The sequence below is a fragment of the Tachyglossus aculeatus genome, chromosome 19 (genome assembly GCF_015852505.1).
Source record: "Tachyglossus aculeatus isolate mTacAcu1 chromosome 19, mTacAcu1.pri, whole genome shotgun sequence".
NCBI classification, from domain to species: Eukaryota; Metazoa; Chordata; class Mammalia; order Monotremata; family Tachyglossidae; genus Tachyglossus; species Tachyglossus aculeatus.
Genome location: NC_052084.1, coordinates 14,934,403 through 15,072,616, shown reverse-complemented (window position 1 = coordinate 15,072,616; position 138,214 = coordinate 14,934,403). Strand labels below are relative to the sequence as shown.

The 138,214-nt window shown below is 54.1% G+C and overlaps 6 protein-coding genes across 9 annotated transcripts; 3 read left to right on the top strand and 3 right to left on the bottom strand.

The window, feature by feature from the left end:
* Positions 1 to 48,672: 48,672 nt before the first annotated feature.
* KLC4 (kinesin light chain 4) lies at positions 48,673 to 66,372 on the bottom strand. 2 transcript variants are annotated; one of them, XM_038761028.1, is made up of 16 exons: positions 65,898 to 66,372; positions 62,693 to 62,967; positions 60,734 to 60,964; positions 60,048 to 60,132; positions 59,459 to 59,678; positions 58,514 to 58,601; positions 57,931 to 58,032; positions 57,653 to 57,826; positions 56,388 to 56,487; positions 56,162 to 56,214; positions 55,814 to 55,881; positions 55,393 to 55,501; positions 54,930 to 55,073; positions 51,440 to 51,555; positions 50,199 to 50,259; positions 48,673 to 49,616 (listed from the first exon to the last, which is right to left on the bottom strand). In XM_038761028.1, the coding sequence occupies exons 2-16, from the start codon at positions 62,948 to 62,950 to the stop codon at positions 49,566 to 49,568; spliced, it is 1,860 nt and encodes a 619-aa protein (XP_038616956.1). In that variant the 5' UTR covers positions 62,951 to 62,967; positions 65,898 to 66,372; the 3' UTR covers positions 48,673 to 49,565. The 2 variants fall into 2 exon arrangements, with proteins under 2 accessions (XP_038616956.1, XP_038616955.1); XM_038761027.1 differs by having other exon boundaries at positions 50,199 to 50,262; positions 65,898 to 66,369.
* A 170-nt stretch (positions 66,373 to 66,542) lies between these two features.
* Positions 66,543 to 72,551, top strand: MRPL2 (mitochondrial ribosomal protein L2). The gene is made up of 7 exons (XM_038761029.1): positions 66,543 to 66,638; positions 67,964 to 68,132; positions 68,319 to 68,460; positions 68,694 to 68,809; positions 68,920 to 69,030; positions 70,361 to 70,434; positions 72,310 to 72,551. The coding sequence occupies exons 1-7, from the start codon at positions 66,558 to 66,560 to the stop codon at positions 72,532 to 72,534; spliced, it is 918 nt and encodes a 305-aa protein (XP_038616957.1). The 5' UTR covers positions 66,543 to 66,557; the 3' UTR covers positions 72,535 to 72,551.
* A 77-nt stretch (positions 72,552 to 72,628) lies between these two features.
* Positions 72,629 to 89,218, top strand: CUL7 (cullin 7). Of its 2 annotated transcripts, none has more exons than XM_038761025.1 (26): positions 72,629 to 72,869; positions 76,008 to 76,606; positions 76,982 to 77,136; positions 77,382 to 77,882; positions 79,179 to 79,323; positions 79,523 to 79,719; positions 79,968 to 80,238; positions 80,446 to 80,692; positions 80,879 to 80,984; positions 81,342 to 81,569; positions 82,066 to 82,156; positions 82,350 to 82,521; positions 82,864 to 82,969; positions 83,139 to 83,234; positions 83,734 to 83,909; positions 84,204 to 84,337; positions 84,827 to 85,006; positions 86,002 to 86,105; positions 86,252 to 86,437; positions 86,921 to 87,081; positions 87,371 to 87,638; positions 87,752 to 87,920; positions 88,028 to 88,176; positions 88,261 to 88,390; positions 88,506 to 88,714; positions 88,846 to 89,218. In XM_038761025.1, the coding sequence occupies exons 2-26, from the start codon at positions 76,009 to 76,011 to the stop codon at positions 89,149 to 89,151; spliced, it is 5,085 nt and encodes a 1,694-aa protein (XP_038616953.1). In that variant the 5' UTR covers positions 72,629 to 72,869; position 76,008; the 3' UTR covers positions 89,152 to 89,218. The 2 variants fall into 2 exon arrangements, with proteins under 2 accessions (XP_038616953.1, XP_038616954.1); XM_038761026.1 differs by having other exon boundaries at positions 72,694 to 72,721.
* A 13,176-nt stretch (positions 89,219 to 102,394) lies between these two features.
* On the bottom strand, positions 102,395 to 109,854 carry KLHDC3 (kelch domain containing 3). 2 transcript variants are annotated; one of them, XM_038761356.1, is made up of 12 exons: positions 109,769 to 109,854; positions 106,365 to 106,585; positions 105,870 to 106,046; positions 105,488 to 105,603; positions 105,313 to 105,384; positions 104,662 to 104,875; positions 104,386 to 104,472; positions 104,176 to 104,284; positions 103,884 to 103,957; positions 103,704 to 103,782; positions 102,849 to 102,911; positions 102,395 to 102,590 (listed from the first exon to the last, which is right to left on the bottom strand). In XM_038761356.1, exons 2-12 carry the CDS (start codon positions 106,516 to 106,518, stop codon positions 102,434 to 102,436), a joined length of 1,302 nt encoding a protein of 433 aa, XP_038617284.1. In that variant the 5' UTR covers positions 106,519 to 106,585; positions 109,769 to 109,854; the 3' UTR covers positions 102,395 to 102,433. The 2 variants fall into 2 exon arrangements, with proteins under 2 accessions (XP_038617284.1, XP_038617285.1); XM_038761357.1 differs by having other exon boundaries at positions 102,419 to 102,911.
* A 706-nt stretch (positions 109,855 to 110,560) lies between these two features.
* MEA1 (male-enhanced antigen 1) lies at positions 110,561 to 113,141 on the top strand. The gene is made up of 3 exons (XM_038760960.1): positions 110,561 to 110,932; positions 111,983 to 112,088; positions 112,784 to 113,141. The coding sequence occupies exons 1-3, from the start codon at positions 110,693 to 110,695 to the stop codon at positions 112,933 to 112,935; spliced, it is 498 nt and encodes a 165-aa protein (XP_038616888.1). The 5' UTR covers positions 110,561 to 110,692; the 3' UTR covers positions 112,936 to 113,141.
* Positions 113,142 to 114,118: 977 nt separating this feature from the next.
* PPP2R5D (protein phosphatase 2 regulatory subunit B'delta) lies at positions 114,119 to 131,707 on the bottom strand. Its single transcript, XM_038760959.1, has 16 exons — positions 131,630 to 131,707; positions 126,346 to 126,423; positions 118,634 to 118,826; positions 118,308 to 118,507; positions 117,940 to 118,050; positions 116,872 to 116,964; positions 116,587 to 116,717; positions 116,246 to 116,305; positions 116,023 to 116,131; positions 115,659 to 115,712; positions 115,247 to 115,417; positions 115,015 to 115,142; positions 114,807 to 114,908; positions 114,647 to 114,719; positions 114,449 to 114,565; positions 114,119 to 114,347 (listed from the first exon to the last, which is right to left on the bottom strand). Exons 1-16 carry the CDS (start codon positions 131,654 to 131,656, stop codon positions 114,210 to 114,212), a joined length of 1,785 nt encoding a protein of 594 aa, XP_038616887.1. The 5' UTR covers positions 131,657 to 131,707; the 3' UTR covers positions 114,119 to 114,209.
* Positions 131,708 to 138,214: the final 6,507 nt, after the last annotated feature.

Genomic DNA, 138,214 nt, shown 5'->3' with positions numbered 1-138,214 from the left:
GGGCATGTATCCTCACCATGGATCCCTTAAGGACCTTTCCTCCCTCCTTTCCCATCTCCTTCCCTCCTCCTTTCCCATCTCCTTCCCTCCTCCTTTCCCATCTCCTTCCCTCCTCCTTTCCTTTCTCCTTCCTTCCTCCTTTCCCTTCTCCTTCCCTCCTTTCCCATCTCCTTCCCTCCTCCTTTCCCATCTCCTTCCCTCCTCCTTTCCCATCTCCTTCCCTCCTCCTTTCCCATCTCCTTCCCTCCTCCTTTCCCATCTAATTCCCTCCTCCTTTCCCTTCTCCTTCCCTTCTCCTTTCCTCCTTTCCCATCTCCTTTCCTCCTCCTTCCCCTCCTCCTTCCCTTCTCCTTTCCTTCCTCCTTTCCTTCTCCTTTCCTCCTTTCCCATCTCCTTTCCTCCTCCTTCCCCTCCTCCTTCCCTCCTCCTTTCCTCCTCCCCTCCTCCTTTCCTCCTCCTTTCCCATCTCCTTTCCTCCTCCTTTCCCATCTCTTTTAGACTGTGAGCCCACTGTTGGGTAGGGACTGTCTCTATATGTTGCCAACTTGTACTTCCCAAGCGCTCAGTACAGTGCTCTGCACACAGTAAGCGCTCAATAAATACGATTGATGATGATGATGATGATGACCTGAAGTTTCTGGAGCTAGAATGGGTGTGCCGTGGGGACTACTTAGGCTCCAAACCCCAAACCGGTAGATCCATATTCGGTGTCCGCCGAAACTCTAGACACCTCCAGACTCCAGACTTCCATCGGTCCGGGACAGCCGGGCCCTGCTCCCCCTTCCCAAGGATGTCCCCCTTCCCCTCCCCTTCAAGCCCACTGTTGGGTAGGGACCGTCTCTATATGTTGCCAACTTGTACTTCCCAAGCGCTTAGTACAGTGCTCTGCACACAGTAAGCACTCAATAAATACGATTGATTGATTGACTGATTCATAGGCCCCGGCTGCCTCTATAAGGGTTCTTTCTGCCCCTGGCAGGATTGCCACCTCTTCTCATTTTGGGCCACATTCCTAGCTGGAATAATGAACTTCCAGGGAGATGAGCATGGACTTTCCAGGGGAACTCTGCTCGGGAGAACTTATTTGCTCGTGCTGAGAGTAGACCACAACGACTGCCAGGGACGCTCCCCACTCCCTGACATTCATCCCACCTCATCCCCCTACTCTCAGTTCAGCCATCCCTGGAAAAAAAAAAAAAAACTCAGGTGCCCAATCTATAGCCCTGGACAGATAGGTAAGTCAGAGGCCAGAGGAGATAATAATAATAATAATAATAATGATGATGGTATTTGTTAAGCGCTTACTACGTGCAAAGCACTGTTCTAAGCACTGGGGAGATACAAGGCGATCAGGTTGTCCCATGTGGGGCTCAGTCTTAATCCCCATTTTACAGATGAGGGAACTGAGGCACAGAGAAGTGAAGTGACTTGCCCAAAGTCACACAGCTGACAATTGGCGGAGCCGGGATTTGAACCCATGACCTCTGACTCCAAAACCCATGCTCTTTTCCACTGAGCCCTGCTGCTTCTCCTAAGGAGATGTCCTTAGGAGCCAATAATTAGCTAGAGTAGCAGCATGGCCTAGTGGAAAAAGCACAGGCCCTGGGTGTCCGAGGACCTAGGTTCTAATCCTGGTTCCGCCACTTGTCTGCTATGTGATGTGGGGCAAGTGCCTCAGTTACCTCATAAGGAAAATCAATCAATCAATTGTATTTATTGAGTGTTTACTGTGTGCAGAGCACTGTATTAAGCGCTTGGGAAGTACAAGTTGGCAACATATAGAGCCCAACAGTGGGCTCACAGTCTAAAAGGGGGAGACAGAGAACGAAACCAAACATACTAACAAAATAAAATAAATAGAATAGATATGTACAAGTTAAATGAATGAATGAATGAATGAATGAATGAATGGTCAGCTGTGTGACTTTGTTAGTATGTTTGGTTTTGTTGTCTGTCTCCCCCATTTAGACTGTGAACCCACTGTTGGGTAGGGACTGTCTCTATATGTTGCCAACTTGGACTTCCCAAGCGCTTAGTACAGTGCTCTGCACACAGAAAGCGCTCAATAAATACGACTGATTGATTGACTGATTGACTGGGACTGTGGGCCCTATGTGGGACAGGGAGTATGTCCAACCTAATTATCTTCTATCCACCCCAGCGCTTAAGTACAGTGCCTGGTACATAGTAAGGGCTTAACAAATGCCATTAAAAATAAATAAATAAATAGATAAATAAATAAATAAATAAATAAATAATACATGAATAAATGAATGAATGAATGAATGAATAAATGAATGAATAAATAGATAAATAAATAAATAAAAAATAAATAAATATAAGGGTCCCTGAGTTCAAGAACTCATTGCAAGCTTCCAAAGTCTCAATGAGGTAGCCCCCCCACCCCCCGCTCGCCAAGTCTGCCCAGACTGTTGGAGCCAAATTTTCAGGCAGAGACCTCCCTGTTTGCAAGCTGCTCCCGGGGCGGGAGAGGAGAGGCAGAGACAGCAACCAGCTGCCTCCCAGAGACCAGACTGCTAAGGCCAGAACCGAGAGGGGCCCCAGCGAAGACTTTCCACCGAGATAGGAGAAATCCCAGCTGCCGGGAGGAGGGGAAGGGAGAAAGAGAACAAAGCCAAGAACCACCAGGCCCCCAAAGAGAAAGAACATGGAGTGAGTTGGTCCAGAATGGGCCCCTCATGAGGCCCGGGCCTTTGAGATGTTCCCTCATTACTGGAGCGGCCCTCTCCTCCCCTGTCTCTGCGGCCCCCTCCCCTCAGCATCTGTTTGAATCCCGTCACATACATCAGGCTTCCCATTCCAATCACTCCCCCTTGGCCAGCAGGAAGTGGACAGGAAAATATTCCCCAGAGGCTCCCAGCCCCTTGTCCGGAGAGCGGCAGGGACACGACTGGTTTGAGGTGGCTACCTCCTCCTTCTCACCTCTCCCAATCAACGAAAATAATAATAATAATAATGATGGTATTTGTTAAGCGCTTACTGTGTGCAAAGCACTGTTCTAAGCACTGGGGGGGGGGGGGGGATACAAGGTGATCAGGTTGCCCCACGTTGGGAAGGGACTGTCTCTCTATGTTGCCAACTTGGACTTCCCAAGCGCTTAGTACAGTGCTCTGCACACAGTAAGCGCTCATTAAATACGACTGATTGATTAATCCCCATTTTACAGATGAGGGAACTGAGGCACAGAGAAGTCAAGTGACTTGCCCAAAGTCACACAGCTGACAATCGGGATTTGAACCCATGACCTCTGACTCCAAAGCCCGGGTTCTTTCCGCTGAGCCACGCTGCTTCTCTGAGCTCAGAAAAGCATTTAATGGGCACTTCTGACCTGATTATAATAATAATAATGGCATTTGTTAAGCACTTATTATGTGCAAAGCACTATTCTAAGCGCTGAGGGGGATACAAAGTGATCAGGTTGTCCCCCGTGGGGCTCACAGTCTTCATCCCCATTTTACAGACGAGGTAACTGAGGCTCAGAGAAATTAAGTGACTTGCCCAAGGTCACACAGCAGACACGTGGCGGAGCCGGGATTTGAACGCAAGAGCTCTGACCAAGAGCCCATGCTCTTTCCACTGAGCCGCGCTGCTTCTCCCAGTTGAATGCCATTATCGTTATCAAGCGCTTAGTACAGTGCTCTGCACACAGTAAGCGCTCAATAAATACGATTGATGACTAGGCACAGAGCACAGTGATCCTTGGGGAAGGGCAGCTGAGTTACCAGGCACAATTCCTGTCCTTAAGGGGTTTACAGTCTAGCAGAGGTGGTCTCCCTTCGGCAGGAGGCCAAGGGAGATGGAATTACCGCGAGGGATGGGAACCAGATTCCCCTGAAGTTCTGTTTATTAAAGCAACACACTCTGAGGATCGGTTAAAAGGCGGTTTTACCACTGTTCAGAGAGATGGAGGTGGGTTTTTTTCCTTTCCTAAGATCAGCCTGGAAAAAGGCTCTCGGGTTCATCCAAAAAATGCCACCGCAGGCCCAATCCGCTAAGGGTGGCACTGGTAGTCCGCTCCCTTAAGCCAACAGGGATGGGGACCCTGGGCTAAAACATCTTCCCCAGAAGGCGGAAAGGGAAAATTCCAGGCACTAATCAGGATTCGCCCTCCAGACCTACAGCTTAGTACAGGGCTCTGCGCACGGCGAGCGCTCAATAAATGCCGCTGATTGACTTGGCGCGGATAAAGCACGGACAGTATCGCTCGAGACACGACGGTGAGGATCAGGCGGGGGGCTACTGGAGGCCCAGGCCCAGAATGGGAGTGGGCAACCAGGCCACAAACGGGAGGGTGGGGGGAAAGGGAAGTCAGCTCTCCCGCTCCTGACAGGACAGTGATCTCCATCTGTCTTAGGAACAGCTGCTTTAGAAACTTAACCCTTTCCTCAGAAAGGAACGATCCCACTTCACTGCAAAAACAAGCCACGGGCCCCCACATCATAATCAGCAACACCTTCTACTGGGTGCCAAGTACTGTGCTATGGGTCAGAGAATCAACAATACAAGCAAGAGGCAGTGCCTGCCCTTCGGGAGTTTACAATCTCCTAGGGGAGCCGGGCAGACAGACAGCAGACAGAGCTGAGGGAGGTTTGGTTTGAGGTTCACCGCTGACTCAGTTTCCCCTCACCCCGAGAACGGATGATTGTCCCAGGCTTTCCTTATTTGATCCCAGCCCCAGCCGGAACCTGGAAAAGGAATGTTTCTTTTTCACTTCGGAGGAAAGATCAATGGGATTCCTTTATCAGTCCCATCCCCGGCCCCACGCCCCATCAACTGCAAACCCCTGATGCACCTTTAGCACTTCATTAAACACTACTCATTCATTCCTTCATTCAATCGCATTTATTGAGCGCTTACTGTGTGCAGAGCACTGGACTAAGCGCTTGGGAAGTCCAAGTCGGCAACATCTAGAGACGGTCCCTACCCAACAGCAGGCTCACAGTCTAGAAGCGGGAGACAGACAACACCACAAAACCTACTCATAATACCCTACTGTTTAAGTATTTATCAGAAAATGTGCTTATAGAAGTACTTACTCATCTCCACATCCATTTTCCTTTCATCCACCTCCTTCTGTAAGTTATGTTGCATCCATCCACCCCACTAACCTGCAGGCCCCTTGCGGGCAGGGTGTCTTTTACTGTGCTCTCCCAAACACTCAGTACGGCGCTCTGCATCTATCAGGAGTTCAATCGATACAACTGATTGAAAAACCAGCTGAGACCACGTGCTAAGCGCTCAGTACAGTGCTCTGCACACAGTAAGCGCTCAATAAATACGATTGAATGAATCAAGGGCTCGATGTAGTCAGCGGAAGGAAGGAGGGAAGGAAGGAAGAGCAGCCTGGACAGGAAGAAAGAGCAGCCACGGCCCAAAGCCGAGGCACGGGGGGGTGGTCTAGATTTCCCACTACGCAATGACCTTGTAGGCTCGCCAGCCCCCACTCAAGGGGCTTGGGAGTCAGAGGTTGTGGGTTCTAATCACCACTCTCCCCCACTTGTCTGCTGTGTGACTTTGGGCAAGTCACAACTTCTCCCTGCCTCAGTTATCTCATCTGTAAAATGGGGATGAAGACTGTGAGCCTCACGTGGGACAACCTGATTCCCTTGTATCCCCCCCACCAGCGCTTAGAGTGGTGTTTGGCACATAGTAAGTGTTTAACAAATGCCCCCACTATTATTATTAAGAAGTAGCGTGGCTCAATGGAGAGAGCACGGGCTTGGGAGTCAGAGGTCAAGGGTTCAAGTCCCGGTTGTGCCAATTGCCAGCTGGGTGACCTCAGGGTAGTCACAACTTCTCCGGGCCTCAGTTGGTTCATCTGTAAAATGGGGATGAAGACTGTGAGCCCCACATGGGACAACCTGATCACCTTGTAGCCTCCCCAGCGCTTAATACAGTGCTTTGCACACAGTAAGTGCTTAACAAATGCCATCATCATCATCATTGAGAGGGAACCCCTTTAGATCTCTCAGATCCCAGTATCTGTGAATGTAGAACACCTGTGCCCGACTGCTGGAGAATCCCCGGTGGGGGAGGAGAGCAGGTACTGTCCACGGGGAAGATCTGCATTATTCATTTATTCAATCATATTTATTGAGCACTCCCTGTGTGCAGAGCACTGGACTAAGCGCTTGGGAAGTCCGAGCCGGCAACATATAGAGACGGTCCCTACCCAACAACGGGCTCACGGTCTAGAAGGGGGAGACAGACGACAACACAAAACACGTGAACAGGTGTCAAGTTATCAGAACAAACAGAAATAAAGCTAGATGCACATCATTAACCAAATAAATAGACTAGTAAATATGTACAGGTAAGATAAATAGAGTAATAAATCTGTACAAACATATATACAGGTGCTGTGGGCTCCAGCACGCCTTCCCCCTTTCTCACCCCGGTAATGGCGGGGAGGGGAGCCATTTTGGAAGCAGTGGGGCCTAGGAGTCTAAATTATAATTATGGTATTTGTTAAGTGCTTATTACGGGCCAGGCGAAGGGTACGTAAGAGGGGCTGCTCGGTTATTTTCGTGTCAAAATTGAAGACAAGGCCTTTCCGTTCCAGGGGTCGCTCCGCACATCACCTAGCCTGTCCAAGTGGTTCCTTCCACCTCCGAAGCAGCTTTACCTACCAGTCCCACCGTCCACATGAATCACCCCAGGCTAGGAAAGCGGTGAGCACACCTGCCAGATGTCACCACCGTGGGAGAGTCATCCTTCAACAGCTTCCACAGACTCGCGCTCACTCGGCTCCAGCCTCGGGGCCTCTCAGCTGCAGAGCTGGAAGGCGGCGGAAAACCATCCGGGGCCCGGGAGTAAGGCGCAGGGGCGAGGCGAGAGACAAAATGGGGAAGGACATGTACCAAGAGGGGGCTGTCTGTTCCAGAAAGGCCTTAAATTAGAGACTTGTGAATAATTCACCGGGAGATCAGAATCTCTTGCCTGGACTCATCCATTATTTATCAAAATAATTGAACCGTACTACTGTGCTTCCTGCCATCTAAAAATGGATCGGACCATTAAGGCCAAGAACAAGTTGGGAGGGCACTTTCCACACAGCTTCTCCGGAAGGGTCGGTGGGGGTAAGCAATATGATTCACCGGCAAAGTAGAAGTAAGAGAAAAGTCCCACACACCGCTCACGGTTGACTGGAATGGTGCTTGTTCCTGGTACCACCGTTCGAAATCTGGAAGCCCTGATGTCCTTTCTCCAGCGGAGATTTTACGCCGTGAGACAGGAACTGCGGTGTCTTCACACACCTCCTCGTATCTCATACAGTCCCACTCCCATCCAGGGCCGTCTCTGAGCGTTTCAGGATGGAAACTTCACACCCCAGTGCCCGGGTGGAAGAACTGGCTGAGGACTTTGTCAGTACCAAAGTAGGAGAGGTCATTTCCCGCCAACAATCGACCCTCACTGGTCACCTACTGTATGCAGAGTATTGTACCGGGCACTTAGGAGAGTACAAACAGAGTAAGAAAAATGGTCCTCATCCTCAAGGAGCCTACAATCTAATGGGAGCGGCTGGCGAGCGCAAGCCATTCACAACTGAAAGAAGCAACGCTATAGCTCTCCTTAGCAGAGATATGGAAGGGTAAATAGGGAAAGAAGCTTAAATTAATCTAACTGGAGAATGGGCACATATGTTAAGGTTAGGGGTGAAAACCTAAGTGACAAAGGTAGCAAGATGGATTCTGTATTCAAGAAGTTCTGCTAAAAGGCTTATTTTTACTAAGGGTTTCAGATATAACGTGACAGCAGAACATAGGAATATTCTTTGGATGGTGACATTGCAAACTTCTGCCCGGATAGAACGCAGTGAGTCATCGGAAGAAACCGTTCTGCAGATGCACACGACACTGGACACCAGATGAGTGCAGTGCGAGTTTTCCTTAATGCGGGATTTTGCAAGAATACAACCCCGACATTATAGGAGAATTTGGCAACTGGAAGGGGAAGAGTCAAATTCCAGGGCTAAACTGGGATCCAGGAAATTTACTTTATAGTCAAGTCAACTGTCCCCTGCTTAGGAAGGAAATGAAGGACCCAAGTAACCAGGTTAACATGCCACATTCCACTCACAGTCCCTCCACCAGGTTGAGGTGGGGCAAAGTCAGTTCTGGGGCCTCACCTGTTCTCCATCTACACCCACTCCCTCAGAGAACTCACAGGCTCCCACGGCTTCAACAACTATCTCTATGCAGACGATTTCCAAACCAACAGCTCCAGACCCGACCTCTCACCTCCTCCGCAGTCCCACATTTCCTCCGCCTTCCGATCGTCGCTTCTTGATTGTCCTGAGGACACCTCGCACTTAACGTGACCAAAACGGAACTCCTCATCTTCCTGCCCAAATCCTGTCCTCCCACCCACTTTCCCATTACTGTAGACAACACCTCCATCCTCCCTGCCTCACAAACCCTTAACCTTGGCATTAACCTTGACTCATCTCTCTTTCAACCCGCATATTCAGTCTGTCACCAAATCCTTTTGCTTCTTCCTCCCTAATGTCCCTAGAAACAGCCCCCTCCTCTCCATCCAAACTGCTACCACGCTGGTCCCAAGGACTTATTAGAAGTCTGCCTCAACTATTGGATCAGCCTCCTGGCTGACCTCTCAGCCTCCAGCCTGTTGCCCAGATCATTTTTTATAAAGACATTGAGTCCACGTCTCCCTATCCTCGAAAACTTCCGATGGTTGCATTAAACAGGAACTCCTTACCATCTGCTTTAAGGCACTCAATCATCTCTCCCCTTTCAATCTAACCTCACTAATAGCCACTAAAACCCCGCCCGCACGCTTCACTCCTCTAAATGCCAACCTTCTCGATTCTCACCGACATCTCTCTAGCCTGAAACCCCCTCCCCAGTCATATCCGACAGACCACTCACTTCCATCTTCAAAGCCTTACTTCAAAAAAAACCCAACACACCTCCTCCAAGAGGCCTTCCCTAACTAACCCGTCCATCCGTCCCCATCCCACTTCACCTGTGCACTTGGGTCTATACACCAAAAGCACTTTCTTTCCCCAACCCAACCCCACATCACCATTAAGCACTTAAGACACTCACCCGATGCCAGCCCCCAGCACTCACATACCACATCTGTGGTTTTCCCTTCTCTGTCTCCCCGGCTAGACTGTAAGCTCCTTGAAGTCAGGAATCACATCTAATCTAGTGTATTGCCCTCTCCAAAATACTTGGTACACAGATCTGCGCCCAGTAAGTCCTCGAGAAATACCATTGATTGACGGATTTGAGTCCTCAGCAGTTGGAAGTCAGGATTGGCAAGTAGACTTTAAAAAACAAGCGACACCATCCTGGTTTTGTTCTACTGTTGGGTTCAAAAAGAGGCACGTTGATGCGAAACGCTAAGTAAAAGCTGTAGCGGTTCTAAAACCCTGCTTATCTAAAACCCAGCGCTTAGAACAGTGCTTTGCACATAGTAAGCGCTTAATAAATGCCATTAGTATTATCCGTGGTGTCACCTCTACTCACAAAAGTTAAACTTGAATCGTAAAAACAAAAGCTAAAATGCTACCCCAAATCTCAAAGTTTTCACCCAAATTTTTTAAAAATAGTTACCGACTGAGTTTTTTAACTAAAAAAAAAATCCTAAGCGTAAGTTATCCAGTCATTTATAATTAAGGGGTCAGTTCTCTACGTCTGAGATTTTTAAGTATTTTAAAAAGGATTTTGTAAGATAACACTGGATAATGATACGGTCTGTATGCCTCTGAAATGCCCCCTTTTCTGTCTTTTGAATCTTTATTTCTGTGCGTGGGAATGCCTTCCTCCGGGAGCGCCCACGGATGTGGATGCACAGCTCCCTAGGTGATTGTGGGTGGTTTACCTTCCTGCTCTCTCTACTTTATCTCTTTATTTGACTGTCTCTTTAAATCTCAGCAGAGTAGGGGGAGGGATGGGGAGGAGAAAGGAAATGCTGTCATTCCCGCTATCCCACTATCTGGCTTTTCCCCCAGCCACTTGGAACAGCAGGAACAATTCACAGTTAACTGGGGCTTTTGTAACGACAGGGTAGAGTAAAAGCTTTCCTGTTTGAGATCAAACGTGCTTTCCTTTGGGGGGTTAAGAGCAAACAGTAACCTTATCTTGTTCAGTGAGTCCTTGTGTCCTCAAGAGAAAGGGGAAGAATCACCTATGTTTTGTTGAAATTGTGCTACAGAAAGTCACTTTACAGAACTGTTTGAGGACAGTGTTGGTTGATTTTCACAATAATAAAAGCAGATATGGTTCCTGTCACATTCTCCTCCACTAACCAAAGCTATGGGGCTTATCACCATCATAATAATTACGGTATTTGCTTCATTCAATCAATCGTATTTATGGAGCACTTACCATGTGCAAAGCACTTTGCTAAGCGCTTGGGAGAGTACACTATAACACCATATAGACACATTCCTGCCCCGTGAGGGAAGCAGCGTGGACTAGTGGAAAGACCACAGGCCTGAAAATCAGAAGGACCTGGGTTCTAATCCCGGCTCTGCCACTTGTCTGCTGCGTAACCTTGGGCAAGTCACTTCACTTCTCTGTGCCTCAGTTCCCTCATCTGTAAAACGGTGATTAAGACTGTGAGCGCCATGTGGGACAGCGACCGTGACCATCCGTGTTAGCGTGTATCTAGCCCGGAGGCTGCCTGACACATAGTAAGCGCTTAACAAATACCATTATTACTATGTGCTAGACACTGGGGTAGATAAGATCGGATTAGACCTAGCCCTGTCCTACATGGGGCTCACAGTCTAAGTGGGAGGGAGAACAGGAACCGAATCCCCAATCTTACAGATCAGTCGTATTTATTGAGCACTTACTGTGTGCAGAGCACTGTACTAAGTGCTTGGGAACATATAGAGACAGTCTCTACCCAACAATGGGCTCATAGTCTAGAAGACTGAGGAAAGATGAGGAAACTTAGATGAAACTTAGATGAGGAAACCTAGATGAGGAAACTTATGCCCAGAGGAGTTAAGTGACTTTCCTAAGGTCACAAGAAGCGGCAAAGCCAGAAGAACCCAGGTCTCCCGATTCCCAGGACTTTGCTCTTTCCACTAGGCCACGCTGAATTAATGTACCACCTAAAGCTACCATGAGATTTCATTATCCCAGTAGCCTTGAATTGCCGAGGGCTCTGACCGGGATCCTGCCAGCCCTGGAGAGGAGTGAAATTCCACAACTTGCCATAGCCAAACCTCTCCTCTTTCTAAGAATCTGGCTGAGGATAGGGTTGGCACTCAGATTTTGAAAAAAATCTGACTCCTGAGCAATCCATCCTCTCCCTGGAGCGCTCAGCAGGAATGCCAGCAAGTCCATGGCTTGAACTGCATTTTTCGCTCCATAGGAAACCTCCTTGGAAGCTGGGATGAGATACAGATCAATGCACCTTGTCAGGTTCCTCCACTTCAACGCGGGCTCATCTATGATCCACATGATGCAGAAGAAGATCAGTGAATTGCTGCTACCATTTCTTTAGGATTCCCTTTCACTGATAAAGATGCAAATGCCCTTAATGCCCTACAGAATTATCAATGGCAGACTGGGTAGCCCTTCCATTCCATCACCAATCAATAGTGTTTACTGAGCACAGAACACTGTACTAAACGCTTGGTGGAGCCCAATACAAGAGACTTGGAATACGTGTTCCCGGCCCACAGTGAGCTTACAGTCTAGAGGGAAGCGTGCATCAGCCCCGCATGCTTCTTTGGTTGGCTTGTCCTTGACACCAGGCTTCTGGAGAGGTCTTTTTCATTGGGATCCAGACACATATATTACTCGCTTTGCTGTAAGCAGTCCTTGATCTCCGGATGTTACTCGTCAAACCAGTCTTGGTGGCATTAGCTTACGGTGCCCGTGGCGCTTACTGGCAGCCAGTCATTATCACTTTCCTTTTACAAACTCATGTTAGCACATGCAGCTCGAATACTGGAATCTCAGCAGTCTGCCAAGGAGTTGTCTTAACACACCTTGCCGATGATTTCAATTTCCAGCTTTCTGGTCAGCCGGAGAGGTGCTTTGGATGCCACTGGTCCCCACTAGACCGTACGCTCATTGTGGGGAGGAAATGCGTCTCTTTATTGCTATGCTGTACTCTCCCAAGCGCTTAGTACAGTGCTTTGCACACAGTAAGCGCTCAATAAACACGAGTGAATGAATGAATAAGCCTTGCAGAGGATTTGCACCCTCCCTTCACCTCTCCCTCAACCCCAGAGCGCTTATGTACATATTCTTTATCTATTTATTTATATTAATATCTGTCTCCCCCTCCAGACTGTAAGCTTCTCGTGGGCAGGGAACATTTCTACCAACTCTGTTATACTGTACTCTCCCAAGCCCTTAGTGCAGTGCTCTGAACACAGTAAGCGCTCCATAAATACGATTGAGAGAAGGTTTTTATTGGGCCTTGTGCTTGGCAGGTGCTCAATAAATCTTATTGATGATGATCTGGCACTGACCGGTCACGTTTCCTACAAAGTTGCGATAATCAGAAACTCCTTCACATTGCACGGGGCCATTCTTGTTCTAGGACAGAAAGAGAATTTTTATCCAGGAATACAGTTACGGTCATGAAGAACAGCGCCTGTCCTTCAAACTTTTCCGTTCCGGGCACCTATATACTCTGTCCCTTGCTAAGATGGGTCATTTGTAATTTGTAGCATGCGACTCTTCTTTTCCATTTAGCCCTTCGAATTGCGATCAACCCTGACGGATGCACGGTGAGCTGCTCTGTCTGACATCACTGCTTCCCCACAGTCCGCTCTTCTGTTACAGCTTGAGATTGGGTTCCCCAGTCTTTATCCCTGCTTTTAGTCACTTCATTTTGCCTCACTATCCAGCAGCTGTTTGGCTGGCCTTCTCTCCGCAACCCAGACCAACAAAATCGTCCAGCCACTTTATGCTGATGGGACAGTTAAAAAGCCAAACGTGGAATTTGGAGTCCAGGCTGGGGGCGGTGGGGGGAGGCTGTCTTGCGATTTTAGAAAAGACAGGACCCTCCTACGGCTCTGAAAACTTCAGTGTGATCCGAGGTTTTATGCCACGCTACTATCACACTTTATCAGTCCTCTCCCAGTCCTCTCCCAGCCCTCGCGCTGGGCTTGGTTTTCTGCTTCAGTGGCTAACAGTATGTCATTGGCCTGCGTGCTTCCTAGAGAGAGGAGAATTCAGAGGAACTGCAAACAATGTGAAATGACAACGGAATCAATTAGCTATTACCACTTGGATCTGGAGTACAGGCATGATGCTTCCTGTTGTTAAGTATCCAGAGAGTGGAGGTGATAGTTCTACCCTGAATTTTGGCATACTTGCTAAGTGGGAGACTTACTGTCGATTTTTCTAGCCGGTGACCTGGGGATACAACAGGGTTCCTGGAAGCTGGCATCAGCCTACAATTCTCAGATCCTGGACAATACCTAGGGATACAACAGGGTTCCTGGAAGCTGGCCTCAGCCTACAATTCCCAGATCCTGGGCCTCACAAAGGTCTGACCTGCTCCTGACCATTAAATGGAGCATCTGATAAATGTCACCACCCTACTCCTGTTAAGTGGAAAAGACGCGCAATCAATCAGTGGTATTTATCTAACATTTACTGTGTGCAGAACACTGTTCTAAGCACTTGGGAGAATACAACAGAGTTAGCAGACACCTTTTTAATGGTATTTGTTAATCGCTTAGTGTGTGCCAAGCACTGTATGAAGCACAGGGGTAAATTCAAGCTAATGAGGTTGGACACAGTCCATGCCCCACGTGGGAACTCATAGTCTTAATCCCCATTTTACAGGTGAGGTAACTAATGATGTCTAAGATCATAAATCTCAGTTTCATCAAAGTTACCTACAAACCACAACAACCAACAACGGAACGATGCTCAATAAACCATAGCTATTGAGAGGATGGGCTACAGGGGGCTAAGCAACAACTGAAGGGGGTTAAATTACAATAGAGCAAGCAGAAGGAAAACTCTGAGGACGTGGTTAAGCCAACCATGTGGCATTGCTGTGGAACAGCTGCAGAGGTTTGCAGTGGAGAGGGAACGGCCCGCTTTGAGAAAAGGCACTGGGCTTGTCGGTGAATTTACCGTTAGTGCAGCACACTGCAACAATCCCTAAAAATAGCTGTCAACTGCAGAGCAAAAGCATTTTCATGGAGCATTTTCAACTTCTGGTCGCCCACAGGCCTTTTCATTGCACACAACACGGACAGAAATTATGTCTTTAGCATCAGTTTGAACAAAGACGTTATAATAATATTCAAAATACCTGTTGTGCATTCTTTGGACAGAGCACGGGCTTGGGAGTCGGAAGGACCTGGGTTCTAATCCCTGCTCCACCACTTGTCTGCTGTGTGACCTTGGGTGAGTCACTTCACTTCCCTGTGCCTCAATTCCCTCATCTATAAAATGGGGATTAAGACTCAGCCCCATGTGGGACAGGGACTGCGTCCGACGTGATTAGCTTGTATCTACCCCGGCGCTTAGAACATATGTAAGCACTTAACAAATACCATAATTATTAAGTCAGAGGTGGTTGGAGAAGAGAATTTGGTGGCTTCAGGTCATGATACCGGGATGGAGGGGGACAGAAACGTGAGAGAACAAGGAGGACAAAAAAAAAAAAATTAGGCAAAAAGGAAACAAGGTTCAAAGGAGGCTGACAGCAAAGCAGCTCCTATGTGGATTTCAAATAAGGTTTATTAAGATTTGGTTTGGGGGAGAAATACCTTACTCACTTGGAGATGAGACAGATTTCAAGTACAAAAATATTTCCATTTTTATGCAATAATACACTAGGGGGCTGATCATTTGCATCACCAGATTTGCAGGGGAAAAAAAAAATAAAAGAAGAAATCAGGTCCATCCCTCCACCGTGTAGATATGAAATTATAGAAGCTCGGCTGGCCAGGGACGAGTCTACAGAACACTCTGCCGATTGATCTCTCCCCTACCAGGGTGATGGAGTGCCCTGCTTGGGGTGGTTACCCTTGTGCTATTCACGTGCTCGCATCTAAACCCTGGATGTGCGAGCAATTAATCGATTGGTACTTACTGTGTGCAGAACACTGTACTAAGCACTCAGGAGACAACATTCCCCACCCACAAGGAGCTTACAATCTGGAGGGGGAGAGGGACATTAAAAGAAATTACAGACATATACGTAAGTGCTGTGGGTGGGGTGAACACCAAGTGCTTATAGGGTAATAATAATAATAATGATGGCATTTGTTAAGCGCTTACTATGTGCAAAGCACTGTTCTAAGCGCTGGGGAGGATACAAGGTGATCAGGCTGCCCCACGTGGGGCCCACAGTCTTCATCCCCATTTTACAGATGAGGGAACTGAGGCCCAGAGAAGTGACTTGCCCAAAGTCACACAGCTGACAATTGGCGGAGCCGGGATTTGAACCCACGACCTCTGACTCCAAAGCCCGGGCTCTTTCCACTGAGCCAGAGCTAGCTGCATAGGTGATGCAGGAGGCAGAGGGAGTTGGATTGTGATCCCCATGTGGGACAGAGACTGTGTCTGACCTCATTAACTTGTATCTACCCCAGCCCTTAGAACAGTGCTTGACACACAGTAGGCGCTCAACAAATATAACAATAATAATAATGGAAAGGGAGGGCTCGGTTAGGGAAGGGCTTTTGGAGATGGGATTTTAGTGGGGCTTTGAAGTTGGGGAAGGGTGGTAGGTGGGTGAAGTTGGGAAGGGGGAGGGAGTTTCATGCCACAGGAAAATGTCTCCAGGCGCAGTCATCAATTGTAAGAGCCACATACCCTTGACTCACTTCACGGGGGTGATGCCCCATCTGTTGTTTCAACCGCTGCTGACTCAAGAGTCTGGAATCAGGGCCCGGGGTGTCTGTCAGCAGCTGGTGCCCCACTCCACATTCATTCACTCATTCAATCGTATTTATTGAGCGCTTACTGTGGGCAGAGCACTATACTAAGCGCTTGGGAAGTACAAGTTGGAAACAGCCCCTGTACTTTGGGCTCCAGGGCTGCTCATCAAACACATTTGTTGAGAGCTCACTGTGTACAGAGCACTGTACTAAGCACTTGGGAGAGTACAAGACGACAGACATATTAAATGCCCACAATGAGCTTACGGTCGTTAAGCTTACCTGATCACCTTGTGACCTCCCCAGCGCTTAGAACAGTGCTTTGCACATTGTAAGCGCTTAATAAATGCCATTATAAATAAATAAAGACGGTGATAATAATTGAGCCCCTTCCTTCCTCTCCCCCTTGTCCCCCTCTCCATCCCCCCCCATCTTACCTCCTTCCCTTCCCCACAGCACCTGTATATATGGATATATGTTTGTACATATTTATTACTCTATTTATTTATCTTACTTGTCCGTATCTATTCTATTTATTTTATTTTGTTAGTATATTTGGTTTTGTTCTCCGTCTCCCCCTTCTAGACTGTGAGCCCGCTGTTGGGTAGGGACCGTCTCTATATGTTGCCTACTTGTACTTCCCAAGCACTTAGTACAGTGCTCTGCACACAGTAAGCACTCAATAAATACGATTGATTGATTGATTGATTGATTGATTACAGTCTAGAGGAGGAGACAAGTCCAGAAGTCCAGAAGACGAGGCTGCCTGTGCAATGGTGGGCGCCCAGGGCAGGGCCGGATTTGGAATCTGCTCCGGCGGGAGGCTCCGGATTCCCAAGCAGGGGTTCCCCTGCTCTGTCTCCCCCTTTTCTCAGTAAGGCTGGAAGTCTGTTCCAATGCTAGCTAACAAATAGGCACCTTCAGCTTAGCCGGGGGAAGCAGGCTGCGAGGGGCTCAGCCACACCCCTGGTGCTATTTATTGAGCACTTACTGTGCGCAGAGCACTGTACTAACCGCTTGGGAAAGAACATTACGATAGAATTGGCAGACGCATTCCCTGCCTATAATGAGTTTATGTTTTTGGACACTGCTACCACATGATGATGACTATGGTATTCGTTAAGCGCTTACCATGTGCAAAGCACCGTTCTAAGCGCTGGGGGACACAAGGTGATCAGGTTGTCCCACGTGGGGTTCACAGTCTTAATTCCATTTTACAGATGAGGTAACTGAGGCACAGAGAAGTTAAGTGGCTTGCCAAAGGTCCCACAGCTGACGGAGCCGGGATTCAAACCCATTACCTCTGGCTCTTTCCACTGAGCCACTCCGCTTCTCCACATCACTTTCCTCCTGCGTTCTGACAAAAAGCTGGTGGGGGGGGGGGGTGGCGGCCACCAAAATAAGTTCTGGGTCGCTTCAAAAAGCAGAGGGGCAATGGCGGGTGGCAGACTGGAGGCTTATATCAATCAATCAATCAATCGCATTTATTGAGCGCTTACTGTGTGCAGAGCACTGGACTAAGCGCTTGGGAAGTACAAGCTGGCAACATATAAAGACAGTCCCTACCCAACAGTGGGCTCACAGTCTAAAAGGGGGAGACGGAGAACCAAACCAAACATACTAACAAAATAAAATAAATAGAATAGATATGTACAAGTAAAATAGAGTAATAAATATGTACAAACATATATACATATATACAGGTGCTGTGGGGAAGGGAAGGAGGTACGATGGGGGGGATGGAGAGGGGGACTGGGAGGCCTCAGGATTTCTCCTTGGGGCCTCAAACGGGACCTGAATCCCTGCTCAGTCAGGCCAGGGGAAATGAGGAAAGGGCTCAGGGGCGAATAAAGGTGAATAAGGGTGTGTTTTCCCTGGCAGAGGCGGCCCATCCCAGGCTCTAGCACGACTGGGCCAACTTTTCAGATTTCGATGATGGCCTCTGCCCGACAGCATTTAAGTCGGTGGCGAATGGGGGTCCTCCTCAGGGCTGAAAGGCCGCTTTCCCGTCTGGAGGAATCTTTAATGGACTCTAACTCAAGGCAGGCTGAGTTGGCACATAGTAGTGTTTCCTTAAATATCTATCTGCTCCCCCTCCACCGCTTTTAATGAATGCACATGAATCAGCGACAAAACCACTTTAGCCTGGAGTGAAACCGGGCAGTTACCTGGGCCTGGGCGCCCGACATTCCCCTTCCCGTTCCTCTTCCCATTCCCACTCCCGCCACGGGCAAGCAGGAAGTTCAAATCGGAGAGGGGGGGAGGGTCTGCCTTCTCATCTGCCCCCAGAAGAAGACCATTCCGCCTCCGGGCTCTCCCACTTTACAGCTCCTGGGTGGGAGGGAGATCCGGGAAGGAGGGGGAAAAAAAACCCACACAAAAAGCACCAAAACAAAAGGTATTTCTTTGATCTAATGAAAGGGGCAGGCCGGGAGGGGCGGTCACAGGCATCTCAATGGTTGTAGGATCCGGGAAAACAGCCGTCCCCCAGGTCTGGATTCCACAGCAAACAGCCCCGACCTCTCCCCACTGAGGCGGCAAAGGTTACGGTCAACCTGGGCAAGGAGCCTTCCATCAACTGTCCTTAACTAACAGGAAGAAATGCAAGTCCCTGGGCATGCAAGCTCTCTCCTGGCAAGGCCAAATCAAAGCAATCTGCCGAGCACACTACATCTACATGACATCTACTAGACTGTGAGCCCACTGCTGGGTAGGGACTGTCTCTATATGTTGCCTACTTGTACTTCCCAAGCGCTTAGTACAGTGCTCTGCACACAGTAAGCGCTCAATAAATACGATTGATGATGATGATGATGATCTAGTAGACTACCAAGAGTAAATCTCCAGCCCTAATCTCTCCCGCTCTGCAGTCTGGCATCTCCTCCTGCCTTCAACCCATCTCTACCCGGATGTCCTCCGGCCACCTCCAATTTAAAGCGTCCAAAAGAGAGCGCCTTATCTTCCCACCCAAACCTTGTTCTCCCCCACTGACTTTCCCATAATAATAATAATGGCATTTATTAAGCGCTTACTATGTGCAAAGCACTGTCCTAAGTGCTGGGGAGGTTACAAGGAGATCAGGTTGTCCCATGGGGGACTCACAGTCTTAATCCTCATTTTACAGATGAGGTAACTGAGGCATAGAGAAGTTAAGTGACTTGCCCAAAGTCACACAGCTGACAATTGGCGGAGCCGGGATTTGAACCCATGACCTCTGACTCCAAAGCCCATGCTCTTCCCACTGAGCCACGCTGCTTCGGCCATCCTTCCTGTCTCACAAGCTGGTGACCTTGTTGTCATTCTTCACTCTTCTCTGACATTCAATCCACACATTCAATCCGTCAGCAAATCCTGTCGGTCCCATCTTCACGACATCGCTAAAAACCGCCCTCTTCCTCTCCATCCAAACTGCTACCACGTTAAAATAATCACTCATCCTATCTCGCCCGGACGACTGCATCAGCCTCCTTGTTGACCTCCCAGCCTCCTGTCTCTCCCCACTTCAGTCCATACTTCACTCTGCTGCCCAGATCATCTTCCTTCAGAAACGTTCAGGACATTTCACCCTGCTCCTCAAAAAACTCCAGTGGTTGCCCATCTACCTCCGTATCAAACAAAAACTCCTCACCACTGGCTTTAAAGTAGTCCATCACGTTGTCCTCTCCTACCTCACCTCGCTTCTCTCCGTCTACAACCCAGCCCGCACACTTCGCTGCTCTAGTGCTAACCTTCTCACTGTGCCTCCATCTCACCTATCTGCAGCCATCCCGCTGTTTATTGTTGTATTGTACTTTCCCAAGCGCTTAGTACAATGCTCTGCCCACAGTAAACGCTTAATAGGATTGAATCCTCAAATCCGATTGAAAGTGGAACTATCTCCGCACTTCAAAGCCTTATGGAAGGCACATCTCCTCCGAGAGGCCTTCCCACACTAAGCCCCACTTTTCCTCATCTCCCACTCCCTTCTTCATCACCCTGACTTGCTCCATTTGCTCTTCCCCGCTCCCAGCCCCACGGCACTTAAGGACATCGGTAATTTCATTTATTTGTATTAATGTCTGTCTCCCCCCTTTAGACTGTAAGGTCATTGCGGGCAGGGAATGTCACTGTTTACTGTTGTTCTGTACTTTCCCAAGCGCTTAGTGCAGTGCTCTACATATAATAAGCACTCAATAAATACGACAATGAATCGGGCCCAGCGGCTGCTAGCTCTGGTTGAGCAGGGAAGCGACCCTCCCAGCCCGGGCCCCCAGCCGGCCCCCCTAGCCTGTGTTCAACTTGATTAATCTGTATCTATCCCAGTGCTTAGAACAGTGCTTAGCACATAGTAGGCACTTAAGTACCATAATTATTATTAGTAGGCTGATATGTTCTTGACCATCCGGGAAACCTGGATCTTCTTCCTTCCATGGCTTTGCCCTCTCCACTAGGCAGAAGACGGATGCCTGCAAATCCGGCAGCCAACCAATGGTATTTATTGAGCGCTTAGGGTGAAAGGGCACTGTACTAAGCACTTGGGAAAGTGCAATGCAACAGGGTTGGGAGAAGCGAGCCCTGCCCATAGGTTCCCCTCCCCCTCTGCCCAGAATTTCAATAAAGCCTTTCTTCTCAGGAGTTCAAAGCAGGTGGTGCTGCTCCCATTGTATAGATGGGAAAGCTGAGGCAAGAGACTAGCCGGGACCAGAACTTCAGGCTCCAGATTATTGGCCTGGTGCTCATGTGGCCTTTCCCACTGCTACCTCAAGTCTGCACAAAATGTGACTGTAAGCTCGTTGTGGGCAGGGAATCATCATCATCATCATCATCATCATCATCAATTGTATTTATTGAGCGCTTATTATGTGCAGAGCACTGTACTAAGCGCTTGGGAAGTACAAATTGGCAACATATAGAGACAGTCCCTACCCAACAGTGGGCTCACAGTCTAAAATCAATTGTATTTATTGAGCGCTTACTATGTGCAGAGCACTGTACTAAGCGCTTGGGAAGTACAAATTGGCAACATATAGAGACAGTCGCTACCCAACAGTGGGCTCACAGTCTTTGGAATGTGTCTGTTACATTGCTTAGTTCAGTGTTTTTCAGGGTTTTGTACGCAGTAAGTGCTCAATAAACACAACTGACTGAATCCACCAAATGGGGCCTGAACAGCCCATGAGAACGGGAAAGAAGGTCTGAAAGCAGATCCACAGCTGTGTCAAGGTCGGGCTAGGAAATATAGTCTCAGAAGGACCCATTTCCCTTCCTTCACTGCCCTCCTCTTTCTCTCGCCAGACCAACAAAGAGTCTCAGACCAAGCACAAGCAAAGAGAGCAAAGATATGAACCCTTGGCTAATGGGGTTCTTTGTCCACCTGGAACACAATGCTTGTACCCTAGGGTCAGGACAGGAAATAAGTAAAGAGAAGGGGACACATCAACCCTGCCCTCTCCCTGACTTTCCCATCACTGTTGACGGCACTACCATCCTTCCCGTCTCACAAGCCCGCAACCTTGGCGTCATCCTCGACTCCGCTCTCTGGGTCACCCCTCACATCCAATCCGTCACCAAAACCTGCCGGTCTCACCTCTGCATCATCGCCAAGATCCGCCCTTTACTCTCCATCCAAACTGCTACCCTACTCGTTCAATCCCTCATCCTATCCAGACTGGATTACTGCATCAGCCTCCTCTCTGATCTCCCATCCTCCTGTCTCTCCCCACTTCAATCTATACTTCACACTGCTGCTCGGATCATCTTTGTGCAGAAACATTCTGGGCACGTTACTCTCCTCTTCAAAAACCTCCAGTGGCTACCAATCAACCTACATATCAGGCAGAAACTCCTAACTCTCGGCTTCAAGGCTCTCCATCACCTCACCTCCCTTCTCTCCTTCTCCAGCCCAGCCTGCACCCTCCACTCCTCAGCCGCTAACCTCCTCACTGTGCCTCGTTCTCGCCTGTCCCACCGTCGACCCCCGGCCCACGTCCTCCCCCTGGCCTGGAATGCCCCCAATCCCTCTGCCCATCCGCCAAACTAGCTCTCTTCCTCCCTTCAAAGCCCTACTGAGAGCTCACCTCCTCCAGGAGGCCTTCCCACACTGAGCCCCCGTCCTTCCCCTCCCCATCCCCCCGCCTCACCTCCTTCCCCTCCCCACAGCACCTATATATATCTATATATGTTTATACATATTTATTACTCTATTTATTTACTTCACTTATTCATATTTACTCTATTTTATTTTGTTAATATGTTTTGTTTTGTTGTCTGTCTCCCCCTTCTAGACTGTGAACCCGCTGTTGGGTAGGGACCATCTCTATATGTTGCCAACTTATACTTTCCAAGCGCTTAGTACAGTGCTCTGCACACAGTAAGCACTCAATAAATATGATTGAATGAATGAATGAAAGGAAAGAAATGAATGGTTTTGATGTCTCTTCACAGTCCTGAAGGCACAACCCCAACCTCAGTCTCCAGTTCCATCATGTATCTGCTGTCTCAGGTGGAAGGGCAAAATGGATTTCCCTTTTAGCCCCTCCTCCCTTCCCCCAGGGATGCTTCACCTCAAACAAAAGAATGATACGTTTTAATCAACGGTAAATAAACTTTGGGGACATGTAGTAAAGTCTTGAAATTTTGCAGCTCATGTTGGGAGGGAAAAATTATTTCATGGGAAGTTCTGATTCAGTGTCACCAAAACAGGTCTCTAATTATGAAAAATGGGATTACACAATGTTTATCATGATGTACACAAGGCTTATCATGACTTTTCACAGCACTTGGATCATTCGCATCTTCTTTGAACGGACTTAAAGCCAGGTACACCTCCCCAACCATCAGAGAGCCAAATAGGCAGGTCCCAAACACAAGGTCGGGGACCAGACTTGGAGCTTTGTGCGGCTGTGACTGTATAGTTGTAAGCATTTACTGTGTGCAGAGCACTATCCTGAGCGTTGGGAACAAAATATACCGGTAGGAATTAGGCACCATCCTTGTCCTTAGGGCTCTCACAACCTCTTTTTTACTGTCTCCACTAAAGCTACCAAAGCAACTGACTCCCCTAGCCGGCCACCTCTTCCTCTCCAATCCCTCGGCCCCAGAAAAGGGAAACGGGGCCTCAATCAATCAATCGTATTTATTGAGCGCTTACTGTGTGCAGAGCACTGTACTAAGCGCTTGGGAAGTACAAGGTGGCAACATATAGAGACAGTCCCTACCCAACAGTGGGCTCACAGTCTAAATTGTACAATTACCTGAAAACCTCTGGGTGGGTCAGAAAGCCCATTTAAATGTTACAGGGAACCGGGAGGGGAGGAATGCTCCTTAAAAACTGGATCCCTTCAACTGCCAGCCGGCCAGTCAGCCAACCCACCTTCCCATCCTGTTCTCCCTTCCTCCCCTTTCAAGAGTCCCTGCGAAATACCATCCCAATTCCCTTTGTCCTGCTGAAGAGGCTACTTCCTGGGGGTCGGGAGGCGGCGATGATTTTTATGGTCCGGCCCACCTAACAACCACCCTCGACTAGCCGGGCTTTGGAGCCAGCCCACCGCCCCATAAACTCTCCCTCCCAGCAAATACCTGCGACCGCCATAAACGCCCATAAACAGTCCGTTTATGGCCCGGCCTGCCTGCTGCTAAATGAGGGCATTTGTTTCAAATTTGCAAATACCAAATGCAGTGGAAACCCAAGTCCGCCGCTAAAATGAAATGTTCTGCATTCCACAAGGCCTGGGGCTCCGCTGCTTCAAACGCTGCAAGAGGCCCCACTGTTTACTCACTGGTTGCACTATCGGGAGAGGTATTTCCCAGTTCCTGGAGGAGGCCGTTTTGATCTGGGAGACTAGGGTTAGGAGAGGGGTGAGGAAATGGGAGGCTGTCTCCTCTGGCCCACCACTTCCCTCCCCAACTTGGGCAGGAATTTCCCCCACCGGGCCCCGACGGGAGACAGGCTTGGCTGCCCTGGGCACTGCACAGCGGGATGAGGATGGTGTTTGTTAAGCGCTTACTATGTGCAAAGCACTGTTCTAAGCGCTGGGGGAGGTTACAGGGTGATCAGGTTGTCCCACGGGAGGCTCACAGTCTTAATCCCCATTTTACAGATGAGGGAACTGAGGCACAGAGAAGTTAAGTGACTTGCCCAAACTGGGCCGCCTCCTCTGGGCCTCTGGATCTGTTTGCTTAGTACAGTGGTCTGCACACAGTAAGCGCTCAATAAATACGATTGATTGATTGATTTTCCCAAGGAAGGCTCCCATGGAAAGCCGAAGCTGGAAGGGGGTACGGAGGTGGGCAGGCCCCAGATCGGATGGGACACAGCAGGCAGGGAGGAGGAGGAGGTGAGCAGGGTTTGGGCACCTCCCTGGGCACCGGCACTGCCAGGCTTCTGGGAGAGGGGCAGAGCTGGGCCGGTGTTTCCTAAAGAGCCTTTTGTTTTAAGAATAAAATGTTCAAAAACCCTCCTCGGGGGCCCTGCGGCTGTTCGGGGCCCTCCTCCGCCCCTTCCCTCCCCCCCAATTCCACCCTGCGGGGCGGCCCGGCCCCCCTGGGGTCGGGGAGGAGCTGGGATCAGAGACTTGCGAAGCTCTTCAAAGTTCGGCTTTTTTTTTTTTAAATTGGTCACTTTAACAATTGGTTTCATCTATTAAAGTAACCGAACATACAGAGCTCTTTGTAGTTGGCGACGCAGATAGGTCCGGTGGGTTTTTAAAGTTCTTCTGGATTTTCCAGAGGCCGAGGAACCCTCTTGAATTTAAATTCTGCCAAGAGGGTACAGCCACCTTATCCTTTACCTTCTGAGGTCCCCCAGTCTGCCTCCCTCCCCCAGCCGCTCACGGGGGACAGAAGGGTACAGCTCGGCCCTGAAATGATGCACTACCAAGGCCTTTCACCCATCAACCCCTCTGGATAATAATAATAATAATGGCATTTATTAAGCACTTACTATGTGCAAAGCACTGCTCTAATTGCTGGTGAGATTACAAGGTGACCAGGTTGTCCCCGGGGGGGGCTCACAGTCTGGAAAGACCCCGGGCTTGGGAGTCAGGGGTCATGGGTTCAAGTCCCGGCTCCGCCAATTGTCAGCTGTGTGACTTTGGGCACGTCCCTTCATCATCAATCGTATTTATTGAGCGCTTACTATGTGCAGAGCACCGTACTAAGCGCTTGGGAAGTACAAATTGGCAACATATAGAGACAGTCCCTACCCAACAGTGGGCTCACAGTCTAAAAGAAAGTCTAAAAGTCTTCACTTCTCTGTGCCTCAGTTACCTCATCTGGAAAATGGGGATTAAGACTGTGAGCCCCACTTGGGACAACCTGATCATCCTGTATCCTCCCCAGTGCTTAGAACAGTGCTTTGCACGTAGTTAGCACTTAACAAATGCCATCATTAATCCCCATTTTCCAGATGAGGTAACTGAGGCCCAGAGAAGTGAAGCGACTTGCCCAAAGTCACACAGCTGACAAGCGGCGGAGCCGGGGTTTGAACCCATGACCTCTGACTCCAAAGCCCAGGCTCTTTCCACTGAACCTCCCGGCCACAGCCTGCCTGGTGTTACACAGAACGATGTGAAACCGTCTCTACACAAAACTTCTGGAGTTCAGGTTCCCAAACCTTCCTCAACCCGAAAACCAGAAATGCCCATTTTGTGTTTTCACTGCAAGGCTCGGCTCCTCTCTCCCACAGGCCGGGGGAGATGCCTGGGGGGGATATGCTTCTGCAGTGATACAGTCTACACATTTATTCATTCATTGATTCAATCGTACTTACTGAGCGCTTACTGTGTGGGGGTAGTGCACTGTACTAAGTGCTCGGTCTCCCCCTTCTAGACTGTGAGCCCGTTGTTGGGTAGGGACCGTCTCTATACGTTGCCAACTTGTACTTCCCAAGCGTTTAGTACAGTGCCCTGCACACAGTAAAGGCTCAATAAATACAACTGAATGAAAAGTGCTTGGGAAAGTACAATACGACAAACAGTGACATTCCCTGCCCTCAAAGACTTCATACTCTTTCCCTGGGAAAGTACAATACAACAATAAACAGTGACATTCCCTGCCCTCACCGAGCTCACAGTCTTTCCCTGGCAAAAAGCAGAAGCAAAAACTCCACCGGGCCAACTCTGAATCCTGCAGACACCTCAGCCAGACTGTCCCTGCTGGGGAATTTTATCCAACTGTTTTGGAAAATAGGAATGGGGCAGACGCTCATTAGTGAGCTCCTTCCCACAACCAATGGGGAAGATCAGCCTTGCCTGAGATCTGGGGAAATCCTTTGAAGACCAATCAGTGGTATTTATTGAGCGCTTACTGTGTGCAGAGCACTGTACTGAATGCTTGGGCTTGGAAGACTACAATGCAACAGTTGGTAGAAACATTCCCTGCTCCCGACAAGCTTACAGACTGGTAAACCTGTCTCCCTTCCACTCCAAACCTGATAAGTTATGTGGGAGCCCATTCATTCATTCATTCAATCGTATTTATTGAGCGCTTACTGTGTGCGGAGCACCGTACGAAGCATTTGGGAAGTCCAAGTTGGCAACATACAGAGACGGTCCCTATCCAACAGCGGGCTCACAGTGTAGAAGGGGGAGACAGACAGCAAAACAAAACATATTAACAAAATAAAATAAATAGAATAAATATGTACAAATAAAATAGAGTAATAAATACGTACAAACATATATACAGGTGCTGTGGGGAGGGGAAGGAGGTAAGGCAGGGGGATGGGGAGGGGGAATGTGGGGCGCCCACATTCAAGACAGGGGAGGGAAGAGAGGCCAGTACTACCATCCCTCCCGGACTCAGTCCAGCTCATGTCTCTCAAAATAACTAACACAAGGACTTATAGAAACATCCTGGTCTAGTGGATAGAGCACGGACTTGGGAGTCGGCAGGACCTGGGTTCTAATCCCAGCACCGCCACTCATCTGCTGTGTGACCTTGGGCAAGTTATTTCACTTCTCTGTGCCTCAGTTACTGTGAGCCCCAGGAGGTATATGGTCTGTGTCTGATCTGATTAGCTTATAATGACGGTTGTGGTATTTGTTAAGCACTTACTTTGTGCCAAGCACTCTTTTAGACTGTGAGCCTACTGTTGGGTAGGGACTGTCTCTATATGCTGCCAACTTGTACTTCCCAAGCGCTTAGTACAGAGCTCTGCACACAGTAAGCGCTCAATAAATACGATTGATTGATTGGGGTTATGCAGGTTGTCCCACGTGGGGCTCACAGTCTTAATCCCCATTTTACAGACGAGGTAGCTAAGGCCCAGAGAAGTTGAGTGGCATGCCCGAGGTCACAGAGCAGACAGGTGGCAGAGCTGGGATTAGCACCTACCACCTCCGACCCCCAAGCCTGTGCTCTTTCCACTAAGCCACCCTGCGTCTCTGTATCTTCCACAGAGCTTAGAAAAGTGCATGGCAAATAAGTGCTTAACAAATACGATTTAAAAAAAGGGACCTGAAGAAAGGAGAGCCTTCCAAGTTTCTTATTTTCAGGTCACAAGCCAGTGGGCACCAGAAAAGTGGCGTGCACCCAAGAATGAATGCCTTACACGTGGCCGCTCTTAGGAGTCACAAACGAAGCATCACACTCCGCTCATCGTCATCGTCCTGTTCAACCCACTTCTGATCCCTCCACCAATCTAATGTTCAAAAATGCCGCCAAAAAAATTCTAGCGCCACCGGGGCGGTCCTCTAACTTTATCCCAGCCAATTCCTGGCCGGAAAGCCGGCCTACAACTCCCAGCGTGCAGCAAGGGCTTGGAATGTGACTAAGCGCTACAAGCTGGGACTTGCAATCTCCCAGACGGTAGCAGGACTGCTTACTCCTTACGGAAGTCAGGGCGCTCCATTTTATGAACCCGTCCTCATCCTCCAGATCCTGCTTCAGTGCCTAGGTCCGGCCGAATCTGAATTCCCGAGCCCTTTAGTTCCTATGGATCTCAGTCTGTGGTTCCCAAAGAAATACCTCAGCCCCAAAGACATCACCTATGGAGCAAGTTCTCGATTCTTCATGCTGGACGAGGCCTTAAGATCAGACAGTGGTATTTACCGCGCATTTACTGAGTAAAAAGCACTGTTCTAAGCACTTGGGGGAATAGAAGAGTTGCTAGACATGTTCCCAGCCCACAAGGCTGCTTAGAGGGGCAGCAGACATTAAAATAATAAGTTATAGATATGTACGTAAGTGCTTAGGGACTGAGAGGTGAAAATCAAGTACGTAAAGGTTACAGAGCCAAGTACAAGTGTGAGGCGGAGGAGAAAGGGAATAAGGGACGTGAGGTTTTACTGGGGGAAGGCCTTTTGGAGATGTGATTTTTAATAAGGCTTTAAAGCTGGGGAGAGTGGTGGTCTTTTGGATATAAAGGGGGAGAGAGTTCCAGGCCAGAGAGAGTTGGAACAAGCGGTCAGCAGCAAGATTCAAGATTAGAGAAGCAGTGTGGCTCAGTAGAAAGAGCCCGGGCTTTGGAGTCAGAGGTCATGGGTTCAAATCCCAGCTCCGCCAATTGTCAGCTGGGTGACTTTGGGCAAGTCACTTCACTTCTCTGGGCCTCAGTTCCCTCATCTGTAACATGGGGATCAAGACTGTGAGCCCCCCCATGGGACAACCTGATCACCTTGTAACCTCCCCAGTGCTTAGAACAGTGCTTTGCACATAGTAAGCGCTTAACAAATGCCATTATTATTATTATTATTATTAAGATTCACTCATTCAATTATATTTATTGAGCACTTACTGTGTGCAGAGCACTGTACTAAGCACCCGGAAGAGTATAAAACAACAGCAACAGAGAAGCAGTGAGTGTAGGTTGGTGTTAGAGGAGTGAAGTGAGTGTGCTGGGTTGGAGTAGGGAACCAGTGAGGTAAGAGAGAAGGGGGGGTGAGCTGATCGAGTGCTTTAAAGAGTGCTTTAGAGAAGCAGCGTGGCTCAGTGGAAAGAGCACGGGCTTTGGATCAAGGTCATGGGTTCAAATCCCGGCTCCGCCAAATGTCAGCTGTGTGACTTTAGGCAAGTCACTTAACTTCTCTGTGCCTCAGTTACCTCATCTGCAAAATGGGGATGAAGACTGTGAGCCCCCCCCTTTGGACAACCTGATCACCTTGTAACCTCCCCAGAGCTCAGAACAGTGCTTTGCACACAGTAAGTGCTTAATAAATGCCATCATTATTAATATTATTATTATTTAAAGCCAATGGTAAGGAGTTTCTGTCTGACTCAAAAGTGCAACCACTGGACGTTCTTGAGGAGTGAGGAACCATGGCCTGAACGGGTTTTTTTTTTTGTTTTAGAAAAATGATCTGAGCGTTAGCGTGAAGTATGGACTGTATTGGGGTGAGACAGGAGGCGGAGTGGTCAGTGAAGAGGCCGACGCTAGGGTAGGTGCTTGGATTACCTCGGTGGCCGTTTGGATGGCGCAAAAGGGTGGATTTTAGCAATGTTGCAATGTTGGGGCAGGATTTAGTGACAGATTTAATATGCGGGGTTTAATGAGAGAGAGGAGTCGAGGATAAGGTGAAGGTTATGGGCTTGTGAGACAGGGGAGGGTAGTGCTGCTGTCTATAGTGATGGGAAAGTCACAGGGAGAAAAGGTTAACACTAACCCTTTCTACTCCATTCATTCATTCATTCAATCACATTTATTGAGCACTTACTATGTGCACAACACTGTAATAAGCGCTTGGAAAGTACAATACAGCAATAAAGAGAGACAATCCCGGCCCACAACGGGCTCACAGTCTGGGCGGGGAGACAGACATCAAAACAAGTAAACAGGCATCTTAAAAGATAATAATAGCTGTTAAGCACATACTACAAGCCAAGGAGTTCACAGTCTAAGTCTGGGGGAGAACAGGTATTTTATCCCCATTTGACCAATGGGGAAACTGAGGCTCAGAAATGACTTGCCCATGGCCGTACAGCAGGAAAGCGGCAAAACTGGGGTTAGAACAGAGTTGGGAGCCGCATTCCCTTCCCTCAAAGAGCTGACAGACCAGAGTAAGCGAGAGAGTAGCATCATTCATCATCATCATCAGTCGTATTTATTGAGCGCTTACCATGTGCAGAGCACTGTACTAAGCGCTTGGGAAGTACAAATTGGCAACACATAGAGACAGTCCCTACCCAACAGTGGGCTCACAGTCTAAAAGAGGGAGACAGAGAACAAAACCAAACAGACCAACAAAATAAAATAAATAGGATAGATATGTACAAGTAAAATAAATAAATAGAGTAATAAATAGAGTAATAAATATCATTCCTACAGTATTCCATCAGGGACTCAAAAGACGTGCTTCCCTTCCTCCTCCTCTTCTCTGGAACGAATAACTGCTGATTTCTATCTTTCCCTTATAGGACCTATTTCTCAACCTCTCCTCATCATGCTTAAGCCCGTTTTATTTCCCCTGGTAGCCCACTAAGCTATGGCCTATCCAAACACTAACATTACCACCCTGGTAGAGTCCAGAAATACCCGTGCACACATACATACGCTAGCCTCCAAAGCAGAAAGCAGCTTTTCAGCAGCTCTGCAGAAGCCCCACAAGACTGGCCTCCCCTGTTGACAATCTACCAGTGAGGTAGGAAGCAAGTCCTGGGGCTGCCTGGGGATATTTATGGAATATCCACAGTGAGCTGGGGGCTGAAAAGGATGAGAAGATGTAGTTGTTGTATATAGATGTTGTATATAGAATAGATGTAGATTCTGACAGACGGACATTCTGAAGGTCAAAGATGCCTCAGGGTTTCCTCTCCCATCCACTCCCATGCAGATCCAGATCTGAAACATCTATAGCTTTCCATCCCTAGTCAGTCGGCGAATCTTTGTTTGCCCAGAGTTCACATTATCTTTCCTTGTCCGGAGTTCACAGTATATCAAGCACTTGAAGTGCACAGAAAAGAATCTTCACCATGCCTATCCTCAAGGTTATCTAGATCGTCCCAATTATCTTGTATCTACCCTAGCGCTTAGTACAGTCCTTGGCCCATAGTAAGGGCTTAACAAGTACTCCGATTATTATCACCTACAATCTACATGTCTTGGTTAGTTCTCATGAAGGGCTTTTCTTAGACACATGACCGAGGCCCAAACTGCTTATTTTAGCCTTAATGGACAATGGGTTGCAGTCATAAGAATAACTTTTAAGGCAGAAAATCCTTAGCCAAAGTCCTGGTCTTCGCTGATGGCCTCATCCACCACAATCAGAAGATCCTCTATTCAAGCAGACCGCTCGTAGGTAGAACCACAAATCTGAAACCCCGCTGAACAGCTAAAGCCCGGCTTTAGCTGCACCCCTCAGGACGAGGAATCGCCACGTGGGAAAACTCAGCCAGCCGGCCCCGGCCCGCGGGGTACGTCCCGGGCGAGGCAGCATCGGCGTGCTTCGTTAGCCTCTCTTCCCTGGCAGAGAGAGGGAGAGCTCTGGGCAGGAAACGCGGAGGGGCTAGGCTCGAAAAAGTCCCCAAATTTATGAGCTGCCGATGAAATCCCAAGACCCCATCTACAAAGAGACTTTGCAAAGTGTGTACATTCGATTCGGGAATACCGTATGAGGAGCTGCCAGTCAAAGGGAGCTTTGTGGAATCCGCAGGCTAAGATGAAAGAGTGAGGAAAGCCGGGCAAAAGGAGAGACCACTACATTTCACCACCAGAACACCCGGAGGGTCGGCCACAGCTGCGACGCCCCAAAGGGGAGAGGTAGCAGGCCCAGGAATGCTAAGCTGGAGCCGGCGGAATCATCTGATCGGAGCGGAGCAGGGCACGGTGGAGCAGAGATCGGGTCGTGACTGGTCCAAAGAGGGGTGACACTTTGGGCAATGGCATCGAGACGGTCACCTAAACTGGCAGGAGAACCTTGTTCCTTTGTGATTACCTGCCACTCGGGAATCACTGACCTGGGGTCGGGAGCATCGGGGCAGCTGCCCCGGACCCTGAACCCGGCGGGGGGCGAGTTCTCCAAGAACACATCAGGCCTCGATCCAAAATCTCCAGGGCCTGTGGGGGCCAAAGAGGGGGAAAGGGCTGGAGAAAGGGGGTGAGCAGAGGGGAGGGAGAGGGGGCAGAGTGTTGTGGGGGGACCATTAGGGGGAAACTCCTGCACAAAGCATTTCAACTTAAACTTCCAGCAGGCCAGACCAACAGCTCCTCACCAGCCACTCGGGCGGGAGATAGCTGCCACATCCCAATACTCACTGCCCCATCTGCCCACTTTCCTACTGCCAAGGCGCTTCCACCTCTCATCACAAGCTCCCCTCCTACTGCGATTTTCTTCAGGACAAACCTATCAGGAGGGAGCAAAGGTGAACTCGCAATAACACTCCCCAAAACGGAGCACTCCCCATTACTTGGATTTATTGAGCGCTTAAACTGCGCAGAGCGCTGTATTAAGCACTGAGAAGACTACCGTGTAGCTAGCAGACCAGATCCCTGCTCTCAAAGAGCTTACAATCTAGTGAGGGAGAGAGGTGCTAAGCTAAAATACAGGAATGAGGAAGGAATCAGAGTTTAAAGCTATAAACATAGGTGTTGGGGGAGGAGAGAATGGGGGTGGTCCCTAAGTTTCTGAGAGAGGGGGAAGGAGGGGGAAGATTGAAGTGCACAGGTGATGCAGTAGAGAGGGGAAAAGGATTTAGAGTTGAGATTAGTCAGGGAAGACTTCCCGAAGGGGGTGTGATTTTAGTCAGATTCTGAAGATGAAGAAGTAGAGGTCTGCCAGAGGTGAAGAGGGAGGGAGTTCCTGGAGGGAGGGTGTGAACAGGAGCTCAAAGGAGAGAGAGAGAGAGAGACAGCGAGAGAAAGAGAGAACAGAGAGAGAGGTTGTTCACTGTGTACAACCCCTGAACAGTAAGAGTCCGATAAATACAAAATCAATCAAGATGGGAGGAAAACAAGCTCAGCAATTCTTGGGCAGGACCGAGTCCTCCACATTAAACTTGCAGGGCAGAGTAGCCTCCCGACTTTACATTGCTTATAGCCTCAATAGAAGTTGGATTTACTGCCAAGAAGTAGAGAGGATGGAAAATGTGACTTGGGCTGCAGAGCCAGAGGGCTTCCTCCAACCACGGATTAGCTGGGGCAGCCAGCTGCCAGCTCCAGACCATTCAAGGGCTGTGAGGGGCTCAAAAGAAGTTGGGGTGTCCAGGGCCTCTGGGGACGCAGCTCGGGCCTGGCTGCGCTGCCATGGTTTTTCGGACGAGCCGGGCTGGGGGCGACAGGGCAGGACCCCACCGAATCACCAGCCCAGAAGGGGTCAGAGGATAGAGGGGGGCAGAGGAAAGATGCCTATCGCTAGAGTCTGCCAAGGAGCCCAGTTAATAATCCTTTTGTACAAAGGGCCACCCATGGGGTGAGTTTGGTCCAGCCTCCTGCACGGAGATCTAGAGCAGTCATCGCCTCACTCGAGCAATTTAGGAGCCAGGCATCCCCCCCCGCCCCGTCACCCCTTGAAACCAAAAGTCTTCCGAGGGCCAAGTAGCCACCGAAACCGACCGCCTGCCAGTGAGAAGCAGCGTGGCCTACTGGAGAGGGCACGGGCCTAGGAGATAGAAGGGCCTGACTTCTACTCCCAGCTCTGCCAATTGCTCGCTGTGTGACCCCGGGTAAGTCAGTCAACTTCTCTGTGCCTTCTTCAGCTGTAGAACGGGGATATCTGTTCTCCCTCTTACTCAGACCGTGAGCCCCATGCGGGACAGGAACTGCGCCCGACTTAATTAACTGATACCTACCCCAGAACTTACAACAGCGTTTGACTCAAAGCGTTTACTGCCGTGAAGAAAAAGGAAAATCTAGAACCTCTTCCTCCCTCCCCCAGGCCATTCCTCTAGGCTATTCCCTTGTGGGCAGGGAACAGGTGGAATTTTTGTTCAGCACTTACTCTTTGCCAAGCACTGTACTAGCGCTGGGGTACATGCAAGACAACCAGGTCAGACACAGCCCCTGTTCCACACGGAATGAGAAAATGCTCTTTCCACTAGGTCCCGCTGCTCCCATTGTCCCCCAATTCCATGATATTGTCCTCTCCCATGCACTTAGTACAGTGCTCTCCACCCAGTAAGCGCTCAACAAGCCACAGATGGCTTGTTTCTTCTGCAAGAATCCTCAGGTGAGATGCTCAGAGGTGTGCCTGTTCTCTGTCTACGAGAGACGCGGCCGCCCTCTGAGCTGGACGCCGCTCCTGAGGGAGGATGGCTACGGGACCCTCTGCGGAGTCCCTTCATCCAAACTGGTCCCAGGATATTCCATCAGGGCGGCCCAGGACTTCCAATCCCACCCTCCCCACACCCTGGAGCTCCCAGTCACCAGAGGGGCAAGGGTGCCCGGAGGCAATCCGGCAGGATGGAGAAGACAAACGGGCCATTTCAAACTGTCAAGGTTAAGACTCCAGGGGCTGTTGAGGAATTAGGGCTCCTCCTCCCCCTACCTCCGGGCTTATCTCCACATGATCTCTAGAGTTTGGAAAGTTACTCGGACGTTTACAACGTAATTACCCAAACTTCAAAACATTCTAGGCCTCCAAAACCAGCCGGCCGGGCCCCCTCCCTCTGGCCTTATTAATACTCCCGGGGTCCCCACTGCGACTCTTGTTAATTATCCAGTTAAACAATAAGATGGAAAAATCCACGGCAATGTAGTTCACAAATCGTTGTCCCCTGAAGTCATGCTGCCTGCAGGGAGGGCCGGCCTCGAGTGAGGACAGCAGGCGCCACGAACCCGGCTGCAATTGTTTACAGCGCATGGCCCGGTTCCACACCGAGGCAGGGGCATTGGCTGAGTTGATTTAATAGTCTCATTAAAATGTTCCTTTGTTGTGCGCAAGAGAGCCCCCCCCAAGGATATTCCAAGCTTCACATCCCCCGTCCCCCAACCCCCGAAACCCACGTCACGGGATTAACATCTGAGAAGGCTTCTCACGGCAGGAATTTGGGAATTTAGCATTTGCTGCACATGGACACGGGAACCCGTTCCACAAAAATGTCCCTCCAGCAAGCTGGCACCGAGGGGAAGGCGCGCTCAACAGCCATCACACGTGGCTCGGTGGAAAGAGCCCGGGCTTTGGAGTCAATCAATCGATCAATCAATCGTATTTATTGAGCGCTTACTGTGTGCAGAGCACTGGACTAAGCACTTGGGAAGTCCAAGTTGGCAACATATACAGTCCCTACCCAACAGTGGGCTCACAGTCTAAAACCCGCAGTCTTAATTGGAGAAGCAGCGTGGCTCAGTGGAAAGAGCCCGGGCTTTGGAGTCAATCAATCAATCGTATTTATTGAGCGCTTACTGTGTGCAGAGCACTGGACTAAGCGCTTGGGAAGTCCAAGTTGGCAACATATAGAGAGAGTCCCTACCCAACAGTGGGCTCACAGTCTAAAACCCGCAGTCTTAATTGGAGAAGCAGCGTGGCTCAGTGGAAAGAGCCGGGGCTTTGGAGTCAATCAATCAATCAATCGTATTTATTGAGCGCTTACTGTGTGCAGAGCACTGGACTAAGCGCTTGGGAAGTCCAAGTTGGCAACATATAGAGAGAGTCCCTACCCAACAGTGGGCTCACAGTCTAAAACCCGCAGTCTTAATTGGAGAAGCAGCGTGGCTCAGTGGAAAGAGCCGGGGCTTTGGAGTCAATCAATCAATCAATCGTATTTATTGAGCGCTTACTGTGTGCAGAGCACTGGACTAAGCGCTTGGGAAGTCCAAGTTGGCAACATAGAGAGACAGTCCCTACCCAACAGTGGGCTCACAGTCTAAAACCCGCAGTCTTAATTGGAGAAGCAGCGTGGCTCAGTGGAAAGAGCCCGGGCTTTGGAGTCGGAGGTCATGGGTCCGAATCCTGGCTCCGCCACGTGTCTGCTGGGTGACCCTGGGCCGGTCCCTTCACTTCTCTGAGCCTCAGTGATCTCATCTGTAAAATGGGGATTAATAATGATAATAATGATGGCATTTATTAAGCGCTTACTCTGTGCAAAGCACTGTTCTAAGCGCTGGGGAGGTTACAAAGCGATCAGGTTGTCCCAAGGGGCTCACAGTCTTCATCCCCATTTTACAGATGAGGGAACTGAGGCCCAGAGAAGTTAAGGGGCTTGCCCAAAAGTCACACAGCTGACAAGTGGCGGAGCCGGGATTTGAACCCCTGACCTCCGACTCCAAAGCCCGGGCTCTTTCCACTGAGCCACGCTGCTTCTCCAATTAAGACTGTGAGCCCCACGTGGGACGACTTAATCACCTTGTATCCCCCCACAGTGCTAAGAACAGTGCTTTGCACATAGTAAGCGCTTAACAAATGCCATTATAATAATTATTATTATTATTATTATTATTATCACAACAATCTGAGCAGTCGCCCCGGCCTACCCAAGGTTTTAGGGACCATACGAAGGGGGGAAGGGGGGACGAAAAGCACGAACCCAAAACTCCAAAACGTTCCTCAAGGGCACAAGCAGCCTCTGACATTTGAAATCATCATCATCATCATCAATCGTATTTATTGAGCGCTTATTATGTGCAGAGCACTGTACTAAGCACTTGGGAAGTACAAATTGGCAATATATAGAGACAGTCCCTACCCAACAGTGGGCTCACAGTCTAAAAGGGGGAGACAGAGAACAAAACCAAACATACTAACAAAATAACTCAGTTCTACAAATCACCCATCAATGGATGGTATTTCCTGAGAGTTTACTGCCCGCAGAGCACTGTACTAGGGGTTTGAGAGTTGGTAGCTGCGATCCCTGCCCACAGGGAGCTTACAGTCTACACCAAGCAGTGTGCCTCAGTGGAAGGAGTACGGGCTTGGCAGTCTTGAGGTCAGGGGTTCGAATCCCTGCTCTGCCACTTGTCTGCTGTGTGACTTGGGGCACGTCACTTAACTTCTCTGTACCTCGGTTACCTCATTTGGAAAATGGGGATTAATCAATCAATCAATCGTATTTGTTGAGCGCTTACTGTGTGCAGAGCACTGTACTAAGCGCTTGGGAAGTACAAGTTGGCAAGTTGGATTAAGACTGTGAGCCCCCCATGGGACAATCTGATCACCTTGTAACCGCCTCAGTGCTTAGAACAGTGCTTTGCGTATAGTAAGCGCTTAATAAATGCCATCATAATTATTATTATTAAGTCACTTAACTTCTCTGCGCCTCGGTTTCCTCATTTGGAAATGGGGATTAAGGCTGGGGAACCCACGTGGGACAACCTGATTACCTTGCATCTCCCCCCAGCGCTTAGAACAGTGCTTGGCACATAGTAAGCGCTTAACAAATACCTTCTTGACTGTGAGCCCGCTGTTGGGTAGGGACCGTCTCTATGTGTTGCCAACTTGTACTTCCCAAGCGCTTAGTACAGTGCTGTGCACACAGTAAGCGCTCAATAAATACGATTGAATGAATGAGGGCCCATTGTTGGGTAGGGACCATCTCTATATGTTGCCGATTTGTACTTCCCAACCGCTTAGTACAGTGCTCCGCACACAGCGCTCAATACAATTGAATGAATGAATCCATGTTTGTACGCATTTATTACTCTATTTTATTTGTACATATTTATTCTACTTATTTTACTTTGTTAATATGTTTTGTTTTGTTGTCTGTCTCCCCCTTCTAGACTGTGAGCCCACTGTTGGGTAGGGACCGTCTCTCTATGTTGCCAACTTGGACTTCCCAAGCGCTTGGTACAGTGCTCTGCACACAGTAAGCGCTCAATAAATACGATTGAATAAATGAATGCCTTGCAAATAGTAAGCGCTTAACAAATGCCATTATTATTATTAATAATACGATTGAATGAATGAATGAATGAACAGAAAAGTAGAGATGTACATTATTATACATCATGTAAATATGCACACGGTAAGCGCTCAATAAATACGACTGAATGAATGAATGAATCATTATTATTATTACTACCATCCCCGCAGAGCCGTCCGGAAACAATCGTTGATTTCTCAGTTTTCCTGCTTGCCACCAATCTCCCTTCTCTCTCCCCACCTCACCAGGTTAGACCCTGCCTGTGCCCGCACCCCTAAGGAGAATCAATCAATCGTATTTATTGAGCGCTTACTGTGTGCAGAGCACTGTACTAAGCGCTTGGGGAAGTACAAGCTGGCAACATAGAGAGACAGTCCCTACCCAACAGTGGGCTCACAGTCTAGAAGGAGAATATAACAAAGCCTCAGTATCCGCCACCAAAAAATAAAAAATAAGTGTGTGTGTGTGTGTGTGTGTGTGTGTGTGTGTGTGTGTGTGTGTGTGTGTGTGTGTGTGTGTGTGTGTGTGTGGTGGGGAGAGAATGACAGACCGAGGGTTTAGGTCGACACCCAGAATCGTGCTGAGAGCCTGCAGAGATTTTTTTTTTTATAATGGCATTTATTAGACTGTGAGCCCACTGTTGGGTAGGGACTGTCTCTATATGTGGCCAACTTGTACTTCCCAAACGCTTAGTACAGTGCTCTGCACACAGTAAGCGCTCAATAAATACGATTGATGATAATGATTAAACGCTTATTATGTGCAAAGCACTGTTCTAAGCGCTGATTTCTTCCGGAAGGTCGGGTCCCCTCCACTATTGGGTTTTTCGGAGAGATTTATCTCGCTCTCGGGGCCTTTTCTAGCTGGCCCTCTTTTTTCGATCGCTCCAGGACCTAAAATCTTGGCCAGTTTTGTCCCTTCCCGCCCTGGAGCAGGGGAAAAGTTGTCTGCAGGGATGGTTGCAGCACCCGTACATATGTATGTACATATTTATTACTCTATTTATTTATTTTACTTCTACATATCTATTCTATTTATTTTATTTTGTTAATATGTTTGGTTTTGTTCTCTGTCTCCGCCTTCTAGACTGTGAGCCCACTGTTGGGTAGCGACTGTCTCTATATGTTGCCAACTTGGACTTCCCAAGCGCTTAGTCCAGTGCTCTGCACACGGTAAGCGCTCAATAAATACGATTGATTGATTGATTGGTTGGTTGGGTCACACTCCGGACCGAAGGCCAAACTGGGAAATCGCTGCCTTCTCCGCTCTGCTCGGCCCCCCACAAGTCTGCTCTCCGCCGAACCCCTCAGGATCATGCAATCGTATTTAGTGAGCGCCTACTGCGTGCGGAGGACTGTACTAAGCGCTTGGAAGAGTACGCCACAACGGGCGCATTCCCTGCCCTCATTCATTCATTCCTATTTATTGAGCGCTTCCTGTGTGCAGAGCACTGTACTAAGCATTTGGGAAGGACACACGGGCACCAGATAGAGACGTCCGGACCCAACAATAGGCTCACAGTCTAGAAGGGGGCGGACCGACATTCATTCATTCAATCGTACTTATTGAGCGCTTCCTACGTGCAGAGCACTGGACTAAACGTTTGGGAAGGACAAATGGGCACCGGATAGAGATGGTCCCGCCCCACCGACGGGCTCCCAATCTAGAAGGGGGAGACGGAGACCAACATTCATTCCTTCAACCGTACTTACTGAGTGCTTTCTGTGTGCTGAGCATTCATTCATTCATTAAATTGTATTTATTGAGCGCTTACTGCGTGCAGAGCACTGGACTAAGTGATTGGGAAGTACAAATTTGCAACATACAGAGACGGTCCCTACCCAACCATGGACTCCCAGGTTAGAAGGGGGAGACCAACACTCGTTCAGTCGTACTTATTGAGCGCTTCCTGTGTGCAGAGCACTGGACTAAGCGCTTGGGAAGGACAAATGGGCACCAGAGACGATCCCTACCCACCAACGGGCTCACAGGCTAGAAGGGGGGAGACCAACATTCATTCATTCATTCGACCGTACTTATTGAGCGCTTCCTGTGTGCAAAGCAATGGACTAAGAGCTTGGAAAGTACAAATGGGCACCAGATGGAGACGGTCCCTCCCCACCAACGGGTTCCCAGTCTAGAAGAGGGGGGGACCGACATTCATTCATTCAACCGTACTTATTGAGCGCTTCCTGTGTGCAGAGCACTGGACTAAGCGCTTGGGAAGGTCAATTGGGCAACAGATAGGGATGGTTCCTACCCACCCGTGGGCTCCCAGTCTAGAAGGGAGGAGACGGGCATTCATTCGTTCAATAGTACTTACTGAGCGCTTCCTGTGTGCAGGACACTGGACTAGACGCTTGGGAAGGACTAATGGGCACCAGATAGAGACGGTCCCGCCCCACCCATGGGCTTCCAGTCTAGAGGAGGGAGACGTGACTGAAAAGTTGTAAGGCAGGAGGGAAGTTTCCCCGGGGCCCTTTCTGCAGCCGGCTGCGCTCCAATGTGGCAGGGGCTGCAGAAGGAAAGAGTGGAAAGAGCCCGGGCTTTGGAGTCAAAGGTCATGGGTTCGAATTCCAGCTCCACCGACTGTCAGCTGTGTGACTTTGGGCAAGTCACTTCACTTCTCTGGGCCTCAGTTCCCCCATCTGTAAAATGGGCATCAAGACTGCGAGCCCCCCGTGGGACAACCTGATCACCTTGTCACCTCCCCAGCGCTTAGAACAGTGCTTTGCACATAGTAAGTGCTTAATAAATGCCATTATTAAGGAGTAGGAACTGCAGAAGGAGCAGGGGCTGCAGAAGGAGCAGCGTGGCTCAGTGGAAAGAGCCCGGGCTTTGGAGTCAGAGGTCATGGGTTCAAATTCCGGCTCCGCCAATTGTCAGCTATATGTTCATTCATTCAATTCATTCAATCGCATTTATTGAGCGCTTACTGTGTGCAGAGCACTGTACTAAGCACTTGACTTTGTGAGTTTGGGCAAGTCACTTCACTTCTCTGTGCCTGTTACCTAGCTGTAAAATGGGGATGAAGACTGTGAGCCCCCCGTGGGACAACCTGATCACCTTGTAACCTTCCCCAGCGCTTAGAACAGTGATTTGTGCATAGTAAGCGCTTAATCAATGCACTTTATTAATAAATGCACATTATTAAGGAGCAGGGGCTGCAGGAGGAGCTGGGGCTGCAGATGAGGAGCAGCCCCCGAGGACACGGATGAGAAGCCTGGGCGTGCCTGGGCTGTGACTTGTCAATCAATCAATCGTATTTATTGAGCTCTTACTGTGTGCAGAGCGCTGTACTAAGCGCTTGGGAAGCACAAGTTGGCAACATATAGAGACAGCCCCTACCCAACAGTGGGCTCTGTCCTTCCCAAGCGCTTAGTGCAGCGCTCTGCACACAGTAAGCGCTCAATCAATACGACTGAATGAGTGAATGAGTCGTTCCTAAACTCGCCCCCTCCTCCCTCCCCTCCCTTCTGTCCTTGTCCAGCCCAGCCCGCACCCTCCGCTCCTCTGCCACTAACCTCCTCACTGGGCCTCGTCCTCTCCTGTCCCGTCGTCGACCCCCGGCCCACGTCCTCCCCCGGGCCTGGAATGCCCCCAATCCCTCCCCACATCTGCCAAGCTAGCTCTCTTCCTCCCTTCAAAGCCCTACTGAGAGCTCACCTCCTCCAGGAGGCCTTCCCAGACTGACTCTCTTCCTCCCTTCAAAGCCCTACTGAGAGGTCACCTCCTCCAGGAGGCCTTCCCAGACTGACTCTCTTCCTCCCTTCAAAGCCCTACTGAGAGCTCGCCTCCTCCAGGAGGCCTTCCCACACTGACTCTCTTCCTCCCTTCAAAGCCCTACTGAGAGCTCGCCTCCTCCAGGAGGCCTTCCCACCCTGACTCTCTTCCTCCCTTCAAAGCCCTACTGAGAGCTCGCCTCCTCCAGGAAGCCTTCCCACACTGACTCTCTTCCTCCCTTCAAAGCCCTACTGAGAGCTCGCCTCCTCCAGGAGGCCTTCCCACCCTGACTCTCTTCCTCCCTTCAAAGCCCTACTGAGAGCTCGCCTCCTCCGGGAGGCCTTCCCACCCTGACTCTCTTCCTCCCTTCAAAGCCCTACTGAGGGCTCGCCTCCTCCAGGAGGCCTTCCCACACTGACTCTCTTCCTCCCTTCAAGGCCCTACTGAGAGCTCGCCTCCTCCGGGAGGCCTTCCCACACTGACTGTCTTCCTCCCTTCAAAGCCCTACTGAGAGCTCACCTCCTCCAGGAGGCCTTCCCACACTGACTCTCTTCCTCCCTTCAAAGCCCTACTGAGAGCTCGCCTCCTCCAGGAGGCCTTCCCACCCTGACTCTCTTCCTCCCTTCCAAGCCCTACTGAGAGCTCACCTCCTCCAGGAGGCCTTTCCCACACTGAGACCCCTCCTTCCTTTCCCCTTCCCCATCCCCCCCCCCCCCGCCTTACCTCCTTCCCCTCCCCACAGCACCTCTATATATGTATATATGTTTGTACAGATTTATTACTCTATTCACATTTATTCTATTTATTTTATTTGGTTGATATGTTTTGTTTTGCTGTCTGTCTCCCCCTTCTAGACTGTGAGGCCGCTGTTGGGTGGGGACCGGCTCTAGATGTTGCCAACTTGGACTTCCCAAGCGCTTAGTCCAGTGCTCTGCACACAGTAAGCACTCAATAAATACGATTGAATGAATGAATGAATAAATGACCATCTCTCTAGGTTGCCAACTTGGACTTCCCAAGCGCTTAGTCCAGTGCTCTGCACACAGTAAGCGCTCGCTGAATACGATTGAATGAATGAATGACCGTCTCTAGACGTTGCCAACTTGGACTTCCCAAGCGCTTAGTCCAGTGCTCTGCACACAGTATGCGCTCAATAAATACGATTGAATAAATGAATAACCGTCTCTAGATGCTGCCAACTTGTACTTCCCGAGCGCTCAGCCCAGGGCTCTGCACACAGTAAGCGCTCACTAAATACGATTGAATGAATGAATGAATGACCGACCGTCCAGATGTTGCCAACTTGGACTACCCAAGCGTTTAGTCCAGTGCTCTGCACACAGTAAGCGCTCACTAAATACGACTGAATGAATGGATGACCGTCTCTAGATGTTGCCAACTTGTACTTCCCAGGCGTTTAGGCCAGTGCTCTGCACACAGTAAGCGCTCAATAAATGCGATTGAATGAATGAATGAATGTTGGGTAGAGACCGTCTCTAGATGTTGCCAACTTGGACTACCCAAGCGCTTAGTCCAGTGCTCTGCACACAGTAAGCGCTCACTGAATACGATTGAATGAATGAATGAATGACCGTCTCTAGATGTTGCCAACTTGGACTACCCAAGCGCTTAGTCCAGTGCTCTGCACACAGTAAGCGCTCACTGAATACGATTGAATGAATGAATGAATGACCGTCTCTAGATGTTGCCAACTTGGACTACCCAAGCGCTTAGTCCAGTGCTCTGCACACAGTAAGCGCTCACTGAATACGATTGAATGAATGAATGACCGTCTCTAGATGTTGCCAACTTGGCCTACCCAAGCGCTTAGTCCAGTGCTCTGCACACAGTAAGCGCTCAATAAATACGACTGAATGAACGAATGACCGTCTCTAGATGTTGCCAACTTGGACTTCCCAGACGCTTGGTCCAGTGGTCTGCACACGGTAAGCGCTCACTAAATACGATTGAATGAATGAATGAATGACCGTCTCTAGATGTTGCCAACTTGGACTACCCAAGCGCTTAGTCCAGTGCTCTGCACACAGTAAGCGCTCCATAAATACGATTGAATGACTGACCGTCTCTAGATGTTGCCAACTTGGACTTCCCAGGCGCTTAGTCCAGTGCTCTGCACATAGTAAGCGCTCACTAGATATGATTGAATGAGCGAATGAATGAGTGAATGTTGGGTAGAGACTGTCTCTAGATGTTGCCAACTTGGGCTTCCCAAGCGCTTAGTCCAGTGCTCTGCACACAGTAAGCGCTCCATAAATACGATTGAATGACTGACCGTCTCTAGATGTTGCCAACTTGGACTTCCCAGGCGCTTAGTCCAGTGCTCTGCACACAGTAAGCGCTCACTAGATATGATTGAATGAGCGAATGAATGAGTGAATGTTGGGTAGAGACTGTCTCTAGATGTTGCCAACTTGGGCTTCCCAAGCGCTTAGTCCAGTGCTCTGCACACAGTAAGCGCTCCATAAATACGATTGAATGACTGACCGTCTCTAGATGTTGCCAACTTGGACTTCCCAGGCGCTTAGTCCAGTGCTCTGCACACAGTAAGCGCTCACTAGATATGATTGAATGAGCGAATGAATGAGTGAATGTTGGGTAGAGACTGTCTCTAGATGTTGCCAACTTGGGCTTCCCAAGCGCTTAGTCCAGTGCTCTGCACACAGTATGCGCTCAATAAATACGATTAAATGAACGAATGACCGTCTCTAGATGTTGTCAACTTGGACTTCCCAGGCGCTTAGTCCAGTACTCTGCATACAGTAAGCGCTCAATAAATACGATTGAATGAATGACCGTCTCTAGATGTTGCCAACTTGGCCTACCCAAGCGCTTAGTCCAGTGCTCTGCACACAGTAAGCGCTCAATAAAGGCTACTGAATGAATGAATGACCGTCTCTAGATGTTGCCAACTTGGACTTCCCAGGCGCTTAGTCCAGTGCTCTGCACACAGTAAGCGCTCAATAAATACGACTGAATGAACGAATGACCGTCTCTAGATGTTACCAACTTGTGCTTCCCAAGCGCTTAGTCCAGTGCTCTGCACACAGTAAGCGCTCACTGAATACGATTGAATGAACGAATGACCGTCTCTAGATGTTGCCAACTTGGACTTCCCAGGCGCTTGGTCCAGTGCTCTGCACACAGTGAGCGCTCAATAAATACGATTGAATGAATGAATGAATGAATGACCGTCTCTAGATGTTGCCAACTTGGACTACCCAAGCGCTTAGCCCAGTGCTCTGCACACAGTAAGCGCTCAATAAATGCGACTGAATGAATGAATGACCGACCGTCTCTAGATGTTGCCGACTTGGACTTCCCAGGCGCTTAGTCCAGTGCTCTGCACACAGTGAGCGCTCACTGAATACGACTGACTGAATGAATGAATGAATGAGTGAATGAGGAGGAGGCGGCGGACCCGTGCGAGGGTCCGGGCCCCGGTTCCCGAACAAAAGGCGGGCCGGTTCCCCGGGACTCACCGGGCAGCAGGAGGAGGAGGAGCAGCAGCAGCTGCAGCAGCAGGAGGAGCAGGAGATGGGGGGGAGGAGGAGGGCGGCGGCGGGGGCCGGCGGGGGCCCCCCGGGCCGCGTCCATCGCCGCCGCCGCCGCCACCGCCGGCAGCGCGGGGCGGAGGAGGAGGAGGAGGAGGAGGAGGAGGAGGAGCAGGAGGAGCAGATCGCTCCGCGGCCGCGGACCCCCTCGACCTCCGTGCCGCGCCGCGCCGCGCCTCACCGCCTCCCTCCGCCCCCTCAGCCCGCGGCGCAGCGCTCCGCACAGCGCTCCGCCCCCGCACACCCCTCAGACCCCCTCGGCCTCCGCGCGCCGCCCCGCCCCCTCAGGCAATCTCCTCCAATCAGCGGACGCGCCGGCGCCGAACACGCCCCCTCAGAGGTCGCACAGCGCCCCGCCCCCTCAGACCCTCTCCTCCAATCAGCGGCCGCGCCGGCGCCCAGCCCCGCCCCCTCAGACCCCCTCGGCCTTCGAGCGGCGCTCCTCCCCCTCAGACCCTCTCCTCCAATCAGCGGCCGTGACGGCGCCGAGCCCCGCCCCCTCAGACTTCGCACCGTGCCCGCCCCCTCAGACCCTCTCCTCCACTCAGCGTCCGCACAGGCCCCGAGCCCCGCCCCCTCAGACCCCCTCAGCCTTCAAGCGCCGCTCCTCCCCCTCAGACCCTCTCCTCCAATCAGCGGTCGCGCTAGCGCCTAGCCCCGCCCCCTCGGGCTTTGCACACGCCCCGCCCCCTCAGACCCTCTCTTCCAATCAGCGGCCATGCCGGCCCAGAGCCCCGCCCCCTCAGCCTCCTCGCGGCTCCCCGCCCCCTCAGACCCTCTCCTCCAATCAGCGACCGAGACGGTGCCGAGCCCCGCCCCCTCAGCCTCCGCGAGGAGCCCCGCCCCCTCAGGCGCTTTCCTCCAATCAGCGGCCACATTGGCGCCAAGCCCCGCCCCCTCAGACTTCGCACAGCGCCCCGCCCCCCTCAGACCCTTTCCTCCAATCAGCGGCCTCGCCAGCGCCGAGCCCCGCCCCCTCAGACCCCCTCAGCCACCGCACAGCGTCCCGCCCCCTCTGACCCTCTCCTCCAATCAGCGGCCGCACTGGCGCCGAGCCCCGCCCCCTCAGGCTTCACACAGCGCCCCGTCCCCTCAGACCCTCTCCTCCAATCAGCGGCCGCGCCGGCGCCGAGCCCCGCCCCCTCCGAGCCCCCCAGAGCCCCTCAGCCTCCACTCGCGCTCGGCCCCCAGACCCTCTCCTCCAATCAGCGGCCGCCCCGGCGCCGAGCCCCGCCTCCTCAGACCCTCTCCTCCAATCAGTGGCCGCGCGGCGCCAAGCCCCGCCCCCTCGCTGGCTCGCCCCGCCCCGCCCCCTGGTGGCCCCGCGGCCAAAGTAACCGCCTTGGCTTCCGAGCCCGCCCAAGCGTGGTTCAGTGAAAAGAGAACGGGCTGGAGAGTCAGAGATCATGGGTTCAAATCCCGACTCCGCCAGTTAATAATAATAAGAAGAAGAATAATAATGGCATTTGCTAAGCGCTTACTATGTGCAAAGCACTGTTTTACAAGGTGATCACCTTTGTACATATCTATTCTATTTATTTTATTTTGTTAATATGTTTTGTTTTGTTCTCTGTCTCCCGCTTCTAGACTGTGAGCCCGCTGTTGGGTAGGGACCGTCTCTATATGTTGCCAACTTGGACTTCCCAAGCGCTTAGTACAGTGCTCTGCACACAGTAAGCACTCAATAAATGTGATTGATTGATTGATTACCAAGGTGAAAGGTGATAATAATAATAATGATAGCATTCATTAAGCGCTTACTATGTGCAAAGCACTGTTCTAAGCGCTGGGGAGATTACAAGGTGATCAGGTTGTCCCACGGGGGGCTCACAGTCTTAATCCCCATTTTCCAGATGAGGTAATTGAGGCATAGAGGAGTCAAGTGACTTGCCCAAAGTCACACAGCTGGCAATTGGCAGAGTCTGGATTTGAACCCATGACCTCTGGCTCCCAAGCCCGTGCCCTTTCCACTGAGTCACGCTGCTTCTCTTCAGTTGTCAGCTGTTTGACTTTGGGCAAGTCACTTAACTTCTCTGTGCCCCAGGTAGCTCATCTGTAAAAGGGGAATTAAGACCTGAAGCCGCACGGGGGGCAACCCGATCACCTTGTATCCTCCCCAGTGCTTTGCACATAGTAAGCACTTACATACCATTACTATTATTATTACTTGGGAAGCGCTTACTCTGTGCTAGGCACTGTACTAAGCGCTGGAGTGGATACAAACAAATCGAGTTGGACGCAGTCCACGTCCCACATGGGGCTCACAGTCTCAATCCCCATTTTACCGATGAGGGAACTGAGGCCCAGAGAAATGAAGTGACTTGCCCAAGGCCACACAGCAGATAAGTGGCTGAGCGTGATTAGAAACCATGACCTTCTGACCCCCAGACCCGTGGTCTAGCCACTAAGCCATGCTGCTTCAGAGACCCCCACATCTCCCGGCCATAGAGACCAGGACTAGCCCTACCCAGGGCGGGGGCAAGCTTTTAGGAAACCCCTCTGAGCCCAGATTCGGGGGCCGGCCAGATGGCAGTGACCTCACTGACTCCCACACTTGGTTTGGAAGTCTATAACGTTCAAGTCACAAGATGATAATGGCAATCGACTCGAATAATCCCACCCCACTCCGCCATCCCAAAAAGCAGCAGTTCATCACCGAAAAAGCTGGGTGTCCCAGAGCCGTGGGGAAGGTCACCAAAACCAAATGCCACGGAGGCAGCGGCTGCGTGTTCTGAATCCCCTCCATTCCCCAGCATCAGTCAGTAGGGAGATACATTTTAGGGAGAAACTTGAGCTTTTCCTACATTCCCGGATGGACGAGTGAGGCCCCACAACAAGCTAGCTCCTCTAGGGAGTGGGGCTGGGGTTGAAGGTTTGGGTCTAGGGAAGAAAGGAAAAGTGGGCAGGGAGAGGGGAGGATGTGAGGAGAAGGCAGGAAAGGAGTCGGGGGAGAGGCTTGGGGTCGAAGTTGTGGAGAAAGCGGAAGAGGCAAGCAGTGAGATTTGGAGTGTGCTGTCTACTCTAAACTGGCCCTTGAGCAGGGCAGGGAAACAGCCCGGCCTCACGGGAAGAGCTCGGGCCTGGGAGCCAGAAGACCTGGGTTCTGATCCCGGCTCTGCCACTTGCCTGCTGTATAGCCGTGGGCAAGTCACTTCACTTCTCCGTGCTTCAGTTTCCTCATCTGGAAGACAGAGGTTCAATACCTGTTCTCTCTGCGGCTTAGACCGGGAGCCCCACGTGGGACGGGGACTGCGTCCGACCCGATTATCTCGTGTCTATCCCAGCATTACTGCCAGTACTGCGCGCCAGTACTTGGCACATAGTAGGCACTTAAACACCACAATTATCATTCCTCAGAAGGGCCGGAGAAAGCCTATTTCAGTTAGAGCCCATCCCTTCCCAGCAGTAGGGAATTGGGCCAGGGTCAAATCAAGGGCCTGTGGGGTCTTTTTGTTTGTCTGAACGGCATTTGTTAAGCGATTACTATGTGCCAGGCACTGTACTGAGCACTGGGGTAGATGCAAGATTATAAATTAATCAGGTTGGACACAGATCCAGCCCCACACGGGCCTCACAGTCCTAATCCTCATTTTTTACAGATGAGGTAACTGAGGCCCAGAGAAGTGAAGTGACTTACCCAAGATCACACAGCAGACAAGCGGCAGAGCCGGGATCAGAACCCAGGTCCTCCGATTCCCAGGTCCGCGCTCTATCCACTACACCGTGTTCCTTCAAACAGAGAATCTTCGGCTCAACCAGAACTAAGGAGAAGGCTTCAGGGAGGGAGGGAGGCAGAGGAACTTCCCGGGAACAACTTTATTTCTGGAATGGAGGGAGGGGCGTGAGGAAAGGGCCTGAAGTCACTTGGGTCAAAAGCAGGGAAAAGCCAAGTGGGTGAAGGCCCAAGAAAAAGGAAGGGAGCAGCAAGTTCGGTTACTCTCCTTTAAGCCGGGGCAGAGATGTGTCCTGCAGAACCGGGTAAATATGGGGGAGCAGGAAGTTGGGGGAGCCGACACAGAGTGGTTTCCGTGGCCCTCGTCATCCGGATTTCTCCTTTCCACCTTGCCCCCCGGGGCACCCAAGATCAAATGCCTCTCCTGACTCTCCTTTGACTTTAGGGTAAGGGTCGCCTCATCCATTCCTCACCACCCCCTCTCTCTAGCCCCGTCTACTTTGCTTAGGACAAGGCAGACAAAAAAGGAACGGGATTCCCTCTCCCCACGCGTTCCCTTCTCCGGTAGGCCCCACCACCATCTGCTTTTACCCCAAGACGGTCTGTCGGATTTTATATTTATTAATTAATTAATTAATGAAAGAAAACTGAAATGGAAGGACCTGCACAGAGGAAGCCCAGACCTTTAGGAGCAGTTGGGCAGAACGGAGCTCGGGGGCTGGAGGCTGAGGGCTTCTCAATCAACTCGGCTGGCATTCGCAGCTGGAAGCATTCTCCAGGGCAGGCAGCCCCTTCCTGCCACGGAGAGGGGAATCTGATGTACAGAAGAGCAGTGGGGGGGAGGAGGGCAGATTGGGGAAGAACGGGGGTCTTCCTGAGGGGGAAGCAAAGTCCTCATCCAACGGTTCGCATCCTCCCATCTCCCCTCCCAGCAGTGACCTCAGGCCTAGTGCCCAGCTCAGTAGGGGATTCTGGTGGGGACCTGGTGGTCTGAAACCTGAAGAGCCAGAAGGGTTGAGTATCAGCTGCTCGATGAGAGATTTGTAGTGCTGGCACTGAGGCCCCGGGAGCCCTGAAACAGAGAACGCAGTCTATCAATTCCTCCCAGCTTCTAGACGCTGGCCACAGACAGACCCGGCAAACTGCACCCCAATTCCTCCTTCTCTGGCACCTCCTTTCCTGGGGCTTCGCTCCTCTCCCCCTGATTGTAGATGCCCCTACCTAGGCTCTATTTTTCCCATGATCCTGGCCCAGAAATCTATAAAACAGTGAGAAGAGAAATATGCATAGTGGCTGTTTTCCCTTTGGCTTTCCCTGGTTTTTCCTTATTGCCCTCAAATCCCACCCCCGGGAGACCGTCTGAACCCAAACACTTTCTTCCTGTCCAGTGCCTTCTCATCCTGTAGGTTGGAAGCGTCTTGTGGGCAGGGACCGTGCCTACCGACTCTGTTGGGTTATGCTTTCGCTAGCGCTTAGCACAGTGCTCTGCACTCAGTAAGCACTCAATCTATGCAATCAGTATATGCAATCAGTGGCAATATATGGCCACTGATTGACTGAACATAAACCCCAGCCTCTTGGGTTTCTCCCCATCCTCTTCTACCGACCTACCCCGCCGGCCTGCTCCCTGGCCTTCTCCCCAGGACCTCCTCACCTGGAAAACCTTTCCACTGGGATGGTTCAGGTAGTTTAAGGATGCCGCCCTTTTCATGTTGCTGCTGTCGGAAAAGCGGGGGAAAAAGAAAAGTTAGCCCTAGTTCTCCCCAACCTCTCTGGGGGCCCCTGCCAAGACCACATCAGTTCTTCTCTTTCTGCTTGTTCTATCCTTCCACAATCTCTTTTTGTCTTTCTTCCGCCGCTCGGCCACCCCATATCGCCGCAGATCCCTCTTTCTGACCACCTAATATCTCTCCCCGAGATTCACACCTTCCGGGGCGCATTTACTAAAAACTCTCCCTTCCCTCAGTCTGAATTATCCGGGTTCTCTGTTTCTCTGCACTTGATCATCCCCGTGATTGCTCAGAGGTGAAAATACGGTAGAACAGTCTGGAACACGGCAGCGGTAAAACAGTAAATGCCCGAGTGGCCCTGCTGGTCTGAATGATTTCCAAATGGGCACTTGAGGTTCTTCCTCTGGCCTCCCGTCACCGCAGTTCAGGAGGGGTGCAAGCAAATCCTAACCAGGAGTTGGAGGAGGTCAGGGGGCTCAGTGACATTCTGGGGACCGGGATGCCCTTCCCTGGTCGGGAGGGTGGGGGGTCTCTGGGAGACATGGGTGGGAAGGAGCAGAACCGGGCCTGATGTGACGCCAGCTCCCGCGGCCCGGGGATTTGCGGGCTTCCTATAAACCTCGCCGAGCTGCACACTGAGCCAGGGCCGCCCTCACCCCCGAGGCAGGCTGCCCCTTGGCCCCCACGTGCGATGCTTGCTCCCGGTTTTAAATCCCCGAGCGTTGCACTGACAACAAAATTCTGCTCTCACCCTCGCCGCTCCCTGGAGGGGAGGCAGGGGAAGGAGAAGAGAAAAAACTTATCCAAGTCCAGTAGGCCGCTGGGGGAAAAACTGAGCGAGAGGGGCGGTTGAAAAAACTGGCTCAAATGAGGTTTTTCGATCACACGGAGGTCGTCAATTTTCCACGCGTTCCCTCCCCCAGTCGTGGATAAACAAGAATCGCCGTTCGGAAATCGGTCCCGGCCACTCAGTGCTTGGGTCGAAGGAGACAGGCTCGGCTGGGGAAGCAGTCCCGGAGCCCTCAGTTAAAACCGTTCCGTGCATCGGCCCCGCCAACAGCCGTTCCGCCCAGGGCGGGCCGGGCACCTGGCTGTCGGGGGGCAGCCGGTCTGGGCCGACCTGCGGGGCTACGGGGGACCCCCCCCGGCCCGCCCCCAGCCCTACCTGGAGGGTTGGGGTTCCGTCCCCTGCAGCCTCTTCACCAGCAGTTCGCTGCTCCGACGCAGCACCTCCCGGATCTTCCCCAGCGTGACGCCCCGCTGAAGGGACCCGCTGCTGTCCTGGGAGAGAAGTCGGGGGGCGGGGGGGGAAGGCTTGCTTTATTCATTCTTTCATTCATTCGGTCGTATTTATCATCATCATCATCAATCGTGTTGAGCGCTTACTGTGTGCAGGGCACTGCACTAAGCGCTTGGGAAGTACAAGTTGGCAACGTATAGAGACAGTCCCTACCCAACAGTGGGCTCACAGTCTAAAAGACTGTTTATTAAAGCATTTATTAAACTAAACTAAACTAAAGCGTTTATTAAACGCTTACTGTGTGCAGAGCACTGGACTAAGTGTTGGGGAAAGTGCAGTACAACAATTTCCTATCTGTGGCAAAGCCAAGCTGAGAACCATCCTGTTCACCCCGGGCTGAGCAGCCTGGGCAAGTCACTTCACTTCTCTGTGCCTCATTTACCTCATCTGTAGAATCGGGATTAATACTGTGAGCCCCACGTGGGACAACTTGATCACCTTGTATCCTCCCCAGCGCTTAGAACAGTGCTTTGCACATAGTAATAATAATAATAATAATGTTGGTATTTGTTAAGCGCTTACTATGTGCAAAGCACTGTTCTGAGCGCTGGGGTACATACAAGGTGATCAGGTTGTCCCACGTGGGACTCACAGTCTTCATCCCCATTTTACAGATGAGGGAACTGAGGCCCAGAGAAGTGAAGTGATTGCCCAAAGTCGCACAGCTGACAAGTGGCAGGGCCGGGATTTGAACCCACGACCTCTGACTCCAAAGCGCCCAGGCTACTGCTGCCTGTTTGCTTTTGTTTTGTTGTCTGTCTCCCCCCTCTAGACTGCGAGCCCGTTGTTGGGTAGGGATTGTCTCTATCTGTTGCCGAATTGTACTTTCCAAGCGCTTAGTACAGTGCTATGCACACAGTAAGCCCTCAATATGAATGAATGAATTAATTAATTAATTAACAATAAACATTGACATTCCCTGCCCACAGCAAGCCCACAGTCTAAGTCGGGGGGAGAGGCAGGCGGCAAACAGAGCCTTCTCATTGCACTTAAGGCTCTCTCCACCTTCTCCTCGCCCTCGTCCTCCTCCTCTTCCCTCCCAGCCTGCCTCCACTCTGGTTTTGCCCCTTTCCAAGGTCCGTAGGTCCTGGAACTCTCTCCCTTTCCCTACCTTCCAGACATCAACTCTCCCCAGCTTCCAAGTCCCCCTAACTCCCGCCACCTCCAACCTCTCTTCCCAACTACTCAACCCCTTAGCCACCTCTTATGATTATGCATTTGTTCAAACCTAAAATACTTGGGCTGAGATTAAGATTAAATATATCAAATATTTAAAATATATACATATGCCTGGATTCCCCATTAGAAGTAACGTGGCCCCCAAATGGAGTGGGGAGCCGGGGGGCGATGGGAAATAGGGTCTGGGTCCTGTGAGACCCTCAAAGAGCTCAGACTGCGAACCAGTGAGGATGGGGGCTGGGGGACAGCAAACGTTTTGGGAACAGGAATGGGAATTCCTATAGCAATCAGTCGATCAATTAATTGTATTTAGTGAGTTCGTATCATGTGCTTGGGAGAGCACGATGTAACAGACTCATTTCCTGCTCACAATGAGTTTACGATCTAGAGGGGGAGACGGACACTAATCTAAATAAATAAATGACGGACATGTACATAAGTGCTGTGGAGCTGAGGCAGGGGTTAATAAAGGGCGCAAATCACGGCGATGCAGAAGGGAGTGGGAGAAAAGGAAATGTGGGTTTAGTCCAGGCAAGAATGCGTGCTTCCTGCAAGGACAGGAAAAAAGCCACCACTCAGAAGAGGCACCTTTGGAAAAGAGGGAGAGGGAGAACACCCACTCAGAGCACAGACATCATCACTGGCAAAAACGGAGAAGAGAACAGTAGGGGAGTCCCTGGCACAGCGTGGAGCCAGGGAAGACAACTGGGCAGACTCCTGTGGGTGAAATCCCCCTCACCTGTGCCCCGGGTGAGGCAGGAATGCCCCCCAAGCAGGACAAAGGAGGGGCAGGGGCTATAAGACAGGCTTTGCTTAGGGTTTCCCAAGTGTGCTTAATTCAGCACACAACATTCAGGGGGTGCTCCAGAAATATTACTACGACTGCTTCTAGCTCCAGCTCAGGTTATCCAAAGTTGAGGGGGTTTGGGCCAAACAGAAGTGTCCAAACACCCTTCCTCTACCGACCTCTTAGAGGCTCCGTGGAAAAAGCCCAGGTCCGAGAGCCGGAAGATCTGGGTTCCCATCCCACCTCCACCCCTCGCCTGCTGTGGGACACTTGGACGAGTCACTTACCTTCCCTGTGCCTCCGCTTCCTCCTCTGTAAAACGGGGACTAAACGGTTCTTTCTCCTGTTATGGCTTGTATCGACCCCAATGCTTAATACGGTGCTTGGCACACAACAGGTACCAAAGGCATTATTGTTGATTATGATGATGATTTAAACATTTTCAGTGATCTTGGCACGAGCACGGTATTTACAGAGCAAGTCCTTACTAAATCCAAAGTTAATATTATCACTACTACTGAGGGGGCCTAGGTGAGCAATGGCCCCAGGAGAGACCGCAGAACTACTCCTCTCTTTCAAGCGCCGGACACGGAGGGACAAAATGGGCAGGGGCAGGGAACAGGCCGGTGGGAAGGGAGCGTTAGCCTGGTCCGCGTCCCATTCTCTCTCCTCCTGTCAGGCAAGTCTGCTCACAGTCCCACGGATACGTTCTTCCTTCTGAGGTTTTCCTCACATCACTGCCCACGCCAGAAGCCGCCTGCCACCTCCTCCATGACAGTAGAGCTTAGCTCAAAGTTCGCCATGTCCCAAGGGTGGACTTTGGAAAATTCCTCCTCTAAGCCAGCTCGGGTGACGCTGCTATAAGGTGCTGGGGGGAGGAGGGAAATGGGGGCAGAAGTGGGGCACGAAGGAGCCTGAGGGCAGAGGCTGCTGGTTGAGAGATCGCAGAGTAAGTTGAAGTAGTAAGTCACAATGGCAGCATCCAAATTTGCCTTCCCCTGGAATATGCCGCAGCTAGAGCATGACCTCGTTGGCCTACTGGAGATGAGCCAGCCTCTTCCCGGAAACCTTCCCATTCCCTGACTGCTCCCCACTTCCGACCTGTGGGAGTGCTTAGTACGGTGCTCTGCACACAGTAAGCGCTCAATAAATACGACTGAATGAATGAATGAACGAAAGGAGGCCCGCCGGTATGCCTGAAAATTTGGTTCTGCCTCCGAAGCCCAACGCCCTTCCTCACTGCCGGGCCCCATAGAGTCCAAGGGCAGTGAGCGAGTGATCGCGTGGGGGAGACGACGCCATCCGGCAATCGTTAGCCGAGGCTAATTAAAGGGCCCAGGTTGCCTGTGGCCGACAGGGGGAATGAAGAGGGGGCTCTCTTGGACTCACCCCTGGCCAGTCCACAGCCACACTGCCGTCCTCGCCGCCTGCATACTTCACGTTGCCCCCCGTGGTACTGTCTCCGGGAGGCCGCTGGCCCTCCGACTCCCCAAGCAGCTCTACCACTTTGGTTTGGCTGATGGGGTCCGTGCCCTGCAGGGAGGAGGATCAGACAAATGAGCGATGGGAGGGGAGACGGGCGACGCTGCTCCACAGATCCTTTGCCCGGCCCCTCGCCTTTGTGGCCAGTGCATGGACTTTGGGGGGGGGGGGTGGGCAGGAGGGGATGGGCAGCTCTCTCTCCCGACCTCCTAACAGTGAGGACTGGATTGGGGAGGGGCATCCAGGCAGCAAAGGAGAGCGACAGAGTGTGAAATTTTTCCCCAGGCAGCAGCAGCAGTATCCCCTCTGCCTTCCTGCCTCTCCCCAGCCCCCTTCCTTCCCTCCCTCCCTCCCTCCTCCGGGCTCTTACCTGCTTCCAGGAGCGCAAGACACATTCCTCCAGGGTATCTGCGGCCTCCATCTTTCCCTGGCGCCGATACAGCGCTCCCAGGTTCCGCAAGGTGGTGGTCACCGTGGGACTGTGGGCAGCAAGGCCGGGGCCAGAGGGGGTGAGGACAACAGGAGTGAGGGGAGACGGGAGAGGGGAGGGGGTCTAAAGGAAACAAGGGCGAGGACGAGAAGGAGAGGTGGATGGGAAGGCTGGGTTAAGGAAAGGGTTTGACAGGACAGGACTCGGGCAGGCGAAAGGAGAAGGACAGGGAGGCCAGAGAAGAAAGAGCGAGGAAGGGAGATGATCTGAGAGAGGAGGAAGTCCGAAGCCAGAGAGGGAAGCTAGAGGCCTGGATGGCATCAAATCCCCACCTGGAGTCCCTCTGTCCCCGCTCTCTTACCTGCTGCCCCTGCAGGCCCTATACCAGCCTCCATACTCCACATAAGGCATGCTGTCCCCGAGTCGGCTCTGCGGGGGGAAGGGGGAGAGGGGTCGGGTGATGGGGGAACAGATGTGGGGTAGGAAAGGCCCCTGGGGCTGGGCTAAGTGCTTGAAACAGGGCGCGGGAGTGGTACAGGGCCGGTGGATGGTAACAGGAGAGCCTCGGCTTCCTCTTTTACCTGGCATCTCCCCCAGCGCTCAGTACCCAGTAAGAGCTTAACAAGTTCCATCGTCGTCACCATGATACCGCCGTGTCTGTCCGTCAACCCCTCGCCTTAGCCCGGAGGTCTGGCATTCCCACACTCACCCTGCTCCTCTCCTCCCGCTCCTCCGCATGCACCCAGATGGGTTTGTGGTCACCTGAGGGGGGCAATTAGATAGCAATGCTAGGAAAGGGGGAGAGGAGCTGCCGCTCCGGGTCTGGACTCCAGAGGGTTTCGGGATCGCCGCCGAGCTGCTTCAGCCTCCTCTGTCCCCGGGCCTACACGGAATCGCCAACCGCCGCTTCCCTTCCCCGCAAGACTCCCACACACCATTCACGGGTCCAAACTCCTGGACGTGGGCCCGGGTCAGGATCTCCTTGTAGAGGACCTCGGCCTCCGTGAACTTGCCCTGTTTCAGGTAGCAGGATGCCTGGCGGGAGTAGGGGAGGGGAGGAAACACATCACTCAAGGGTTTCTTAATCCTCTTCACCCTCTCCTCCCTCCGCCCCCCCAAAAACCTTGGTCCTAGTTCCCGTCTTGTATCTCACTCCTTGCCTTGGGAAAGTGGTTCGGGGCCCAGGCTGTCCCCCAGAGCACACCCGCACTTTCAGGGAGCCCTTGAATTGACTGGCATAAAGAACAATACGGCCTGGGCCCTGACCCAACGGCCTGCCACCTGGGTGACCTTGGGCAAGTCACATAACTTCCCCGTGCCTCAATTTCCTCATCTGGAAAAGGGAGATGAAGTACCTTTTCTCCCTCCTACTCAGACTGTGAGCCCCCTGTGGAACAGGACCTGAATTCATTCATTCATTCAACCATATTTATTGAGCGCTTACTGTGTGCAGAGCACTGTACTAAGCGCTTGGGAAGTACAAATTGGCAACGTATAGAGACGGTCCCTACCCAACAGTGGGCTCACAGTCTAGAAGGGGGAGACAGACAACAAAACAAAACACACAGACAGGTGTCAAGTCGTCAGGACAAACAGAATTAAAGCTACATATGTTTGTACATATTTATTACCCTATTTATTTATTTATTTTACTTGTACATATCTATTCTATTCATTTTATTTTGTTAGTATGTTTGGTTTTGTTCTCTGTCTCCCCCTTTTAGACCGTGAGCCCGCTGTTGGGTAGGGACTGTCTCTATATGTTGCCAATTTGTACTTCCCAAGCGCTTAGTCCAGTGCTCTGCACATAGTAAGCGCTCAATAAATACGATTGATGATGATGATGATGATCATTCCGGTGCTCAATAAATGCTTGGGCCATAGTATGGCCCAAGTCTAGTATAGTCTAGTCTAGTATGGCCCATAGTCTAGCGCTTAGAACAGTGCTTTGCACATAGTAAGCGCTTAATAAATGCCATCATTACTATTATTATTATAGTATACGCTGAACAAATGCCACAGTTAGTATTAGCTGAGCTAGCAAGAGGGCCTGGAAAGACCTTAACCCTCTTACCGAGTCCCGCTTCTCTCTCCCCAACCCCTCTCTTGTCCTTCACCCCCTCCCGCTGCTCTTCCTCTTCCCTATCCCCTGCCCGCGGTCCCCCTCCCCTCCAGCCCCGGCCCTTCCCTGAACCCTCACCAGGTTGTTCTTCGTGCGGGCCACGTTGACGTCATCGGGCCCCAGCTGCTCTTCGTAGATGGCCAGCGCTCGCCTATAGTAGCGCTCCACGGCGTCGTAGTTGCCCTGGTTCTGACACAGCAGCGCCAGGTTGTTGAGCTGCTTGGCCACGTCCGGGTGGCGAGCGCCCAGGACCTGCGAAGGAGAAGAGGGGGCCGGGTGTCTAGGAGGCGGAGGCCGAGACCCTCGACGGCCCGGACGCAGGCGATTCCATCCCCCGGGAGACAGAAGGGACGTACCTTCTCACGGATCTCCAGGGCCCGCTGGCATAGAGGCTCTGCCTCCTTGTATTTGCCTCTCTTGCCGTACAGCACCGCCAAGTTGTTCAGGGTGGCGGCCACCTGGGACGGGGGGTGAAGAGAGAGAGAGACAGAGAGAGACAGAGAGAGTGTCCCTCAGGGGACAGAGACCCAACCCTCGCTAAGCTATGTCAATTTCCCCTCCCCTGCCCCAGCTGAGGGGCCCACAATCCCTTTCCCCACCCATCCCCACAATGGAGAATGAAGCCCGCTGCTGGGCAGGGGTGGGGCGCAGAACTCGACTGGGCCCGGTGCGGAGAAATTCTGGAGACCCCAATCACATCCGTGCCCACTCCCATCCCCTTGCACGCCCCTGCTGCGGTTCAGCTGCAGTGGAGGGGATAGCGCGGTGGAGCTGAACACAGCGGGGAAGAGACGGGGGGAAGAAGTGCGGGGGGCCGGTGGAGAAACCTCTCTGTATGGTGGGTGGAAGGATGCTAAGAGGGGAGGAGTGGGGCAGTGTGGGAAGATGGCAGGGCTGGAGGATGCTAATGGTGAGGCGGGCCAGGCTGGGGGGGCTTACCGCGGGATGATCCCGGCCCAGCGTGCTCTCCCGGATGCTCAGGGCGTCGTTGAGCAGGTGAGCTGCTTCCTTGTACTTGTTTTGGTCCCTGCGGTGTCACAGGGCCTGCAGAGGTCATCGGAGGTCCCCTCCCCAAGGTGCCGCCTGTTCCCCAGCCCCCAAGCCCCATCCTGTCTTCCTCGTCCCCCACTCCCATCTCCCTCTATTTGTCCCTTCACCCCCGCCTGCCCCAAGCATCCTCCCCCAGGGCCATTCTGGGGTTCCTTTCTCTTGCCCCTGGTCCCCTAATCCCTCCTGTCATCACCCTTCCTCCTTGATAAATTCTCAGGGCGCTCCAGCCGCTGTGCTCAGCCAGCCCACTACTCCTAGCCCTGGGAAAGGGCGAGGCTCGGGACAGGAGTGCTACTGACCTGGGCTCTCCAGGCCCTTCGCCCCTCTTGGCAGTGGCCCTGAGGAGTCTGGACTGCTCCATGTCGTCCCCCAAGACAAGGACCCAGGGAGGTGTCTGAAGGCATTTCTTGGCTCAGGCGGTTCCCAGACCAAACCCCAGGGCCCAGGAGCGGTGACCTAAACCAGCCCACCTCCCTACATCCTCAAGACCAGAGGTCTGCCAAGGTCAGACCGGACCCTGGGGGTCCCTTTCTGACAGATGGAGAGAAACTCCCCCGACAGAAACCACTTCCTGGGCAGGCAGAGGCTGAGAGAAATCACCTCGTCCACCCCCTGTCTCCTCCAGCCACGCTTTCCGGGCCGGTCCAATGCCTAGAGTGGCTCTGGGTCCCTGCCACGATGCCCACTTCACCCAGGTGGGAACCTAGGGGTACCCGAGAGGAACGTACCCAGCGGGCGGCTCAGCGTCGGGGCAGGGTGGCCCCAAGGGTTGCGGTGGAGGGCAGGGTGCCCAAGGGTGGGCGAAACAGGGGGACACAGGAAATGGGGTCTCACCGGTAGACAAGGGCCAGGATATTGAGCATGGTGGCTACGTCCGGATGCCTGTGGCCCGAAGTGCGCTCCAGATCCTCCAGCGCCTGTTTGCAGAGCGGCACGGCCACCTCGTAGCGGCCCTGGGCCGCGTACTGGATCACTAGGTTATGCAGCGTTCGCAGGCGAGTTGGGATCTCGTAGCCTCCCTGCTGGGCAGCCGCCGCACCCTTGTCATAGGACGCTGACAAACGCACACGCGACCGCACGCAAGACGGTAGCATGAGTGTGGGGCGTGAGCACAGACCCGGCCCTGGGCTCTAGCGCGGGAAACACGCGTGGGCCGCTATTCACGACCTCCTTTATGCCAAGCCACATCCCATCGGGACAAGGGACGCCCCTCACCCTTCCGCCCATGTTCCGCTTCAGTTCTGTCCTCCGGCTCCCCTCCCGTGCCCCTCCTTTGCCCTCAGCCCCACCCTGGCTCCCCCGTCCCCGGCTTTTCCTCTGCTTCCTCTCCGTTCTCCTCCTTTTCTCCCGGAGGTCGGACTCCTTGCCCGGCCCCGGCGGTGTCTCTGTCCCACCTTGGCTTTCGTCTAGGGGTCAGACTCACAGTTGGGCCCCGACTTCTCCTCCTCCTCCTCCTCCGGGAACAAATCGTCGAGGCTGTCGCGGGTAGAGTCTCCCTCCTTCTCTTCCTGGGAGGAGACGCCCCACATCAGAGCCCCCTCCTCTCCGGAGTGGAAACGCCCACCCAGAGACCACTGTCTGGGCAGGCGGAGGCTGACAGAAATCACCCCGTCCACCCCGTCTCCAGCCGGGTTTTCCGGGCCGGTCCAAAGCCCAGAGCGACCCTGCCACTTTCCCCACCCACTTACTGGCGTCTCGGGCCCTTGCTTTAGAGAAGGCCTTCTCACTGACTAATCTTGATCCCTTCTGTTTTAGTTGACACTCGATTCTCCTACTTCTGAGGTGTTCATTTCCCCCTCTAGGACGGTAAATTCGTTACGGGCATGGACATGTCTACCGCCTCTGCCGTATTATACTCCCCCAAGCACTTGGTACCCTACGTGCAGCGCTCCTCCGAGGGATTTTTCATCACACGGCCGTAGCCCGCCCGATCCCCCGGCCCCTCCCCACCCCCTGGCCACCCGAGGAGGCGAGCTCGCTCCATCTCTAGACCGTAAGCTCATCATGGGCAGGGAATGCGTCTGTTTCTTCTTACATTTTACCCTCCCAAGCGCTTCGTACAGCGCTTTGCACCCAGTTGCGCTCAATAAATGAGCAAACGAGTCTCACCTCGGCGGGCCCATCCTCATCATACTGCCGCAGCTGCCCCATGAACTCCAGGTGCTTCTTCTCCTCCTCCAGCTGGGCCACGGCCTGCTCGCTGAGCTGCAGCCTCTGCTGGGTGTTGGCCAGCTCTTCCCGCAGCCACGCGTTCTCCTGCATCAGGCGCCGCACTTGCGCCCGCAGCTTTTGTTTCTCCGACTCCACCGTGCCCAGGTGGCTCGCCAGTGCCAGCATCACCTGAGACCGGGGGTTGGGAACCACCGGGCAGCAGAAAAGGGTGAGAAAGGAGCCCGGAGCAGGAAACACCGACAGCATGACCTCATGACCCCTTCCCCGCCAACACCAGCCCCGACTCTTCGCCTCTTCTGGCCACCCCATCCTCCCCTGCTTACCCGTTCGACCGTAATGATGACGATCATAATAAAAATGATCATAATAATAATAATTGTGGTAGTTGTTGAGCACTTACAATACTAAGTACAAGTAAGCGTAAGTATAGTACAATCAATCAATCAATCGTATTTATTGAGCGCTGACTGTGTGCAGAGCACTGGACTAAGCGCTTGGGAAGTCCAAGTTGGCAACATCTAGAGACAGTCCCGACCCAACGGTGGGCTCACAGTCTAAAAGGGGGAGACAGAGAACAAAACCAAACATACTAACAAAATAAAATAAATGGAATAGATATGAACAAGTAAAATAAATAAATAGAGTAATAAATATGTACAAATATGTATACATATATACAGGTGCTGTGGGGAAGGGAAGGAGGTAAGACGGTGGGGATGGAGAGGGAGACGAGGGGGAGAGGAAGGGGCTCAGTCTGGGAAGGCCTCCTGGAGGAGGTGAGCTCTCAGTAGGGCCTTGAAGGATACAGTACAGTATAGAATACTACAGTATACTATATTATACAGTATAAAGTATTATACAGTACTATACAGTATATACAGTATAGTCTATACTATACTATACAGTATTATACAGTACAATTATACGGTATTATACAGTATACTATATAGTATACTACACTAAGTATACTGTACTAAGCGCTGGGTGGATCCAAGCAAATAGGGTTGGACAAAGTCCCTGCCCCATGAAGGGGCTCACAGTCTCAACCCCCATTTTACAGATGAGGTAACTGAGGCACAGAAAAGAGAAGTCACTTGCTCAAGGTCACACAGCAAAGTGGCGGAGCCGGGATTAGAACCCATGACCTCCGGACACCCATGCCAGTGCTCTATCCACTACGGCTTGTTGCTTCTAATGATAAGGCCCTACTGAGAGCTTCGAGGCCCCACTGAGAGCTTCAAGGCCCTACTGAGAGCTCACCTCCTCCAGGAGGCCTTCCCAGACTGAGCCCCTTCCTTCCTCTCCCCCTCGACCCCCCTCTCCATTCCCCCATCTTACCTCCTTCCCTTCCCTACAGCACCTGTATATATGTATATACGTTTGTACATATATATTACTCTATTTATTTATTTATTTATTTTACTTGTACATATCTATTCTATTTATTTTATTTTGTTAGTATGTTTGGTTTTGTCTCCCCCTTTTAGACTGTGAGCCCACTGTTGGGTAGGGACTGTCTCTATATGTTGCCAATTTGCACTTCCCAAGCGCTTAGTACAGTGCTCTGCACACAGTAAGCGCTCAATAAATACGATTGATGATGTTGATGATGATAATAAACTGTGATATGCATTAAGACAGCTGATAAAGTGCCAAACACTGTGCTAAGACCCGGGGTCGATACGGGATAATCGGATCAGATACGGGTCCCGTCCCAATCCAGGATTTAGGTAGGGAGAGCAGATGCCTTCCTTCGGCTTACTTGGCCTCATCCCACCTTCCTGAGACCTTGGCCCCTCTGTCTTGGCCCCGATCCCATCCCTCTCCCCCCGTCCCCTCCTCTCAACCCTTCTTTTTCCCCTTCCCTTCTCCTCCCCGGCTTCCCGAGACGGTCACCTGCGCCTCGCCCAGTCCAAGTTCGATGTCCTCCACGGAGCGCCGCAGGCGGCCGGTCTTCTCGTGCATCAGGCCCGCGTCTTGGCCGTCCTGCTGCAGGCTCCGCAGGGCGTGGGCCAGGCTCTGCAGCACCGTGTGGTGCTCATTGCGCAGGGCCTCCAGACCCTGGCTCACTTGCCGGGTGCTCCCTAGGATCTCCTCTTGGCTCAGTCGCTCCACTCCCGTCTCCTTCGGCCCTCCCAACACCAGGCTGGCCATTGCAAGAGGCAGGCAACCTGGGGGTGGGGGAAGGAGGGAGACACGAGGCTTGGGGGGGGGCAGAGAGAAGCTCAAAGCCGAAGCGGGGAGGGACTTGAGCGCTCGGCACAGCCCTCTGCACATAGTAAGCACTCAAGCAATGAATGAATAACTTGGAGCTGGGAAATGAGGGGGCGGGACTGACGGAGTCTTGGGGCTGCGCTGGAAATCCAAGTTTAAGGCGGAGATAACGTGGGAGTTAGGGAGGACAGAGGGGACGCAGCCCTGCTCAGTTCCTTCTGCCAAATCAAACTTATCAGTCGGTCAGTCAATTGTATTTGTTGAGCGCTCACTGTGTGCAGAGCACCGTACTATGTGCTTGGGAGAGGACAATATAAGGATAACATAGACACATTCCCTGCCCACATCCCACAGCCTGCTAGAAAGCCTTCCCTGATTAACCTCTGCAACCCTGGTAATAATAATAATAATAATGGCATTTATTAAGCGTTTACTATGTGCAAAGCACTGTTCTAAGCACAGGACTCTCCCCTACAATTCCCCAACAAGTAGGTATGTAAGAATGGGAGAAATATCATTACTAGGTCAGACCAATGGTCCATAATAATAATAATGGTATTTGTTAATGGCTTACTATGTGCCAAGCACTGTTCTAAGCATCGGGGTAGCTACAAGGTAATGAGGTTGTCCCACGTGGGGCTCACAGTCTTAATCCCCGTTTTACAGGTGAGGTCACTGAGGCACAGGGAAGTTAAGTGACTTGCCCAAAGTCACACAGCTGGTAAGTGGCAGAGCCGGGATTAGAACCCACAACCAGTATTGTCTGACAGTGGCAACAGGCTCCCTGGAAGAACAGCCCGAGGGCAGACCTCCTTACTTCCATCCTAATGTCTGGGGATAAGGGCCATCTCACATCCCAGACCTGCCCATTGGTAACCCATGATGGATGGCTTATCCCTGAACTGATCCAAATCCCCCTGAACCTCCTTGCCCTGCTTCCTGTGGCAAACCCACACGTTTACCGCCCTGCTGCGGGAAGTATTTCGTTTTGTTCGACTTGCAGATCTGTAAATCATGTATTTATTTCTTGTCCCTCCCCATTACCCTGTGAGCTCTTGAAGGGCAAGGAGTTTGTCTTATACGCCCACAACTGACCCCGGTGTCTAAGCGCAGGGCAAAAAGTAGGGGCTAAATAAATCCAACTAACACCACATGTGGAAGAAGGGACTCGAGTGGGGATTGGTTTGAAAGAAAAGGACTCAGGGCTGGGGCGGTGAGTAAAGTTGCAAGGAAAGGGAAGAGTGTGGGGGCTGATTAGAGGGGGAGAGGCCCGGGCCCCAAGGCTCAAAGGTGCAGAGGACTGCCCCAAAGTTTCTGCATTTATAGCCCTTTGGGAGCAGGCTCACTTCCTCTCTCCCAAGATCTACAATCTGATGGCACCTCTTATCGTCCAGGCCTCCATCCACCCCGGCTCCTCCTTCTGTTTGCCACCTTAGCTCCTCCTGAGTTTGCCACCCCAGTTCCTCCAATGTTTGCCACCCAGCTGCTCCTGGGTTTACCACCCTGGCTGTTTCTGGGTTTGCCCCCCCAGTTCCTCCAGTGTTTGCCACCCCACTTGCTCCTGGGTTTACCACCCTGGCTTTTTCTGGGTTTGCCCCCCACCCCGTTCCTCCAGTGCTTGCCACCCCAGTTGCTCCTGGGTTTACCACATTGGCTGTTTCTGGGTTTGCCACCCCAGTTCCTCCAGTGTTTGCCACCCCAGTTGCTCCTGTGCTTGCCACCCCAGCTCCTCCTGTGTTTGCCACCCCAGTTGCTCCTGGGTTTACCACCCTGGCTGTTTCTGGGTTTGCCACCGCAGTTCCTCCAGTGTTTGCCACCCTAGCTCCTCCAGTGATTGCCCCCCCAGTTGTTCCTGGATTTACCACTCTGGCTGTTTCTGGGTTGGCCACCCCAGCTCCTCCTGTGTTTGCCATCCCAGCTCCTCCCGTGTTTACCACTCCAGTTGCTCCTGGATTTACCACACTGGTTGTTTCTGGGTTTGTCACCCCAGTTCCTCCAGTGTTTGCCACCCCAGCTGCTCCTGTGTTTGCCACCCCAGCTGCTCCAGTGTTTGCCACCCCAGCTCCTCCAGTGTTTGCCACCCTAGCTCCTCCAGTGATTGCCACCCCAGTTCCTGCAGTGTTTGCCACCCCAGCTCCTCCTGTGTTTACCACCCCAGTTCCTCCAGTGTTTGCCACCCCAGCTCCTCCTGTGTTTACCACCCCAGTTGCTCCTGGGTTTACCACACTGGCTGTTTGTGGGTTTGCCACCCCAGTTCCTCCAGTGTTTGCCACCCCAGTTCCTCCAGTGTTTGCCACCCCAGCTCCTCCTGCGTTTACCACCCCAGCTGCTCCTGCGTTTGCCACCCCAGTTCCTCCAGTGCTTGCCACCCCAACTCCTCCTTTGTTTGCCACCCCAGTTCCTCCAGTGTTTGCCACCCCAGCTCCTCCTGCGTTTACCACCCCAGCTGCTCCTGCGTTTGCCACCCCAGTTCCTCCAGTGCTTGCCACCCCAACTCCTCCTTTGTTTGCCACCCCAGTTCCTCCAGTGCTTGCCACCCCAACTCCTCCTTTGTTTGCCACCCCAGTTCCTCCAGTGCTTGCCACCCCAACTCCTCCTTTGTTTGCCACCCCAGTTCCTCCAGTGTTTGCCACCCCAGCTCCTCCTGTGCTTACCACCCCAGCTGCTCCTGCGTTTGCCACCCCAGTTCCTCCAGTGTTTGCCACCCCAACTCCTCCAGTGTTTGCCACCCCAGCTCCTCCTGGATTTGCCCCCCCGGTTCCTCCTGTACATGCCACCCTGCCTGCCCCAGAATTTACCACCCTGGCTACTTCTGGGTTTGCCCCCCCGGTTCCCCCTGTAATTGCCACCCCAAGCCCGCCTTCCTCCGCGCCCCTCCGCGCCTTACCCGCCCCGAGGCCCAAGCCGGGGAGTGCAGCCAGAGGAGCGAGAGCCCGGAAGCGAGGCGATGGGCAGGGAGGGCACCGCCCTGCCCACGGTCCAGGAGTCCACGGCCCCTGCTGCGGGGCCCCGCCCTGCGTCCGGGGGCACGGAGGGGGAAGGAGCCGGCCCTGCCCTGCCCCCACACGTGGCAACCCGGCTGCCCCCGGGGGCAGGGCCCACTCGGTCCCGGGCCTTTAACGGGGGGACCTGGATGGAAAGTCCCCGGGCTGGGATGCGGGAGGAGGGCGAGGAAGAGAAAGGGGAGGAGCAGGGGGCACCAATGCCCCCGCAGTGGGTGGGCAGCAGGGGCAAGGCCGCCCCTCTGTCCTCCACCCCGCACTGGCAACCCGCTCGGGCGTCGGGGCAACCGAAAGGGAGAAGGAGGGCGACCACACGGCGGCCCCTTTAAATCCAACATGGCGGCCCGCTCGCGGCGTTTGTTTTGACGGCTCCGAGGGGCGGGAGCCGCGTGACCGCGGAGCCGCCCCGCGATTGGCTCTCCCGCGGAGACGTCATTGGGGCGCGACGGAGGGCGTCACCGACGCGCGCCGGGGGGGGGCCCGCGCGTGCGCCGTGCGGGGCCCGCGCGTGCGCCGTGCGGCCTTCCCCGCCGGTGGTCGACCTGATGGCCCTGCGCGCCCTGGCCCGCGGGTGCGGGGCCCTCAGGGCGGGCCCTGCTCCCCGACGACGGCCGCCCGTCGCTCAGGTAACCGGGGCGAAAACGCCCCGGACAACGACGGACGGGCTCCGAAGGACCAGTTAGCATCTCCACCAACAATAGCAATCATAATAGTAGTAGTTGTTAAGCTATTACTATGTTCTAAGCCCTGGCAGGTGGGGGGGGGGGATACAAGGTGATCAGATTGTCCCACGGGGGCTCACTGCCTTCATCCCCATTTTACAGATGAAGGAACTGACCCCCAGATAATAATAATAATAATGGCATTTTTAGACTGGGAGAAGAAGAAGAAGAAGAATGGCATTTGTTAAGCGCTTACTATGTGCCAAACACTGTTCTAAGCGCTGGGGGGGATACAAGGTCATCAGGTTGTCCCACGGGGGGCTCACAGTCCTAAGTCCCATCCTGCAGATGAGAGAAGTGAAGTGACTTGCCCAAGGTCACACAGCGGACAAGTGACGGAGCCGGGATTAGATCCCATGACTTCTGACTCCCAAGCCCGGGCTCTTTCCACCAATCAATCAATCCTATTCATTCATTTCTTTTTATGGTATCCGTTAAGCGCTTACTCTGTGCCAGGCGCTGTACTAAGCTCCCCCTTCTAGACTGTGAGCCCGTTATTGGGTAGGGGCTGTCTCTGTCTGTTGCCGATTCGTCCTTCCCGAGCGCTTGGTACAGTGCCCTGCACACAGGAAGCGCTCAACAAATACGATTGATTGGTGACTGAATAAGCGCTGGGATAGATATAAATTAATCAGGTCGGACACAGTCCCTGTCCTACCTGGGGCTCACAGGTTTCATCCCCATTTTACAGTTGATGTAACTGAGGTGCAGAGAAGCTGAGTGACTGCCCCTAGGTCACACAGGTCACGGTGGCGGAGGTGGAATTAGAACTCAGGTCCTTCAGGCTCCCAGGCCCGTCCATCCACTAGGCCATGCTGTTTCTCCAGCGCTGCTTACTGAGCACCGACGAGCACTGTACTAAGCGCTTGGGAGAATGCACGATAACAGAGTTGGTAGGCACGTTCCCTGCCCGCAGCGAGTTTACAGTCCTGAGCCTGGGGGACGTCTTTGATTTGCCCCCTGCCTTGGCATCAGCCCCGGCTAGCGGGGCGAGGTTACGAAGAATCCCTGCTCACTGTCATAGCGATAACGTCACCGTCACATTGACATCGTCCTGGACGCTAATCAGCTCTCTGCTGTACAGTCTGCACCTACTGTTCCGTGAGTTGTCGAGGCTTCCGTTAGTTTGTGCAAAGAAACACCATTGATCTGTAAGCACCTCGAGGGCAGGGACGTTCAATAAACGCCATTAAACGAATGCAGGAGGCTAAGAGCTGTGCCCTTCCCAGGTGGTGAACGATGCCACGCTCCCGCCTCCCCCAGCTGGCTCGCTGTTTCCCTGCCGCCTGCTCCTCACCTCTGAGGCTCTCGGTGCCAACTTCGTGTCCTGGAAGACCCGTACCAAGTACACCATCCGGCCAGTGAAGATGAGGAAATCTGGAGGCCGAGACCATACAGGTGAGAGGGAGGAGGCAGGGGAAGGGGAGAAAAAGAGGCGGAAGGAGATTAGCAGGAAACTCCCAAGGAAGAGAAAGTGGTGTGGTCTAACTGCTCCTGTGCAGTTAGAAGCTTTGTTCAGACCCCGGGAATGGGCATTTCCCCGGAACAGCTGACCTAAGCCGTCTTCTCCACCACCGCTAATAGGCCGCATCTCCGTACACGGCATCGGTGGGGGCCACAAGCAGCGTTACCGGATGATCGATTTCCTCCGACTACGGCCTGAGGCCAGTAACTCTCCGGGGGCCTTTGAGGAGAAGGTCTTCTCTGTCCGCTACGATCCCTGCAGGCAAGTAGCCGTGTGTGTACGGATGTGTGGGTGTGGTGGGGGGGCCCCGGAGGAGTGTTGAGGCAACAGAGGCGATCAGGGATGGGGGGCGGGGAAGGACGGCAACACTGCTAAGAGCTAGAGGCCCAGGAGTCTGAAGCAAGGACTTACAGAAAGATCTGGGATTGTCAGGGAGGTGACATCAAGATCTAGGATGGGGGTCCAGGGCCCAGACTTGCCTACTGTCCCGGCAGGTCAGCAAATATCGCCTTGGTGGCTGGAGGCAATTGGAAACGCTGGATCGTCGCCACAGAAAACATGCAGGAAGGAGACATAATAAAGACCTCAAACACAATTGGCCGTATGGCAGGTGAAGAGGAGGGGGGGGGGCAGAGGCGTGGGACAGGGATGGTCAGCCTGGAGGAATGGGCAAAAAAGAGGCCCAAGTCCCGGGACTAACGAAATCGCTGTGTGTTGTAGTGGCCGCCCGGGAGGGTGACGCACATCCCCTGGGGGCGTTGCCCATCGGGACGCTGATCCACAACCTGGAGAGTGAGCCGGGCCGCGGAGCCCAGTACATCCGGGCCGCAGGTACCCGGGGCATCGGGAGTTGGGCTCGGGCACCGTGGGAAGGGATCCTGGAGTCAAGAGCGAAGCGGACAGAGTGAGGACTGTTATCTCTCCCATCGTCACGCTTTTCTCGATCGACGGTATTTGTGGAGTGCTTACTCTGTGCCGAGTGCCGTAGTAAGCGCTTGGGAGAGTACAGAACAACAGAATTAGCTATGTTCCCTGCCTATAATGAGCTCTTATCGTCTTAGTAGTTGCCGCTGTTACCGTGGGTCAAGTGCTGTCCTAAACTCCGGGATAGGTAGACTCACATCAGACACAGTGCCTGTCCTACGTGGGGCCCTCCGTGATAACGGGGAGGGAGAACAGATATTTAAGCAGCGTGGCCTAGTGGACAGAGCACAGGCCTGGGAGCCAGAAGGACCTGGGTTCTAATCCCTCCTCTGCCACTTGTCTGCTGTGTGACCTCGGGCACGTGACTTCACTTCTCTGGGCCTCAATTACCACATTCAAGATTGTAAGCCACCTTTGTGTCTTGTTTTCCCTGCCGCATTACGTTCTTCAAGAACTTCCCTCTTGCGAGGCTCCGCGCAAAGTAGGGGATTAGTACAGGCTGGAAACTCAGCTCTTATCCTGGGACAATAGCAGGAGTAGTATTTACTGAGCATCCACTTGGGGTGGCCCACTTCCTAGGTGCTTGAGAAAAACAGAATAAAGACTCGACACATTCCCTGCGCACTAGGAGTTGACATTCTAACCGGGGAGACAAACATAAACATTTATGACTACTTGATGAATAAGTACAAGCGCTTAGTACAGTGCTCTGCACACAGTAAGCGCTCAATAAATACGATTGATTGATTGATTTTACTTGTACATATCTATTCTATTTATTTTATTTTGTTACTATGGTTTGGTTCTCTGTCTCCCCCTTCTAGACTGTGAGCCCACTGTTGGGTAGGGACCGTCTCTGTATGTTGCCAACTTGTACTTCCCAAGCGCTTAGTACAGTGCTGTGCACACAGTAAGCGCTCAATAAATACGATTGATTGATTGATTAAGTACAAGCGAGGACAAAGGGAAAAGAAAAACAAAGCCAACACTCCCTCCTGCCTTTTTTTCTTGTAAAACCTATGGAGCACAGAGTAAGCGCTTAACAAATACCACAATTATCATCACTATTATTATGTAAAGTCAGGAGTGTCAGCTATGACGGGGCAGGGAATGGGTAGGGTATGTTTTTCCGACAGGGTGGGCACTCAGATACTGAACCAGTAATAAGCCTGAGTAGGGCCCAGCCAGCTGCGATTTCCTCCATTCTCCCCCCGACCTCGTCTCCTTTTCCTCACAGGGACTTGTGGTGTGTTGCTGCGCAAGGTGAACGGCACAGCCATCGTCCAGCTGCCCTCCAAGAGACAGATGCAGGTGGGTGAGGGGACGGGGACATGCCCCGTATGGGCGGAGAAGATGGCCGAGCTCGGGTCTCAGGGCAGGTCCCAGCTTTCTAGCGGAGAGGCGACTTACGTGGTCAAGGCCCAGTCTGTGAGGCAGGACCCGGCCGTCAAGCCCAACGCCCTTGGCCTCTGATCCTTTCTCAATTGTGCCCCATCCTGCAGCTGGGGCCTGCCGAAGTGGAAGAGGCCCCCGAGGTGTCCCGCGGCTATTGCGGGACGGCCACAACCCCCAGGACCCCCCGGAAATGAACCCGGACTTACTTTTGGTTCGCCTCGAGTTCTCTCTCCGTCAGGGGCTAGGCTTGAGCTGGGATCTCCAATCTGAGTGTGGGGAGAGAGTAAGAGAGATAGTGTTCTCTTGTATGCGGTCTAGCCCCGCTCTGGAAGTTGGACCTAAGCCTCTTGACTCACCCCTGGTTTGTGCCCGGAACCGTCTCAATCCTCTGGGTCTCCCCTCCTGATAGGTGGCATGGCATAGTGGATAGAGCCCAAGCTTTGGGAATCAGAAATTCATGGGTTCTAGTCCCAGCTCTGCCACTTGTCTGCTGCGTGACCTTGGGCAAGTCACTTCACTTCTCTGGGCCTCAGCTGCCCCATCTGTAAAACAGGGATTAAGACCGTGAGCCACATGGGGGACCTGGACCGTGCCCAACTTGATGGGACAACCAGATGACCTTCTATCTACCCAGCGCTGGGCCCATAGGAAGCGCTTAACAAATAATAATAATAATGGCATTTGTTAAGCGCTTACTATGTGAAAAGCACTGTTCTAAGTACTGGGATAAGCGCTTAGCGCTTCCTATGGACACCATAATAACAATAATCATAACAAGAGGGGTATTTGTTAAGCGCTTCCTATGGGCCCAGCGCTGGGATAGATACAAGGTCATCCGGTTGTCCCATGTGGGGCTCACCGCCTTCTATCTACCCAGCGCTGGGCCCTTAGGAAGTGCTTAGCAAATACCCCTCTTGTTATGATTATTGTTATTATGGTGTCCTGCTCACCTTCCCTTCAGCTTCCCTCATCTTGTAAAACGGGGATGAAGATGGTGAGCCCCGCATGGGACAACCGAATGACTTTGTATCTATCCCAGCGCTGGGCCCATAGGAAGCGCTTAACAAATACCCCTCTTGTCATGACGATTGTTATTGTGGTGTCCTGCTCACCTTCCCCTCATCTGTAAAATGGGGATGAAGACTGTGAGCCCCACATGGGACAACCGGATGACCTTCTATCTACCCCAGCGCTGGGCCCTTAGGAAGCGCTTAGCAAATGCCCCTCTTGTTATGATTATTGTTATTATGGTGTCCTGCTCACCTTCCCCTCATCTGTAAAGTGGGGATGAAGACTGTGGGCCCCACATGGGTCAACCAGATGACCTTGTATCTGTCCCAGCCCTGGGCCCATAGGAAGCGCTTAGCAAATACCCCTCTTGTTATGATTATTGTTACTATGGTGTCCTGCTCTACTTTCCCCTCATCTGTAAAATGGGGATGAAGACTGTGGTCCCCACATGGGTCAACCGGATGACCTTGTATCTATCCCAGTGCTGGGTCCTCAGGAAGCGCTTAACAAATACCCCTCTTGTCATGGCTATTGTTATGGTGTCCTGCTAACCTTCCCCTCATCTGTAAAATGGGGATGAAGATGGTGAGCCCCACATGGGACAACCGGATGACCTATCTATCTATCTACCCAGCGCTGGGCCCTTAGGAAGCGCTTAACAAATTACCCCTCTTGTCATGACTGTTGTTGTGATGGTGCCCCATGCGAGTGTCCCCTCACCCCCCTCTGTCGCCTCTCCCTTACTGAGCGCCTGACCCCCCTCCGCCCCAACCCCTCCAGGTGCTGGAGACGTGCATGGCCACCGTGGGCCGGGTGTCCAACGTGGACCACAACCAGCGGATCATCGGCAAGGCGGGCCGCAACCGGTGGCTGGGCAAGAGGCCGAGCAGCGGGCTGTGGCACCGCAAGGGCGGCTGGGCCGGGCGGAAGATCCGGCCCCTGCCGCCCATGAAGAGCTACGTCAGGGCCCCCTCAGCCGCCGCCATTGCCCGGCCCCCTCAATAAAAGACGACGGCCTTCCATCCGGGTCTCTGTCCCTTTGCGCCCGGCCCCGCCCCTCCCTCTGCGCCTGCGCCGGGCGTGTCCTCGCAGGCGCGCGCGCGCGCGCTGGCGTTTGACCCCCGCGGGCCGCCGTACGTTTGACAGGCAGGCGCGCGGCAGCGGGCCGGCGGAGGAGGCCGCGGCCGGCGAGGTAACGAGGGCCGAGAGGGGCCATTCCCCACCAAGCGCGCGCGCGCCTTTTGCCCCCCTCAGGGCCCGGCGGGCGGGAAGGGCGAAGGGCCCGCCTTCCCAGAAGGCTTTGCGGCTGAGGCCCTTGACCACTCAATGATGGCACTTTAGTAAGCGCTTACTCTTCCTCCCTTCAAAGCCCTACTGAGAGCTCACCTCCTCCAGGAGGCCTTCCCAGACTGAGCCCCTTCCTTCCTCTCCCCCTCGTCCCCCTCTCCATCCCCCCCATCTTACCTCCTTCCCTTCCCCACAGCACCTGTATAGATGTTTGTACATATTTATTACTCTATTTTACTTGTACATATCTATTCTATTCATTTTACTTTGTTAGTATGTTTGATTTTGTTCTCTGTCTCCCCCTTTTAGACTGTGAGCCCACAGTTGGGTAGGGACCGTCTCTATATGTTGCCAATTTGTACTTCCCAAGCGCTTAGTACAGTGCTGTGCACATAGTAAGCGCTCAATAAATACGATGGATTGATTGGTTACTCTGTGCCCTCACTCTTTCAGACTGTGAGCCCACTGTTGGGTAGGGACTGTCTCTATATGTTGCCGATTTGTACTTCCCAAGCGCTTAGTACAGTGCTCTGCACATAGTAAGCGCTCAATAAATACAATTGATTGATTGATTGATTACTCTGTGCCCTCACTCTTTCAGACTGAGCCCACTGTTGGGTAGGGACTGTCTCTATATGTTGCCGATTTGTACTTCCCAAGCGCTTAGTACAGTGCTCTGCACATAGTAAGTGCTCAATAAATACGATTGATTGATTGATTGATTGATTACTCTGTGCTCTCACTCTTTCAGACTGTGAGCCCACTGTTGGGTAGGGACTGTCTCTATATGTTGCCGATTTGTACTTCCCAAGCGCTTAGTACAGTGCTCTGCACATAGTAGGCGCTCAATAAATACGATTGATGATGATGTGCCAAGCACTGTTCTAAGCACTGGGGAGGTTACAGGGTGATCAGGTTGTCCCCGGGGGGGGGGGGGGGGGGGGGGGGGGGGGAGGGGGGCGCCTCACACAGTTTTAGTCCCCATTTTACAGATGAGGTCACTGAGGCCCGCAGAGAAGCACCTCTGACTCCAATGCCCGGGCTCTTTCCACTGAGCCACGCTGCTTCTCATGATGAGGGCACTTCTTATCCGCTTACTCTGTGCCAAGCATTTCATTCATTCAGTCGTATTTATTGAGCGCTTACTGTGTGCGGAGCACTGTACTAAGCGCTTGGGAAGTACAAGTTGGAAACATATAGAGACGGTCCCTACCCAACAACGAGCTCACGGTCTAGAGCCCCATGTGGGACAACCTTATCACCTTGTAACCTCCCCAGCGCTTAGAACAGTGCTTTGCACATAGTAAGCGCTTAACAAATACCATTATTATTATTAGAGGGGGAGACAGACATTAATACAAATAGACAAGACAATCAATTACAACAATCAATGTTTGGTTTTGTTCTCTGTCTCCCCCTTTTAGACTGTGAGCCCACTGTTGGGTAGGGACTGTATATGTTGCCAACTTGGACTTCCCAAGCGCTTAGTACAGTGCTCTGCACACAGTAAGCGCTCAATAAATACGATTGATTGATTACAGATATACACAGATAGATACATATGTGCTGTGGCGAGTCATTCATTCAGTCGTATTTATTGAGCGCTTACTGTGTGCGGAGCACTGTACTAAGCGCTTGGGAAGTACAAGTTGGAAACATATAGACGGTCCCTACCCAACAATGAGCTCACGGTCTAGTGGGGGAGACAGACATTAATACAAATAGACAAAACAATCAATTACAGATATATACATATATGCTGTGGGGAGTCATTCATTCAGTCGTATTTATTGAGCGCTTACTGTGTGCAGAGCACTGCACTAAGCGTTAGTGGCTACAGCACAGGCCTGGGAGTCCGAAGGACCTGGGTTCTAATCCTGGCTGTGTCACTTGTCTGCTGTGTGACTGTTCTGAGCGCCGGGGAGGTTACAAGGGGATCAGGTTGTCCCACGGGGGGCTCACAGTCGTCATCCCCATTTTACAGTTGAGGTAACTGAGGCCCAGAGAATAATAGTAATAATAATGATGGCACTTCTTAACCGCTTACTCTGTGCCCATAGGAAGCGCTTTAATAAATGCCATTATTATTAAATGACGCACTCTATCTATTGCTTGCAGAAGTAACGTGGTCTCCACCTCAAAAGTTTACAATTTAGTGGCATAGGGTTTGTCAGCCTCCCATCTCGCTCCTCCCTACACCGGTCCCTCCCCAAGCAGCGTGGTCTAGTAGATAGAGCACGGGCCTGGGCGTCTTAAGGTCACGGGTTCTAATCCCAGCTTCGACACTTCTCTGCTGTGTGACCTTGGGCAAGTCACTTTACTTTCCAGCGCTTAGAACAGTGCCCAGCGCTTAGAACAGTGCCTTGCACATAGTAAGCGCTTAATAAATGCCATCATTATTATTAGAACAGTGCCTTGCACATAGCAAGTGCTTAATAAATGCCATTATTATTATTATTTTTACTTGTCTGGGCCTCAGTTACCTCGTGTGTCAAAAAATGGGGATTAAGGGTGTGAGCCCAGTGTGGGAAGGGACCGTGTCCAACCTGATTAACTCATATCTCATATCATATCATTTTTAGACTGTGAGCCCACTGTTGGGTAGGGACTGTCTCTATATGTTGCCAGTTTGTACTTCCCAAGCGCTTAGTACAGTGCTCTGCACACAGTAAGCGCTCAATAAATACGATTGATGATGATGATGATATCTACTACAGCGCTTGGAACAGTGCTTGGCACGTAGTAAGCACTTAAGCACCCTTCAGTCTTCTAGACTGTGAGCCCGCTGTTGGGTAGGGACTGTCTCTAGATGTTGCCAACTTGGACTTCCCAAGCGCTTAGTACAGTGCTCTGCACGCAGTAAGCGCTCAATAAATACGATTGAATGAATGAAGTACCCTAAAAAAAATCCCTTCCCTCTGTGTTACCCCCCGTTACATCTGCCTCCGGCGAGCCTTGCCCTTCCCGCACATCCTCGTCGCATCCTTTTCCTCCAGGGCTCTAGCCCGGACCGCCCAGCGTGCCACGCTTGCTGATAGGCCCCTTGTCCTCACCTCGCCCTTCCCTCTTATCAATCAATCAATCAATCAATCGTATTTATTGAGCGCTTACTATGTGCAGAGCACTGTACTAAGCGCTTGGGAAGTACAAATTGGCAACATATAGAGACTTATCCCACGTCTACCCCGCAGGATGGTGGGGGAGCGGCGTGGCGGGGACCTGCTGGTCCCCCTGGGCCCCCGGCTGCAGGCCCGGCCCGAGGAGCTGCTGCGCCAGAGGCCCGGGCCCGACGGCCACCCGGAGTACCTGATCCGCTGGAGCGTGCTGCGGCCCGGAGAGGAGGGGGGAGCGGGAGGCAGAGGTCCCTCAGACGACCCGGTGGAGCACATCCTCATGTGGCTGTCGGCCCTGGAGGTCTGTGCCAGTTGCCCCTCGCTGCTGGGCGAGCAGGCGGCGGACAAAGAGACGCGGCAGGAGCCGGTCGGGGGAGCGGGCGTCTTCCCCCGGGACGTCGGACCGGACGAGGCGTCGCTGCGGGAGCTGGGGGAGGACGTGCGGGAGCTGGTGCACAGGGCGGCCCGGCAGCTGGGCCGGGGCGAGGCCAGCCCCGCCGCCTCGCTGCTGCACACCGTCCACGTGCTCAGCGCCTACGCCAGCATCGGGCCCCTGGCCGGCGTCTTCCGGGAGACCGGGGCCCTGGACCTGCTCATGACCATGCTGGGGGGGCCCGAGCCCCAGATCCGCCGCAGCGCCGGCAAGATGCTGCGGGCCCTGGCCGCCCACGACGCCGGTGAGGGGCCGGAGACCCCGAGGGGGGACCGGGCCGGGACGGCCGACGGCCCGGGGGACGCTCGGGCGGGAGGGGAGGGCCGAGTAGCCGAGGCTGGGGAGACCAAACGGACGGAACGGGGATGTGGGCGCTGACCGTCGAGGGGGACCGACGCTCGTGGGGTGATCGGCGAGAGGACTGGGGATGGTGAGCTGGGAGAGAGAGAGAGAGAGACACCTCGGGGTAGGAGAGGTGGAGTCAGCGGGCGACAAGTGAGAGGCCAGTTAGGCGGGGGATCAGCGAGCTCCGGGGACCGTAATTCCGGGGGCGAGGGGGCCGGGTAAGGGCGTGAGGTCCGTGGGGGAATGGGCGGTGAGCGAGCGGCGTGGCTTGCAGGGAGCCGGGCCCACGTGCTCCTGTCGCTGAGTCAGCAGGACGGCATCGAGCAGCACATGGACTTCGACAGCCGCTCTACCCTGCTCGAGTTGTTCGCCGAGACCAAGTCCTTCGAGGAGCACTGCATGGCCTTCGAGGGCATCGGCCTGCCCCAGGTACCCGGTGGGACCTCGGAGGGAGGAGCGGGGGGGACGGTGGCTGAAGTCTTTGGGTCAGAGGCCTAGAGAAGGGGGCCGGGGAGACAAGGCCTTGGCCTCAGGACCAGGCTCCAAGTTTACCTCGGGGGGCTTGGAAGGAGCAGCTGAACCGGCCCGTGGACGGAGAGCTCAAGCTGGAGACGTGGGGATGAGGGGGCGATCTGATCTTGGCGCGCACGCGCGTGTGTGTGTGTCGGTCGTAGATCCCCGGGAAGCAGCTCTTCTCCCTGGTGAAACGTTATCTCTGCGTCACATCTCTCTTGGACCAGCTGAGCGGCAGCCTGGAGTTTGGGGGTGAGGACCGGGCCTCCCCCCGCAAGGCTGCCGGCGGGAAGCAGAGCCGGGTGGAGCGAGAGCTGGAGTTCAGCCTGGCTTTGGGCAGCCTGATCCTGGAGCTGGTGCGGGGCATGGGCTGGGACCGAGGCCCGGACCCCCGGGCCGCCCGCCCGCCGGCCCGGCCGGCCCGCTCCATCTTCCTGGCCCCCGGCCCGGCCCGGCCCCTTCCACCCCCCTGGCCCTGCAGGAGGCAGGGCCAGGCCTTCCGGTCGCCCTCCGACTTCTCGAGCCGCAGCGCCTACGCGGAGTACGTGCAGGAGACCCTGCAGCCCGGCATGCGGGTGCGGATGGTGGAGGATTACGAGGAGATAGGAGCTGGGGACGAGGGCGAGTTCCAGCAGAGCAACACCGGCATGCCTCCCGTGCAGGTTGCTGGGGGCCGCGGGGGGCAGAGGGGCATGGAGGAGTCGGGACGGAGGCCTCGGGGTTGCCCCCGGGCAGGTTGGGAGAGTCGGGGGGCTGTGGGCACGGAGGATTGTCCCTCGGCAGGTCAGACACAGGGGAAGCCAAGGCAGGAGGGAGAGGTGGCATTCCTCTGGAGGCTGGGACAGAGAGCCGGGCATCGCGGGGGAGGGCATCAGGAGAAACCGAGAGGTAGGGAGTGAGCAGCGAAGCAGCAACGGAGGTGTGGTCCTGAGCGAGAAGCAGCGTGGCTTAGTGGAAAGAGCACGGGCCTGAGGACCTGAAAGGCCTGGGTTCTAATCCTGACTCCACCACTTGTCTGCTGTGTGAACTCGGGCCGGTCACCTCACCTCATCTGGAGAATAGGGATTAAGGCTGTGAGCCCTATTTGGAACGGGGACTGTGTCCAACCTAATTAAATGGTGTCTACCCCAGCACTTAGTACAGTGCCTGAACGTGTCTGTTGTTAAATTGCGTTAAATGGTGTCTACCCCAGCGCTTAGTACAGTGCCTGATACGCAGTGAGCACTTAGCAAATACCAGAAAAGTCAGTCAGTCATTTGTGCTTGGTACATGGTAAATGCTCAGTAATTACAAATGACTGACTGACTTTTCTGGTATTTGCTAAGTGCTTCCTACGTATCAGGCACTGTACTAAAGTGCTGGGGTAGACACCATTTAACGCAATTTAACAATAGACACATTCCCTGCCCACAACAAGCTTACGGTCTAGAGGGGGAGGCGGACATTAATATAAATAAATAAATGACAGACAGAAGAGGTGCAGGGGAGAGGAGCGAGGTGGCTGGGTGTCGGAGGGCCCGGGAAAGAGGAGTTTGTGAGGCCAAAGATACAGGGGTCAAAGCACAGATGGGTGGCTGGGGATGTGGGGAAGTAGCAGGGAGACCCGAGGGGATAAAAAGTGGATGGGGAGAGACGGCCCCAGACAGTGAGGAATTCAGGGGGATGAACAAGGGAGGGTGAAGGAATAGATGTCCCTTGGGGAGAAAAAAAGGAAAGAGAGAGAAACATGCACATTTCTGTGGGCAGCTGGGTCGGAAGAGGCAGACTGATTCTTCCTCTGACCCTCTCCACCCTGGGCGGTTCTGAGCTCAGTAGGGTGGGTGGGACTCGAGAAGCCTTCAGAGGCGGCGGGGATCGGGGGGGTGGAGGGGGGCTGCTATGTTAACGGCCTGCCCCTCCCTGCCCCCATTCCCCATCCCTCTTCTCCCAGCTGAGTTTGCCCCCCGCCCCCCTTCTAGGTGCTGTGGGAGTCGACGGGCCGCACCTACTGGGTACACTGGCACATGTTAGAGATTCTGGGCCTGGGGGAGGCAGCGAAAGACAAAGCTCCGGCCTTTCCGGAACGGAACGTGGGGAGCGGTGGGAGCTGGGCTCTCAATCCAGGTGAGGAGATGGCAGGGTCGGTGGGAAGAAGGCCCGGGGTCTGGGTTCAGGAGAGGCGTCGAAGGGAGGCCGGGAGGCCGTGGGGCGGGGCCACCCAAGGGAGCGAAGGCTCCCAGAGGGGAGATCCCTCAGCTGGAACCCTGTCGGCATGGGCCCTCTCCCTCACCTTTTGGTCGAGTCTAACGTCCTGTGCCCGCAGGTTCCTCCCCCTGGCCCTGGAAGCCCCCAGGGAGCCTGTACTCTGTGCCCTACCTGCGGCCCAGCGCCCCGGGCAGCACGGAGTCCCGCTTCCTCAGCCGGGCCGAATGGTGGGAGATCCTGTTCTTCGTCAAGAAGCTGGCCGGGCCCGAGCAGCAGCGTCTTCTCCAACTCGTCCAGGAGACACAGGGCAAGGAGGTGTGAGCCGGGGGGTTGGATGAGGATTTCCTTTCCTGGAACAGAACAAGGAGGGATAGGGTGTCCTGGAGCCCCTCTCACTCCCAGTTCCAGACCCCCGCCCTCACCCTCGATCCGTCAACCAGTGGTACTTAGCGAGCATGTACCGTTTACAGAGCACACAATGAGCATCCACTCTGTCGGCCTCCCCTCCGACCTGCCCCGTCCCTGACCCTGTGGCCCCTTTCCCTCCCCCGTTGTCGCCCCAGGCCCCGGAGGAGAAGGCCCTGGCAGAGCTCTCGGTGCCTGTCGCGTTGGCGCAGAAGCTGGTGCTGAGTCTGAGCAGGCAGTGCCAGGGTGCCACCCGCAGCGACCTGCTCTGCTCCCACGTCTACAGCGAGTTCGGGCCTCAGGACCACCCGGAGGAGGGGGAGCCGCCTGGCCCGGCCCCCGCGGACCAGCTCCGGGACATCACTCCCTCCGACACCCCCCAGGTCCCCGAGGTCGAGGCCCTCCAGCCAGGGGAGGCCCAGGCTAACAGTAAGTCAGGCCCAGAGGGCTAGGAGGGGGCTTGGCTGTAGGGGAAAGCGGGAGTCGGAAAGAAATCTCAGGGCCTTTTTCTGCTACGGGGCTCTGAGAGACCCGGAAAGGAGGGCTGGAGTTAAGGGGAGAGGGGTTGAGCCACGGGGGAGAGCTGTGGTGATGCCCAGGGTCACGACTCTACCTCTTTGTGTTTGTGGGCCACAGCGCTGGAGCTGCCCCCGGGGCCACGGGGCGAGATGCCCAAGTCGTTGCAGAGCCTGGCCCCAGACCCGGGTCCTTCCCCGGATCGGCTCCAGGAGCCGGGGCTCAGCGAGGGCAGCGTGAGCCCCGAGGACTGGGACGTGGAGGCTCTCCTGCAGCAGCTGCAGCAGCAGCCTGACCACTTCCTGCTGCTGGCACGCAGCCTGGAGATGCTGGGGCCCAGGAAGGCCACCCAGCTGCGGGGCCTGAGGTGAGCCGGGCCCGAGGGAGGGGTACCCGGTTACCACGGGGGGCCGAGGAGGGAGAGGAGTGGGAGGTGACCCTCGAGGGAAAGGGTGACTCTGGGGCTGGCTAGAAGAGGCCGGGGCCGGTGGCGAGACAGAAAATCGCAGAGGCCCAGCAGAGCCCCCCAACCCCGGCTTCCTCCTTTCCCCAGGATGCTGACCAAGCTGTTGGAGGGGTCGGGAGCCGAGGCCCTCCCTTGGCACGAAGCTGCGGGGTCGTGCCTCACCTGCATGAACGCCTCCGGGGCTGACAGCGAGGTACGGTCGGGGGACGCCGCGGGAGTGGGCTTGAGAGTGGGGAGAACCACGCCCCGGATGAGGGTCGGCCTCCGGTGGGACTCTGTACCTGGAGGGGAGGGAAGCGGGTCACCTGGCATCGGATGGCATCACCTCTGAGGGTCTAACGTTAAAGGCTATCTTACTTGTTCTCCCTCTGCCCTCCATTTCCATTTGTCCTCCTCCCCCCCTTCCTCCTTTTCCTCTACCCTGTCTCCACTTTCTCCTCTACCCATCGCGTGCCCTTCCCCATCTGGGTCACTCTCCCTCGCCCCCTCCCTCATCCGCCCGCCCCACCGTGCCCCCGTGCCCCGCGGCCACGGCTCCGGCCCTGCGCAGGTGGTCCAGGAGGCGGTTCGCTTCCTGCACCGCCTGGCTTCGTGCGACAAGGACTGTGCCGTGGTGCTGTGCCGCCTGGGGGCCCGCGAGGCTCTGACCAAGGCCCTGGCCCAGCCCGGCGCCCAACTACCGCTGGGCCCCGAGCTGCGGGAGCTGCTGGACCACTGCCAGAAGCAGGCCGGTCTCTACGGCAACCTGACCACCAGCATCCTGGCCGGCTGCATCCAGGTGGGAGGCGGGGTTGGCGGCCCCGGGGGCCGGGGACGGAATCGGGAGTTGGGGGCCCGGCCCAGGAAGCAGGGTGGCGCCCAAAAATCAGTCATATCTAGTGAGCGCTTAACGTGTGCACAGAGTACAGTACAACAGAATTAGCACACGCATAACGAGTGGGAGGGAGGGGGAGGAATCTGGGTGCATTCTGCCGGCCCTGAGGACCAAAGACTCTAGGACGGCCACGGCTCTGCGCTCCCGCCCGCCTTCCCCATCCCCTTCCCCGGCCCAGTCCTGTAACAGCCAGAGGTCCAGGGGGCGGAGACCCTTCCCCAGCAACCGTGTGTGGGTCTGGGACACATCGTGCCTCCCCCGTTTCCCGTCAGTGCCGTCCTCCTCTCCCTCTGGGGTCCCCACCGTCACTCCCACCACTCCCACCCCACCCTGGCCCTTCCCGGCCCGATCTTCCGTCCCCTCGGGCTCCTTGAGCCTTCTCTGTCCCCGTTGCCCGCAGCTGGTGCTGGGCCAGATAGAGGAGCACAGACGGACTCAGCAGCCCATCAACATCCCCTTCCTGGATGTCTTCCTCAGGCACCTCTGCCAGGGTCAGTGCCCTCCCCGGCTCCTCCCTGCCCGGGGGCCAAAGCCCATTTCTCCCCCCCTCCCCGCCCGACTCCCTTTGTGTCCCCTTCCCCTCCCGGGCCCCTCCGTCCTCCCCACGGCCCTGGTCCAGCGGTCACCGGCCCCTCTTTCTCGGGCTCTTCCGCCCCTCCCCATCCACCCCCGCGGGCTCCCCAGGCTCCAGCGAGGAAGTGCGGGAGGACAGATGCTGGGAGAAAGTGGAGGTGTCCTCCAACCCGCACCGGGCCAGCAAGCTGACCGACCGCAACCCCAAGACCTACTGGGAGTCCAACGGCAGCACCGGTTCCCACCACATCACCCTCCACGTGCGCCGCGGCGTCCTCATCAGGTGTGGGCGGGGGCCGGGCGAGGGGACGCGGGAGTCTGCCGGGGAAGGTCCTCGGATGGGCCGCGGGGCCGTCTTAAAATAACGACGATGTAATGATAACCAAAGGAATGAGGTTTTTATACCGTATACCAAGAACCAGGCTGAGCACTGGGGGAGATGCACGATCATCACATTGGCGTTCTCTTCAGATTTTGGGAAGAGCGCTGAACGTTCTCCACGGCCCAACTAGAGGGGATGGACCTGAGGGGTCCCAAGGAGGCGGCGAAAGGGTCTATATGGGGGAAGGGGGGGCGGTCCTCCCCACCCGCAGCTCTGAAGGGTCCTTGCCGTCTCTGCCCCCAGGCAGCTGACCATGCTGGTGTCCAGTGAGGACTCAAGCTACATGCCAGCCCGAGTGGTGGTGCTGGGCGGAGACAGCATAAGCTCCGTCAACACTGAGCTCAACTCGGTGAGCCTCCCGCCTCCATCCCTCCATCTCTGGGGTGCAGCGGAAGGGTGAGGTGGGGTGGGGGGCCTAGGTTTGGGACCTGGAAAGTCCCCTCTGGGCAATTCCCTAAGCCCCCCCCTCCGGTCACCCTTTTCCCTTCCACGCCCGTCCCCCCCACCCCTCCGCCCAGGTCAGCGTCACGTCCAGCGCCAGCCGGGTGCTCCTGCTGGAGAATCTGACCTGCTTCTGGCCCATCATCCAGATCAGGATCAAGCGCTGTCAGCAGGTTTGGCCTGGTTCCGGAAATGTACTGGGAAGCACTTGGCGCCGAGGCCGCAGTGGGGAGAGCATTCGGGGAACGAAACCGGCTCTACTTCCTGCGGCCACTCGCTCAGAACCGGGAGATCTGTCCTCTGGCTCGTCCTCCGCGGCCACCGATTCGGTCCAGATCAGACCCGGCAGCCACGAGCCCGCTGGGATTTTCCCGGTCTCCCGACGGGCTCCGGTCGGCGGCGGTAGCTGAGCGGGGCAGAAAGCGGGGGTCACTGGGGAACTAGTCCGGTGTGAGCCCATCGTTCATCCCCTGCCATCCCGTCCTGTCCGTCTTTTCGCCTTGGCAGCACCGGGAAAGGGGTGGCGTGAGAGGTGGGGTGGCTCTGAGCTACCTTGGTGCCGTTCCACCATGGCGCAGGGGTGGGGGAGATCTGGGCAGCAGAGTGCCACGCACCACTTGTGCAGGGCTCGGGAGGGGCAGAGGTGATGGCCCCCCCACCTCCCCATTGCAGGGCGGCATCGACACCCGCGTGCGGGGCCTGGAGGTGCTGGGCCCCAAGCCGACGCTGTGGCCGTTGTTCCGGGAGCAGCTCTGCCGCCGCTCGCGGCTCTTCTACGCGGTGCGGGCTCAGGCCTGGAGCCGCGACATCGCCCAGGACCGCACCCGCCTGCTGCGGCTCTTCCCCAGGTCCGGGGCGGGGGTGGCACCGGGGAGGTGAGGGGGGCGGCGGGAAGCCGCGAGGCAGGAGTCGAGGAGGTGGGAAGAGGGGAACCGGGTGACTCGACTGAAACATGGGCGGATCCGGGGGCAGGCGTCTGGCTGTGGCCCGAGGGATTCTTGGACCACAGGACCGTGACCCCGAGGGTGCGGGGCGGGTCCAGGGATGTGACCTGGGGGAAGACTGGAAGGCTGGGAGAGCCACGGAGGAGCCAGACGGAGGCTGAGGTGTCTCAGTCGGGTTCCTTGTTCCCCTCTCCTCAGGCTGAACAGGGCTCTGGGCCACGAGCAGGCCTTTGCCGACCGCTTCCTCCCCGACGAGGAGGCTGGCCTGGCGCTGGGCAGGACCTGCTGGGAGGCGCTGATCACTCCCTTGGTGCACAGCATCACCAGCCCCGGTAACGGTCCCCGGCAATCCTCCTGCCCCCTCAGGGACTGACCTCCCGCACCCAACCCCCGGCATCCTCGCCCGGCGACTAACCCCGCAACACTCCTCGCTGTACCTACACAGTCCCCCGACTCTCTGCTTCTCCAGTCCAGAAACGACACCAATTCCTTCTCCCCAGTAACCGTCCAGCTCCCGGGTCGTTCTCCCCCTCAGCCTCCCGTCCTCCCATCATCAGTCCCCTCCTCCCGTCCATCTCCCATCCCCTCCCGCCTCTCCTCCGAGACCACTCAGGTCAGAGCAGTGGCCGAAGTCCTTTGCCTGGGCGTGGGGAATTGCTCCAAGTCCCCAGGGGTCCCCGCCTGGACGCACCCTGAGTCTGAACCATCCTTTCCCAAGTGCCTAGTGAAGGGATTGGTTGAGGGATAAGGGCTAGAGGAGAAAGCTCAGGCCTAGCCTCACCCGATTTCTCCTCCTCCTCCTCCTCCTCCTCCCCTCCCAGATGCGAGTGGGCTGAGCCCCCTGGCCTGGCTGCTGGACCGCTACTTGGAACGCCGAGCGGGGACCCGGCCGCCCGAGAACCACTCGGCCACCTTCACCTTGCAGGTGCGGCGCCTCAGCCATCTTCTCGTGCACATGGAAAGTTCCTCCGCTCTGCCCAGCGAGCCGCCGTCCGGGTCCGGTGAGTCCGGTCTGGGCGGGCGGTGACGGCGGGGCCTCGGTGGGCCCTGAAAGACAACGGCTCTCCCCACCTTCGAAGGCTTGATGAAAGTCCATCTCCTCCGGGAGGCCTTCCCCGACTAAACCCTCCTTTCCTCTTCCCCCACACCCATCCTCGCCACCCTTACTTTATCCATCCCCTGTCCCAGCCGCACATCTGTAATTATATTAGTGTCTGCCTCCCGCTCTAGACTGTAAGCTTGTCGTGGGCAGGGAACATGCCTACCAACCCTATTGTATTGTGAGAAGCAGCGTGGCTCAGTGGAAAGAGCCCGGGCTTTGGAGTCAGAGATCGTGGGTTCCAATCCCGGCTCCGCCCAATTCATTCATTCGTTCATTCAATCGTATTTATTGAGCGCTTTCTGTGTGCAGAGCACTGGACTAAGCGCTTGGGAAGTCCAAGTTGGCAACATATAGAGACGGTCCCTACCCAATTGTCAGCTGTGTGACTTTGGGCAAGTCACTTCGCTTCTCTGGGCCTCAGTTCCCTCCTCTGGAAAATGGGGATGAAGACTGTGAGCCCCCCGTGGGACAACCTGATCACCTTGTGACCTCCCCAGCGCTTAGCACAGTGCTTTGCACATAGTAAGCGCTTAACAAATGCTATTATTATTATTATTATTATTGTTATTATTCTCAGGGCCTCAGTTACCTCAACTGGAAAATGGGGACTGGGAGCCCCTGGTGGGACAACCTGATCACTTTGTAACCTCCCCAGCGCTTAGAACAGTGCTTTGCACATAGTAAGCGCTTAATAAATGCCATCATTATTATTATTATTATTCTCCTAAGCGCTCAGTACGGTGCCCTGCACACAGTAAGTGCACAGTAAATACAGCTGACTGACTGAGACCCGGGCGCCCCAGCACCGGCTCTGCTCTCGGCTGGGCCGGGGCCGGGCCGGGTGAGGAGAGCTCTGTGCGAAGCCCTTCCCTCTGTCTCTGCCCCCGCTTTCAGCCTCCGCAGTCGGCATCAAGGTGAGGCAGAACCCGGAGCCGGGAGTCCAGGAGGGCAGCCTGAGGGCCATCACCCACTGCTGGAGCGGGGTGGTGCAGGGGCAGGTAGAAAGGACCGGACAGGGGAGGGTGGGGGGAGGGAGACGCGGAGTAGGGGGATTCCGGCCGGATGGACGCCCGAGCCCGGAAGGGGGGACGGAGGTCTGGGAGGCTCCCGGCCTCACCCTGGCTTGCCCTCTCCCCCCCCTCAGGTGAAGCGGTTTCTGGCCGCCGCCGGGCGGGCCCCAGACTTCGTACCTCGATACTGTGAGCTCTACCGACGTCTGCAGGCGGCCGGGGCCGAGCTGTTCGGGGCCTGCCAGGCGGGCTTCGTGCCGGCCCTGCGCCGGGGCTTCTCCGCCGCCCTGCAGCAGCTCCCCTTCCTCACCGCCTCCCATGTGAGATTCCCACTTTCTCTCCCCCGACTTCTTCGCCCAGTGCCCACTCTGCCCTCAGTCCTCCTGAGCACTCCCCTCCAGTCCGCCCCGCCCGCTTTCTCAGATCCTTTCCACCCATTTCCCCACTTCTGTGTTCCTGCTCACTCATCCCCAGTCTTCCCTTCCCTACCACTCTGGGTGAATCTTCCCGCCACCTCCTGATGTTCTTTCCTCATCTCCACCCATCACCCTCACTCCTCGCATTACCACTTCAGCACACCTTCCTCATTTCTGCCTCCTCTTCTCCTCCTATCCCCCCCCCCGCCCCTTTTCCTGCTAACAGTCCTTATCCTCCCACCGGCTGCCCACTCTGCACATCTCTCCCGGCCCTACGATTCTGACTGCTCCGCCTTCCCGCCCCAAGCAGCCGGGATCTACGGCGCTCCCGCGTACCGTGTCTTCACGTCCCGTCCTGAGCCAGCCCCGGGCCTTCTCTTCCCCCAGGTGTGTGAGCAGTTTGCCCGCTACGTCGACCGCCAAATCCTAGCCAGTCGGGCCGATGGGGCCGCGGGGATGGAGTCGCTGGAGCAGCTGCGGCAGAGCCTGGAATCCTTCCTGGTCCTGTCTGGCCTGGAGCTGGCCACCTCCTTCGAGCATTTCTACCGGTGAAGAGTTGATAGGGGAGGGCTGGGGAGGGGCAGAGCATGAGGGAAGAAGGGCTAGAGAAAGGAAGAGAGACAGACTGAGAGAGGTGGTCAGAAGGAAGAGGAGGCCTGAGTTGGGGGCCGCAGGTTGAGAAAAGGGAGCTCCTCTGGGTTGTAGGAGGGAGGGGGAGGCCAGAGTCAGGAAGTAGGGGAGGCCTGGGTTGGCCGGACTGAGGGGCCAGGGCCCTGGCCGTCACAGGAGGGAGGGAGGCCGGACTGAGGGGCCGGAGTTGTCCGCCGTGTGTTGCAGGTACTACCTGGGGGAGCGCCTCCTGGGCCCCGGGCCCTGCTGGCTGGAAGAAGCCGTGCTGGAGCAGATCGGGCTCTGCTTCCCCAATCGCCTCCCCCAGCAGATGCTGAGCTGCCTGAAGGCCGCCGCCGACCTGCAGCACCACTTCCGCCTCTTCCGGCTGCAGCAGCTTGACCGGCGTCTCCTGGAGCGGGGCCACGAGGACGGGGGGGACGACGACGACCGTGATGGGGAGGACTTGGGGCAGGAGGCCGAGCCCCCGGGGAAGGTGAGCGGGCCCGAAGCGGGGAGGCTGGAGGAGGAAGAGAGGTACAGGGAGCGAGGGGGGCGGGACGGCGGACCGAAAAAGGCCGGGCCTCCCTGAGGTCGCTATGTCTGCAGCCCGAGGAAGAAGAGGAAGAGGAAGACCTCCCCCCAGAGGTGTCCGTGCTGGCCCTGCCGTCCCATTGCTGGCCCGTCTCCCGCTTCTGCTTCCTGCAGGACCCCAGCAAGCGCTTCCCCCCGGCCCTCAGCGGCTACCTTGGCTGCTTCTCTGAGTTCTACGGCCACAGTGAGAGGGGGTGGGGAGAAGGGGGCAGGATAAGCTGGCGGGGGAGGAGGGGATGCCGTCCTTCTTTCCCCATCACATTCCCTACCCTGTCTGCCTGTCTTTCCCAGGTCAGAGTCAGCCGGGCCCGGAGTCAGGGCCCCGGCGACGGCTGCAATGGACGTGGCTGGGCCGGGCCGAGCTGGTGTCCGGGGCCCAGCAGAGGCTGTTGGTGTCCACCCTGCAGATGTGGATCCTGCTGCACTTCAATCAGGCCCAGGTGACCGCCCCTGCCCCCGTTCCTTCCCCCCGCCCCGTCCCTTCCTCCTCCCCTCTCCTCACTCCCGCTCCTCCGGCCCCCCAGGAGGTGACGGTGGAGACCTTGCTGCGGAGCTCGGGCCTGGCCGTGGAGCTGCTGAACCAGGCCCTGGGCCCCCTCACCGGCAGCCCCGGCCCCCTGACGCTTCACGAGGCGCAGGGCCTCCCCTCTGGGGGTAAGGAACTGGGGCGGATGGGGGGACCCATAGATGTGTGCCCCGGGCACGGAAAGAGAGAGGCTGTCTCCGACTGGCGTGGGGCGAGAGCGAGCTCGGTGTGTATCTGTCGTAGGTGTGTTGAGGCTGCGGGAGGAGGCAGCAGGGGGTGTGAGGCCTGGGGGCCCCCCTCTGCGGCTGCTGCCTCCCAGAGAGTACCTGAACGTGGAGGAGGGCGAGGGCCGAGCCCTGGAGAAGAAGAGGAACCTGCTGAACTCCCTCCTCATCCGCATCCTCAAGGCCCGTGGGGAGGACGGGCTGCATATCGACTGCCTCGTGTGCCTGGTGAGGAGGGGCGGGGGGCAGCCCTTTGACCAGCTCGTCTGTCCGGGGTGTGGGGGAGGGACTGGGGCCCCACAGGGGAAGAGGGACGGGCCCGGCCAGCGATGGTGACGCCACCTCTGTCTGTCCCGGAGGTGCTGGAGGCCTGGAAGAAGGAGAGCGAGGGCGGGCCGGGCCGGGGCTGCAGCAGCGCGGACGTCCTCTCCTCCGTCCTCCACCTCCTGGCCGAGGGCTACGTGAGGCGGCGGGAGGAGCAGCCCCAGATCCTGGCCTTCGCCGCCCCCGAGCCGGCCAGCCCACCCTTCCCGCCCACCCAAACCCCAACCACCCCGGGCCCTGCCCCTCTCCCCGCCTTCCACACCGTGGAGATCCGAACGGAGGCTCCCGGGCCCCCCAACACGGCCCCCGCCACCACCAGAACGTTCTCCACCTTCCGATAGGACGCGGCGGGGAGGAAGGGGACATGCAGGTGGGGGTTTTCTACTGAAATAAAACTCGGAGCGTCCATTGTATCGGCTCTCCGTCCCTTTGGGGTTTCAGGGAACCGGATGGATTTGGAAGAAACGGTCGGGTCTCGAGCCGAAAAAGGGGAGAGGAGTGGAATGAGGGTGACGGTTTTTTTTCCTTTCACGGTATTTGCTAGTTGCCACACCGTTCTAAGCGCTGGCTGGGGGAGATTCTAGCTAATCCGGTTGGACGCAGCCCATGGCCCACTCACAGTCTTAATTCCCATTTTACAGATGAGCTAACCGAGCCACAGAGAAGTTAAGCGACTTGCCCGAGGTCACGCGGCGGACAAGCGGCAGAGCCGGGATTAGACTCTAGGTCCCTCTTGATGTCCAGGCCGTGCCCTATCCACTAGGCTGCTTCTCAATCTTGCCCAAGAGACGAGAGGGCAAGTGGGGCTGGAATGGAGGGAGTGGGATGGTGAGGAATATATATAGGTGTGAAATTCATTTGTAGATTTATGTGCGGCTGAAAAGGTCAGGGCGAAACTTAGACCAGCCCTTGTTACGCTCACCCGCCTGGTGCTGTTCTTTTCTGGCAAGACATCTAGATAAAGGTGACCCGCAGGCAGGAGGAAATGCAGAATTGCGGAGGAGAGAGGTCAGGGCTCGCGAGGGTAGGTGGAGGAGTCGCCCGCGGAGGGGCCGTAGTCGAAGCCGTGGGAGCGACTGCAGATTGAGAAGAGAAGGGAATCTAGAACAAAACCTTGAGACACCCACGGTTAGGAGGTGGGAGGCAGAGGCAATCAGCGAAACCCCACTTTAACTTTGGGACTGTGGCCCACCTAATATCGTTTCTACCCCGGCATTTAGCAGAGTGCTCGATACGTACTAAGTGCTTAATAATAAAACCATTTTTAAATGAATAAATCATTTTAAAAAGCATCAGGCAGAGACAGAGACCCAGGAGAGAGCGGTGTCGATAAAACCAAGTTTAGGTTGTGTTTCCAAGTGAAGGCAGAGGTCCACACTGTTGAAGGCAGCGGAGAGATCAAGGAGGGTTATGACGGAGTACAGTCCCTTAGAGATAGAAAGAATAAGGTTCGGAGAGAACGGTTTCACTGGCTGCCGGCATGCACTGACAATCTTCCAAAGAACTGGTCGGCCATCTCGATTAGATTTTTTTTTTCTTTCCTTGTCTATCTTTGGGCAGCGTGCTGCCTAGGTAACAGTTTGTTGACTGCATTTAGTCGGGTTGCCAGGATAGATTTTTTTTTTCTATTGTGAGGTGGGTCAGGGGCGGGTTAAACAGAGCCAGGATACCTGTACATTGGAACAAACACGTGCTGGGGCCTTCTAGTGTGGGCATGTTCTTCAATTGAAGCAGCATCACATATTATTATTATACTTAGACTGTGAGTACTAGTTCTAGTGTGGGGATGTTCTTAAATTGAAGTAGCATCACATATTATTATTATTATTATTATACTTAGACTGTGAGTACTAGTTCTATTGTGGGGATGTTCTTAAATTGAAGTAGCGTCACATTATTATTATTATTATAGACTGTGAGTACTAGTTCTAGTGTGGGGATGTTCTTAAATTGAAGTAGCATCACATTATTATTATTATACTTAGACTGTGAGTACTAGTTCTAGTGTGGGGATGTTCTTAAATTGAAGTAACGTCATTATTATTATTATTATTATACTTAGACTGTACTAGTTCTAGTGTGGGGATGTTCTTAAATTGAAGTAGCATCACATATTATTATTATTATACTTAGACTGTGAATACTAACTAGTTCTAGTGTGGGGATGTCCTTAAATTGAAGTAGCATCACATATTATTATTATTATTATCATTATACTTAGACTGAGAGTACTAGTTCTAGTGTGGGGATGTTCTTAAATTGAAGTAGCATCACATATTATTATTGTACTTAGACTATGAGTACTAGTTCTAGTGTGGGGATGTTCTTAAATTGAAGTAGCATCACATTATTATTATTATACTTAGACTGTGAGTACTAGTTCTGTGGGGATGTTCTTAAATTGAAGTAGCATCACATTATTATTATTATACTTACTGAGTACTAGTTCTAGTGTGGGGATGTTCTTAAATTGAAGTAGGATCACATATTATTCTACTTAGACTGTGAGTACTAGTTCTAGGGATGTTCTTAAATTGAAGTAGCATTACATATTATTATTATTATTATAGTTAGACTGTGAGTACTAGTTCTAGTGTGGGGATGTTCTTAAATTGAAGTAGGATCACATATTATTATTATTATACTTAGATTGTAAGTACTATGAGGGACAGGAACTGAGTCTAACCTGATAACCTTGTATCTAACCCAGTGCTTGGCTTATAATAAGCACTAAAATACCGTAATAATCACTTATTACTTAAGCACTTACTTGGTGTCAATTACTGTCCTAAGCACTGGCTGAGGTAGAGACATGCCATTCAGGTTTGACCCAGTCCAACACAGGATTCACAGGCTGAGGAGGAGGGAAAACAGACACTGCATTTTCCAGCTGAGGTAACAGGCACAGAGAAGTCAAGTGACTTGCCCCAGGTCATACAGCAAGCAGACGGCAGAGCTGGGATTAGAACCCAGGTCCTCTGGCTTCCAGGCTTGGGCTTGGTAGTCAGAGGTTATGGGTTCTAATCCCGGCTCCACCGCTTGTCAGCTGTGTGACTGTGGGCACTTCTTTGAGCCTTAGTTCCCTCATCTGTAAAATGGGGATGAAGACTGAGAGCCCCACAACCCGATCACCTAGTATCCCCCCCGCCGGCCCTTAGAACAGTGCTTTGCATGTAGTAAGCGCTTAACAAATACCATCATCATCACTACTTCTCACGTTACACTGCGGATAGCATTATGGCATCATAGCAATAGAGCCAGAAACAGCAAACAGAATATCATTCCCTTACGCTTTCCTCTGTGCTTGCGATCTGCTGGGTCAGTCACCTCTCCCCTCGGTTTAGATGACCTCAAGACCGAGAGCGCGGGCTCAAGAAATCAGCTCCAAAAGGTCATCCTGCGGAGTGGTGCCGGAAGCAGCGTGGCTCAGTGGAAAAAGCCCGGGCTTTGGAGTCAGAGGTCATGGGTTCAAATCCCGGCTCCACCACTTGTCAACTGTGTGACTTTGGGCAAGTCACTTAACTTCTCTGGGCCTCAGTTCCCTCATCTGTAAAAAGGGGATGAAGACTGTGAGCCCCACGTGGGACAACCTGATCACCTTGTAAATTTCCCAGCGCTTAGAACAGTGCTCTGCACATAGTAAGCGCTTAATAAATGCCATTATTATTATTATTATTATTATTATTTTAGTAAAGTGCTAAATTTAATCCTCCAAAATATTGGTCACGAAGCCAACCCCGGTTACTGTGCACAGCACCGACTTCAGGTGGAGGAGGAGGAAAGCTCTCCGAGCGGCCTCTGGGAAAGGAGAACCGGTGTCTGTATCCACGGCTGCGGGGCCGGAATATACTCCGATCTATAGTGAGGTATAGCCACCTTTAACGAGGATGGCATTTATTAAGCCATCATAATAAATAATTTATTATTTACTATTCATTTCATTTTAATATGTTTTGTTGTCTGTCTCCCCCTTCTAGACTGTGAGCCCACTGTTGGGTAGGGACCGTCTCTATATGTTGCCAACTTGGACTTCCCAAGCGCTTAGTACAGTGCTTTGCACACAGTAAGTGATCAATAAATACAATTGAATGAATGAATGAAGCGCTTACTAGGTGCCAAGCACTTCTAAGCACCGGGGAGGTTACAAGGTGATCAGGTTGTCCCAAGGGGAGCTCAGTCTTCACCCTCATTTTACAGATGAGGGAACTGAGGCCCAGAGAAGTGAAATGACTTACCCTAAGTCACCCAGCTGACAGGTGGCGGAGTGGGGATTTGAACCCATGACCTCTGACTCCAAAGCCCAGGCTCTTTCTACTGAGCCACGCCGCTTCTGCCCGACCCCTCTTCCAATCAGCCTGATCAATGCTGGTATTAATTGTGGCATTTAGCATGTGCCAGGCACTGGGGCGGATACAAGCACATCGGGTTACAGCCAGTCCCTGTCCCCCGGGGGGGCTCAAGGTCTTCAATCCCCATTTGACAGATGGGGGAACCGAGGCCCAGGGCAGTGAAGTGACATACCCCTGCCTGGTCACCCAGCAGACAAGGGCATTAGAAATGCCACAATTAATACCAGCATTGATCAGGCTGATTGGAAGAAGTCGCTCAGGAGCAGCGTGGCTCAGTGGAAAGAGCCCGGGCTTTGGAGTCAGAGGTCATGGGTTCGAATCCCCGCTCCGCCATCTGTCAGCTGTGTGACTTTGGGCAAGTCGCTTCACTTCTCTGGGCCTCATTTCCCACATCTGTAAAATGGGGATGAAGAGTGTGAGCCCCATGTGGGACAACCCGATTACCTTGTACCTACCCCAGTGTTTAGAACAGAGCTTGGCACATAGTAAGCGCTTAACAAATCCCATCATCATTATTATTGTGATCCCGGCTCCGCCACTTGTCAGCTGTGACTCTGGGCAAGTCACTTCACTTCTCTGGGCCTCAGTTCCTTTGTCTGTCAAATGGGGATGAAGACTGTGAGCCCCCTGTGGGATAATCTGGTCACCTTGTAACCTCCCCAGCGCTTAGAACAATAATTGGCACATAGTAAGTGCTTAATAAATGCCATCATTATTATTATTATTAGAACCGACTACCTTCGGCCTCCGGGATTGTGCTTTACCTGCTCGTGAGGCCTGCATCGAAGTGCTTAGCCCAGTGCTCTGCACTCAGTAAGTGCACAATAGGATTGAAGGGATGAAGTCGAAGCCTCGCTGGCAGGAGGGTCGGGCCGGTCGCGACACCTCCAGGACGAGCTCCCAGAGCCAAGCTCTGGGAGCCGCAGGGGGTTGGGGGGCACGAAGAAGCCCGACGTCCCCCACAGTACTGTGGCCCCAGTGGGATGGGGGACCCCTGGCTCTGGCGCCGCAGCAGGTGAGGCTCAAGGGGAGGGGAGAGGGACCCCGGTGGCTCGCCGCCCCGCTGCAGGATGCCGTGGCGGTGCCCGTGCCCCCGCCCGGCAGCGGGGCTGTCGGTGGCCCTGGTGGAGGGCAGCGTGCTGCTGGCCGACGGCTACTTGTTGGGCGGCGGCTGGGCCTGCTGCTGGGGGCTGGGGACGCCTGCCTCCTTCTGCTGCTAAGGCCGGTGGCGGCGGGGGCCGAGGCCCGCTCCCGCTGCCGCAGCTGTGCCATGCCGCTCTGGTTCCTGGCCACCTTTGTGCTCCAGATTGAAGTCTACTTCATCTACCGGGGCTGCAGGGCCGGGGAGGGTGGCTGCCCGGCGCCCCCGACCCGCTGAGCCCTCAGCCTGGGCCTGGCCCTGCCCGGCCTCTTCACCCTGCTGGGGGCACCACCGCCTGGCTCCTTCCGTCGGCGGGAGGAGCTGCACGGCTGCCTGCTGTCCACGCTCCTTGACCTGCTGGACGTGCAGACCGGGCTGTGGGAGCCCGGCGCTGCCCACCGGGCGCTGCCCCTCTGGGCCGAAGGCCTCACCTTCTTCTACTGCTACGCGGTGCTGCTGCTGCCCTGCGCCGCCGACGCGACCAACTGGACATGGGACTGGATCTCGGCCTAAGGACCTCCATCCCCTCCATCCTTGGCTCGTGCTGCTGTCGCCCACCCTCACCCCCAGGGCAGGGGGGCCTGGGGCCCAGAGACTCACTGGGGACGGCCCCTTGCCGAGGGCTCCACGGTCCTCACCCGTCCCTCCCCATCCTACGCTTCCCAAGATGGGATAGACTACAGTCCGGTGGACCAAGCGGCCCCGGACCGATGACGTCAGGGGGCAGTTAGTGTCTGCTCTGGGTGCTGGGTGGGAGACGGAGGCGGCTCCTAGCCGACTGGAGGACGCTGGTACCTACTTCTCCAGGCACCAGCCCTGGCTGAGCCCGCCGTCCGAGCCCCCGCCTCGGAACTACTCCCTTCTGGGGCCACAGCAGCTGGCTATTGGGATCCTCGGGATCCTGGACTCTTTCCCGTGGCATTAGGGCAACAGCTCAGAGGAGCCAACGCATAAGGAGCGCTTACTTGTTTGCTGTCTGCGCCCGACCTCCTTCTGTGCAGGGGCGAAAAGGCGGGTTGTGGTGGTGGGGGAAAGCGGTGGGACCATTTCACATGTGTGCTCTAGATTGCCAGAAGTGCCTGTATGACAAGCTGGTAACCAGAGCCATAGGTCCATCAATGCACAAAATAAATACGCGTACGAGTATCCCTCGGGTGGCTTTGTGTATGTGTGTGTGTGGGAAGCATTATAGAAAACAAGTCCAAGCCAAGAGGTGGCCTCTCCCTTTTGGGGAGAGGAGATGCGACTCACAGAAATGGCAGTACCTGTATGACAAGCTAGTAACCAGAGCCATAGGTCCATCAATGCACAAAATAAATACGCGTAAGAGTATCCCTCGGGTGGTTTTGTGTATGTGTGTGTGTGGGACGCATTATAGAAAACAAGTCCAAGCCAAGAGGTGGCCTCTCCCTTTTGGGGAGAGGAGATGCAACTCACAGAAATGGCAGTTGCCAGGACCACACTACACTAGCCAAAAAACTTTGGGCTGGGGCAGGGCTCGTTGCAGGCGGGGAATGCCTGTTATACTGTACTCTCCCAAGCGCTTAGTACAGCGTTCTCCACATGGTAAGCGCTCAATAAATACGACGGACTGGCAAGCTGCACCTTTCAAATTTAGTCCCAGCACCCCCCCGGCTCCTGAAGGAAAATGGCACGTCGGCACCCTCCCCCTGCCCAAGCCCACCACGAGCCCAGCAAACGCAAGCCACGCGGGAGAGGACCGAAGGAACCTCAAAACCTCAAGTCCTCCTAGACGGAGCACCAGCCGCCCCCGGGGCGGAGCAACTCTGAGAACTGCCCCAAAGCGGATCATGTAGCAGAACCAGCCTCCCACCTGCTATCGACTCTGTTCCCTCACCACAGCACACCAAGGTCTGGCAACAGCGTCTCTCCACGTCCGCTGCACCTCAATCCCCTCAACTGAGATTCCCCATCCACCGAGAAAGGTGAGAAATAAACCGTCTTTACGGAGGCCGTCTCTCCGCCCGGCTCCGGCTGCTGCACTAGAGTCCCGGAGGACCCGGGCACTACCACGTCTCCGACACACGACAGAAATCACGGCTCTCGCTACCTTCACGACAACGCCCTCCCCCTTCTGTCTCCTCTAAGCCGACAGCCTTGCACGGGGGTCGTCCAGGTGGCTGAGAAACCGGTTGTGGTTTATTAACGATAAAGGAGTCCGAAACCCCGCTCCCCGGCCCCCGGATTTGGGCCTGTCAGCCCTGCCGGAGGGACCACTCGGTTCAAAGCTGCTCCTTCCTACTTTCTGGGGTTGCCCGGGGCCCGACGGCTCAAGTCCCGAGGGAGGCGGTGCCCGCGGAGAGAGACGCCCGTCCTCAGCGGCCCTTGCCCGGGGGGAGCCGTCTCCGGTCCTTGCCTGCGTTCCTCCGGCGCTTGCGGCTCAGGAAGCTCTCGAGCTTCTGGCTGCGCTTCAGTTCCTGGTACTTTTCAGCAAGCTCCAGCTGCCGCCGCTCCGCTGTAAGGAAGAAAGGTGAGCCGGAGAGGACCTCGACTCAGACCCCGCTTCCCCTGATCCCCGAGGGGACCGGTCTCGGCGGCCCGGCCCCTCCCGACTCACATTTCTTGAGGAAGAAGGGCTTGCGGCCACTCTGGGCTTGGGCCCGTTGTTCTCTCTTCAGGGCCAGGTGCTGTTCGTGCTGCCGTTGCCGCTCCTGCTGGGCCTCCTCCTGCTGGGTCTGGAGGGGGACACGGACAGAGAGAGGATCTGAGGATCGTTTCTAGCCGAAGGGCCTCTCCCCTCATCCCAGGCCGCTCCCTCACCATGTGCTTCAGCAGCTTCTGTAACCTTCCCTTCTCCTCCGCCTCCCGGCATTTCTTCAGTTGCTTTTTCACAAGCTGCGGGTTAGAGACGAGGATTAACGACTAGCCCCCTTCCCCCACCCACGTCCAGCCCTCTGACCTCCCCCCACGGCTCTCTTCCCCCGCCCCCGGCACCTGTTTCTCCCCGGCCCGGATGTCATTCAGGAAGGAGTAGGTTTTATCGAACACCTCCGGCTTGTAGGTACCCGACAGGTCATCGAAGCGGGGGTCGCGCCGGACCTAAAGCGGGGCAGGCGTGAGAAGGATAAAAGTCAGGTACCCGGCAACGATTCTGCCTAGGCGGCCAGCCGGCACCCATCCGGTGAGCCAAGGCGGCACTGGGAAGCGGGGGCCTGGCCTGCTACTACCCTGGAAATGATCTAGATTAGGCTGAAATTACCCAGGAACTCAGGTGGGGGCTGTTTCCTCCGTCGGTGGTAGTGTCAAAGGCCCTCCCAGAAGAGACAACAAGGCGCTTATCTGTGCCCCCTCAAGCCCCCCTGCTGAAAACCCAGCCCTTCCTGCTGCGAAGCTGTGGCCCGAGGAGGGAGGTCGGGTCTTGTCCCCGTGGCCCCTGAGCCTCACCTTCTGACTTATGGGGACCACACGGCGCAGGAAGGGCACAGGGCTCTTGGAAGAAATCTCCAGCGGCCTGCGGGGAGGGAGGGAAGGAGAAGGTCATCGAGAGGCCCGCCGCCTCGGCCTGCCTTGCATGGGGAGGGTGTGTGGGAGGAGGACGGATCCCCTGCTTGGGCTGGGCTGGGGACGCGGTAGGGCAAAGGGGAGGGCCCGGGGGAGAGCAGAGGAGGGGGCAGGGGGGAGGGCACGGGAGCAGGGGAAGGGCACAGGAGCAGGGGAAGGGCATGGGAGCAGGGGAAGGGCATGGGAGCAGGGGAAGGGCATGGGAGCAGGGGAAGGGCATGGGAGTAGGGGAAGGGCATGGCAGTAGGGGAAGGATACAGGAGCAGGGGAAGGGCACGGGAGTGGTAGAAGGGCACGGGAGCAGTGGAAGGGCACAGGAGCAGGGCACAGGGGAGAGGGCAGGGGTGAGGCTACAGAAGCAGGGGGAGGGTGCAGGGAGAGGGTACAGGGGCAGGGGAGAGAGTAGGGGAGAGGGTAGGGATGAGGGGAGAGGGCGGGGGGGGGAAGGGCACAGGGGCGAGGGGAGAGGGCAGGTGGGAGGGTACAGGGGAGGGCAGGGGGGAGAGCACAGGGGAGGGGGAGGGTGCAGGGGGGAGGGCACAGGAGCAGGGCACAGAGGCAGGGGGAGGGCACAGGGGCAGCAAAGGGCAGGAGAGGGGAGAGGGCAGGTGGGAGGGCACAGGGGCAGGAGGAGGAGGGGAGGGGAGAGGAGAGAGCAGGGGGGAGGGCACAGGGGCAGGAGGACTTGCCCGCCTGACAGGGCCACCAACAGGGATGCCGGGACTTGCCTGCCTGACAGGCCCGCCGCCAGGGATGCCGGGACTTGCCCGCCTGACAGGCCCGCCTCCAGGGATGCCGGGACTTGCCCCCTCAAACGCCACTGAGAATGGCGCTCGGGGCGCTGCGAGGGATGCCGGGACTTGCCCGCCTTATAGGCCTGCCGCCAGGGATGCCGGGACTCTCCCCCTCGTCCCCCTCTCCATCCCCCCCGCCTTACCTCCTTCCCTTCCCCACAGCACCTGTATAGATGTATATACGTTTGTACGGATTTATTACTCTATTGACTTATTCACTTTACTTGCACATATCTATTCTATTTATTTTATAGAGCTGTCCTATATGTCACTGTACGTCACTATGGGCCTGTCTCTAATGTTGCCGGCTTGTGCTTCCCAAGCGCTTAGTCCAGTGCTCCGCACACAATAAGCGCTCAATAAATGCGATTGATGGATTGATTGATTGATTGAGGGGAGGGCAGAGGAGAGGGCAGGGGGGAGGGAGGGCCCAGAGGTGAGGGGGTCAGGCTTCCCGCCCCTTGCCGTGCCCCTGACCGGTGCCTGTGGGCGGCCCCGCGGGCGGCGGGGGGTTGGTGGCGGCGGGGGGCGGCCGTCGTGGTCTCCCGTTCGGGCGGGCGGCTCCTCCTCAGGGCCAGCAGCTCCTCCAGCGACGGCGACAACAGCTCTGACGGCGGGGCGGGGCGGGGGGGGGGGGGGGGGGGGCGACACCGGAACGGACCGGAATGGAGCAGGTCAGGCACGGGCGGGCACGCGCACCCCGCACCCTCCGCCCCTAATCTCCTCACCGTACCTCGCTCTCGCCTGTCCCGCCATCGACCCCCGGCCCACGTCCTCCCCCTGGCCCGGAATGCCCCCAATCCCTCTGCCCATCCGCCAAGCTCGCTCTCTTCCTCCCCTCAAGGCCCTGCTGAGAGCTCACCTCCTCCAGGAGGCCTTCCCACACTGAGCCCCTTCCTTCCTCTCCCCCTCGTCCCCCTCTCCATCCCCCCCGTCTTACCTCCTTCCCTTCCCCACAGCACCTGTATATATGTATATATGTTTGTGCATAGTTATTACTCTATTTATTTTACTTGTACATATCTATTCTATTTATTTTATTCCGTTAATATGTTTGGTTTTGTTCCCTCTGCCCATCCACCAAGCTAGCTGTCTTCCTCCCTTCAAGGCCCTACTGAGAGCTCACCTCCTCCAGGAGGCCTTCCCACACTGAGCCCCTTCCTTCTTCTCCCCCTCGTCCCCCTCTCCATCCCCCCCATCTTACCTTCTTCCCTTCCCCACAGCACCTGTATATATATTTGTACATATTTCTTACTCTATTTATTTTACTTGTACATATCTATTCTACTTATTTTATTTTGCTAGTATGTTTGGTTCTGTTCTCTGCCTCCCCCTTTTAGACTGTGAGCCCACTGTTGGACAGGGACTGTCTCTATATGTTGCCAACTTGTACTTCCCAAGCGCTTAGTCCAGCGCTCTGCACACAGTAAGCGCTCAATAAATACGATTGATTGATGATGATGATGATGACGATGAGGCCGCCCCCTCCCCCGCCCGGTCCCGTCGCTCACCTGGCCCGGCGCCCCCGCCCGGTCCGGCCTCCGGCGCTGCCCCGCGCCGCGGCCGCTTCGGCATCCCCGCGGCTTCCGCCCGCCCGCGAAACGCGCGACTTCCGGCCTCGGGAGGCGTCACTTCCGGCCGGGCGTCGCGTCACTTCCGGCAAGCGGCCCGAACAACAACTTTATGGGGAGCCCGACGCTCACACGGACAGCGGGGCCTCCCCAGGCCCCGCCCCCACTGCTGAGCCTGGTTAGGGAGCGCCTCCTACGTGCTCAGCGCTCTTCTAACCAAACACATCCGCCAAGCTGGCTCTCTTCCTCCCTTCAAAGCCCTGCTGAGGGCTCGCCTCCTCCAGGAGGCCTTCCCACCCTGACTCTCTTCCTCCCTTCGAAGCCCTACTGAGAGCTCACCTCCTCCGGGAGGCCTTCCCACCCTGACTCTCTTCCTCCCTTCAAAGCCCTACTGAGGGCTCACCTCCTCCGGGAGGCCTTCCCACACTGACTCTCTTCCTCCCTTCAAAGCCCTACTGAGGGCTCGCCTCCTCCAGGAAGCCTTCCCACACTGACTCTCTTCCTCCCTTCAAAGCCCTACTGAGGGCTCGCCTCCTCCAGGAGGCCTTCCCACCCTGACTCTCTTCCTCCCTTCAAAGCCCTACTGAGGGCTCGCCTCCTCCGGGAGGCCTTCCCACCCTGACTCTCTTCCTCCCTTCAAAGCCCTACTGAGGGCTCGCCTCCTCCAGGAGGCCTTCCCACACTGACTCTCTTCCTCCCTTCAAAGCCCTACTGAGGGCTCGCCTCCTCCGGGAGGCCTTCCCACCCTGACTCTCTTCCTCCCTTCAAAGCCCTACTGAGAGCTCACCTCCTCCGGGAGGCCTTCCCACACTGACTCACTCCCTCCCTTCAAAGCCCTACTATGATGATGGCATTTATTAGGCACTTACTATGTGCAAAGCACTGTTCTAAGCGCTGGGAGGTGCTTCACTTAGAGAAGCAGCGTGGCTCAGTGGAAAGAGCACGGGCTTTGGAGTCAGAGGTCATGGGTTCGAATCCCAGCTCCACCACAAGTCTGCTGTGTGACCTTGGGCAAGTCACTTAACTTCTCTGAGCCTCAGTTCCCTCATCTGTAAAAAATGGGGATTAAGACTGTGAGCCCCACGTAGGACAACTTGATCACATTGTATCCCCCCCAGCGCTTAGAACAGTGCTTTGCACATAGTAAGCGCTTAACAAATGCCATCATCATCATTATTATTATTATTACTGAGAGCTCTACTGAGAGCTCGAGAGCTCACCTCCTCCAGGAAGCCTTCCCACACCGAGCCCCCTCCTTCCTCGCCCCTTCCCCACAGAACCTGTATATATGTTTGCACAGATGTATTACTCCATTTTATTTGTATATATTTGCTGTTCTATTTTTATTTTATTTTGTTAATATGTTTTGTTGTCTGTTTCCCCCTTCTAGACTGTGAGGCCGCTGTTGGGTAGGGACCGTCTCTAGATGTTGCCGACTTGTCCTTCCCAAGCGCTTAGTACGGTGCTCTGCACACAGTAAGCCCTCACTAAATACGATTGAATGAATGAGTGAATGAATGAGTGAATGGGGGGTGGGGTGGATGCAAGCTAACCAGGTTGCCCCACGCGTCTCGTAAACCCCATTTTCCCGATGAGGTCACTGAGGCCCAAGTCATTCCCCTGGCCTGGAATGCCCTCCCTCTGCCCATCCGCCCATCCCGCTCTCTTCCTCCCTTCAAGGCCCTACTGAGAGCTCACCTCCTCCAGGAGGCCTTCCCACACTGAGCCCCCTCCTTCCTCTCCCCCTCATCCCCCTCTCCATCCCCACCGTCTTACCTCCTTCCCTTCCCCACAGCACCTGTACATATGTATACATGTTTGTACATATTTATTACTCTGTTTTACTTGTACATATCTATTCTATTTAATTATGTTAATATGTTTGGTTTTGTTCTCTGTCTCCCCCTTCTAGACTGTGAGACCACTGTTGGGTAGGGACTGTCTATGTTGCCAACCTGGACTTCCCAAGAGCTTAGTACAGTGCTTTGCACACAGTAAGCGCTCAATAAATACGATTGATTGATTGATTGAGGCCCAGAGAAGTGAAGCACCTTGCCCAAGGCCACACAGCAGACGAGTGGCAGGGTGGGGATTAGCACCCACGTCCTCCGCCTCCCAAGCCCCCGCTCTTGGCCCCGAGCCACACTCCTTCTCGGGCCCCTCCTTACCCACCCCCGACAGTCCACATCGTCAACAAGAGTGTGGGATTTTTTTAATGTTTTTTATAAAATCTGGAACGGGCGGATTTACAGGGCGTAGTGAGAGCCTGGGGAAGGAGGGGGGTCGGGGCAGACGGTCCCCGCCCCCGACCTGGCCCTCGGGGTTGAAGGAGCGGGTCTCCCACCAGATGCCTCCCACCAGATGCCGGCCTCATCGCACCTGGACCCCCTCCGCGGGGGGCTCCTGGAGGGAGAGGGAGAAGACAGGGGCAAGGGATGAAGGGGTACAGAGCACCAGAGGGAGAGGACGGAGCCCCGCGGGGAAGGGGCTCGGCTCGCCCCACGAGTCCATAGCCCAGGCACCGCGACCCTAGCCCAGCCCCCGCGGCCGGCACCGTGGGACCCCGGGGGGGGCGGAGGAAGGGGCTTCCAGGGTGGCCGGCCGCGGGAAGGACGTTGAGAGCAGCAGGAGTGGAGGAAGCACATCCGTTGTTCCTCCTACCCGTGGGAGGACACTATGGGCCGGCTGATGGTGCTGTTGGTGGTCATGGCGGCTAGTTCCCACCTGCAAAGAGGGCACCGTCATCGGGGAGGGACAAAGGGGCAGGAGGAGCAGGCAACCGAGGCTCGGGCCTTGCTTGGGTCTTCCCCCTTCGTTCCTCTGGACTCTAGCCAGACTATAGGCTCACTGGGGAGGGAACGGGTCTACCAACCCGATGGCTCTGTGCGCGCCCAGCCGCTTAGTACTGTGCTTTTCACCCCGTAAGTGCTCGATAAATACCACCCACCAACTGATTCCTGCCCCCTTTCAGAGACCAACACTTCTTCCTTTCTCCCCTGACTGGAATAATACATCCAGCAGCGTGGCTCAGTGGAAACGGCCCGGGCTTTGGAGTCGGAGGTCGTGGGTTCAAATCCCGGCCCCGCCGACTGACAGCTGGGTGACTTTGGGCGAGTCACTTCACTTCTCTGGGCCTCAGTTCCCTCATCTGGAAAATGGGGATCAAGACTGTGAGCCCCCTGCGGGACAACCTGATCACCTTGTAACCTCCCCAGCACTTAGAACAGTGCTTTGCACATAGTAAGCGCTTAACAAATGCCATCATTATTATTATTATTATTATCCAAGCCCAACGGCCCCCTTGCACCACAGACTCAAACTAGGCTCTCTGTCACGCACGAGTTTTTCTGAAGACGGGCCCCTTGCTCTCCAAGCTCTCTGACAGGACTGCGTGTCTGCGTGTTCTTTCAGCCCTTCTAAAATACGCACACTCAGGGGTCAAGAGCTGCCGCCGCCGGGGCATGGGACCAAGGGGACCCCAGGGCCAGCCGGATCCCCCCGCCCACCGGCCCGTACCTGATATCGTGAGGCAGACAAGACTGGTCCAGGCCGTACTGAATCACTGCCAGTTTGCACAGGGTCTTTAGACTGGGGCCTGGAAGAGGGGGCAGAGCTGGCATTGCCGGCCCACATCCCTTCCCGCCCGGGATCCCTCCCGGGGGCGACGGGGGCGGGGAGGAGACCCGACGGACTTACTGAAATCCAGGATGTGTAGGTCAGAGTGATCCATGAGATCGAACTCGTCACCCAAGCCTTCTTCAGGGGACGGGCTGTTGGAGGCATCACACAACAGAGGCGGGCCCCTCCTCACTTCCCGCCCGCTGCCGGGCTGAGGCTCTGGCCCCCCGCTCCCCTCTCCACCTTCCTCGGTTCCTTCACCCGGCCCGGCCCTCCCCCTAGAGCAGGCAGCCTCCTTCCCCGGGAACGGCAGTCGGCTTCCCTCCCCGGCTCCCCCGACTTCCAGCCCCCGGGATTCCCCTCGCCCCACCTGGTGCCCCCAAAGAGGACAATCTTGTCGCCCACAATGCAGCAGCATTGGCGGCGCCGGGGACACGGTCCCTTCCCCTTCGGCTCAATCTTCTTCCAGGAGAAGGCCACTGGGAAGCAGAGTTGGAAGGACGGCCCTTACCCCGACCTGCCCACTTCCTCCCTCCCTCCTCCCCTCCCTCCACCCCTTCCAGGAGCCGCTGGTCCCTACCTGGGTCGAACTTCCAGAGGTCGTGGAAGTGCCGATTCAGCCGGGAGTTGTAACCGCCGAAGATGTACAGCTCCCCGTTGTACCCGACTGGAGAGAGTTGGGAGAAGGGACCACCTCAGGGAAACCCACCATGAGAGGCGGGACGAGAGCCCCAGTAGGGACAGCTGGGGCTCTTTGCACAGAGCGGAGCACCCCCGGGGCCGGCGGGAGGGGAAGAGACGTTCCCGGCAGAAAGAGCCGGCGGGAGCCCGTTCGGGGGGGCTGGGGCCGACTCACAGGCGGAGTGGCTGCGGCGGCCCTCGGGCAGCAGCGAGGTGGGCGGACACTCCAGCCACGCCTCGGCCCGGGTGTCAAACACACGGATTCGGTTGCAGTAGATCTCGTTGCTGGAGTGGAAGGGGCCGAAGCGGTCGGCTCGGCCCCCGAACACGTACATGCGGCTGCCCAGCATCGTGGCCGAGTGGAAGTCCCTCCAGCGGGCGGGGGTCCCCTGAGGGAGGGAAGGGGGGAGGGAGAGACAGGGTCACCAGAGGGGAAGATACCGGCACGGAGGGAGGAGGAAGAGTGGCCCGGCACGACCCGAGAGGTGGCACGCTGTCCCCCGTCTGCCCCACCTCCCCCTCCCCCTGAAGCCCAAGCCGGGCATGAAGGTGGCCAGGATCTAGAGGCCACCTGGAACCACCACTGGCCCTCCACAAGCTACGTTTCCGGCCAAGAGACGGCAACACAAAGGAGAAATGGGCCGGCTGGGTTTTGAGGGGGGCGGGGGGCGGCACCCGTGGAGAGGAAGGTTGGACCAAAGAGGGGAGCGTTTAGAGGTAAAGGCGTTTGGCCGATCGGCCGTTCCCTTCTAAGATATCTCTTGAAGCCGAGGCCGGTGGAGGAGGAGGGGGAGGAGCGGGGTGTGAATGGGGGAGAGGCACAGACCTTGGCTGAAATCAACGTCCATGTCATGCTGGTCGTGTCCAACTTGTGAATGTCATTGGAAAAGCAGTCAGCCTGGAAAAGCCGGGCGGAAGGATCGTTTCCCTCGCTCCCTCGCTGCCCATCCCCGCCCACACACCCTTCGACCTCCCCCATCTCCCACCCGCAGGGAACCTACCAGCTGTTCGTAGCCCCCGAAGACGTACATGTTCTTGCCCAGGACACAGGCCGAGTGCCCATCCCGGGCCCCGGGCACTGTCCCCGACACCTTGGGCGTGGACCACCTGTGAGTGTCTAAATCGGCGAGGGAGGGGTTTCAGGGTTCGCGAAGGCTCCCCGCCCCGTTCCTCCTGGTAAAGAGGCCCAGACTCTGGGCCTCCTGGCTTCAGTTCCTTCCTCTCCCTCCTCCTCCCCCAGCCTCTTCCAGCCGCCCATCTCATCATCAATCGTATTTATTGAGCGCTTACTATGTGCAGAGCACTGTACTAAGCGCTTGGGAAGTACAAATTGGCAACATCTCGTTTCCCTCCCCTCCCCTGCCCCGCCCCGGAGGGACTCACTGATGTCGAAGCCATAGAGGACGTTGCAGGCTCCCTCGGTGTCGTTGCGCCCGCCCCACAAGTAGACCGTGTCGTCGATGAGCACGGCTGAGTGCCCGTAGCGCATGTAGGGCACTTCCCGGACTTTCCCACGCCCGCTGGGCCACACGGGGGGCAGCTTTGTCCAGCGGAGGGACACTGCAGCCACACACACACACAGAACACCTTTACCTGGGGAATCCCGGTTGCCTCCCGGCTCCGACCCGCCCCTGGGGTCCAAGGATCCAGAGCGGGGCCCTTCCCCGCCAGCCGATCGGCCCCAGGAGAGCTCCGGGGACCGGCCTCTCCTCCTCCTCCTCCCCAAGGCCCGGGCCCGGGATGGCGCCCGGCCCTCCCCGTCATCATCAATCGCATTTACTGAGCGCTTACTGTGTGCAGAGCACTGTACTAAGCGCTTGGGAAGTACAAATTCCCCATCCCCTCCCCGCTCCAGGCCCAGAGCCCCCGGACCCTCACCAGCGTTGAAGACGTGCACGTCGATCTGCCGCAGCGTCTCGTAGTCCTCACCGGAGCAGTACCCGCCGAAGGAGTAGACCCGGTGCCCCACGGCCACGGCGGCGTGGTTCACCCTTCGGGGCCCACCCTCGAGGTGCACGGTCCACCGTAACATCCCCCGGGCCACCGGCTACTGCCGCATTCCCCCTCGGCGCGGTTCGCCCGCCCGCTGTCTCTGCCACCTGTGGGCACAGGGGCCGGTGGACGGGGAGCTCCGGCTCAGGGCCCCCACGCCGGAGCCGTGGGGCACCCCGGCTCCGGAGCTCCGCCGCAGGCCCGGGGGCCTCCGAGGGAAGAGGGAAGCGACCGAAAGGAAGGAGCGGAGTCGACTGAGCGGGCGCTGAGTCGGGCCCGCAGAGCAGACCGGTCCGGTCCTTCTTTCCACGGGCTTGGCTTTCTCCCCCGGGGTCAGGGGAGGACCGAGAACCTGATCTCCCTGCTCCTCCCTAACCCTCCCTGCTGGGTCTCCGAGGGCCTCTTCCCTTCTGTGTCTCTCCAAATGCCAGGCTCTCCTCAGGGTGGGCGGGCGGGCACCCAGAAATACCCCGAGCTATTATTAACACCCCCGAAGAGAGCCAACTCGCGGCAGGCTCAGGTGTCCCCCGGGGCCCGGCCTCGGATCAGATAGCTTCCCCGGGGAGCCGAAGGGCGGCCCGGGGCTTCGGGCCTGGGCTCTGGTGGGTTCATCTTGGCCCAGAGAAGGCCCCGGGCTCCCGCGGGGCCGCGGGCACAGGAGATCCCCCGAGGGCAGAACCCGGCAGCCGGCCAAACCGGGAATCTGAGCCACGGCGAGGGCTCTCCCTCCTCCTCTGGAGAATTCCCGGGCCTCGGCCAGGGCAGGGGGCAGAAAGGGGAGAACGCTCCCGCCTCTGCCAGCGGCCTCTCCGCCCCCCAATTCCGCCCTCGCTGACCCTAAGGACCAGAAATGCCGACTGGCCGGGAGGGAAAGGCCTCCAAGTGCCCTTGGGCGGGTCGGAGGGCTGAAGGGGAGCGAGTCTCCCCCCTCCGCGATGCCGGGCGGGGGGCACCTCTCTCGGCAGGTGTCTCCGGGACCCAGGCCGTCTCAGGCAGGGGGTGCGTCGGGGGGATTCCTACCGTGCCTCTGAGGTCCCGCAGCTGACACCTACCTAAAACCGCTCCCGGGCCAGAAATAGCCAGCGGGTGTCACCCGAAATAGCCCCGGTGGGGGGGACTGCTCCCTCCTCCCATGCCAGCCCGGGCGGGGCGCGGGGGCGAACGGGGTCCGGACCGGGGGCAGGAGGAACCGTTCCCTGCCCATAAAGAGCTTACAGTCTAAAGGGCTGCACGCACTTGGTCTGCACGCAATAAGCGCGCCATAAAAATATCAATTGATTGATTAAGAACTACAGGAATGGACAAAAGAAATTAAGAAGCTGCGTGGCTTAGCGGGAAGAGCCCGGGCTTGGGAGTCAGAGGTCACGGGTTCGTCTCCCACCTCTGCCACTCAATCAATCAATCAATCGCATTTATTGAGCGCTTACTGTGTGCAGAGCACTGGACTAAGCGCTTGGGAAGTCCAAGTTGGCAATATACAGAGACAGTCCCTACCCAACAGTGGGCTCACAGTCTAAAAGGGGGAGACAGAGAACAAAACCAAACATACTCACAAAATAAAATAAATAGAATAGATATGTACAAGTAAAATAGAGTAATTAATATTACTCGCCGGCTGTGTGACCTAGGGCAAGTCACTTCTCTGGGCCTCAGTTCCCTCACCTGGAAAACAGGGATGAGGGCTGGGAGCTCCACGTGGGACAACCTGACCCCCTCGTATCCCCCCTCAACGCTTCAAACAGTGCTTGGCACGTATCAAGCGCTTACCAAACGCAATCATTATTACTCTCTGCGCCTCATTCATTCAATCGTTATTTATTGAGCGCTTACCGTGCGCTTATGAAGCCGGTGAGCCCCACGTGGGACAATCTGATGACCTTGTATCTCCCCCAGCTCTCGGCACGTAGTAAGCGCTGAGCAGGTGCCAATATTATTATTATTACGGTATAGATAATCAATCACATTTATTGAGCGCTTACTGTATGCAGAGCACTGTTCTAAGCGCTTGGGAAGTCCAAGTTGGCGACATATAGAGACGGTCCCTACCCAACAGTGGGCTCACAGTCGAGAAGGGGGAGACACAGAACAAAACCAAACATGTTAACAAAATGAAATAAATAGAATAGATAAGCGAGCAACATCTAGAGACAGTCCCTACCCAACAGTGGGCTCACAGTCTAAAAGGGGGAGACAGAGAACAAAACCAAACATACTAACAAAATGAAATAAATAGAATAGATAAGCGACTGTGGGGATGCCATGGCCTGGAAGGGAGGCGCCTAATCGGTGAACAATAATAATAATAATAATAATAATAATAATGGCATTTGTTAAGCGCTTACTAGGTGCACAGCCCTGTTCTAAGCGCTGGAGGGGGGTGCAAGGTGATCAGGTTGTCCCACCTGGGGCTCACTGTCTTCATCCCCATTTTACAGATCATCATCATCAATCGTATTTATTGAGCGCTTACTGTGTGCAGAGCACTGGACTAAGCGCTTGGGAAGGACAAATTGGCAACATACAGAGACAGTCCCTACCCAACAGTGGGCTCACAGTCTAAAAGGGGGAGACAGACAACAAAACCAAACATATTAACAAAATGAAATAAATAGAATAGATAAGCGACTGTGGGGATGCTATGGCCTGGAAGGGAGGCGCCTAATCGGTGAACAATAATAACAATAATAATAATAATAATAATAATAATAATAATGGCATTTAAGCGCTTACTAGGTGCACAGCCCTGTTCTAAGCGCTGGAGGGGGGTGCAAGGTGATCAGGTTGTCCCACGGGGGGCTCACCGTCTTCATCCCCATTTTACAGATGAGGGAACTGAGGCGCAGGGAAGTGAAGTTAGAGAAGCAGCTTGGCTCAGTGGAAAGAGCCCGGGCTTTGGAGTCAGAGGTCATGGGTTCAAATCCCGGCTCTGCCAATGGTCAGCTGGGTGACTTTGGGCAAGTCACTTCACTTCTCCCTGCCTCAGTTACTGTAAAATGTCATCTGTACAGTCATCTGTAAAATGGGGATGAAGACTGGGAGCCCCCTGTGGGACAACCTGATTACCCTGTATCCTCCCCAGCGCTTAGAACGGTGCTTTGCACATAGTAATTGCTTAATAAATGCCATTATTATTATTAAGTGACTTGTCCAAGGTCACACGGCTGACAATTGGTGGAGCCTTCGAGGTGAAGGCTTCCTGGAGGGGGAGGGATTTGGATGGAGGCCCCTTCCTTCCCTCCCTCCCTCCCTCCCTCCCTGTCTCTCCCCGGGGCTTCCGGTGGGATCGGTACCTGACAGGAGGAGTGGAGGAGGGGCCCCGCCGACCCGGCTCGACCTCCCGTCTAACGGCCGCCCCGTCCAACCGGCCGCCCCGTCGAGCCAAACAGCAGCAGGACCGGCACTTCCGGTCTGGCCGGCGCGCCTGCGCGCGCGGGGCCCCCTGGGAGATGGAGTCCGCCCAGAAGAGCGGCCCTCTGCGCATGTCAGGGCGAGGGGAAAGGGGGGGCCTGCGCGCTGCGGAAGAGCGGCCCTCTGCGCATGTCAGGGGCGCGCCTGCGCACGCGCGGCCCCGGAGCCCCCTGGGAGATGGAGTCCGCCCGGAAGGGCGGCCCTCTGCGCATGTCAGGGCGAGGGGAAAGGGGGGGCCTGCGCGCAGCGGAAGAGCGGCCCTCTGCGCATGTCAGGGGCGCGCCTGCGCACGCGCGGCCCCGAAGCCCCCTGGGAGATGGAGTCCGCCCGGAAGGGCGGCCCTCTGCGCATGCCCAGAGGGGGCGCCCCCTCCCGGCGCACGGGGGAAATGGAGTCCGCCCGGAAGAGCGGCCCTCTGCGCATGCCCGGCGGGGGCGCCCCCTCCCGGCAGCGCCGGGGAAATGGAGTCCGCCCGGAAGAGCGGCTCTCTGCGCATGCCCGGCGGGGGCGCCCCCTCCCGGCAGCGCCGGGGAAATGGAGTCCGCACGGAAGACCGGCCCCCTGCGCATGCCCGGAGGGGGCGCCCCCTCCCGACGCGCCGGGGAAATGGCGTCCGCCCGGAAGAGCGGCCCTCTGCGCATGCCCGGCGGGGGCGCCCCCTCCCGGCGCGCCGGGGCTATGGAGGCCGGAGAGGAGGGCCTTAGGCCTGGCTAGTCGGGCTAAGGGAGGCCGGGCAAAGGGGCTCCCTTGGGTGGGGCTGACCTCTGACCTCTGACCCCCGCCCGGGCCTGGCGGCAGGACCCACCATGGGCCCCGAGAGGGTCAGCCCCAGCCAGGGCGAGGAGCTGGAGCCGCCGCAGACCTCCCCGGACTGGAGCGAGGAGGAGGAGCAGGAGCAGGAGCAGCAGGAGCAGCAGGAGCAGGAGCAGGAGCAGCAGGAGCAGGAGGGCCCCGCCGGCTACTCCTACCAGCCCCTGAGCCAGGACGCCGAGCAGGAGGAGCCGGAGCCCGCCCAGCCCACCGCGGACATCCACCAGCGCATCCAGGTGACCCTGTGAGCCCGTCGTTGGGTAGGGACCGCCCCTGTAGGTTGCCAACGTGGACTTCCCAAGCGCTCAGTACACAGTAATAGCTCAATCAATACGATTGAATGAATATATGTGTATGATGAGGGCATTTAGTAAGCGCTTACTACGTGCAAAGCACTGTTCTAAGCACTGGGGAGGTTACAAGGTGATCAGGTTGTCCCACGGGGGGCTCACAGTCTTCATCCCCATTTTACAGACGAGGGAACTGAGGCATAGAGAAGTTAAGTGACTTGCCCAAAGTCACACAGCTGACAATTGGCGGAGCCGGGATTTGAACCCATGACCTCTGACCTCTCTGTATATATGTTTGTACATATTTATATTATTCTGGTTATTTACTTTTTATTTTACTTGCACACATCTATTCTATTTATTTTATTTTGTTGGTATGTTCGGTTTCGTTCTCTGTCTCCCCCTTTTAATAATTGTAATAATAATAGTGGTATTTATTAAGTGCTTACTATGTGCAAAGCACCGTTCTAAGCGCTGGGGAGGTTACAAAGTGATCCGGTGGTCATCATCATCATCAATCGTATTTATTGAGCGCTTACTGTGTGCAGAGCACTGTACTAAGCGCTTGGGAAGTACAAGTTGTCCCACGGGGGGCCCGCAGTCTGCATCCCCATTTTGCAGATGAGGGAGCTGAGGCCCAGAGAAGCGAGGTGACTGGCCCAAAGTCACCCAGCTGACAATTGGTGGGGCCGGGATTTGAACCCGTGACTTCTGACTCCAAAGCCCGGGCTCTTTCCACTGAGCCACGCTGCTTTGGACGGTGAGCCCGCTGTTGGGGAGGGGCTGTCTCTATATGTTGCCAACTTGGACTTCCCAAGGGCTTAGTCCGGTGCTCTGCACACAGTAAGCGCTCAATCAATACGATTGATTGATGGATGGAGGGAGGGGCAGGGCCAGGGGCGTCCCCCCCACACAGTCAGCGCAGGAACGAGGCTGATGATTGGAAAGGGGCCCGGGGGGGCCGTGCCCCATGAGCCATCCTATCCCGGGCTACAGGCCATGGGGCTGCACCTGCCGGACCCTCCAGCCCAGAGCGATGAGGAGGAAGACGACGAGGGGGCTGCCGCCCTGAGCAGCCGCGCCTCCATCCCTATGGACCCAGGTACCACTACTGGCCCTTCCCCCGGGCCCCCGGGGAGGGTGGATGGGGGGCCTTAGTTGATGACCCCCTTCTCCCCCTCTCCATCCCCCCATCTTACCTCCTTCCCTTCCCCACAGCACCTGTATATATGTTTGTACATATTTATTACTCTATTTTACTTGTACATAGCTATTCTATTTACTTTATTTTGTTAGTATGTTTGGTTTTGTTCTCTGTCTCCCCCTTTTAGACTGTGAGCCCACTGTTGGGTAGGGACTGTCTCTATCTGTTGCCAGTTTGTACTTCCCAATCACTTAGTACAGTGCTCTGCACATAGTAAGCGCTCAATAAATGCGATTGATGATGATGATGATGATGACCAGGCCTAGGTAGTGAGGGAGCGGAGACCAGCCTGGTCCTCAGCACCATGGTAGTAGCCCTTATTCCTTGGTGGGTGCCTTTCTCTTGGGCGGGGGAGAGAACGTGTGGGTGGCAGCAAGGTCCCCTTCACCCCTGCCGTGCCCCCTTCTCTCCCCCTCCCGGCCCTCGAGATGGGTCCTCGGGCTTGGGGGCCGGGCCCCCCTCCCGGCTGCCGCAGGCTTGGGTGGGAGGAGGAGGAGGAAGGGGCTGGGGGTCTTTCGGGCCGGCTCCCTGGGAGGAGGCGGAGGAGGAGAGGCCCACCAGCCCACCCCGTCCGCCCTCCTCTTGGATCGCAGAGCACGTGGAGCTGGTGAAGCGGACGATGGCCGGCGTGAGCCTGCCGGCGCCCGGCGTGCCCGCCTGGGCCCGGGAGCTCTCGGACGCGCAGTGGGACGCCGTGGTGCAGAAGACGCTGCAGGCCCGCCAGGCCCCCGCCGCCTGGAAGTGAGCGGACTCGCCCCCTCCCTCCTCGCCCCACTCTGACCCCGTCTCCTCTCTTTCCCTCCCTTCCTGGAGCAAGGCGGACTCACGACTCCTCTCCAGAGCGATCCACTTTATTCCGTTCTGTACATAGAGAAGAGACATCTGCCTGGGCTTGGCCCCTCTCAGCATGTGACGCCCCACGGGGAATAAAGCCCCCTCGGTCCACGGCTCCATCTGCGTCCTGAGCCCGCTGCCGCCAGCCCCCCTACCTCCCGGGGGGGAGGGGGGACGTGGGCACCGAAAAAAGGGAAATAAATAGATGGGGGCTGCTTCCTGCTCTTGGTTCCAGAGCTGGCACAAGGAAGGGAGCCGTCCCCAGTGGCGCGGGGCCGCTGCCCGCCTTGGTCCCTTTGGAGTCCCCATCCTCCTCCCTCCATCCCCTCTCCCCCTTGGACGGGGGGAGGACGGGCGGGACCCGAAGGCCAAACAGCCAGCGCCTCGTGCCTCCCCCTCGCTCCCCGGAGGCTCAGCCACGGGCAGGGGCTCCGGCCTGGAAACCTGGCCCTGAAGCGGGGGCACAGCAGAGGCACTGGCTGCCTGGGGTTTGGGTCTCTGGCAGCTGTCTGCCTCCTGGGCATGGCAGTGCAGTCCCCCTGGGCTCGGGATCCGGCGGGAGGAAGGACCAAATTCAGGGGGTGGGGAGCAGGGGTCAGCCGGGGGAAAAGCAGCAGACTTCTTTCTCCCTCCCGTAGCCCCTGGGGTTGGGAGCGGCGGAGCGTGTGCGGCAGAGTAAGACCGAATGGAGGAAAAGGGAGAGGAGAGAGAGTGGCCCCTGGGGAGGAGTGGGGGCAGGCCAACTCCAGGCATGTCTCGTTACCCCAACTTGTCTCGGGGGTGTCTACACTGTAGCCTTCTGCAGCCAGGCAGGACCCGGAGGGGTCTACACCGGCCCCGGGAGGGTCCTGCTGGGGAATGGGGGTGCCGCTAAGCAGGGGCTCGGCACGCAGGGGTCTCTGGACGGTCGACCTGTTGCCTCGGGGAGCTGGGGAGGGGGGAACGGGGCGGGGTTCTAAGAACGGGGGCCGGGCAGCCGTGCTTGGCACCACGGGCCTCGGCCGCTGCCCGCCCCCGAGGGACCGCGGCAGATTCAGTCCCCTGGCGTGGGCCCCGGGGGGCTGGATCCCCCGCAGTGAGGGCCGGGGGTGGGGGACAGGGGGCAGGGGCGGCGGCGGCGGCGGCTCCGGGCCTCGGATCGGGGCGAGTGGCGTCCACGGTGGGCAAGGTCCCTGGGCGGGGGCGTCAGAGGGCCTCCTGGCTGGCCGTCAGGAACTCCTCGGCCCGCTTGTGGGCCTCCAGCGCCTTGATGGTGTAGACGTCCTGGGGCAGCTCGGACTTCCGCCGCAGCAGCACCTTCTCCTTCTTCATGTCTTTCACCATCTGGGGAGAGGGGGCGGGGAGGACCCGGCGGGATGAAGACCCCCCCCACCCCGCCGCCGGCTACCTGGGGAAGATGCCCGGCCGCCCCCACGCCCTCTCACCTGCACAGCCTCTGCCTCTACCGTCCTCTTCAGGAGCTGGATGTCTTCGGCCGTGGGCGTCTCCGTCTCCATGGAGTAGACGGGAGGCAGCGGCGGGGGGGCCCGGAACATGGGATACTGGGGGGGGAGACGGGGCGGGGGTCACCCCGCCGGCCGAGCGGCCCCGGCCCCGCTTCCCGCCCGGCTCCGGGGACTCACCTGGGGATTGAGCCGGGCCAGTTCCTCCACTTTGTGCCACATCTCCTCCCGCTCCTTCACCCGGAAGCGGCCCCTGGAGGGGACACGGGCGCTAGGATCGGGGACGGGGTGGGGACGGGATGGGCGGGACGGGGCGGGGGTAGGCCCGGGGACGACTCACTTCTGCTTCTCCGCTTTGTACTGCTGCGTGCAGTCGTCGAACAGCTTCTGGTTCATCTCCATGAACAGCTTCAGGGCGTTGTAGATCAGGCCGTGGATGGTCCTGTCGGAGGGCCGGGACCAGGCTTGGCCGGACGCCCCCGAGCCCCGGCCCCTCCTCCTCCTCCCCATCGTCCTCCCGACTCCCCCCACCGCCCCGGGCTCCGCACTTGTTCCAGTGGCTTTTGGAGTTCCGGTACAGGGCGGGGAACATGATGGGCAGGACGCGGCTGGCGTTGTCGCTGATCAAGCTCATGATGTACTCGTTGTTCCAGTAGTAGAGGGCCCGCTCCGCCACCTGCGAGGAGGCCGCGGGCCGGGCGGCCCAGACCCGGGGATGGGACGGGGCCGGAGGGAACCGGGAGGGCGGGCGGGAGCGGGGGGCCCGGCCGAGGGGCTCACCTGGAAGTGGGGGCTGGAGACGCACTTGGCCAGCTGGCGGAAGAGCGGTTCCATGACCTTGCTGAATTCGGACGGCTCGATGACGTCCAGGATCTCCTCCAGTTCGTTCAGGAACATGACCTCCTTGGGGCTGTGCGTCTTGGGCCAGAACTTGAGCAGCCCCACGATGACCTGCGGGGGTCCGGACGGATTCCAGCCCGAGTTGGGCCCCGAGGGGCCCCGCCTCGCTTCCGGGACGAGGTGGGAGGGCCTGCGCGCGGTGGGGACGGGCGGCCGATGGGGAGAGGAGGCGGGGGCGGTGTGGGCTTTGACTTCTCTCCGCACGGAGCCCGGCCGGCTGAGCGGGGCGGACCGTTGGCCCCCACGGTGGGGGCGGCGGCCGCGGAGCTGGGGTCAGGGGGAGGGGGCTCACCGGCTCGGTGAGACTGCTCTCCTTCTCCAGGAACTGAACCACGCAGTATGCCAGCTGCACAGAACGGCAGGAGAGGGGAAAGCTGGAAAGAGCGGGTGGAGGGCCCTGCCGGGCCGCCCCTCCACCCGTCCCTCCAGCCAGACTGCCCCCGCCCCCTCGGGTGGGCAGCTGCCTCATCGGGGCAGACTTCCCCGGCCTTCTGGGCCTCGGCTCGCCCCAGGGCCACCCGGGGGGTCACCGTGAACGGGGCAGGGCTTCCCGGGGCGGAAGCGACAGGCCCACTGCCCGGGAGAGCTTGGCGTTGGAGGGGTCGGGCCAGCGGGGAGACTCTCTGAGGGAGGAGGGTGGAGCCGGGCCCGCTCACCTGGGGGTGATAGACGCTCAGGGACTTGACTTTATGCAGGGGAAGGAGGACGCGGATGAGAAACATCTTGTGCTCCTCCTTCAGGGGTAGGGCGAAGCCGTTGATGATGCTGAGGGGTAGAAGGTTGTGGAGGGGGGCTCAGGGGGGCCCCTCACCCCGCCCACCCTTCCAGCCCCGCTTCGGCAACTTAAACCCAGATGTCGGTGCAGCGGGTCCCACTCACCTGCCCAGGATCTCCAGCAGTTCGGCGATGCCGTTATGATGCTCTGTCTCGTAGATAAACCTGCGGGCAGTGGAGAGGAACTGGGTCGCCCGGGGAAGCCCCTTGGAGTGGGGCTCGACTGCCCCTGCCCCGGGGCTAGCCCCTTTCTCCACCCCCGCTCATCTTCACCTGACAGGCGCCTTAAAAGAAATGGCCGAACCCCAGGTGGGACGGGGATAACCTAGCACAGTGCTGAACGCCTAGTAAGGGCTTCACAGATGTCCTAACTAAAGGCCCGCCGCTGCACCCCTGTACCCCCTGCCCTAGGCCGGCTGGCCCTCCCACGTGCCCCCCGTACCCACCTGTAGAAGATGTGGTTGATCTGCCGGCGCACGTAAGCCCGCAGCCCCAGGAACTTGCCGTAGATGCGGTGCAGGATGGTCTTGAGGAAGTCCCGCTCGCGGGGGTCCTCGCTGTCAAACAGGTCCAGGAGCTACGGGACGGGGCGGGAGACAGTCAACGGGGGGCTGCGAGTCCGGGGAAATGAGCTCTTGGGCAGAGGAGGGGACGTTCCCGTGGGGACGCAGAAGGGAAAGGGGCGGCGGCGGGAGAGGATGGGGAGATGGCTCGGGAGAGAAAAAACTCACAGAGAGGACAAACTTCTGGTCGATGTATTTTTTGGCCACGTTGGGCTGGAAATCCGGAGACTCGAGGAAGCGGAGGAAGAATTCGTAGACGAGCTGTGGAGGCAGAGGGACCCGGGTGGCTGGGAGTTGTTCTCGTCTGAGTTGAAAAGGCTCCCTGCTTCCCTCTCCTCTGTCAACACCAGCACCTGCCCGACTCTAGCTCCGGCTCTTCACCCACAAACTACCTGACCCCCACTTCCCCTAGAGAGAAGCCATCTCTTCTTAGTAATTCACCCCTTTGTTTCCTGAAAACCCCAGAACGTAAGCCCTGCCTCCTGGGTCAGGCCACCGGTCCGCAAGACTTGCGTTCTGTCTCCCTCGGTAGCTTTCCAGGATGCTGAGAAAAAACGGGCAGTCAACTGCACGGGAGGCATGGCCCTTGGAACTTATCCAGACCCCGTCATGAAACGATTACTAGATTCCAGGGTAATTGATTCCCCCTCGTCCCCCCTCTCCTCGGGACTCCTCGTTGCGGGCGGGGAACGTGTCTACCAACTCGGTTGCAATGTACTCTCCCCAGCGCCGAGCACACGGTAAGCACTCGACGGATCCGGCCCTGATTCTCCCCTGCACCGCGGGAAAGGCTTTTGTTTCTTTTGAACTCACTGCCCGTGGGCGGCCCTGACCTCGGCGTGACAAGGTTTGGCGACAAACAATTCCCGGATCGCCCTATCCACACCCTTCTGGGTTTTGTAAATTTCGATCCCGGCCCATCGCAGATCTCACCTTTCCAGGGGGCCGTCGAAGGGGACCCGGCCCGCCCCGCCATCGTTCAGGTGGCCGTTCTCTGACCCCTCTCCGTCACCCCAGGATGAGGTGGCTAGAAGCCCAGGTGTTAGCCCCAGGCAGAACTGCCTCTTATTTTGCTTCCCGTGCGCTCCCCGGTTACACACAGCCTTTCGAGCTGCCTGTGCCCACTAAAGCGATGAGCCGAGGAATCAGTTGGCGAAGGTTCTCCGGGCCCCATCCCCACCCGCCCCTGCGCGTTCCCGGGGGTCGCGGGTCCCCGACGACGTGGCTGTCCGTTACCTGGAGGTGGGGCCAGGCGGCCTCCAGCGTGGGCTCGTCCTCCTCGGGGTCAAACTCCGCCCCGGTGGGGTTGGATGAGGGTGGCAGGGTCCGGAACAAGTTAACCGAAAACTGAGGGGAGGGGAGGGGAACCCAGGTCGGTGCGCCCGCTTCGCCGTGCCTTGGGCCCTTCCTGTCCGAGCAGCCGGGCTCCCATCTTTCCCATCATCTTTCCCACTTCCCTCCGCTCGGAATCCGCAGGCCCAGCCTTCCCACCCTTCCACAATCCATCAGTGCTGTGAATCGCGCTTCTTCCCGGGGACGGGGCGCCCCGTCCTGAGCGCTCGGCCCGCACGGAAGCCCCCCCGTTCCCGGTCCCGGCTCCCCACCATGATGACGGCCTCCGGGTAGATGGCCTCGGTGACCACGTCGCGGCTGTGCGTGATGTACTCCACCATCTCGTTCAGCCCCGCCCGCTTCACCTCCTTGAACTTGAGGTCGCTGAGCGGGTCCGAGACGAAGTCGAAGAGGACGCAGCACTGGCGCAGCTTCTGGATGAACAGCTCCTCCCGCTCCTGGGACGGCGAGTCTGCCGGGGGGGAAGCCGGGCTCGGGACCCCCACCCCCTCCGGGAGACCGGACGGGCACCCCTCCGGCCCCCGTGGGGACCCCCGGACTCCTCCAGCCCCCGCGGGGACCCCCGACTCGGGCTCACCCTTCAGGGCGGGCAGCTTCTGCAACTCGCGGTTCTTGCTGAGGTTGAAGCGGGACGAGCTCTGACGCCGCTCCTTCTTGACGATCTGGGGGCCCCCCGAGTACTTGATCTTGCTGAGCTGCGTGGGGGGCGGCGTGCTGTTGCTCGGGCGCTTGTTGGACGGCTGGGACGGGGGCTGCGGGGGCTGAGGAGGCTGCGGGGCGGGGACAAGGGGGTCGTCGGCTCCCGGCCTCTCCGCCACTACCGCTTGCCCATCCCTCCGGGCTGGTAGCCCTGTTGGCCTGATCCCGGCCCATCCCCGGGAGGACGGATTTTAATTTGAGAAGCGGCGTGGCTCAGTGGAAACAGCCCGGAATTTGGACCCGGAGGTCACGGGTTCAAATCCCGGCTCCGCCAACTGTCAGCTGTGTGACTTTGGACAAGTCACTTCTCTGGGCCTCAGTTCCCTCATCTGTAAAATGGGGGTGAAGGCTGTGAGCCCCTGTGGGACAACCTGATCACCTTGGAACCTCCCCAGCGCTTAGAACAGTGCTTTGCACATAATAAGCGCTTAATAAATGCCATCATCATTATTATTATTATTATTACAAGGGACTTTGATGCGGAAACCTGTAATTTATCCTTATCGCTCTAGGAGTCTGTCCTCCCCAGCCGAGGTTCCGAGCCCCTCGTGGGACGGGGGCCGTACATCGATCGATTAGAGAAGCAGCGTGGCTCAGTGGAAACAGCCCGGGCTTTGGAGCCAGAGGTCGTGGGTTCAAATCCCGACTCTGCCACTTGTCAGCTGTGTGACTTTGGGCAAGTCACTTCACTTCTCTGTCCCTCAGTTCCCTCACCTGTAAAATGGGGATGAAGACTGTGAGCCCCCCGTGGGACAACCTGATCACCTTGTATCCCCCCCAGCGCTTAGAACAGGGCTTTGCACATGGTAAGCACTTAACAAATACCATCATTAGATTATTGCGTCTTTCCCCACCACCCCGTGCTCAGCGGAGGGCTCTGTGCGTATGAAGTGCTTAATAAAGCCCCTTCCTTCCTCTCCATCCCCCCCATCTTACCTCCTTCCCTTCCCCACAGCACCTGTATATATGTATATATGTCTGTACATATTTATTTTATTTGTACCTATCTATTCTATTTATTTTATTTTGTTAGTATGTTTGGTTTTGTTCTCTGTCTCCCCCTTCTAGACTGTGAGCCCACTGTTGGGTAGGGACCGTCTCTAGATGTTGCCAACTTGCCCTTCCCAAGCGCTTAGTACAGTGCTCTGCACACAGTAAGTGCTCATTACGATTGATTGATTGTATATATGGTTGTACATATTTATTACTCTATTTATTTTACTTGTACATATCCATTCTATTTATTTTATTTTGTTAGTATCTTTGGTTTTGTTGTCTGTCTCCCCCTTCTAGACTGTGAGCCCACTGTTGGGTAGGGACCGTCTCTAGATGTTGCCAACTTGTCCTTCCCAAGCGCTTAGTACAGTGCTCTGCACACAGTAAGCGCTCAATACGATTGACTGTATATATGGTTGTACATATTTATTACTCTATTTATTTATTTTACTTGTACATATCCATTCTATTTATTTTATTTTGTTAGTATGTTTGGTTTTGTTCTCTATCTCCCCCTTTTCGACTGTGAGCCCACTGTTGGGTAGGGACTGTCTCTATATGTTGCCAACTTGGACTTCCCAAGCGCTTAGTACAGTGCTCTGCACACAGTAAGCGCTCAATAAATACGATTGATTGATTGATTGATTAATAAAGGCGAGTCCGGGGAGCGACACGGGGCCAGATGGCGCGACTGGCCGCTCCTTCCGCGCGGCCGAGGGGGACGGAAGCCGTGGAAGCGCCCGGGATTTCGGGACCGGGGGTTATTACTGCAGAGGCACCAGGAGAAGCGGCTCCTGGCGATTGAGCCGGGCCCCGGGGAATGTTCCCTCCGGCCGGGCCGGCTCAGCGCATGTGGTCCCGCACCTGTGCGGCTTTAGTGGAAGCTCAGGCTTTGGGCAGGGCAGCGCTGGCACCCCGAGGAAAAGCGCGCTCTCCTCTCTTCCCGCGGCTCCCCTGAATCCCAGTCTGGGATTTCACGCCAAACCAGGCCAGCAATCATCCTAATCGCCGTGGCTACCATCTGAGCGCCTAATGGCGGCCCGTCGGGCACTTGGGGGTCGGAGGACGCGAAGGAAAGCTTCCGTCCTTGCCCTCGAGGAGTTCCCAATTGAGCGGGGAAAAACTCGGTCCCCTGGGAGCCGCTTCTGAGCATGCTGACGGTGAAACTTTTTCTAATGGTATTTGTTAAGCGCTTTCTAGGGGCCAGGCACTGTACTGAGCGCTGGGAGAGAGACAAGTTTATCAGGTTGGAAGCAGTCCACGACCTACATAGGGCTCAGTCTTAATCATTCATTCATTCAGTCGTATTTATTGAGCGCTTACTGTGTGCAGAGCACTGGACTAAGCGCTTGGGAAGTCCAAGTTGGCAACATATAGAGATGGTCCCTACCCAACAGCGGGCTCACAGTCTTGGGGTGGCATTGTGGGATAGGGAATAATAATAATAATGATGGTATTTGTTAAGTGCTGGCCTGGTGACAACTCCAAGATTGGAGGAGGTTCCGGGCGTCTGTTCCCACCTTTCTCATTCACTTTGCTGTCTGACTCCCCCCTCCCTCCCCTCGATAACCCCAAATAACAGTAGTAATAATTATGTTATTTGTTAGGCGCTTACCGTGTGCCAATCACTGTACTAGGCGCTGAAGTGGACAAAAGCTAATCAGGTTGGACAGTCCCTGTCCCCTACGGGGCTCACAGTCTTAATCCCCATTTTACAGTTGAGGGAACTGAGGCTCAGAGAAGCGGAGTGAACTGCCCGAGGTCACACAGCAGACAAGCAGAGGGGCTGGGATTGGAACCCATGACCTTCTGACGTCTGGGCCAGCGCTCTATCCATCACGCCAGGCTGCTCTTCCATGCCTGGCCCAGACCTTGGAAATTTTTGAGCAGAGACCATTCATGGCTCTTAGGAGGCTACTGAAGAGGGGTTTCTTACTTAAAAGTGGTTATTTTCCTTCTCTCCTGGGCCAGAAAAAAGGGAACTGGGATTTGGGTTACAGCAGGAGGGTCTGAGATAAATAGAAGGGGAGGTGGGTGTGTGTGTGGGTGTACAATAATAATAATAATAATAATAATAATGATGATGATGGCATTTGTTAAGCACTTACTACGTGCCAAGCACTGTTCTAAGCGCTGGGGGGGATACAAGGTAATCAGGTTGTCCCACGTGGGGCTCACAGTCTTCATCCCCATTTTCCAGATGAGGGAACGGAGGCCCAGACAAGTCAAGTGACTCGCCCAAAGTCACCCAGTTGACAAGTGACACAGCCGGGATTAGAACTCATGACCTCTGACTCCCAAGCCCGGGCTCTTTCCACTGAGCCACGCTGCTTCTCTAGTGTATGTATGTGTGTGTGTGTGAGAGAGAGAGAGAGAGACACCATGGAACCGGGCAAGCCGGGGCATTTCCTTCCTTGGCCGGGATGAGGGTGGTGCAAAACACAGAAAGTAAATGCAGACCTGGCTGGAAGCGGGAGGTAAGCTCAATCAATCAATCAATCGTATTTATTGAGCGCTTACTGTGTGCAGAGCACGGTACTAAGCGCTTGGGAAGTCCAAGTTGGCAACATCTAGAGACAGTCCCTACCCAACAGTGGGCTCACAGTCTAAAAGTCCAAGATAAATAAGTCTAAGATAAATGACTAATGTTAATATAACTTAACAATGGGCTTCTAGGCTGAATCGAGTTTTTTTACTTTTCCGAAGGTGCGGGGCGGGGAGAGCCGGGCACAGCTTCACCAAGTTGGGATTCCCGGATCACTTTAAAGGAAAAATCACAATCGGCCACGGGCAGCAACTTGGCATCGGCGCTTTCGGGTGATGGGAAGCGGTCTCGGTGCCACAGGGAAGGCGGTGGGGAGAGGCAGTTCGCTGACCTTCGGTTCGAGGCAAACCCCTCCTTCCCAATAACAATAATAATCATTGTGGCATTTGTTAATTGCTTACTATGTGCCAGGCACTGCTGTAAGCACTGGGGTGGATACAATAATAATAATTATAATAATAATGATGGCATTTATTAAGCGCTTACCATGTGCAAAGCCCTGTTCTAAGCGCTGGGGAGGATACAAGATTATCAGGTTGTCCCACGTGGGGATCACAGCCTTAATCCCCATTTTACAGATGAGGTAACTGAGGCCCAGAGAAGTCAAGTGCCTTGCCCAAGGTCACACGGCTGACGAGCGGCGAGCGGGGAATAGAACCCACGCAAATAGGGTGGGACTGTGTCCCTGACCCACAGTCTTAATCCCCATTTTACAGCAGAAGTAACTGAGGCACAGAGAAGCCAAGTGACTTGTCCAAGGTCACACAGCAGACAAGTGGCGGGATGATGATTAGAACCCAGGTCCTTCCAACTCCCAGGCCTGTGCTCTATCCACTAGACTACGCCGCTTCTCACAAGACCATGCTGCTTCCAAGCCCTTTGTTTCTCGTGCTGTCTGCTTTATGGTCACGCCACTGTCCGTTAGTCCCTGAAACTCGGCCTCTTCCGTGTTCTCTGTGAGTAGCTCTGCGGGAAGGTCGGGTGGGAAAGGGAAGAAAGCGCTGGGTGGAGAGCGTCAAGGGCTTTGGATTATCTGTGCGTTTCAATTACCCAGGCTCGTTTTGGCCTTCGTTACCGGGGGCTCGGTTTCTAAAACGCTTATTTTCTGAACCGCTTCAAGTCCTTCAAATCGGCTATTTTGCCCCGACGACCTTTGGGAGGGGCGAAGGTGAGTCTCCTCAAGTCACCGAGAACCAGTCACGGGCCCTGGGACCCGGGTGACTCAGGCTTTAAATACTGACACACTTGCTAAAGGAGCAGAAACCCCCCCGGTTTCAGCCACCGGTTGGGTTTTTCCACCCACGACATCTCCCGGATCTGCCCTTTCCCGTCCACCCAAATCGCTACCACCCTGGTTCAACGTCTAGGTCTTGCCTCTGCTAGGTCTCTGCATCGGCCTCCTCGCTGGTCTCCCAGCCTCCGGCCTCTCCCCTTCCCAATCTCTACTTCTTCCTGTTGTGCAGATCTATATAAATATATGTATATATGTTTGTACATATTTATTACTCTATTTATTTATTTATTTATTTATTTATTTTATTTGTACATATCTATTCTATTTATTTTATTTTGTTAGTATGTTTGGTTTTGTTCTCTGTCTCCCCCTTTTAGACTGTGAGCCCACTGTTGGGTAGGGACTGTCTCTATATGTTGCCAATTTGTACTTCCCAAGCGCTTAGTACAGTGCTCTGCACATAGTAAGCGCTCAATAAATACGATTGATGATGATGATGATTTTCCTGAAACATCGCTTGGCCTACGACGTTCCTCTTCACAAACTCCCTCACGGGCTTCCTTGGCCACTACGCATCACTCAAACCTCATCTGTAAAATGGAGATTAAGACTGTGAGCCCCACGGGGGACAACCTGATCGCCTTGAATCCCCCCCCCCACCCCCGGCGCTTAGAACAGTGCTTCGCACATAGTAAGCGCTTAACAAATGCCATTATTATTATTATAATCAGCCTTTAAAGGCTCTCTGCTGTTTGCCCCACCTTGCCTTCTCCCACTCTGCCCCAACTCGGTAATTTCTTCTCCCCACCGCCCACCCAGCTCTACCTTACCTTATCTTTTATTTGCACCGGCATTTAGCACAGCGCTTGGCCTACAGTAAGCCCTTAACAAATACCACGATCATTACTCCTCTCGACCCTCCCGTCTCCGTCTCCTCACTCATGCCATTTCCCCGGCTTCAAACTCCCTTCCCACAGCTCTCCCCACATTCAAATCCCTCCTAAAATGTCACCCCCCGCCCCAAACAAGCCTCTCCCCAATTAATTTCCCCATCTGAGCCCTATTAGCCCCTCGTAACGTAACATTCGTGAACTTAACCGCTCATGGTACTAAGCGCTTGCATGCCCTCCTTAACACTCACGTATATGGATGTCTGGTGAGTGTATTTATTTTGATAGCGCTGAGGATATTTTGACACTCGTCTTTCCCATCTGAGTGAAAGCTTCTTGAGGGCAGGGAATGTTTCACTTCGTTAGCCTGTGTTTCCCAAGGGCCTAGCAGAGGGCATCGCATTAAATGCTGTTTAATGAATGCTGCTGCTACTCCAACCATCATTACCTAGAGAGAAGGCCTAGCTCCAACCTCTCCCCTCATCTCGCTAAATCTTCCTCTCATCCGGACGATGCTCAGCCGGCCAGTAATCTCTCCAAAGCTCTGTTGGTTCCCTGAGATGAGACTGAGACTCACTGCCCGCTACTTAAAGCCTGAGTCGGCCCGAGGCCCCGGACCCACGCCGGGATCTTGGTGACTGGAGGAGACTCGCCGTCACCCCTCCCAGAGGTTGTCAGAGGGCCGATTTAAAAGATTTTTGAGAAGTTCAGAAAATAAGAGCTACAGAAACCCAGGCCCCTACATCGAGGATCAAAAAGAGCCTGGATAATTGAAACCCTCGATGTTCCCAACACTTTCTCCCCCACTCCCCACCCAACCTTCCCACAGAGCGACTCGCAGAGAACATGGAAGAGGCTGAGTTTCGGGAACTAACGGACAGTGACGTGGCCACGAGGCAGAGAGCAGGAGGGAGCAGAGGGCTTGGAGACCAACCAGACCGGATCATCAGCACTCGGATAATCAATAGTTGGGCCGAATGGGGTGCTATTATTTTGTCAATCATGACTGCTCGATCCACAATCATCCCTGGGTAGTGCTTTCCGGGAACCTCCACTCAAGCCACGAGAACTTCGGACGGCGATATGCCTAGATATGCCCGATCTCTTAGCCGGGACGGGATTTTCCCGGTCTTTTCCGACCTCCTTTACTCCCCTAACTACCCTCCATTTATTTTTAAGAGTCGTTAGGTCCACAGTCCAGCATCCCCAATACCCGTGGCCTCTGCCATCTCTGCCAACCCTTCCCCACAGCCTGGTGGGAGAAGATAAGAGGCACGGATAAAGTAGTACAGATATATCCTGGAAGGTGGGGGGAAAAATCCATTTCCCGCTTCTATTTCATTCCCGGGTTCTCTAACAAACTACATCTGGTCAGGACGGTTTACAATCCCCACCGGGACAAAATCTCTTATCTCACCTCCAGGGAAGCTTAGATGCCTGAGGAGGGCTGGGTAGCTACCCCGTCTCCTGCCAAGTGGCCGGCGATTTCCCCGGTTACCTCTCAATTCTGCCTAGTCCCCTCCACCCTTCTCCTTCCTCCCATTCCGTGCCGAAGCTTCATCCTTCAGGAGAAGGCCGTCCAGACCGTCCACGTCGGGAGGTTTGGGAAGACTGCACGGGCTCCTTCTCCACGGATATTTCAAGCAGAGGTTTGGCACTGATTTTTCCGGGCCGGTTGAGATTACAGTAGTGTCTGGAAGCCCAAAGATAAGCTGAGGACAAGACGAGATGACCTCTGAACGACTCTGTGCTGATTCCTCCCCTGGGCACGAAGGCTCCTGTTTCCCAGGCCCACCTCTTCCCCAACTCCGTCCCAGCCTGCGTCCGACCTGCGAGGCTGGGCCCCCCTCAGGGCTTCCAGACCCCTCCTCACATTCCCAAGAGTCGGAAGTTTGGGGTCACGCCATCCCGCCCATCCCCATTACCTCCTCCACGCCGTCGCCGCTGCCATCTTTGCCCCCGCTGCTGGGCTTGGGTGCTCCTTTGGCAGGTTTGGGAGGTTCCTGTCGGAGGAAACGGAGGGCGCGTTAGCCTCCGTTCGGGGCGGGGAAGGGCCCAACCGCCAGCTCAACTTAGACTGTGAGCCCACTGTTGGGTAGGGACTGCCTCTATATGTTGCCAACTTGGACTTCCCAAGCGCTTAGTACAGTGCTCTGCGCACAGTAAGCGCTCAATAAATACGATTGATCGATTCAACTTTGCCCGCCTTCCGCCCAACCCCCTCTGAACCCTGACGGTCACTTCCTACTGAGAAGCAGCGTGGCTCAGTGGAAAGAGCCCGGGCTTTGGAGTCAGGGGGGTCATGGGTTCAAATCCCAGCTCCGCCAATTGTCAGCTGGGTGACTTTGGGCAAGTCACTTCGCTTCTCTGGGCCTCCGTTCCCTCATCTGGAAAATGGAGATTAAGACTATGAGCCCCCTTCGGGACAACCTGATCCCTCTGTATCCTCCCTGGTGCTTAGAACGGTGCTTCACAAATAGTAAATACTTAACAAATGCCATCATTATTATTATTGTAACCTCCCCAGTGCTTAGAACAGTGCTTCGCACATAGTAAGCGCTTAACAACTATCATTATTATTATTATTGTAACCTCCCCACGCTTAGAACAGTGCTTCGCACATAGTAAGCGCTTAACAACTATCATTATTATTATTATTGTAACCTCCCCACGCTTAGAACAGTGCTTCGCACATAGTAAGCGCTTAACAACTATCATTATTATTATTATTGTAACCTCCCCACGCTTAGAACAGTGCTTCCCACATAGTAAGCGCTTAACAACTATCATTATTATTATTACTGTAACCTCCCCACGCTTAGAACAGTGCTTCCCACATAGTAAGCGCTTAATATCATTATTATTATTATTGTAACCTCCCCACGCTTAGAACAGTGCTTCGCACATAGTAAGCGCTTAACAAATATCATTATTATTATTGTAACCTCCCCACGCTTACAGTGCTTTGCACATAGTAAGTGCTTAACAAATATCATTATTATTATTATTATTGTAACCTCCCCACGCTTAGAACTGTGCTTCACACATAGTAAGCACTTAACAAATATCATTATCATTGTAACCTCCCCACGCTTAGAACAGTGCTTCGCACATAGTAAGCGCATAATATTATTATTATTATTATTGTAACCTCCCCACACTCAGAACAGTGCTTCGCACATAGTAAGCGCTTAACAAATATCATTATTATTATTGTAACCTCCCCACACTTAGAACAGTGCTTCGCACATAGTAAGCGCTTAATAAATATCATTATTATTATTATTGTAACCTCCCCACGCTTAGAACAGTGCTTCGCACATAGTAAGCGCTTAACAAATATCATTATTATTATTATTATCGTAACCTCCCCACGCTAAGAACAGTGCTTCGCACACAGCAAGCGCTTAATAAATGCCATCATTATTATTATGACTGAGTGAATGACTATATTGTGCTCTCCCAAGCGCTTAGCCCAGTGCCTTGCGCATAGTAAGCACTCAACAAACACAACTGAATGGATGAACAGATACCACAATTGTCATTATTGTCCCTCTTCTCCCCCTCCCCTCTGTGCCGCCTTTGGATTTGGGGATTGTCTCTGTTGCCCGACTGTACCTCCCAAGCGCTTAGTACAGTGCTCTGCCCCCAGTGAGTGCTCAATAACACCCTCCCTCCCCACACTGAGCCCCCTTTTTCCTCTCCTCCTCCCCACCCCACAGCACCTGTATATATATATTTGTACAGATTGATGACTCTATTTATTTTACTTGTAGATATTTACTATTTATTTTATTAATGATGGGCATCTAGCTTTAATTCTATTTGTTCTGACGACTTAATAATAATAATCATGGCATTTATTCATTCATTCAATCGTATTTATTGAGCACTTAATGTGTGCCGGGCACTGGACTAAGCGCTTGGGAAGAAGAAGTTGGCAACATCTAGAGACCGTCCCTACCCAACAGTGGGCTCACAGTCTAGAAGGGGGAGACAGACAACAAAACATATTAACAAAATAAAATGAACAGAATATGTACAAATGAAATAGAGTAATAAATCCGTACAAACGTATGTACATATTCATTCATTCATTCAGTCATATTTATTGAGCGCTTACTGTGTGCAGAGCACTGTACTAATCGCTTGGGAAGTCCAAGTTGGCAACATATAGAGACGGTCCCTACCCAACAGTGGGCTCACAGTCTAGAAGGGGGAAACAGACAACAAAACAAAACAAATTAACAAAATAAAATAAATAGAATAAATATGTACAAATAAAATGGAGTAATAAATCCATACAAACGTATATACATATTCATTCATTCATTCAATCGTATTGATTGAGCGCTTACTGTGTGCAGAGCACTGTACTAAGCGCTCGGGAAGTCCAAGTTGGCAACATCTAGAGATGGTCCCTACCCAATCAATCAATCGTATTTATTGAGCGCTTACTGTGTGTAGAGCATTGTACTAAGTGCTTGGGAAGTCCAAGTTGGCAACATATAGAGACGGTCCCTACCCAACAGTGGGCTCACAGGCTAGAATGGGGAGGCAGACAACAAAACAAAACATTTTAACAGAATAAAATAAATAGAATAAATATGTACAAATAAAATAGAGTAATAAATCCGTACAAACGTATATACATATTCATTCATTCATTCAATCAATCGTATGTATTGAGCGCTTACTGTGTGCAGAGCACTGTACTAAGCGCTTGGGAAGTCCAAGTTGGCAACATCTAGAGACGGTCCCTACCCAACAGTGGGCTCACAGTCTAGAAGATGTTTATTCTATTTATTTTATTTTGTTAATATGTTTTGTTTTGTTGTCTGTCTCCCCCTTCTAGACAGTCTAGAAGATATTTATTCTATTTATTTTATTTTGTCAATATGTTTTGTTTTGTTGTCTGTCTCCGCCTTCTAGACAGTCTAGAAGATATTTATTCTATTTATTTTATTTTGTTACTCTGTTTTGTTGTCTGTCTCCCCCTTCTAGACAGTCTAGAAGATATTTATTCTATTTATTTTATTTTGTTAATCTGTTTTGTTTTGTGGTCTGTCTCCCCCTTCTAGACTGTGAGCCCGCTGTTGGGTAGGGACCGTCTCTAGATGTTGCCGACTTGGACTTCCCAAGCGCTTGGCCCAGTGCTCTGCACACAGTTAGCGCTCAATAAATACGATTGAATGAATGAATGAATGTACAATCAATCAATCGTATTCACTGAGCGCTTACTGTGTGCAGAGCACTGTACTAAGCAGTTGGGGGGCAGTAAGCGCTCAATAAATATGATTGAATGAATGAATGAATGTACAATCAATCAATCGTATTTACTGAGCGCTTACTGTGGGCAGAGCACTGTACTAAGCGCTTGGGAAGTCCAAGTTGGCAACATATAGGGACGGTCCCTACCCAACAGTGGGCTCACAGTCTATTAATAACGATGGTATTTGTTATGTGCTTACTATGTGCCACACACTGTTCTAAGCGCTGGGGTAGATACAAGGTAATCAATCAATCAATTGTATTTATTGAGCGCTTACTGTGTGCAGAGCACTGTACTAAGCGCTTGGGAAGTACAAGTTGGCAACATATAGAGATGGTCCCTACCCAACAGTGGGCTCACGGTCTAGAAGGGAGAGAAAGAGAACAAAACCAAACATATTAACAAAATAAAATAGAATAGATATGTACAAGTAAAATAAATAACAAAATAAATACAGTAATAAATATGCACAAACATATATACATATATACAGGTATATATATATAATCAACACAGAGTAATAAATCTGTGCGATCATATATACATATATATGTGAGCCCACTGTTGGGTAGGGACTGTCTCTCTATGTTGCCAACTTGGACTTCCCAAGCGTTCAGTACAGTGCTCTGCACACAGTAAGTGCTCAATAAATACAATTGATTGATTGATTGATTGATATCCAGGTGCTGTGGGCCCACTGTTGGGTAGGGACTGTCTCTATATGTTGCCAACTTGGACTTCCCAAGCGCTCAGTCCAGTGCTCTGCACACAGTAAGCGCTCAATCAATACGATTGATTGTTTGATATCCAGGTGCTGTGGGCCTACTGTTGGGTAGGGACTGTCTCTATATGTTGCTAACTTGGACTTCCCAAGCGCTCAGTCCAGTGCTCTGCACACAGTAAGTGCTCAATAAATACAATTGATTGATTGATTGATTGATATCCAGGTGCTGTGGGCCCACTGTTGGGTAGGGACTGTCTCTCTATGTTGCCAACTTGGACTTCCCAAGCGCTCAGTCCAGTGCTCTGCACACAGTAAGCGCTCAATCAATACGATTGATTGATTGATTGATATCCAGGTGCTGTGGGCCCACTGTTGGGTAGGGACCGTCTCTATCTGTTGCCAACTTGGACTTTCCAAGCGCTCGTCCAGTGCTCTGCACACAGTAAGCGCTCAATGAATACAATTGATTGATTGATTGATATCCAGGTGCTGTGGGCCCACTGTTGGGTAGGGACTGTATATGTTGCCAGCTTGGACTTCCCAAGCGCTCAGTCCAGTGCTCTGCACACAGTAGGTGCTCAATCAATACGATTGATGGATTGATTGATTGATATCCAGGTGCTGCGGGCCCACTGTTGGGTAGGGACCGTCTCTACATGTTGCCAGCTTGGACTTCCCAAGCGCTCAGTCCAGTGCTCTGCACACAGTAAGCGCTCAATCAATACGATTGATTGATTGATATCCAGGTGCTGTGGGCCCACTGTTGGGTGGGGACTGCCTCTAGATGTTGCCAGCTTGGACTTCCCAAGCGCTCAGTCCAGTGCTCTGCACACAGTAGGCGCTCAATCGATACGATTGATTGATTGATTGATATCCAGGTGCTGTGGGCCCACTGTTGGGTAGGGACCGTCTCTCTATGTTGCCAGCTTGGACTTCCCCAGCGCTCAGTCCAGTGCTCTGCACACAGTAGGCGCTCAATCAATACGATTGATTGATCGATTGATATCCAACGGGGGAGGGGGAGGAGGGGTCTTGGTTGTCCGATGGTACTTTCCAAGCGCTTAATCCGGTGCTCTGCCCGCAGTGGGCGCTCAGTAAATACGGCGGAATGAATGAATGGATGGATGGATGGATGGATGAATGAATGATGGGGAGGGCTGCGCGTGCCCGCGGGGTGGGGGGGGTGGGGGGGTGGCGCGCAGGGTTCACCCACCTTCTCCTTTTTCAGTTTGTAGGGCATCTCGGCCCGGAGACCCCGGCCCCGGCTGGGTTCGGCTGGGTTCGGCTGGGCTCGGCCCCGCTCGGCCCCGCTCGGCCCCGCTCGGTGGGGTTCGGCTCTCCGCTTCGGCTCCGCTCGGCCCCGCTCGGCTCCCTCGTCGTCGCCGCCTCCGCCTGCGCGCTGCGCGCTGCGCCCGGCCCAGCCCTCCCATTGGCCCGGCAGCCCAAAACCTGCCCGGCAACCCCGGAGCCGCCTCCCCCATTGGCCCGCCGGGACTTTTTTTTCATTGGCCGGGACGGTACAAACCGCCGGGGCCCTCCGCCCCGATTGGCTACGGCGGGAGGGCCCGCCCTATGAGGGAGGGCGGGTCGGGGAGGGGGCGGGGCTTACGGGGGCAGATCTCTACGGGGCCCTCTCGTTCCTTCAGCCAGTCACTCTCCATCGGACTTATTATTATTATTATTATTATTATTATTATTATAACAATAATAATTTATTATATTATATAATATAATTATATATTATATTATATAATAGATTATATGTAACATGTATGATGTATTGTTATGTATTATATATTAGATTATATTATGTTATATTATGTTATATTATATTATATTATGTTATATAATATTATATTGCATTATATTATATTATATTACATTATATTGCATTGTATTATATTACATTACATTATATTATATTATATTATGTATCATTTATTACGACAATAATATAATATCATTAATATAATAGTAATGATTTATGATGTTATAAATTATTTTATATTACATATTATACTATAATTATTTAATTGCTATTGATAATAATGATAATGATGTCGTTTGTTATTATATATTATTGTTATTGATGATAATGATAATAATGGCATTTGTCATTATTATATTATTGTTATTAATAATGATGATAATGGCATTTGTTAAGCACGTACTATGTGCAAAGCACTTAATAATGATAATGATGATGGCATTTATTAAACGCTTACTATGTGCAAAGTACTTAGTAATAATAATAATGATGGCATTTATTAAGCACTTACTATGTGCAAAGCACTTATTATTAATAATAATGGCATTTATTAAGCACTTACTATGTGCAAAGCACTTATTAATAATAATAATAATAATAATAATAATGGCATTTATTAAGCATTTACTATATGCAAAGCACTTGTTATTGACAATAATAATAATGATGGCATTTATTAAGTACTATGTGCAAAGCACTTAATAATAATAATGATGATGGCATTTATTAAGCACTTACTATGTGCAAAGCACTTATTAATATTAATGATAATAATGGCATTAAGTGCTTACTATGTGCAAAGCACTTAACATTAACAATAATAATAATAATAATGGCATTTATTAAGCACTTACTATGTGCAAAGCACTTAATAACAATGATGATGGCTTTTATTAAGCACTCGCTATGTGCAAAGCACTTATTAATAATAATAATGATAGCATTTATTAAGCACTCGCTATGTGCAAAGCACTGTTCTAAGCACTGGGGAGGTTACAAGGTGATCAGGTTGTCCCATGGGGGACTCAGTCTTCATCCCCATTTTCCAGATGAGAGAACTGAGGCCCAGATAAGTGAAGTGACTTGCCCAAAGTCACACAGCCGACAGTTGGCGGAGCTGGGATTGGAACCCATGACCTCTGACTCCAAAGCCCGGGCTCTTTCCATTGAGCCACGCTGCTTATTATTATTATTATCATCATCATCGGACTTGTTACTATTATCATTGTTATTATTATTATTATAGCATTTATTAAGCACTTAGTTTGTGCCAAGCACTGTTCTAAGCACTGGGGAGGTTACAAGGTGATCAGGTTGTCCCACGGGGGGCTCACAGTCTTCATCCCCATTTTAGGGAACTGAGGCCCAGAGAAGTCAAGTGGTTTGCCCGAGGTCACACAGCTGACAAGTGGTGGAGCAGGGATTTGAACCCATGACCTCTGACTCCCAAGCCCAGGCTCTTTCCACTGAGCCATGCTGCTTCTCCGAATATAAAATTATTATATGTTATATATCATATACACAATATTAAAATATAATTATATATTATGTATTTTTTCATATGTAGTATATTGTCTATTATATTATATAATTATGTATATGATTATATAATAATGATGATGATGATAATGGCATTTGTTAAGCGCTTCCTATGTGCCAAGCACTGTTCTAAGCACTGGGGAGGATACAAGGAGATCAGGTTGTCCCACGTGGGGCTCACAGTCTTCAACCCCACTTTACAGATGAGGGAACTGAGACCCAGAGAAGTGAAGTGACTTGCCCAAAGTCACCCAGCTGACAATTGGCGGAGCCGGGATTAGAACCCACGACTTCTGACTCCCAAGCCCGGGCTCTTTCCACTGAGCCACGCCGCTTCTCTTAAAAAAAGGTTCAAGTCAGTGGTGGCAGCAAACAGAAATCCATTTTAGAGTGCGCTAACTCGTCCCTAACATGGAGAGAAAGACTGGGGGGCCCAAGTTGTTATTACTATATTTGTTAAGCACTTACTATGTGCCAAGCACTGTTCTAAGCACTGGGGTAGATACAAGTTTATCAGTTTGGACATTATCATGTTTTGCCTCAGAAAAGTCTGGGGAAATGCGGACCGAAGCCAGGCCTGACTCGCTTTCGGGGGAAACCGCTAGCGATTCCATCCCTAAAACTCCAGAGTTCCAGCAAAGCTGGCACAGAATCTGTGAAATATTAGTGAGGGGAAAGTGGAAGGATTTAGAGACAGACTCTAAATCGGAGGGCAATGAGATGAGAGAAGTCGAAGCTGACCCCAGGGCTGAAGATGTTGTTGGTAGCAGTGAGTTTGAGGAGCAAGATTAGGAGTTATTTTTGGCATTTTAAAGTTGAGAGAGATGGAAATTTTCTGAAGGCAGGAGGAAATTGAGCAGACATACAGCAGATGTGAAATTAGGCCTGGAGTTGTAGATTTGGGGGGTCGTGGAGGGCCATTTATGTCAAAGCAGCAGAGGACTCAATCAATTATATTTGAATGCTTACTGTGGGCCGAGCACCATACTTAGTACATCATCTGAGTGGGAGAAAAAATAGACTAGAAAACAGACAATTAAATGTGGCCCAGGAGGAGGTCATTGGGAACCTTAGTGACATTGGTGTCGTAGAAGATGAAATCCTGAGTGTGACAGGCTAGAAGAGAATTCAGAGAGAGCGAGCAAGAGAGAGAGAAAGCAGCAGATATATTCAGATACTTCAAGTTTAATCTCGAATGGGAGATGAGCCAAGAGCTAGAGGTTGGGTGGGGTCAAACAGCCATCAAATGGGAGACTGGCAAAAAAAAAAAGAAGTCAATCGGTATTTTTGGAGTGCTAACTGGGTACAGAACGCTTGAGAGAGTACATATACCCAAGTTAGTAGACACACTCCCTGTCCACAAGGAGTATAAAGTCAAGCAAAGCCAAAATATACAAATGCTTCTACATAATGTTACAAGCCTAAAAAATGACTGAAGTGGATTGCTCGGGGTCTAATGAGACCAATCTCTAAGATTTGGAGGAGGGAAGGAAAACAAATGGGATTCATGTGGCCAGGCTATTAATGACGTGTCATTATTATTTATTGTTCTTTAGTTAGTCTTCTCTGAGTAAGGTGTTAGAGGGAGTCCACATTCATATTTTTTTCTAGTGGGCAGGCCAGAGAGATGGTTGACCACTGATGTGGTTTTAAACCAAATTCACAGACAAGGTGAAAATCAATCGGAGATTGGGTAGCATACGCCTGTGAGTTCCAAAGGAACTCGAGAGTAAAAGTTTAGAATTTCCTAGTAGCGTATATAACCTATCTTTACAAACCGTCACTGTCCTGGAGAACTGGCCAACCATCAGTGTAACTCCCATCCAGAAGAAGGATTCCAGACGTGAATCTTGGGAATCAGTTTGATGACTCTAACCTGGAAAATTTGGAAAGTGTAAAATTCAGTTTCGGGGTTAAGGAGCACTTGGAAAAACACAAGCTTCGTAGGGAAAGACACCATGGTTTGGGAAGAGGGGTCTCACGCCTCACTCATCTGCTGAAGTTCATTAAAGGGTATCGAGAAGCTTGTGGCTACAGAGGGATCTAGTGAACACAATTTTTATTTTTCAAAAGCTCTTTCATAAGATCTTTGGAAAATCTAAGGCTTCAAAAAAAAAACCCGTGAAATTGTGGAATGGAGAGAAAGGTATATCATCACAGATAGACTACTGGCTGAAAAAAAAAACGGTAGGAATAAGTGACCACGTCTCAGAGCGAGAAATCTTGGTTAATCTGAAAGAGGAATCTCAAAGTTTGCAAATGACATGAAATCCTTCGGAGAGGTGAAACACCTTGTAATTAGGAATAAACTTCAGGAAGATCTCATAGAGCCTTTGCTTTGCACATAGTAAGCGCTTAATAAATGCCATCGTCATCATTATTATTATAGAGCCGACTGGCATAGCCTGAAAAATAACAGATGAACTGAAAGGTGAGCAAGGACAAGGTAGGGCATGGGAAGAATAATCCAAATTACAATAATTAAATGATGATGGACTCAGAGTTCTTACTTATGACTCAGGAAAGACATCTTGGAGTCATTCTTGACAGTTCTTTTTACTCATCAGGCCATTGTGAGACCACTGACAGAAAGGCCAATTGAATCATCGTCATCAGTAGTATTTACCGAGTGCTTACTATGTGCAGAACGCTGTGTCGAGAAGCAGCGTGGTCTAATGGTTGGAGCACAGGCTCCAATCCCGGCTCTTTCATTTGTCTGCTGTGTGACCTTGGGCAAATCACTTCACTTCTCTGTGCCTGTTACCTCATCTGTAAAATGGGGATTAAGACCGTGAGTCTCGTGAAGGACATGGACTGTTTCCAGCCTGGTTCGCTGGTATCCACCACAGCCCTTGGAACAGTGCCTGGTACACAGTAAGCGCTTAATAAATACCACAATTATTACTACTGTTATTAGAACGCTGTACTAAGTGCTTGGGCGAGCACAGCGATGGATACAGAAGCAGCGCGGCTCAGTGGGAAGAGCCCGGGCTTGGGAGTCAGAAGTCACGGGTTCGCCGCTTGTCAGCTCTGTGACTTTGGTCAAGTCACTTCATTTTTCTGTGCCTCAGTTCCCTCATCTGTAAAATGGGGATTAAGACTGGGAGCCCTACTTGAGGCCTGATCACCTTGTATCCTCCCCAGCGCTTAGGACAGGGCTTTGCACATAGTAAGCGCTCCTCCCGAGTGCTTAGGACCAGTGCTTTGCACATAGTAAGTGCTTAACAGATGCCATCAGTATTATTATGATTATATTGTCAGGAATGGAGGTAGAAAACAAAAGGTATAATTTCACTGCTATATAAAATTATGCCCCACTTGGAATGCCAAATGCAGTTCCCTTTGCCACATTTTAGAAGAACCAAATTAGCTGGAGAAGGACTGTGAGCCCCACGTGGGATTACCTTGTATCTGACGCTTAGAACAGTGCTTGGCACATAGTAAGCGCTTAACAAATACCATCGTCATTATTATTACTATTATATTGCCAGGACTGGAGATAGAAAACAGAACAAAATGCATCATTTTAGTGCTGTATAAAATTATGCCCCACCTGGAATGCCAAATGCAGTTCCCTTTGCCACATTTTAGAAGAACCTAATATAGCTGGAGAAGGACTGTGAGCCCCACGTGGGATTACCTTGTATCTGACGCTTAGAACAGTGCTTGGCACATAGTAAGCGCTTAACAAATACCATCGTCATTATTATTACTATTATATTGCCAGGACTGGAGATAGAAAACAGAACAAAAGGTATCATTTTACTGCTGTATAAAATTATGCCCCACCTGGAATGCCAAATGCAGTTCCCTTTGCCACATTTTAGAAGAACCTAATATAGCTGGAGAAGGACTGTGAGCCCCACGCGGGATTACCTTGTATCTAACGCTTAGAACAGTGCTTGGCACATAGTAAGCGTTTAAGAAATGCCATTATTATTATTATTATATTGCCAGGACTGGAGATAGAAAACGGAACAAAAGGTATCATTTTACTGCTGTATAAAATTATGCCCCTCCTGGAATGCCAAATGCAGTTCCCTTTGCCACATTTTAGAGGAACCTAATATAGCTGGACAAGGACTGTGAGCCCCACCTGGGATTACCTTGTATTTGATGCTTAGAACAGTGCTTGGCACATAGTAAGCACTTAACAAATGCCATTATTATTATTATATTGCCAGGACTGGAGATAGAAAACAGAACAAAAGGTATAATTTTAGTGCTGTATAAAATTATGCCCCACCTGGAATGCCAAATGCAGTTCCCTTTGCCACATTTTAGAAGAACCTAATATAGCTGGATAAGAACTGTGAGCCCCACGTGGGATTACCTTGTATCTGACGCTTAGAACAGTGCTTGGCACATAGTAAGCACTTAACAAATGCCATTATTATTATTATATTGCCAGGACTGGAGATAGAAAATGGAACAAAAGGTATCATTTTACTGCTGTATAAAATTATGCCCCACCTGGAATGCCAAATGCAG

What these genes read in the sequence shown, in the direction of transcription:
- MRPL2 (XM_038761029.1), top strand. Translation starts at nt 66,558, where the DNA reads ATGGCCCTGCGCGCCCTGGCCCGCGGGTGCGGGGCCCTCAGGGCGGGC. An exon ending in TGGAGGCCGAGACCATACAG is followed by an intron (nt 68,133 to 68,318) that starts GTGAGAGGGAGG and finishes CACCGCTAATAG; the next exon opens with GCCGCATCTCCGTACACGGC. An exon ending in CACAATTGGCCGTATGGCAG is followed by an intron (nt 68,810 to 68,919) that starts GTGAAGAGGAGG and finishes TGTGTGTTGTAG; the next exon opens with TGGCCGCCCGGGAGGGTGAC.
- PPP2R5D (XM_038760959.1), bottom strand. Translation starts at nt 131,656, where the DNA reads ATGCCCTACAAACTGAAAAAGGAGAAG. An exon ending in CCGCCTGGCCCCACCTCCAG is followed by an intron (nt 116,965 to 117,939) that starts GTAACGGACAGC and finishes CTGCCTCCACAG; the next exon opens with CTCGTCTACGAATTCTTCCT. An exon ending in TGAGCGTCTATCACCCCCAG is followed by an intron (nt 115,713 to 116,022) that starts GTGAGCGGGCCC and finishes CGTTCTGTGCAG; the next exon opens with CTGGCATACTGCGTGGTTCA.
- MEA1 (XM_038760960.1), top strand. Translation starts at nt 110,693, where the DNA reads ATGGGCCCCGAGAGGGTCAGCCCCAGCCAGGGCGAGGAGCTGGAGCCG. An exon ending in ACATCCACCAGCGCATCCAG is followed by an intron (nt 110,933 to 111,982) that starts GTGACCCTGTGA and finishes CCCGGGCTACAG; the next exon opens with GCCATGGGGCTGCACCTGCC. An exon ending in CTCCATCCCTATGGACCCAG is followed by an intron (nt 112,089 to 112,783) that starts GTACCACTACTG and finishes CTTGGATCGCAG; the next exon opens with AGCACGTGGAGCTGGTGAAG.
- CUL7 (XM_038761025.1), top strand. Translation starts at nt 76,009, where the DNA reads ATGGTGGGGGAGCGGCGTGGCGGGGACCTGCTGGTCCCCCTGGGCCCC. An exon ending in CCTCAGGCACCTCTGCCAGG is followed by an intron (nt 82,157 to 82,349) that starts GTCAGTGCCCTC and finishes CGGGCTCCCCAG; the next exon opens with GCTCCAGCGAGGAAGTGCGG. An exon ending in AGGCCGAGCCCCCGGGGAAG is followed by an intron (nt 87,639 to 87,751) that starts GTGAGCGGGCCC and finishes CTATGTCTGCAG; the next exon opens with CCCGAGGAAGAAGAGGAAGA.
- KLHDC3 (XM_038761356.1), bottom strand. Translation starts at nt 106,518, where the DNA reads ATGTTACGGTGGACCGTGCACCTCGAGGGTGGGCCCCGAAGGGTGAAC. An exon ending in CCGCCGCAGCCACTCCGCCT is followed by an intron (nt 104,473 to 104,661) that starts GTGAGTCGGCCC and finishes AACTCTCTCCAG; the next exon opens with TCGGGTACAACGGGGAGCTG. An exon ending in CCTCTGGAAGTTCGACCCAG is followed by an intron (nt 104,285 to 104,385) that starts GTAGGGACCAGC and finishes TCTGCTTCCCAG; the next exon opens with TGGCCTTCTCCTGGAAGAAG.
- KLC4 (XM_038761027.1), bottom strand. Translation starts at nt 62,950, where the DNA reads ATGGCCAGCCTGGTGTTGGGAGGGCCGAAGGAGACGGGAGTGGAGCGA. An exon ending in AGGGCCTGCAGGGGCAGCAG is followed by an intron (nt 55,502 to 55,813) that starts GTAAGAGAGCGG and finishes TGCTGCCCACAG; the next exon opens with TCCCACGGTGACCACCACCT. An exon ending in CCAGTGGAAAGGTTTTCCAG is followed by an intron (nt 49,617 to 50,198) that starts GTGAGGAGGTCC and finishes TCTCTGTTTCAG; the next exon opens with GGCTCCCGGGGCCTCAGTGC.